This window comes from Capra hircus, chromosome 8 (genome assembly GCF_001704415.2).
Source record: "Capra hircus breed San Clemente chromosome 8, ASM170441v1, whole genome shotgun sequence".
Classification (NCBI taxonomy): Eukaryota; Metazoa; Chordata; class Mammalia; order Artiodactyla; family Bovidae; genus Capra; species Capra hircus.
The window spans coordinates 94,664,097-94,773,475 of NC_030815.1; the positions used below are offsets into that span (position 1 = coordinate 94,664,097).

At 41.7% G+C, this 109,379-nt stretch overlaps 1 pseudogene; it reads left to right on the forward strand.

The window, feature by feature from the left end:
* On the forward strand, positions 24,466 to 90,627 carry LOC102170787 (annotated as a pseudogene).

A 109,379-nucleotide genomic window follows, 5' to 3' on the forward strand; every position in this document is an offset into this window, starting at 1 on the left:
TGATTATATTCATTTTACTGATGGAGATAGTATAAAAAATAGGTTAAACAATTTGCTTAAAGCTACATAGCTAGGTAAGTAAAGGATCCAGAATTTGATCCAGAATTTGAATCATACAGGTTTGTATGATTAAGTCCAAGTTCTTTACCACTATGCAATGCTACCCACAATGTCTTAGAATTTCAGAATTTGAAGGAATCTTATTGATCATCCTTCTCAATGTCCTATAGCATCCATGAACAATCTTCCATATCTTTGATACCTAATGACCCAACATTTACTTGAATACCCAGTAGTGGAGAATTTACTGTCTAAAAATGCACTTCACATTATTTTAAGGCAGCTGAAACTCACTTTCCTAAGCCTTCTACTCACTGGTGCAATTTCTGGATAATAATGGATGGAGCAGCATCCCTGAAAGACTTTAGAAAGAACAAGGAAGGAAAAAGATGGCAACTCCAAGTGTAAACAAAAGTGGGGTCCAGCTACTCATCTCCCAAAACCCAACAAAGAGGCAAGTTGGGGGAAAGGGGAAGTTTGCTTTATTTTGTATGCCAGCAATGGGCCATTGGTGGGGAGTCGGGGAGGGGAAGAAGGGTGGTGCTACATTCAGAGACAGCATAGTCAGCTCTGACAGTTATCTTGAAATTGGTCATGTGGTGATCTGACCAGCCTTGTCTTGTTGTTTTTAGGTGCAGTTAGCCCTCAGTTTCAGGGTCAGTTTGTTTCCATCACTTTGAGGCAAATTCTTGACAGCAAGGAGATCAAACCACTCAATCTTAAGGGAAATCAACTGTGAATACACATTGGAAGGACTGATGCTGAAGCTGAAACTCCAATATCTTGGTCATCTGATGTGAACAATCGACTCATTGGAAAAGTCCCTGATGCTGGAAAAGATTGAGGGCAGAAGGAGAAGGCATCAGAGGATAAGATAGTTGGACGGCATCACCAATGCAGTGGACATGAACCTGGGCAAACTTTGGGAGAGAATGAGGGACAGGGAGGCCTGGCATGCTGCAGTGCATGGGGTTGCAAAGAGTCAGACACAACTGGGCAACTGAACAACAACAATATCATGGCTACAGTCTGGCCATCATGTAGTTAACTTCTTCCACCTGGTGCGGGTTTTGGTATCTATAAGACAGCTCACAGGAAATAGCTCAGAATATTATCTGTAGCCCTTGAGGAGGAACTAAAGGTCCTTGACTATGCTTGAAAGTGAAAGTGAAAGTGCAAGTGCTCAGTCGTGCCCGACTCTTTGCGACCCCATGGACTATAGAGTCCATGGAATTCTCCAGGCCAGAATACTGGAGTGGGTAGCCTTTCCCTTCTCCAGGGGATCTTCAAAACCCAGGGATTGAACCCATGTCTCCTGCATTGCAGGCTGATTCCTTACCAGCTGAGCCACAAGGGAAGCCCAAGAATACTGGAATGGGTAGACTATCGCTTCTCCAGAGGATCTTCCTGACCCAGGAATCGAAATGGGGTCTCCTGCATTGCAAGTGGATTCTTTACCAACTGAGCTATTAGGGAAGCCTATGCTTAAGACAATATTATTATTATTTGATTTTCCTTGACTTATTATTTGGTTTTCTTTTGCTTCTGTATTTTCTCATTTCTCTGATTAAACTTATGGCTAAAGTTTTTTCACAGACAAAAGGTAGGCTGAAGGCATGGGCGGAAATGACCATAGGGTTCTGCTTCATTCCACCAGGACAGCAAGTTTAATTTATGTGGTCAATAAGCAAACAGATGCAACTTCTCTAGTTTTATTTCTCTCTGATCTCATGGAGATATTAATCCAGCAATAATGCAGAGAAAGTACTGCAATGTATAAGGATAACAAATTCTCAGGACCAGGAAATAAATTTCAGCCAGTTCTTGTGCTATGAACAATTCACAAACCCTGAAGGAATATCCAGGGACATGCAGATCCTCTCTCAGTAGGGGTGTCCATAACAGCTTTCCGGTCACTTCCTTAAGAGAATGTGTGGATACAGCATCCCAAAGCTCCAAAATTCATCAATTGGTAGTGGATACTTTTTGAAAGCCATCTGGCTTAATTTGAAAGTTAACTGAAACCTGCTGATGGGAGTATGAAGACTCTCTGGTGTCTCACAGTTACAAGATCCGACTAAAACTGACATGTCATTCTCCCCTTTAACTCTGACTTTCTTTAGAGCCATTAATGTGCCTGTGATGGGGCTTAGAAAACACTCAGAGTGTATATAAATGTGTAATAGCACATAACAGACCTAGTAACATTGGGACTGGGAATTGAAATTAGTCTTCTTCCAGTCTGGGTCTGAGGATCTTAGAAGAGTTTTATCTAGAACAGAATTATCTGTTTGGGAATTTAAAAAAAGTTTTTGAAATAGTTATGATGGCCGCACAACAGTGTGGATGCAGTTAATGCCACTGAATTATACACTTACATTATTAAAAATGGTTAAAAGAAAAATTTTGTGTTTTATATTTTTTCACATATATATTTTACATTATGTTTTTTTTAGGAGCTTCCCTGGTGGTGCAGATGGTAAAGAACCTGCCTGCAGTGCAGGAGACCCAGATTCAATCCCAGGGTCAGGAAGATCCCCTGGAGAAGGGAATGGCTACCTACTCCAGTATTCTTGCCTGGAGAATTCCATGGACAGAGAAACCTGGTAGGCTACAGTCCATGGGATTGCAAAGAGTTGGACAGGACTGAATAACTTTGCATTTTTTAACCACAACTAAAGAAATTAACAATGTAATATACCCCAATACATTACAAACAATGTAATATACCCCAATTGTACACTTTAAGGAGATGAATGATATAGTATGTGAATTACATCACAATAAAGCTGCTAAAAAAATAACTAATGAAACCTCGAAATTATTTAGTTCTAGAACCTCATTTTATAATTGAAGGTCCAAAGAGGGGAAGGGACTCTACAAAGGTTGCACATATGCTTCATGTTAAAAAACAGTTCATTTTAATTTTACATTATGTGCTTTTCTAAAGAAAAAATATTTTATTTTATATTTGTAACAGAGACTCATAGAAATCCACTATATTTTAATAAATCTTAGTGAATAAAATTGTAAAATATGACTAATTTACTTAAGATTTTCTTGCTCTCTAGACTAGTAGAAAATGTCTTGAGTCAGAAATATCTGATTAATCTCTTTTTACTAACAAGCTATAAAGCCACTTGAACTCTAAAACAAAAGAGAGGAATTATAATTCCTTAAGAAGAGAGGAAATATGTCTACATTCAGCCTGATACTCTCTTTTTAAAGTCTTCACAGAAGAACCCTGAGGTCTTTGGTCTTCAAGCCTTTGTTAGATGAGTATCATTGGTCTCCAAATGGTGTTGACCAAAAAGAGGCTGATCACACCCCCTGAACAACTTACATACCAATGGTTAGTCAGAAATAAATAAATTAAAATTAGAATAAATAAATAAATAAACCTGCCAGCTACCCCCTACAAAGAAGAAAGCGAATAGAGAGCTTATGAGACAAATGAAGAGCTGAGAAACGAACATGTCCTTAATAACTTAAGCTAAAAAAAAATACAAATGGATTTCCCACCCTTTTAAAAATGATAAATTTTTAGTATATTGAAGAGCTCAGGTCACAAGGCAACTGAGTAACATGAATTTCAAACAAATTCTTTCAAAGAGAAATAAGACACATAAACATTTGCTTTTGGCAAAGAAGGGGGAAAATGGTAGTCACAAGATGAACAGGTAAAAAGAAGCCACCTAAAATGTTAATGAATTATTGAAGAGCAAATGATGCCATCTTGGTATAGCTGGAGGTCCCAGACAGTAGTAAAACTCACAATCTGTTCTTCATGGGCCTCTACTGAGTTGTGTTGGTAATGGACTCTTTTAATCTGAAAACTCTTGTTTTTCAGGTCTAGAAATTTTTCTTCTATTATATTATGGAATAAAATTTCTATTTTCTTCTGTTTGCTCATCTTAGATATCAAACTTCCTGGACCAATTCCCTAGTTTTATGATTTTTGTATTTTCTAGTTATCTTTTTTCCCATCCTATTCTCAAAAGATTTTTTTCAATTTTGTCTTTCTTTTTTATTCCCTATTGAATTTTCAGTTTCTCTCTGCAGGAGAGAGTTAACACAGCAGGTCTGATTGTGCTCTCTCTGCTGCTGCTGCTGCTGCTGCGTCGCTTCAGTCGTGTCCAACTCTGTGCGACCCCCTAGACGGCAGCCCACCAGGCTCTCCCATCCCTGGGATTCGCCAGGCAAGAACACTGGAGTGGGTTGCCATTTCCTTCTCCAGTGCATGAAAGTGAAAAGTTAAAGTTAAGTCGCTCAGTCATGTCTGACTCTTCGCGACCCCGTGAACTGCAGCCTACCAGGCTCCTCTATCCATGGGATTTTCCAGGCTCTCTCTACAGTATGAAGTCGCTCAGTCATGTCTGACTCTTTGCAACCCTATGGACTATAGCGAACCAGTCTTCTCTGTCCATGGGATTTTCCAGGCAAGAGTACTGGAGTGGGTTGCCTTTTCCTTCTCCAGGGGATCTTCCTGACCCAGGGATTGAACCCAGGTCTCCTGCATTGTGGGCAGACGCTTTTAAAGACGGCTCCTGGCAACTTGGTCTCTGGTATGCACTCCATGCTGCTAAGTGATAAGTGTTAAAAGTGTTTTAAGTGCCTGGGGCACTGAATTCTGTTCTATTAGCCTGACTAGATTGTTTGTGCAAACAATGTGATTTAGGATGAACACCTGCTTTTCTTCTGACAGTCAGGAATTTCGGTAATTGTGGCTAGTTCCACAGGCAGAGAGTACTTAAATGATTAGCATTAAAAACTGTGAACTGTGAGTCTTAAGATGGCTTATCTGGCAAAAGTACTGCACAGGTTTCTATATTTCACTGTTGAAAGCCAAAGCATATTCTGTGCAGCAATCCCACGCTGCCCAGAGGAAAATCTTTGGAAACCTGTGCTGGACAACTTCAGAACCCACCTGATGTGCCTTCCCCTTTATGATCCTGCTATGCATCCTTGGCTGTAATAAATAATGGACATGATTACGGTCATCTCAGAGTCTGAGTACTTCTACAGAATTACTGGATGTGTGGGTAGTCATGGGAATCCCTAAAACTTTCAGGTACTGTATTTTTTGACTTCTATATATTCTGTTTTATGTCTGATTGTACCTTTAAAAACACACACACACACACAGCTCTTGTTTAAGAAAAGCAGTATCTTCTCTTCTCTTTTAGAGAATTTTAATTCTAAACTTTGTAGTATTGCTCCATATATGGTCTTTTTCACCCTGTACTTGGTTTGGCCTCTCTTTTTAATATTGGAAGTATTCCTTAAATATTTCGTGATTCTTGATTGTCCATTCAGAGTTAATCATGGGGAACTAAAATGCTGATGGAGGCTCTGTTTGCAGGGGTAAGTTTTGTTAAATGCTAGGCTTGACTGTTGGGAAAGCTGGCTTTCTTCACAGGGGATGCCAGTATATACAAGCTCTCCACCTGGAAACAGTTTCTCCAGAGAAGAATCCTTTAAATTTTCTCCTTGTGATATACATGCAGGGCTGCTGGATTTTTGTGAATATAGTATACAGTGGTTTTCAAACTTTAATGCACATTGAAAGTATGCATATGGACCTCTTGCTGTGAGGTAAATATTTGGGATACCAGCAAATATTTGGGATGGGTCTACCCCATAAGCGTCTGCCTCCAACTCCCAGCTCCTGATAGATAGACCTCTCTTGCTTCCTTCAGAGAGGCCATTCCACCCCTGTCTCCTTGTGACCCTACGGACTGTCTGCTCTCTACTCTCTTTACAGGCTGTATGCTCCCTCTCTAGTGCTGACTCCCACTCTCATCCCTATCAGATAGGTTATGAACAAGATGCGGTCTCCTTTGCCTCCCCCGTTCTCTGCTTTCCCACAAAAAGCCCTCTCTTCTTAAGTATACTGCAAATCAAGTCAGGGAAACAGAAGAATGACAAAAATAAATGTGAGACTAGGACATGAGTTTTGGAACACTTTCAAAGTTCTGGAAATTGTTGCCTCTGATTTTTAGTTCCTAATTCTACTTGTTCCGCCCACTTTGTCATCTCTTCCATCTCATACATAGTATACTATAAAATAATAACAACCTTTTTCTTAGTATACAAGTAATATACAGTTATAGTAGAAAATTGTAGATAACATCCCCCATTTTCCACCATACACTCAAACAGAAATTTAAGTTATCCATAATCCCTTCACCTACTACTGTCAACACTTTGATACATTTCTTTCCAGTCTTTCTTCTGTTCAAGACTGTTGATTTATATACATATGTAATAAATATTTTACAAAACTGGAATTATACTGTACATATTTTTTTGTAACTCTCCTTTTAATTTAATAATAACGGGTATCTGCCTCATGAAATGAATATAACTTTACAGTTATAAATTAAAAAATAAATAAGTCAATTCTTAGTATGTGAATTTATTATAATTTATTTAACTAAAAGATTATATTGATGGACATTTAGGTTGTCTTTTTTTTTTTAATTTTAAAATCTTTAATTCTTACATGCGTTCCCAAACATGAACCCCCCTCCCACCTCCCTCCCCACAACATCTCTCTGGGTCATCCCCATGCACCAGCCCCAAGCATGCTGCACCCTGCGTAATCATGCTGCACACTGCGTTTTAAACAGTGTGCTATTATAAGTAGTGCAGAGATTATCATACTTCCATATATGTCTGTACATTTGTCTGTTGTTAATCTTAGACATGGAAATCTAGGGAAGTCTAAGATAAGGTATACTAATTTATATTCCATCAATAGTTGTCCCTTTTGCGACATTATTGCTAACACTGCATATAAGCATACTTTCAAGCTTTTGATGGCCTGATACGGAAAAATTACATTTTATTTGTATTTGCATTTCTTTGATATTGAATATGTTTCTATGTTTATTGACCTCTTGTTTTTCTTTGTGACTTGCATTTTGTTGCCTACTTTTCTATTAGGATAGTCAGTTTATTTTATTCCTTCATGACAAGTTTTTGTGAATTAAATATAAATTTAATTACATACAAATTTAGTCTGAAACATACATGGTGAATTTTTCCCAGTTTATCATTTACCTTTTTATATGCTCATGGTTCAGTTTAGGTCAGTTCAGTTACTCAGTCGTGTCCGACTCTTTGCTACCCCATGAATCGCAGCACGCCAGGCCTCCCTGTCCATCACCAACTCCCGGAGTTCACTCAGACTCATGTCCATCGAGTCGGTGATGCCATCCAGCCATCTCATCCTTGGTCGTCCCCTTCTTCTCCTGTCCCCAATCCCTCCCAGCATCAGAGTCTTTTCTAATGAGTCAACTCTTCGCATGAGGTGGCCAAAGTATTGGAGCTTCAGCTTTAGTATCATTCCTTCCAAAGAAATCCCAGGGTTGATCTCCTTCAGAATGGACCGGTTGGATCTCCTTGCAGTCCAAGGGACCTTTAAGAGTCTTTTCCAACACTACAGTTCAAACGCATTAATTCTTCGGCGCTCAGCCTTCTTCACAGTCCAACTCTCACATCCATACATGACCACAGGAAAAACCATAGCCTTGACTAGACAGACCTTAGTCGGCAAAGTAATGTCTCTGCTTTTGAATATACTATCTAGGTTGGTCATAACTTTCCTTCCAAGGAGTAAGCGTGTTTTAATTTCATGGCTGCAGTCACCTTCTGCAGTGATTTTGGAGCCCCAAAAAATAAAGTCTGACACTGTTTCCACTGTTTCCCCATCTATTTCCCATGAAGTGATGGGACCAGATGCCATGATCTTCGTTTTCTGAATGTTGAGTTTTAGGCCAACTTTTTCACTCTCCTCTTTCACTTTCATCAAGAGGCTTTTTAGCTCCTCTTCACTTTCTGCCATAAGGGTGATGTCATCTGCATATCTGAGGTTATTGAGATTTCTCCCAGCAATCTTGATTCCAGCTTGTGCTTCTTTCAGTCCAGCGTTTCTCATGATGTACTCTGCATATAAGTTCAATAAGCAGGGTGACAATATACAGCCTTGACGTACTCCTTTTCCTATTTGGAACCAGTCTGTTGTTCCATGTCCAGTTCTAACTGTTGCTTCCTGACCTGCATATAGGTTTCTCAAAAGGCAGGTTAGGTGGTCTGGTATTCCCATTTCTTTCAGAATTTTCCACAGTTTAATGTGATCCACACAGTCAAAGGCTTTGGCATAGTCAATAAAGCAGAAAGAGATGTTTTTCTGGAACTCTCTTGCTTTTTCCATGATCCAGAGGATGTTGGCAATTTGATCTCTGGTTCCTCTGCCTTTTCTAAAACCAGCTTGAACATCAGGGAGTTCACGGTTCACGTATTGCTGAAGTCTGGCTTGGAGAATTTTGAGCATTACTTTACTATCATGTGAGATGAGTGCAATTGTGCAGTAGTTTGAGCATTCTTTGGCATTGCCTTTCTTTGGAATTGGAATGAAAACTGACCTTTTCCAGTCCTGTGGCCACTGCTGAGTTTTCCAAACTTGCTGGCATATTGAGTGCAGCACTTTCACAGCATCATCTTTCAGGATTTGAAACAGCTCAACTGGAATTCCACCACCTCCACCAGCTTTGTTCATAGTGATGCTTTCTAAGGCCCACTTGACTTCACATTCCAAGATGTCTGGCTCTAGATGAGTGATCACATAATCATGATTATCTGGGCCATGAAGATCTTCTTTGTACAGTTCTTCCGTGTATTCTTGCCACCTCTTCTTATGCTTATGGTACTTTTGGACAATTATAAGATATAGACTTTTCCTAGTCAAATCTAGCCATCTTTCTCTTTATGGTTTCTGCTAGTGGTGTGCATTCTTCACAAAGCTCTTCACTCCCTCCCACCTCTGCCAAAATATGTATCAATATTTCTTTCTAATACTTTTATCTTTTTGTTTGTTTACATTTAATTATTTAATTCAACTGAATTTACTCTAGCGTACTGTATATGTGTTAGTGTTCTCCAGAACAATTAGGGTGTGTGTGTGTATATGTGTGCAGAGAAAGAGAAAGAGAGTTGTAAGAAATCGGCTTATGTGATTGTGGAGGTTTGCAAGTCCAAAATCTGCAGAGAAGACCAGCACTTGGAGATTCACAGAAGAGTTGATATTGCAGTTTGAGTCCCAAAACTCCCTGCTGGCCAAATTCCCTCTTTGTCAGACAACCTCAGTCTTTTTTCTCCTGAGGCTATCAACTGATAAGATAAGGTCCTCCCACATTATGGAGGGTACAGATCTTCCTTAACTTACAATGGGATGACTTTTCAATAAACACATCATGAATTGAAAACATGATGTGAAAAATGCATTTAATACACCCAGCCTACCAAACATCATAGCTTAGCCTAGCCTACCTCAAACGTGCTCAGAACACTTACATTAGCCAACAGTTGGGCAGAATCATCTAATATAAAGCTTATTTTACAGTAAAGTGTTGAATATCTCATGTAGTTTATTGACTACTATATGAAAGTGAAAAACAGAATAGTTGTCTGGGTACAGAATGGATATAAATGTATCGGTTATTTATCCTTGTGATTGCATGGCTAACTGGGAGCTGTGAGGCTCCCTGCCCTGCCCAGCATCACGAGAGAGTACCCTACTGCATATTACTAGCCAAAGAAAAGATCAAAATTCAAAAAGTTCTACGTATGGTTTCTACCAAATTAATATTGCTTTTGCACCATTATAAAGTCAAAAAATCATTTAGTTGGATCATCCTAAATCAGAGAGCATCTGTAATCTGCTTTACTCCAAATCTATTGACATAAATGTTAATCTTATCTAAAAAATACCTTTAAAGAGACATCTAGACTGCTAGTTTGCCAAATATCTGAGTACCATGACCCAGCCAAGTTGACACATAAAATTAACTACTGTGTGAGTCAGGGATCTCATTTTATCTCTGCCCTACTCTTTTATGAAAGTGGGTCCCACAAAGCTCTAATTACTTAATGTCCTCCAGTTATTTTAAGGAGGCTAAAAGCAGGTGTTTAATACATTTTTTTCCCTCTCTGAGCCCACTCTTACCTTCTCTAGGTCCTGCGGATGTCTTTTCAAGCCACTAGACCACAAATGACAAGCAGAGAGAGCAATGAGTGTGATCCAGTGTCTTCTTGCCTCCAAAAGTGGGGAGCTTGATCCACAGCAGATTAAAGGCATACCCCATCCTGATATCTATGGGATCTTCGCCCATGACACTTCCCCTGTAGAAATAGCCACAAACATGTTAAGTTTCTATTTATCTTCACACTCTACTGAGCCCTCTAGCCCTCATTTCTCAATTGCAAAGCAAGACCCAACTGCTGTAGAGCTTCCTAGCCATGGTATATGCAATCATGGAGGCCATGGTGGAAACTTCTACTTAAATATATGACATTATTAATAAGCACTAGCCAACTCAACCCTTTAAAGGGGCATCTGAATTGGGTCTGAGTTTCCTTCAGACACTGTGATCTCATTGCAGATTTCATACCCTGGTCTGCCTGTTCCTAAACCTCAGGCTTTCTGCCCCTTGGCTTGGCAGGAATTTACACATGAGGCCAGTTCTGACTCTGAGTGTGAAGTATCATGAGTGGAGTATCATCCCTTGCATTTTGGAGGGCACTAAATGCCAACTCTCATTACACAGGGACCAGAATGGACTCAGGGATATTGGTAGCAAGCCAGGCTGCCAGTCTTCCAGTCAGGCAACTGGGCCAACCTGCAACAAATGCTGCCTGGTCTAGCTATTTAGAACTGAATAATTGGCACAGATATAAATGCCTGCTGACTTGCACTGGTGCCCCCATTTGAATTTAAATTCTTTCATTATGCTCTGCGGAGCATTCTTTTAAAAGGCCCAGATCTTCCCATAATAATTAGACTCTTCCTAAAGTACCAGGAAGGCTGAATTATTGTTTATGCCTCCCTGATTTGGTTGCATTTAAATAAAATGGTACTTACTTTCTGAGTCTAGGAAAAAAGATGCGTAAGGCTCAACTCCCTTTTCAAAAGTACAGATAACACTTCTAAAAATGCCTCATGATATCTAAGTGGCATAGATGTGCTTTCTTGGGTACAGAGGGGAGCCTTGAAAAACTGGGCTTTTGCTGTGTGCTTCCCAGTGAACTGAGGCACTAACAGCCCTGGGAGACTCTGTAAGGTTGTGGCAGTGTGGTTTTTGTGTACCCTGATAAACAGTTCTGTTGCTGTTTCAGTGCATTTACAAGCCCTTATTGAGGTAGCAGGCGGCAATAGGAAAGGAATCCCATTTATTTTTTTAAAATCCTTTAGAAAGCTGCCTCTAAGTACCCAGGATATATAAAAATGTGATTGTGATTCTCAGCAGGCTGAAACTCAGTAACAGAAAGTCAAAATAACAGATTTCATACAAGCTACTTATTCACTCATTGATTTTTTTATTCACTAATTCCTTTACTGAGTGCCTCTGTTAAATACCAGGCTTGGGATAGGATCTAGTCCCTGTCCTTGATGACCTGAAAGTGTTTTGGTAGGGGTAGAGAAGTGGGGTAGGTTAATTGGTGGGGGTAGAGAACAGAGGGCAGAGGAGATAGATAAGTAGGTAGGTTTTTGATATAGAGTGATAATTATTAAACAGTGGTAGGTACAAGTACCAAAATTCAGATGAGGAAGAATTTATTAGGAACAGTGCCAGAAAATGGTGGGAATGAAAGGAAAGGCTGTACAAGGAAAACCAGGTTTAACTGAGTCTTGAGTAAGAGTCTTGAACTGAATCTTGTCAGGCAGATGAAGAAGTAGGGAAAACAAGAAAGGCACTCAAGTCAGATACAGGAAAATGTACAAAATAAAGGGGAGATAAAACAACATGGCGTACATAGGTAACTACAGGTTGGTATGGCTAAACCTTGCGAGCATGGGAAAGGGAGCAGCAAAAATGAAACTAGGGAGGTAGTGATGGGCCAGATCTACAAGGATCAACAAACACCATGGAGCACATATCCCAAGAGCAACGAGTTCAGTAAGCTATACCCTGGAACTCAGGGTCACTTGGCACAAACCACAGCTACCCATATCTATCATTTCATTAAGACTTAAGGGCCAAGTAGATCTCCCAGAGAACAGGATGATCATGAACAGAGAGATCATGGTTTGATCTGGTTAATATGCTAATAAAGTGTGTGCAAGCCCAGGCCCAGGGCCAATGCCCCACAGTAGCCACTGAGGATCTGCTTTCTTATCACTATTCATCCATTAATTGTTATTCACTGGAGGCAGTTATGCAGCCAGCACATGATATCTGTATCCTGCCCATCTTCCCTCATTTTGCCTTTAATGACATGCCTTGCTGTCATCTGGATATTCTGTGCTCACCTCACAACCCTGCTCAGCCATTCTAACCACCCTAATCAGAAAAGGAAATTAGATTACTTTGGCATGACCTGTTCTACTGAAATGCTACTGGCTTAGAGGCATTGCTGCTTAATTTGTAGGCACTCATCAGCCATTAATAGAATAATCTTTTATGGAACTTTGCCTAAGACGGGCGCCAAACTCATGAATTCATAGTCAGTGGGGGTGAAGTGGGAAAATTAATTGTATTTCCTGAAAATCAAGACACTTGCCCATCCTTAGTCCTTCTGATGACTCTCATTTTCTATGAGTCCCTCAGATTATTGACAGTGGCTGTTTGATCTCACCAGCATATCTCCCAATAGCTTGTGAAGTGATTTGCTTAGTCCAGAAGACAAACTCTTTTAGGACAGACTTTATCCCCATGTCTCCTCTTGCAGGGAATTCTGTACCTTTTATCAGTCTGTCCCAATCCTTTTTGTCAGAATAGCCTTGTCTTTGACGGAGAAGAAAGCAAAATTGGAGTCATCCATTGATCTTCCTGATTCTTTCTTTTGCTTTGTTTCTTGAACAGCTGTTAAGTTTTCTTGATGATTACAAATTATTTTTTAAACTTTGGCTGGTTCAAATATTAACTCTCATATTTCATATGTTTTGTTTCAATGCTTAACATCCCCCTACATTCAAAAAGCACAGGACAAGTGCTTCCAAAGAGACAATTGATAGTCCCTGAAACCAAACATTTGAACTTAGTCTGAGTCACAAGTAGAATTTAGTGCTTTGGAATCCTCTCAGAGGTAATACATCATGAGGAAATCTACAGGGACAAGAATCTTGCAAATCATCCTTGACAGGAAAGAGCCTTTGAACTTATCTACTCAGTACAGTTTCACCTCGGTATGTCTCTTTTACATTAGTTGAGTATAAGATAGATTCAGGGTTGAGGAGACAGATTATCTCTATGGACTTCAGTCTCTTAATTTATAAAATGAAGAATTTTGGTGGGATGACTTCTAAGTTCCCTTTCAATTGGAAAGTTCTATATCTCCAGAAAACCAAAGGGAAGAAGAAAACTAAAATTAGTGGAAGGCCATTAAAACTACGTACTGTACTAAACTCAATACCTGTGAACTCATTTAATGTAGACAAACAATCTTATGAACTTGCCCTATTTGGCAGATAAAGGAGCTGAAGTTTATAGAAAGCAGGCATCTTGTCCAGGGTTGCAGAACTACTAATCCCAAATAACAAGCAGAGTTAAGAATTCAAACATTAATCCATCTACATCATTGATTCTCAACTGGAGCCATTCTCTCAACCCCCCAGAAATATTTTGCAATGCCTGGAGACATTCTTGGTAGTCACACAAAGAGGACCATTACTAGCATCTGGTGGGTAGAGACCATAGATGCTGCTAAACATCCTACAGTGCACAAACAGCACCCCACAAATACCCCCACAAGGAATTTTTTGGCTTGAAATGTCAATGTGTTGAGGTTGAGGAACTCTAAAGAAAGCAAACCCAAGTGATATGAAAATAACCTAGGTCACTTTCTGAATTCAGAAAAGGTTAGTCATTTCTACACACAAGGTTTTCTATCTAAAGACCCATAGCTACAGTGAAAATCAAACACATATTCCCAAAAGAGATGTGGCCATTGTCCAAGTCTGAGAATTTTGCACCATATTCCATAATAGGCTCACAATTATATAATAGAAAACAAAAATTTCAAAGGCTTTCTTTCCAAATCTTTGGGCAAAACTCTGGAAGATGCACCATGCTTATCCTATGGCTTATCATACCCACTGACTCACCCACCACTCATACCCCAAGAGTATGGGAGTCCCACCTTGAAAACATAGCTTTTAAGTGGTAAGAAGTTATAAATTGTCCATTGGCAAAACTAGCCTAAATCAAAAATTCTAGTTCTTAATGTAAACCTGTTATAAAAGACAAAAGAGATATGAATGGAACATGAGGCAAGACCTCAAAATCATCTACTTTGGCCATTTCATTTTAACGAGAAGGAAGCTGAAGCCCAGAGAGGTCAAATGACTTGTCAAAACACACAGCAAGTAATGGGCAGGTCCAAAGATCACACAGTACTCAACACTAATTAAAAATATATATTTCTTAAGCAAATAAATAAATCAGCCAAGACCAGAAGCCCAGTGTGTCCTGATGCCACGGTCGACTATGGTAGACCCTGTCTACTGCCTACCCAACAGGCAAGCTTCCACATATCCTCTTCCTTACATCAGAACCCAGATTTTGTTTAGGTGTTAGGCAGACAGTAAAGTACTCAGGGAAGGTAGGACTAACCCTTCTGCAGGTGATAAATCATCTAAGCCATTCATGGTATTCTCGTTCCTATCTGTCAGTGACTGGTTTACAGGAAGACCCAAAACATAGGTATGGCTAGCAGTAAGACTTTTACAAGTGAGTACCATTTTGTAAAGGAGACCCCTTTTTGCTGTTAACACCCAACTTCCCATGTGGAAAGCAATCTTTAAAAAACACAATGTCTGCAGCTATCTAGGACAGCTGTTTTGTTAGTCTGAAGCTAAAAATCCAGTCCTCTGTGGATGCGGAATGTGTGTGCTCAGTTGCTTAGTCAGGTCCAACTATTTGTGACCCCATGAACTATAGCCTGACAGGCTCTGTCCAGGGGATATTCCAAGACAGAAGGATAAATCTTAGCCTGGATCTTAGCTTAGATCTTAGCCTGGATCTAAGATAACATGGAGCTACTTAACCAGGCTTTACAATGTTTACATCCTGTCTTCTTGATAAACGACATGACAAATCTCTGTAAGATTTAAGACACTTACTGGGGCTTCTGTTGTTTGCAGCCAAACACATTCTAACCAGTACAGCCTGGTACCTGCTTCCTGGAAATGGAGGGATTTCAAGGATGTCTTCTTGCTCCATTTAATCTTTTTTTTTTTTTTTTTTGCTTAAACAACATTTATCTTTCTCATAGTTCTGGAGGATGGGAAGTTTAAGATCAAGGCACCAGCAGATGCAGGTGTGATGAGGGTCTGCTTCCTGGTTCATGGATGGCTGTCTTCTCATTGTTCCCTTGCATGGAAGAAGGGGCAGGGGATGTCTCCAGGGTCTCTAAGGGCATTAATTCCATTCATGAGGGCTTTCCTCTTGTGATTTAATCAGCCCTCATAGACCCCACCCTCTTAATACTGTCCCATATGCCCACCTTCCTTGTTGTTGTTGTTGGGTTGCTATGTCCAACTCTCTAAGACCTGAAGGACTGTAACCTGTCAGCCTCCTCTCTCCATGGATTTCCTAGGCAAAAATACTGGAGTGGGTTACCATTTCCTTCTCCAGGGGATCTTCCCAGACCAGGGATCAAACTTGCATCTCCTGCATCGGCAGGCGGATTCTTTACCACTGAGCCACCAGGGATGCCCCCATTTCCCTTAGTGAGAGTTAATCACTCTCCACTTGTTTGGGGGTACAACAAAGGAAATCAGGTATGATATACAATTTGGACTAGATGAACTATAAGGCTGCATAAATAATGAGCTTCTGTAACAACAAGATAGTTTAGGGTAGTTATGAATGTCAGATTTGGAATGAGACTGCCAGGGTTGAAGTGGCTGCTCTAACCCTTACTAGCTGTGTGATACTGGGATATTTCAGCTTCTGTTCCTCTTTGGTAAAATTAAGAAACTTGTGTGCGTGTCGTACCCAGTCACTTCAGTCATGTTTGACTCTTAGGGACCCTATGGACTGTAGCCTGCCATGAGATTCTCCAGACAAGAATATTTGAGTGGGTTGCCATGCCCTCTCCAGGGGATCTTCCTGACCCAGGGATCAAACTCAGATCCCCTGTGTCTTGCATTGTAGGCGGATTCTTTACTGCTAAGCCACCAGGAAAGCCCAAGATAGTTTATACAAGAAGTAAATGAAGTGCTTGTGTAAAGCACTTTACAAGAGTAGCCAGTACACAGTAAAGGTTTACTTCATATCTATAATAATGATTGTGCTGTCACTATGTAACTTTTACTTTGAGGTAACTAGCTACTTATTTTAATCAGGAGGAGGAGAAGGTTTCTGTTGCTTGCAGCCAAATTACCAGGGAGAAATATATCACTCAGGGGTTCTAACTGCAAACAAAACCATTTGACCTAATTTAAGCAGAAAAGAGATTATGAAAGGCTATTAGGAAATTCACAAAATACCTGAGAGGACTGAAGGTTCTCTCTCCAGGAATAATACCCAATCAAACCACAGAGTTACCTGGAGGAGACATAACTGTTGAACCACTGGGAAGACACAAGCTCGCCTCAAGGAAAAGGCAGGGCTGGGGGGTCATCTCTAACACATCTACCTCTGACCCCTCCAGAAACTGCATCCACCAGAGACCACCATCACCAAAGTGGATTTTGTGGCACCCCCCTCTTCATGTCACCAAGCTCCAAAAAAATTCTAGCTTCTCAAGCTAGTTGGGTTGGATTCCTACGTGTAGATCCTGGTTGCAAAGGAGACTGAGAAGGCAAGTTTCTAGTCTTCCCCTTGGATTGGTATGGACCTAAAAGGCAGAGAATTTGCCAAACCAGGTAAGGATTTAACTTAAGGATGGCTACCCTTTTAAAGAATCAAATTAGTTTAATCATCATCCTGATGTTATTGGGGAAATGTAAGGGAAAAGGAAATGTTATGTGGGAGCACCACCACTTACCCAGTTACTCAAGCAAGAAATCTCCTTGCCACCTGGTCCCTCCTGTCTCAAGTCTTACAAGTTTTACCTCTGAACTCTCTCTAGCCTCAGATCCCGTCTCCATCCCCTCTGCCCTGGTTTAGGATCTTATTAGTTCTTATCTGGACAGTCATCTAACAGGTCTACCCACCCCTAGTCTATTTCCTAACATTGCTACAAAAACAACATATGTGAAACACAAATCTGCACAAGCACGGGCAGCTGCGATGGTGCACAAGCGAGGCCGAGAGGAGCTACCCCATGTCTGGGGTCAGGGGCGGAAGCCGGGAGGGCCCCATGCCCAAGGGGCGGTGGCCAAGAGGAGCTGCCCCATGTCCGAGGTCAGGGGCAGTGGCCGAGAGGAGCTACCCCATGCCCAAGGCCAGGGGCGGTGGCCTGGAGGAGCTACCCCACGTTCAAGGAGTGGTAGCTGTGCAGGCGCAGGAGGGCCTAGAGGAGCTACTCCAGTTCAAGGTCAGGAGGGGTGGAGGTGAGGAGATATCCCTCCTCCAAGGTAAGGAGCAGCAGCTGCGCTTTGCTGGAGCAGCTATGAAGAGATACCCCACATCCAAGGTAAGAGAAACCCAAGTAAGACAGTGGGTGTTGCAAGAGGGCATCAGAGGGCAGACACAAAGAAACCATAATCACAGAAAACTAGTCAATCTAATCACACTAGGACCACAGCCTTGTCAAACTCAATTAAACTAAGCATGCCCTGTGGGGCCACCCAAGATGGATGGGTCATGGTGGAGAGGTCTGACAAAATGTGGTCCACTGGAGAAGGGAATGGCAAACCACTTCAGTATTCTTGCTTTGAGAATCCCATGAACAGTATGTAAAGGCAAAATAATAGGATACTGAAAGAGGAACTCCCCAGGTCAGTAGGTGCACAATATGCTACTGGAGATCAGTGGAGAAATAACTACAGAAAGAATGAAGGGATGGAGCCAAAGCAAAAACAATACCCAGATGTGGATGTGACTGGTGATAGAAGCAAGGTCTGAGGCTATAAAGAGCAATATTGCATAGGAAACTGGAACGTTAGGTCCATCAATCAAGGCAAATTGGAAGTGGTCAAACAGGAGATGGCAAGAGTGAACGTCAACATGCTAGGAATCAGTGAACTAAAATGGACTGGAATGGGTGAATTTAACTCACATGACCATTATGTCTACTACTGCAGGCAGGAATCCCTTAGAAGAAATGGAGTAGCCATCATGGTCAACAAAAGAGTCTGAAATGCAGTACTTCGATGCAATCTCAAAAACAACAGAATGATCTCTGTTGGTTTCCAAGGCAAACCATTCAATATCACAGTAATCCAAGTCTATGCCCCAACCAGTAATGCTGAAGAAGCTAAAGTTGAATGGCTCTATGAAGACCTACAGACCTTTTAGAACTAACACCCAAAAAAGATGTCCTTTTCATTATAGGGGACTGGAATGCAAAAGTAGGAAGTTAAGAAACACCTGGAGTAACAGGCAAATTTGGCCTTGGAGTACAGAATGAAGCACAGCAAAGGCTAATAGCGTTTTGCCAAGAGAATGTACTGGTCATAGCAAACACCCTCTTCCAACAACACAAGAGAAGACTCTACACATGGACATCACCAGATGGTCAACACCAAAATCAGATTGATTATATTCTTTGCAGCCAAAGATGGAGAAGCTCTATACAGTCAGCAAAAACAAGACTGGGAGCTGACTGTGGCTCAGATCATGAACTCCTTATTGCCAAATTCAGACTTAAATTGAAGAAAATAGGAAAAACCACTAGACCATTCAGGTATGACCTAAACCAAATTCCTTATGATTACACAGTGGAAGTGAGAAATAGATTTAAGGGACTGGATCTGATAGATAGAGTGCCTGATGAACTATGGAATGAGGTTCTTGACATTGTACAGGAGACAAGGATCAAGACCATCCCCATGGAAAAGAAATGAAAAAAAGCAAAATGGCTGTCTGAGGAGGCCTTAAAAATAGCTGTGAAAAGAAGAGAAGCAAAAAGCAAAGGAGAAAAGCATCTGAATGCAGAGTTCCAAAGAATAGCAAGAAGAGATAAGAAAGCCTTCTTCAGCGATCAATGCAAAGAAATAGAAGAAAACAACACAACGGGGAAGACTAGAGATCTCTTCAAGAAAATTGGATATACCAAGGGAACATTTCATGCAAAGATGGGCTCGATAAAGGACAGAAATGGCATGGACCTAAGAGAAGCAGAAGATATTAAGAAGAGGTGGCAAGAATACACAGAAGAACTGTACAAAAAAGATCTTCACAACCAAGATAATCACGATGGTATGATCACTCACCTAGAGCCAGACATCCTGGAATGAGAAGTCAAGTGGGCCTTAGAAAGCATCACTACGAACAAAGCTAGTGGAGGTGATGGAATTCCAGTGGAGCTATTTCAAATCCTGAAAGATGATGCTGTGAAAGTGCTGCACTCAATATGCCAGCACATTTGGAAAACTCAGCAGTGGCCACAGGACTGGAAAAGGTCAGTTTTCATTCCAATCCCAAAGAAAGGCAGTGCCAAAGAATGCTCAAACTACCGCACAATTGTACTCATCTCACACGCTAGTAAAGTAATGCTCAAAATTCTCCAAGCTAGGCTTCAGCAATATGTGAACCATGAACTTCCAGGTGTTCAAGCTGGTTTTAGAAAAGGCAGAGGAAACAGAGATCAAATTGCCAACATCCTCTGGATCATGGAAAAAGCAAGAGAGTTCCAGAAAAACATCTATTTCTTCTTTATTGACTATGTCAAAGCCTTTGACTGTGTGGATCACAATAAACTGTGGAAAATTCTGAAAGAGATGGGAATATCAGACCACCTGACCGGCCTCTTGAGAAACCTATATGCAGGTCAGGAAGCAACACTTAGAACTGGACATGGAACACCAGACTGGTTCCAAATAGGAAAAGGAGTACGTCAAGGCTGTATATTGTCACCCTGCTTATTGAACTTATATGCAGAGTACATCATGAGAGACGCTGGGCTGGAAGAAGCACAAGCTGGAATCAAGATTGCCAGGAGAAATATCAATAACCTCAGATATGCAGATGACATCACCCTGATGGCAGAAAGTGAAGAGGAGCTAAAAAGCCTCTTGATGAAAGTGAAAGAGGAGAGTGAAAAAGTTGGCCTAAAGCTCAACATTCAGAAAACGAAGATCATGGCATCTGGTCCCATCACTTCATGGGAAATAGATGGGGAAACAGTGGAAACAGTGTCAGACTTTATTTTTCTGGGCTCCAGAATCACTGCAGATGGTGACTGCAGCCATGAAATTAAAAGACGGTTACTCCTTGGAAGAAAAGTTATGACCAACCTAGATAGCATATTCAAAAGCAGAGACATTACTTTGCCAACAAAGGTCCGTCTAAGTCAAGGCTATGGTTTTTCCTGTGGTCATGTATGGATGTGAGAATTGGACTATGAAGAAAGCTGAGCACCGAAGAACTGATGCTTTTGAACTGTGGTGTTGGAGAAGACTCTTGAGAGTCCCTTGGACTGCAAGGAGATCCAACCAGTCCATTCTAAAGGAGATCAGCCCTGGCTGTTCTTTGAAAGGAATGACGCTAAGGCTGAAGCTCCAGTACGTTGGCCACCTCATGCAAAGAGTTGACTCATTGGAAAAGACTCTGATGCTGGGAGGGATTGGGGGCAGAAGGAAAAGGGGACGACAGAGGATGAGATGGCTGTATGGCATCAATGCCTCAATGGACGTGAGTTTGAGTGAACTCTGGTAGTTGGTGATGGACAGGGAGGCCTGGCATGCTGCAATTCATGGGGTCGCAAAGAGTCGGACACGACTGAGCAGCTGAACTGAACTGAACTGATCATGTCACTCCTCCTACTAAAAGGATTTTAGCAGTTCCTATTTTTCACAGGATATGCAGGCAGGTCCTTTACCACTGGAGAAAACTGGGAGGCCTCAGGTTTGGTTTTACTTGAATCAAATGACCCATTAGAGATAGACGATTAATAGATCAACAATAGATAATAGATAATAGTATGATACTTTTCAGAAACAATAGATAATAATATGATACTTTTCAGAATATTCTAGTTTTAAGATAGAGGTTTTCAAAATTTTACTTCTCAAACTACTCTTTACAGAAAATGTAGTTCTGCTGGTCAGAGTAGGCCTCTGTGAGGGGCATAGATGAGCAGAGACCTGAATGATGTCGGGGAGGGAGCCACAGGTGTCTAGAAGATGAGGGTCCAGCTTTCCTAACTGTGGCCCCCCCACCCCAACTTCTTCCCTAGCAGCTAAATTATTAAGACACAAAGTGCATCTTATTCTTACTTCCACAGCTCCCTTGGAGACTTGCTCTCCTTTCCAGTATAATTCAGATATCAGGGGCAGTTGGTAGTCTCAAATCTCCAATTGTTAGCCTTAAGATTCCCAGTAATCCCCTCAGGCAGCTCAAAGGACTCCTTGAGATTCTGTGGATTCCTAGGGCCTCCCAACATTCCAAGGTCTCCCCTGAATCTTATTCCACATCTGTGGCCTCCTGGTTGACCCATGTATTCAACTTCAGAGACTTTTCCTCAGTGCTGCCCTCCCCACAGGCACACACACAAACCCACTCACACAAGTATTTCTGAATATTGATACACTGTACTGACAGTTGAGAGAGAAGGGGGAGGACATTGAAGTGGCTTGCCTCACTTCAAAATGCACAAACAAACTGGATGATAAATATGTGACCTCTCTATAGCGGGCACTCCACTATAGGAGACTCTCAACCACCTTCCCATCTTCTCTCAGTCCCTCCTTCCTGTGGGGATAAACACGAAGGGGTACTGAGGAGGGGCCAGTCTCGGTGGAGGTGTTGAGAGGAAGGCATTTTGGAGAAAAGGACAACTGAAGGGGGAATAGGAGTGAGCAGGGCAAGAAGGGAGATGGCAGAATCCTTGGAGCTTGGCAAATTCAGCGTGTGATAGAGCAAGACATGCACATGGGGAGGTGAAGCTAGAGAAGTAAGCAGGGGCCAACGTAAGAAATTTATTGCTCCACTAATGGGCTTTCATTGCATTCAGAGAGCAATGTCGAGCCAGCGAAGGATAACACAAATAGATTTGCCTTTTTTTTTTCTTTCTTTCTAAAATTCACTGCAAGGATCTCATTGAGGATACATAGTTGGGAGGAGGGGAGAGAGCCCACAGGCAGAGTGCCCATGGACTGGGGAAGGGAGATACAGTGCCAGAGTGCTGGCCATGGAGATGGAGATGAGGGGACTGCAGGAGAGCCAGGGAAGATGTAGGCAGGACAGACGGGTGCTGATTGGGCAGAAAGTCAAAAGGACGTGAGGATTCGAGGATCAGAATCACAGCAGGTTTCCAGCGGGGCAGCTGGTGGATGGTACGGCCAACCACTGGGAAGTGGGGCACAGAAACAGCCACACAGGTTTGAAGGCAGCTGTTAGACTGATTCCCTCCAGTTTTCCCATGCCCATGATGACTTGGACTCCCAGCCTAGAGGACATTTGCTCCCCTCTCCCATTCCTGCCAGCTCTGCACCAGCTGCATCTGGGTATCTTTTGAGCACTTTCTTTCCTTGCTGGTGGTGGGTGAGGTGTGGCCTCCCCAACAAAGAGTGTAGGCTGAAGCAGCTGAGCAGAGGGAAGGGGGCATAGAAGGCAACTTAAGAAACTCTGAGTTGCTTAATATCTGTGTAACCACAGGGAGCTCAGTCACCCCTCTGAGTCATAGATTTTCTATAACTTGGTAATGGAGGGGACTCCTTACCCTAGACTTGTGTTTTAAGGATTTCACATAATGCATATGATAGTGATTCTATAAAGCATAAAATCCTGTAAGGGGGGTGTGTGGCATGGGGTTGAAGGGAACTATTTGTGGCAGCTATATGAACAGTATCTCTACCCACTACCAGTTCCTCTCAGGGAGGATCTAGGGGTCACAACAAAACAGGTTTTCTGGAAGTTTCAATTCATCCTCATTGACTCACAGTCCCTTTGCAGTGAAAATAGGCCCGGGGAGGAGAAGAATATATAACTAGCACAATAATGTCAAGATTAATATTTCATACCTAGGATCAAATCACTTTAATTAGAGGAATTTCATGTTATAACTGGACTGTATGATCTTCATAAGATAATAATTCTTATACAGACATTTGCCTTAAGATTATTCAGGAAGAAAGAGGGCTTGGTCATTACTGATAGTTGAAGTCTAGTTCTCACCCTCCCACTGAGCCCATCCTCAGGAAGCCTAGCCTGTCACCCACCCAAGCTTCTCCCTTGGCTTTTTCAGGAGCCTGGGCCGAGGAAGCATCTATTCACATCCAGCTGCAGCCTGCAGCACAGAGTCTTCAAGATATGAGAGACAAGGTCTGGGGACTGTCATGCAGGGAGAAGGAAGAGTGTCTGGAGGAGGAGACAAAAGGGAGTCTCAAAGAGGGCATTATGGGAGGACAAGTAACAGTTAGAGACACAAAGGTGGGGTAACAAGGAAGCATCCAGGCAGAACTTCCTTCAGACGCCTGAATAGAGAAACTTGTCCCCATCCCCTGGTGCAATTCGACAGATGACATAGCCAGAATCCCAAATCTCATCCTCCAATCTGGTGCTCTTTGCAGAACTTTATATGCCCTTTAGCAAGAGAACAGCTCAAACCTCCAGCAGAGCTTGGTGAGGACTCCACTTTAGGAAGCTGGGCCTCTTCTGTACCTCATCTCCTGGCAGAAACTCTCCTGCTGCCCTTGGGGATTTCCAGGCAGAGAGGATTAAGGAGCAGCAAATGCCAGTCCCAACAGAGAGACACTGAACCAGTATCCTTGTTCCCCTGCCTCCTTGCTCCCTCATTTGGTAAAAGATACTCACAGTGGGACAGACAGGAAGGCTCTCACCTTTTCTACCCAGGACAGTCCACACACTGAGGACAGATGCCTTTCCTTTAGAGATGAAGAGGCTCAGAGAAAGGGTGTGCATGACCACCATCTCATCCATACGAGAGGGAGCAAGCCGTCAAGGCCACGTTCAGCTGTATCCAAAGCCTTCCTGCCACACCAGCAGTATACACGTTTGCTGAATAGGACAACCAGACTGGCACCGTTGCCCCTTTCCAGAATAGGTTGGCTCTGTTCCCCTTCCCCTAAAACTCCTCACACACACACACACTCACACACTCTCACACACACATGCACACACATACACACACACACACCATGCTGCCACTGCCACCACCACCTCCACCCACAACATCAAGTTCCAACCCAATAATCGCAAGAGGCCTTCCCTCAGGAAACATGACTGTCCCCAACACCATCCCTGGCCCTGTGCTGACTCAGCAAAAGGGGACCCTGAGCTGCTCCTGCCCAGAAGGCTCTCAATGTAGTAAGGAGACAGTCCTAGAGGCATGTGGCACCAACCTGCTCTCAAAGAGCATCTCAGTTCTGGGGTTCTGGGACCCCTCCACAAAAACCTAACTGTTGTCCCCACTCTATCCTGGGAAGTGGGCACCTGGGAAGAGGAAGGTTCCCAGGTGACAGAGGGGGTATGTGGGGAGCACCAGCAAGAAGAGAGAGCTAAGAAAGTCTCCCTGACACCCCGATTATCTCCACCCCACTGGGCCTCAGGTCTTCCTCCCTCTGCCCAGCTGCCTGCTGTCCTGGCTCTGGAGATGGTCACTGCGGTTAGAAGAGACCCACAGGGTGACTGCTGGTAACCTAGCTGCATGTGATCGTGGCCAGCTGTCAGTCAGCTCCCTTCTGGAGGCTTCCAGCTGGCAGCAGCTCTGAAGTCAGATAAGCTGTGACTCCTGGGCTGTCCCAAGGGGATGGAAAGTTCAGGGCCTACATACCCAACTGGCTTTCAGCACCCACCTATATAATCCCCCAAGTCCAAACAGAACTTCCTAAAGGCCCCAGTGTCTCAGGCCAGCTGCTATACCTCTACCAGAAAAAACAGAACAGGTGGAGTTTATTCACCCCTGCCTGAAGCAGACAGAACAACAGTTCAAAAAGGCAGTCTTCATTCCGTCATGTCATTTCACCTGCCCAGCAACACAGAAAAGAGTTCTGCTGACTCTGACCTTCAGCATGCCACGCAACCCCTCTGTGCCACAGTGACCAACTTTGTAAAGTGAGGGCAATAAAAGCACGCATGTCACTTTCTAGCTATGTGTCCTTGGCAATGTATTCAACTTAACTGTGTTCCAATTTTTCTCATTTGCCAAATGGAGTTAAAAATAGAATCAATCTCATGGGACAGTCGGGAAAGTTAAATAAGTTAATAAGTTAAAACAATGGCTGGCTACATAGAAAGTACACGGGAAATGCTAGCAACAATCATTCTTTCTGTTGTTATTAATCACAGGATGGTTATAAGGATTAATAGAATAATAGCTGGCATTTGTTGCATACTGACCATGAGTCTGGCCCTGGGCCGTCTTGTACAGTAATGAGCGTGTGCTGAGTGCAGCACCTCACATGTAGAGAGCCCTACACCTTACAAGCAGATGGCAGCCTCTATCATACTTCACCCTTCCCCTCCATTCTACAGAAGAGGAAACTTCGCAGAGTTTTAAGCTCAAGGCTACAAAGCTAATAAGTAGGAGCACTTTGACTTGAATGCAGGTTTTCTGGGAAATTAATCTTTATGGCCCTACAACCCTCACCTCCTCTTCTTGCTTGGTCTTCAACATTTGCTCTGTAGCTAAAACTGGCTTCCCCTCAAGAAAGCTGCCAGAGGACACATCTGCTGCTCAGTTGGACGGCACCCGGCCTACTATCAATGCCGGCCCTGGGACGAGCCGAGCTGGCCTCCCTGTGGCTTTTCCTCTTCAGCAGCCAGAAGCCAGAAGCCAGAATCCAGCTCTGGCAGGCATGAGTGTGAGTGAATGTGATGGGGTAATGGACATTCCCAGAAAGCAGACCTGACCCCAAATACAGCTCTATCCTTCTTCCCAAATGTCCCCCTGCTGGGATTCTGTAGTAAAGCACACCAGAAAAGACATCTGAGTCCCCATAAATTGAGCAAAATGAGTCCACAACCAGCCACAGCCAGGGGTGACAGGTGTTTGTCTGCATATTCCATGTCAAAGACAATGTCTCACTTATGATGTGACTTCTGGACTATGAGCAAGTCACTTCCTCCCTCTAGGCCACACTGCCCTCATCTGCAATATCAAACTACTAAGACCCATCTTACCACTTCCCAAGTGGTGCTGGTGGTAAAGAATCCACCTGCCAATGCAGAAGACGCAAGACACTTGGGTTTGATCCCTGGGTCAGGAAGATCCCCTGGAGTAGGAAATGACAACCCACTCCAGTCTTCTTGCCTGGGAAATTTCATGGACAGTGGAGCTGGGCAAGCTACAGTCCATGGGCCACAAAGAGTCTAACACAACTGAGCACACACACATCCAAGACCTGTCTAGTTGGGTTACTGTAAGGACCTCATGAGAGAATGGGATCAGAGCCCAGAGCCTGACACCCAGTAACACAGGAAGGAGGGGAGTGAGCACACAATGTGCACTCCACAAATGCCTGCTGAACAGCTGGAATCTGACAGCCCAGAGCTCAGCAGTGGAACACAGAAGAGGGGGCATGAGCAGGGTGAGGTGAAGAATATGGGGATGGAAGACATCAAAGTCCACTGAAGAATAAAAGCATGTGCCCAATCCAGGTGGCTCTGACCTAGAAAAAGGACACTTTCCTAAGACTCTACAAAACTCTACTTACTTCTGTCATGTGGCAGAAGGCACAGATGGCAGCCATGGGAAGACGTGAGCAGTGCAGTGACAAGAAAGCAATGAAGCTGTCTTTACATTTGATCCCCAAGAATTCAAGGAATGAGCTGATCCTTGTCAAGAAAATGGCATGCAAAAAGACCCAGGATCAATGGTACACTGGGGCTGCCATGTATCTTCTCACAAGAGCCAATCGTTAAGTTTCCAGAACTTTTGCTAACCAGTTGTTAAACATTATTTAAAATCATGTGAACTTTCAGCTAAGTAAATTATTTTAAATGCAATAATAATAAAACTCAAAATTCATCACTTTCTAATTATTTTACTGTATTTAGATGTGCTCTTAAGGTTCCTTACATCCATGCTTCCGTATGAAAGAAATACGATACCATACTCTACTACTGTTCCTCTTTTCCCAAGCCCATGTTCAGTTATTTCAGTTTCTAACTAAACTTTAAACCAACCATAGAGTATTTACACCACAGAAATGGGCAAGCCTACAAATCATAATCTCCTCCCGGCCCTAGAGAGCTGGTTGTCAGACATTTACCAGCACACCACTGACAAAAAGCCTCCCCACTATTCCAATGCCTCCAAGGGAACGGGAGTTTGTGAGACTTAGACTTGTGTTGTATTTGATGCTTAGGTTGTGTTTTCTCTGTTAATTAAATCTTTCTCCACAACTTTGTACTTAGAGTGCTTACAAGGCATTTCATGAGTCTAAGAGTCCCAGGAGTACTGAAAGGGCACATTGCTGCAATGACTCATACGGTAATGAGGGGGCTTCATGAAGCGTGCTGCTGAAATGAAGTGACTCAGGAAGATACCAAAAGAGAATATAAACTTAGAGACTTTTATTGTCCTCCTTAACCTTCAGGGCATTTCTACAATTGATCCATCCAATAAACAGTTACTCCATATTCAGTACAGTCAAGGCATTAGGCCAGGGAAAGAGGAAGGAATACACATAGCCTTATTTCTCAGGAACTTGCTCTCTCTTATGATCCGATTGAGGCCTATACTGAGCTCCTTACTTTTAAAAATTTTTATTCCCTGGTCGCACAGATGGTAAAGACTCTGCCCACAATGTAGAAAACCTGAGTTCAATCCCTGGGTCAGGAAGATCCCCTGGAGAAGGGACTAGCAACCCACTCCAGTATTCTTGCCTGGAGAATCCCATGGACAGAGGAGCCTGGCAAGCTACAGGCCATGGAGTTGCAAAGAGTAGGACGCAACTGAGTGACCAGCACACACAGAGTTGATTTACAATGTTATGTTAGTTTCGGGTATACAGTAAAGCATGAACTCCCCATTTTAAATTATCGCTCTCTACCCCCAGCATTCCTAATCCTCCTAACTCTCTTTTTGCTATAACACATGTCACTTTCTAACACACTATATAATTTACTTGTTTTTCATGATTGGATTTACTATCTTTCTTCCCCGTCTAGAATATAAGCCCCCAAGGGCAAGGATCTTCCTTTGGTTTGTTCCAGTGCCTCACACGTACTAGGTCATTAAGAATTTTTTTAAATATTTATACTTAATATACTAGAAAACACACTGAATCAAATTCTAATTTCTACTCTACTACTTAGAATGTAATACTGGGCAAATCACTGTACCTCTTTGAGTGTCTGGTCCTCATATGTAAACTACAGGATTTTGATAAGACTATCTCTAAACTGGATAATGAAAAATTCAAAATTCAACGAATCTGTATTATACATGCCAATCAAGTATGTCTGCCATAATCATAGCCATTTCTACAGGAAACTGTCTTTCTGCAGTCCTCAAATCTAGGCAGCTAAACCCTAAATTCCACCATGTAGCCACCTGGCCTCCTTCAAACCTTCAAATCCTCTCTCCTGCCATACTAGCATGAACACCTAACCCCAAGGCAGACAGAAGCTTATTATGTGGCCCAGGAGAAAGATCTGCCATATAGGGAAGACTGGACCAACTCAATTCTACTCTTGATGGAATTAAATATAGAATATATTTAAATCCTTAGGAATTTAAGTTGAGAAATATGGCCAATATATTGGGCAGTAGACAGAAAACTGAGGGTCACACGTTTGACAGAAGCTGGAGATGCTACAATTAGTGATAAATGAACCAAGTCAGAAGACAGCAAAAATCAAGCAAAAAGAGCAAATATAAAGAAAAGACACAGAGTATACAGAGAAGTCAGTTTTTAGCAAGGAGAGAAATGGGCAGATACAAGAAGCAGACCTAAGAGACAATATGTGTGGCATTTCTCAGGGGAACACTTTAGCTGCTGCTGCTGCTGCTGCTAAGTCACTTAAGTCGTGTCTGACTCTGTGCGACCCCACAGACGGCCTCCCACCAGGCTCCCCCATCCCTGGGATTCTCCAGGCAAGAACACTGGAGTGGGTTGCCATTTCCTTCTCCAATGGATGAAACTGAAAAGTGAAAGTGAAGTCCCCCAGTTGAGCCCAACTCTTGGCGCCCCCATGGACTACAGCCTACCAGGCTCCTCTGTCCATGGGATTTTCCAGGAAAGAGTATTAGAAGATCCTTAAAGTCTGCTGCTGAGATCCTTAGAGGCGCTGGTCCACTGTCCACCTCCAGTGCCATGTAGGCTGGCTTATTTTGCCTGTTGTTCTTGGATTTCCATGAGATTGTTTCCTCTTTGCCCCACAGACATTTCTTGGACTAACCTGACTGAGTCTTTATATGTTGCAACCAAAAGAACTCAATTCAGAGATCAAGCCCCACAGACAGATTATGTTTGATGGGGTCACACATTCTAGAAACTCATGTCAATGGCTTGTATAATCCTGTAGGTGTTGATCTCTTGATGGCGCATTGCTCAGGGATGAAATGGTCCTGTTTAGTACACTTTGATTACAATATCTGAACACACACACACACCAAAAAAAAAAAAAAAATGGTTTGAGGATCTAGTAGAAAGAGAATGAATACTTATCTAGCTCCCATTGCCTGCCAGGCACTATTCTAAGGGTATGTCACCTAATCTTTGCTGCAATCTTATAAGGTAGATATCATGCCTATGGTTGAGGTGATAAAATGGAACTTTCAAAACAAAATGATTTCTGTGTTTCTTCTTTCCTGTCAGGGACCCTGATAGTCCACTGTGTCTCCTCCTGGAGTTCTGGGTTGTATCCCAAGCTCTCATATGAAAGAGAAAATAAAGGGAAATCCTCCACAACATTCTTCCTTTTTCTAGTCCCTAGGAGATTAGGAGAGACTAAAACTGTCAGTGAATTTGGCCTGATGGACCCAAGCAGAACTGAGAAGCTCTCCATAGATTTCACATTCAGGGACCTATCACCCAGGAGGACCCAACTGAAGCCTAAGGCTGGGAGGGATCATTTGATGCTGAGACTGCAGCATCTAAAGACAAGGTGACTAAATCCAAAAGAAAGCTAATTCTCAGTGAGCTGAAACTGTGCCAGATTAATAACTCTTTGGCACTAAGATATCTGTGACTTCTGATGCCTTGACTACCCACATATAGCAATGTAAGCTAGGATGGAAGTTTGAGGTAAGTTTAAATGAATCTGCATTGTCATTCTGGAAATGAGATTACTGGATTTCATTGGTAACAAGGAGCATCACCAACCCACATCCTCCTCTCATTTTTCCTCTCTTTGCTTTACTCATCTGTCTAACACTGAATCTACTGATGTCTCTGCTCGTGGGGTCAGCATCCCCAATCAGTTCCTACTTCTAATAGGAGCAGGAGGTATGATCAGTAGCCTGTGTTCTCCTTCTCTCAATCTTATGAGTTTCAGGATTAGTCATATTCCTAGATTCAAGATCTGGTGTCCTAGCCTGAAAACCACTGTTCCCAAAATCACACCAACCAGAGACTTGCATGATTTAAGGATACTAATACAGGTTTTAAGGTTACAGAGACTTAGAGTTAGATTCCAACTCTGCCCTTAGACCTTGCACAGGGACAGTCAGAACAGAATAGGCAACAGCGCTAAAAATTCAGCAACTTAAAATTTATTTCTCATCACAATACATGGGAATGAGTACTCCACAAAATCAGCCAAGGACCCAAGTTAAAAGAGATTCTATATTGTAATGTCACCATCACAGCACAACATCTTCAGGTATTCTAAGAGGGTGGGAGGCTAAAGCTTGAGTTTTTCACCATCTCATCCTGGAAATGACACAGTACTTCTGTTTGTGGTCCACTGGCTAGAACTAGTCACATGGCCCTGATGACTTGCAAGAGATGAGAAAACATATCCTTCCATATGCCTAAAAAGTGGAGACAATTGGATATGGCCAAATAGTTCTAACACAGCCAGTTTACAGTATGGAATAGAACAATGTGATTACTTTCTTCCTCCAAGGTTCCTGTAAATCCAACAGACCAAGATGCATTAAGCTAAGGGAAGTCCCTCTGGCTTATACAACTACTCTTCAGAGAACTCTATCCCCACTTCTCCTTCACCCTCAATGAAATCCACAATAAACAGGCTGAATTTACCGGCTTGGGCTCAAGTCCAGGGCCTTTCTTCTTCCTGGCCAGTCTTGCTCTAATGTCCTTCCTGATTTCCTGTCCTCCACCACCAACCTTGATCTCTGCCCTGAGAAGAAACCTGTAGGGCTGAAGTCTGGATGTCTTGTCTAGCTCTTGCCAGTTCTCTTAAAGACCAGTCAAGCAATGTTTTTAGCAGTAGTCATCTTGGATCCACAACTTTTTTGGAGTCAAACAATCCACGGTCACAACAAAACTACTGCTGAAGATACAATCACTCAGCCATCACTAAAAAGTGATTTGATGTGCAGAAAAGGATTATGCACAAAGATGCTTATTGAAGCACTGTTTGTAACAGCAAAACATTGGGAATAACCTAAATGTCCAGCAAAGGGGACTATTTGTAAATATCAATCATCCACTGATACATATACTAGTTTAGCCTGCCAAGTTAATCAGGGTAAAAACAAAAAAAACACCAACTCAGATCATTTACTGTGATGGAGTTAACTAGGAGCTTCCCTTTCACTGTGGGTCACAGTGTGGCCTGTTTTAATTTTGTTTGTTCTACGACTGTACTTTCCCAAGTAGGTTTTCCAAGTGAAATAAGCTAGTCAAAAAAGGACAAATAATGTAAAGTTCTACTCATATGAGAGACCTATAGTAGTCAAATTCACAAAGACAGAAAGTAAAATGTTAGTTGCCAGGGATGGAGGGTAAAGGGTGCTGAGTTATTATTTAACTCTGGGTCCAGACTTTCAGTTTTGCAAAACAAAAAAAGTTCTGAAGATAAATGGTAATGATGGTTGCACAATAATGTGAATGTACTTAATACAGTTGAACTGTACACTTAAAACTCATTTAAATGGTAAATCTTATGTATACTTACCACAATTTTAAAAACTGAAATGTGTGAGTAAATGTACTAAATGTGTGTGTGTGTGCGCGCGTGTGTGTGTGTGTGTGTGTGTGTAGGCCCAGTGCTCCTGTCTTTGGTGATGGAGAGAAATGCTATAATTTCTTTTTAAATGTTCTTCCTTAGCTAGGCAAGGATTAGTAAACTATAGTCCTCCAGCCAAATCCAGCTTCCCATTTATTTTTATAAATAAAGTTTTATAAGAATACTGTCATGCCTACGATTTACATATCTATGGCTGTTTTTCTGCTAATGTGGCAGAGTTGAGTAGAAAGAAAGTATTATCCAGAAGGCCTAAAATATTTTACTATCTGGCCCTTAACAGAAAAGGCTTGCTGACTTTCGCTTTAGTGCATTGAGAATACCCATGGAGGCCCGAAGAATAATCAAAACTTTAAAGTGGGTTTCAAGTCCTATATTTTAAATGAAACAGAGTCCACAGGCCTGGAGATTTCAGAGTTGGCATCTCTTCTCTATTCAATTGTTTTCCAACTTCTCAACAAGTCTGGAGCCTTCATTATTGACTCTCAGGATACCCCTGGAGGCTACCCTGGACCTGACAGGTGACAGAGAAAAAGGGGAAAAAGGCTCCCCCAAGGTAGATCTGATTCATTATCTTCCTGGAGTTACATTGTTCAAGACTTTCCTCTGTTACACCAAATTTGGAATATATTAACAAGTGAGGGAAAGGACATGATGTTACACTTGGAAACAAAGATGCAGTTTTGAAATCCGGGAGGATGTGTACTGACAAATTCACTGTGGTATCTCCTGAGTTGGGGGATTATGGATAACTTTTTTTTAATATTCTCTATAAATTATTTTATTGTTTGTTACAATGAACATGGATTGTTTTTATAGTCAAACTGTCATTTCCATATTTTTTAAATTATTAAAAGAAAGAAACATGAGCATGGTAGGTTGAAACCCAGGGAGAATTACATGAGAGACATTTCAGCAGGGTCAGAAATCTGGGTAACAATTAGTCAATCTCAGCTTGTTTTCTTGATCTAAACTCTTCTCAGAAAGAACTGAAATCTGGCAAGCCCAGTATTTTCATGGCATGTTCAGTCACATGTCCCATAAATTTCATTTGTCCTGGTACTCTCTAGTCCCTTAAGAACTCCTGTGCCCTCTAGACTTTTTAAAGAAGCTTCTAACATGCCACATTTTTTTCTCCACTTGACTACACGTTCTCTTTTCAAATGCCACAGACACTGGTTTTGCAGAGCCAAAAAAAATCAGACGGACCTAGGTTGGACACAGGCTCTGCTACTCAGCTGAGCTTGAACCAGTTACTAAACTCCTCATCTATAAAAGGGAAGTAATCCTACCTTTTTGGACCATAAAGATAGCTGAGCACCAAAGAATTAATGCTTTTGAACTCTGGTGTTGGAGAAGACTCTTGAGAGTCCCTTGGACTGCAAGGAGATCCAACCAGTCCATCCTAAAGGAAATTAGTCCTGAATATTCATTGGAAGGACTGATGCTGAAGCTGAAACTCCAATACTTTGGCCACCTGATGTGAAGAACTGACTCATTGGAAAAGATCCTGATGCTGGGAAAGACTGAAGGCAGGAAGAGAAGGGGATGACAGAGGATGAGATAGTTGGATGGCATCACCAACTCAATGAACATGAGTTTGAGCAAGCTCTGTGAGTTGGTGATGGACAGGGAGGCCTGGCATGCTGCAGTCCATGGGGTCACAAAGAGTTGGACATGACTGAGCGACTGAACTGAACTAAACTGAATCCAAGCTTCAGGAGGAAAAGAAATTCTCCACTTTTCTGCCCACTTATCTCCCTCTTCTCCCAAGAAGACCAAACATTAATCTCAATTATATACAGTATCTGGGTGGGTTTGAAGGTCATGTAGACTGGTAGCTTACCTGCTTCTGTACCTCCTTCCCTAGGGGTAAAACTAATCAGAGGAGCAGAGCCTTCTCCCATAAGGAACGAGGCACAGCCATTGTGTACTCCTTTCTGTGATTTCCTGTGATTTAGCTGGCTACAGGATGGTGGCATGCTAAGATTTGGGCTTAAATTAAGGAAAAAAGACTTCAAAAGACCTCACCTTGCCTATATCACAAAGATTTGCACTAGGTTTCTAACACAAGCCTAGATATTTCCTTCATTTACAGAATCAGGACATGTCTCTTACAGAACTTAAGTAATGTCATCCCATTGAGCCCCACCACTACTCCTTCTGATGTCTATGTCACAGAGGCGTAGAGAGGACTAAATGAGACTAAATAGGATAAAGCAGCTCACACAGAGCCATGTGCAGAGTCAAATCTCAATATCAAGGAAATTTTTCTTTGTCCTCTTCCTTGTTCTCTTCCTCCCTCGATCTTTCTCCTCTTTCTTCATTCTGATCTTAGGACTCTTCATCTAATCACCATAGCATTTATCACACTAAATTATAAAACCAAATTTGCTAGATTTTGAGTACTTACGAGGATTGAGCTGTATTTTTCTTACTCACCATTTAATTCCCAGAGCCAAGCACAGTTCCTGGTATAGAGTAGCTGCCCACTTAATATTTGACAAATTGAAAGAATGAATAATAAAAAACAATAATGATGCATCACACTGATTCGCTAAGCCTGTTTTTCCCACAGTATTTCCTATCACAATTAATCTTTCAAGTTGATCAGGCCAAACAGTTATTCTGATGCCTCTCTCTAATAATTTACATCTGTGCATGCTAAGTCGCCTTAGTCGTGTCCGACTCTTTGCAACCCAATGGACTGTAGCCCACCAGACCCCTCTGTCCATGGGATTCCCTTGGCAAGAAAAGTGGAGTGGGTTGCCATGCCCTCCTCCAGGGGATCTTCCTGACAAAGGGACGGAACCTGAGTCTCTTACATCTCCTGCATTGGCAGGTGGGTTCTTTACCACTAGTGCCACCTGGAAAGCCCAATTTACATCCAATCATCAGCAAACCTAACTCACTCGTTATATTCTGAATGCAACCATTCCTCACCACCTTCACTGTGACCATCACCACCAGGGCAAACATCTTCCCTAGGGTCCATTGTCAACACAACAGCTAGAATGATTATTTTTAAATAGTAGTCAAGTCAGGTTACTTCTCTGCTCAAAACATTTCTGTGGTTCATCAGTTGACACAGAAGATTGACCATAACCCAGTTCCAGAGTCTCAGCCTGCAAGACAGCTTCCTAAGGCCACTCTTGACACTAGTTGTCTTAGACTGGGTTTCCCCTCAAAAGCAGAGCCTGAGACAAGAGCTGTTAGGAAGCAAGGGAGAGGATCTAAAGGGAAAGAAACAGAAAGGAAAAGCCAAAGCTGGTCACTACTTTAAGGAAGCAGAGCTTAATCCTACCAGTACCTTCTAGGGAAGCATATAGAATATGACACAGACAAGAGCAATTGCCTGAGAGGAATGGGGGGAGGTATCTATCTATCAGCCCCCACTCCCCATGGTCACTCCCTATGTGTGTTAAGGACTTCACACCTCCAGGCTACACATGTGTGAGGGTCAGACTGCTTTCTATGGAGAATGAAGGGTGGGAGGCGGCACAAATCAAGGAATGCTCAACGTAGCTTAAGCCAGATGTTGTCAGGTTATACCTGGGCAAAGCTGGTTGCCACAGTAGTGGGATGAAAAATGGGTCAAATCTGCCAACTTTTTCTGTAAATGACCAGATGGTAAATATTTTAAACTTTTCAGGCACATATTCTTCTTTGCTATTTTATAATCCTTTAAAAAAATGTTTTTAAAAATTCTTAGTTTGTGTGCCTTATGAGGACAGGCCACAGGCAGATTTGACCAATGTGCTACACTTTGCTACCTCTCAGCCAAGAATATATGAGGTCTTTCTTGTCCTGATAGAGAGGACTTCCCTGATCGCATTATTTATGAGGGAATCTACCCCTCACCCCTCCTGATCTTCCTTCTTGCTTGATTTTTCTCTTTAGCATTTATCACATTTTCAAAATGCCATATCTAATTTACATATTTATTTAGTTTGTTGTACAGATGCTTCAAGAGAATGTAAACTTCACAAATGTAGGATCTTTCATCTGCTGTGAGTTAGCACTGCAGTATTCCAGCATGAGTGCTTGACCCATAGTAAATCCTCAATACATTTCTGTTAAACAAATGAACACAACTGCATGCTTGTGTTTAGCACTTTACAAATGATACACATTTTAATATTCATTTTTATTTAATTTTCACCATCACATTTTCAAGTAGGCAAAGCAGGTACTATTATCCTGATTTTGCACATAAAGGAGAAAGGTTAAGCAATGAAGATGGCACTAGAAGAAAAAGTCCTCTCTATCTAAGGATTTTGGATCATATAAACCTGGCTTTGAATTCTGGTCCTAATACCTTATGATCTTGTATGTTGTGTAACTTCTCTGCAATCAGTTCCTTATTTGTGAAATGAAGATACTCATACTTGCCTTCCAAGGGTATGTGCAGATTAAATGAAATAATATATTTGGGGAAATTGTGGTAAAATCTAATTGACAGCCCTTGGGTAAGAGTGTGGGAAAAGGCTTTTCACAGAGTACTTGTATCTTTATGTGCAATTCTACAGGCAAATGATGAAAAACACCAGTCTGCAAATTCTAATCCCATTCTTTGGAAGAAGAAGCACGAACACATCTCAACTGTCCACAGCCATCATTACACCACCTACGCCACTGCCTTCAGGCTGAGTTTTGTTTGGCTGGTTAGTTTGGTTTTGTAGGTTAAAGGGCAGTTTATTTTATGCAGGTGTTCAGCTTGGCTACAATATGAGCTGCCTCTTGCCAGTTGTCTTACTCTAGCTTGATGCATTTATTGAACTTGTCTGGCCCCTATAGACATTTTGAGTTCATACCCCTGGCATAGTAATAAGAATTTGGGGCAGCAGTCAAACCTAGGTTTGAATCTTGACACTACCATTTATTTAATCTCTCTGAACTTCAGGTTCTTCATTTATATGAAACTGAGGTATTTTGCTTCCAGAATACTATATGCCCTAAAGTAGACCACTTAAGCCCCCAGTTTGCAAGACTCCCAGTCCAGTACCTTTCCTGATTTTCCAAAGGGACCCCCAGCCTGCATACACATGAAATGAAAAGCTAGTTCTGTTTGCTCTCAAGGCTATAGCCTTGTCTGTAACAGAAACCTGGGCATTCCAAAGAGATATCTCTAATTCTTGCTGCTGTCAACACTGGTGCCAGAATAACTATCCCTGGAGTTTATAGTAGATAGTCCTAAAAGACTACCCCTAGGGATCAACCACAGTATATTCATTCTCTTCCCTTAAATCTGGGCCGAACTGGAACTAGCTTTTGACCAATAGATGTGACCAAAGTGATGCTGCGTGTCTTCCATGTCTGAATAAAAATTGATGCAGCTTCTATCTAACTCCCTTGGAAAATGTGTTCTGGGAAAAGCCAGTCTTCATGTTAGAATTCAAACTACTCTCGACAACCATACTATGAGGAATTCCAAGCTACCCATGTGAATATATCTTCCCAGGTGGCACTGGTTTTAAAGAACCGGCTGGCCAATGCAAGAGACCCAAGAGATGAGGGTTCAATCCCTGGGTCGGGAAGATCCCCTGGAGAAGGAAATAGCAAACCACTCCAGTATTCTTGCCTGGAGAATCCCATGGACAGAGGAGTCTGGTGGGCTCCAGTCCATGGGGTCACAAAGAGTCGGACACAACTGAAACAACTTAGCACATGTGAATATGGGTAGAAAACCAAACTTCTGATGGAGAGCTCCAGATTTAGCACCAACTTGCCCGACAGAGAATGAAGAAGCTATTTGGATGAACTCACGCAAGCCTCCAAATAACTCTAGCTTCAATCACCATCTGACTGCTACTGCATGACAGACCACAGTGAGAAATTTCTTACTGAGCCCAGAACAGTGAGGGATAACAAAATGGCTGTTGTTTTCAAGCTACTCTGTGGGAAATTTGATATACAGCAATAGATAGTTGAGTACAATATTTTTTACCAATAAAATTGTTTGTTATATTTTTAAGAAGTAAATTTAACACTATTTCCAAAGAAGATAAGAGGATGCCATTTCCATTTATATTCACATTTCTATTTTTTTCTTTAATGCACAGTTGACCAATAGAGCAATTTTCCATAAAAATACTTCTCATAATTCTGCTTCCAATTTAGCTATGAAAATACAGCATTATTAGATGGTGTCCTTCTTATGAATTTTAAAAAATCATTTCTCATAGACTTAGCCAGCTTCTGACTCTCTTATGCCAAATTATACATTCTAAAATTAAACTTTTACATTGGGATCATTGTAGGTTCCCATGCAGTTGTAAGAAACAATACAGAAATATCCCATATAAATTTACTCATTTCCCCCAAATATAGTACTATATTATAATCAGAATTTTGACACCCATGTAATCTACCAATCTTTTTCTGATTTCATCTGTTTTATTTGTACAGTTCCATCACCAAAAAGATCACACATGTTGTCTTTTAATAACTACAGCTACTTCTCCTGTGTGTTCTTAATCTTTTCAACCACTAATCTGTTCTCCATAATTTTGGGGTTTTAAAAAAAATTTTAATTGGAGGATAATTGCTTTACAATGCTGTGCTGGTTTTTGTCATACAACAATGCAAATCAACCATAAGTATATATATTAGAGTTCCTCCCTTGTGAGCCTCCCTCCCTCACACCCCCATCTCACCCCTCTAGGTCATCGCAGAGGGCTGGGCTGGGCTCCCTGTACAGACCATTGTTGCCTGGCACATGAGAAGCCCATGACTGTGACCAAGCTTCTGCTTCTGATGGCTGCAGCATCGCTAGTGGAAATTCCTTCCCAGAAGACACTGTTCCTCAAAAGGCAAGAGAGGATGACTCCTCTCTGCATTGTACTTGAGCAAGATTGCCCTATGACACGATTATTCAGACAATTTCTCCAACCCCTTCTCCAGGACATAAGCCTGCCACCAGGATGACTCAGTTGTAATAGGTACTAGGATCCACTGCCAAACTGACTGTATCAAGCAGGGTCCCAACTAAAAAATATAGTATTTTCAAATTAGAAAAAATAAAGGACTATTTACAAAGAGTGGATATAGAACCCCACAGGGAATAGTGGGGTTATTTCAATCTAGCAACCACAGTGGAATGTTACTACCTCTGTGTCCATAAGAATGAGAGAAAGGAGCAGTTAGCAGAAACTGAAAACAGTCATAAGAAGGCCATCTTAAGATGAACTGTGTACTTCAGTCTAGAGAGGTAGACAGACCTAGGTAACGTTTTAGAAAATGAGCCAGAGGAATAAACATGAAGACTTTCTTCCCATTACCTCCCTCTGATTTCCTGCTTTCATCGACCAGAATCAAGCAGAAGGTGGAAGTCAAGGAAGTCTATTGGTTTTATTCTATTCTTTTCTTTTTTTTTTCTGTATGAATTCTTTTTATTATTATTTTTTTACTTTATTTTACTTTACAATACTGTATTGGTTTTGCCATACATCAACATGAATCCGCCACGGGTGTACATGAGTTCCCAACCCTTTTCTATTCTATTTTTGGCCACACTTAACAGGTATGCAGGATCTTAGGTCCCTGACCAGGGATTGAACCTGTGCACTCTGGAATGAAAGCATGGAGTCTTAACTAATGGACCACCAGGGAAGTCCCCATCGGTGTATTTTGTTAGTCTATACAAGTCAGGCTTCTAGATTTTAGCTCAGGATGGGAAAGGACAAAGAAAGATATCTAGCTTGTAGACCTGGATGCATCATTACTTAACACCTTCAGCCCAATAGTCCATTTCTTTCTCTCCTAATGGAGATTTTATCCTAGGAGTCTCAATGCCACTCCCTGTCAATCATTAATTTCAATAATTTTGGCTCTTAGATAAGAAAAGTTCTGAGTCCTTTCCCTCCCTAAAGGCCCCTGGATTCCTTATACAAGTTTGTCCACCAAACTCCAGCAATTTTAATGCTTCAATCACTTCTCTTTCCCTAATATACTCTCTAAAAACATTTAAGAACAGAATATTTCTGTAAGGCAATCCAAGAAAATAATGATTGTGCATTTGGGGTAGATAGGAATTTCTGTCACTTTTTCTGTTTAAAAAAAAAAAACTGCCATGACCTTGAGTTACTTTTTATAACTAAAGTAAAATGAAAATAATATCTGTCTCATAGAAGAGAATTAAATGAGATAATGGACAATTTACTTCTGGCTATGAAGTACACAATTAATGACATTTTTCTTCTCCTCTTCATCCTTCCCTTCTTCTTCTCTTCATCTTTAAGTAATTTGCCCAAAATGACAATAATGGCTCAGATTTGACTTCAAGGTTGTGAACAAAATTATTTCTCCCCAAAATACAGGAATAAATAAGAATCAAGGCCCAGTACTAACCTGCAGAGAGCAGGTCCCCTAAGCCAGACAAGAAAGAAATTAATTCAAATCATATTGTTTCTAAAATGAAAAAAAAATCACATAAATCTCTCTTGTAGTACTTCAAAGTCAAAGACTTGTTGCTTTATTCCTCTGCATCTTATGTCCCTTCTTATCTACAGGGCTATGATGGGGTCCAAAGACAGGATGTTCAGGAAAGCATGATGAGTTGTTACTATCAGTTGTTATTATCTCTTAGTTAAAATCTCTTCAAGTGAGAATCTATCCTGTGTTAAGGGAGTAATGCTGAAAGTTATAGAAATTACATTTTTAGCTTTAAATAAGCCATACATTTAAAAACTGAAATTATAAGACAAATGAGCTTCCCTTGCGGCTTAGCTGGTAAAGAATCCACCTACAATGCAGGAGACCTGGGTTCAACCCCTGGGCTGGGAAGATCCCCTGGAGAAGGGAAAGGCTACCCACTCTAGTATTCTGGCCTGGAGAATTCCATGGACAAGAGTCGAACACAACTGAGCGACTTTCACTTAACTTCATAAGACAAATACATCAGGGCATAATTGTTACAAATAATTTCCAGTTTGCAAACAGTAAGTCTTCCTGATTATTTTTCAAAATTATCTTAATTTATCCACAATTTTTTCAGGAATATGCATTTTGCTTAAAATGAGGTCTCATAGTTCTAAAACAATTCAAGAAGAGATGCACTGAGCTCTGAGAATTTCAAGAACAGAAACAAGGAAAAGCAGACCACTACTATAATTTCTGTGGCTCTGAAGAAGGGTAGAGCAAGAAGGTGAGATCAGAATAGCCAAAGAGAAATGCCACACTTGGAGAAGTGCCACCTCCTCTAAAAGGGGTATAAGAGTAACAGCTGGCTCAGCAAACCTATCATTCCAAGCCACAGCTACCTTCTTAACTCCTTTTCTTAAAAATTTCCCTCTCAGTCTTTGAGAAGTTCTTTCCAATGGAATGTCTTTCAATTAAGAAAAGCAATGAACATAAATAATTTAGTTTCAAGAAATTTCCTTTGCCTGTTCCTTTACTGGAAGCCATCTATTCTTCAGAGACTCACTTCAGTGGCTACTGATGCTTCCTTGATCAATGCCATTACAAAACTGTGGGAGTCTTTTCAGTGCTCCACCACCCTCAAAAGGCTGTTCCACTCTCGGACCCTCAAAGGTTGTTGCAAGGTAAAGAGACAAGAGTCCATCTCTCTCAGACAAATCTTGGACTGCTAGACATTGAAGGGTTACTGTATTAGGTTCCTCAAAGGCATTACAGTGTGATGCCTATTACAGTGTGACAGCCCCTCTCTTTGCATTCCCAGAAGGGGTTAAGTCATTATAGAGGCGCTACCTGATGCTACATATTTAAACATCCCTCTCTAGTAGGGGGCTCCAGATCAGGGCTCAGCTCCTCCTTGCTTTCTGTTCAACTGGGACATCCTGTCTACAGGAGTGGGACAGCCTTTGTTCTTTGTTTCCATTCTCTGTTTAGAAGCTTTCATTATTTATTAACTAAAAAAAGTTTTTTAAATATATGTATGTGTATTTTTAGTCTAACAGGGAAAACAGACAATAACTAGAACACAAAAGGCTAACTGTTATAAATGAGAAATACAGGAAATGAGAACCACCAACTCTATAAGGATGGAAAAGTTTCCCAGAGGAAATGTCTTTTAAGGCGAGTCCTGAAGAACAAATAAAGGTTATTTAGGGGTGTGTGTGTGTGTGTGTGTGTGTGTGTGTGTGTGCGTGCGTGTTGATGGTGGGGGAAGAGAAAATGGCATATGTGAGGATAACATCAAGTACAGAGATTTTGAGAAATCAGAAGAATATTGCTAGAATATAGCATGTGAAGTAGAGATAAACATGGTATAGAGATGAACTGTAAGCATCTCTTACAGGTAAGCAAAAACCAGTCTCTATTTCTCCTTGCTATTTGGATGTTTTCATATATATATATATTTATCCAATAAATATTTATTAACTCTCCACATTTGGCTATTAATGAAAGAACATGAAAGGCCTTATAAACCAGGTTAAGAAATTTTGTCTTTATTCTAAAGGCAGTGGGGTAACACTGAAGTATTTCGGTCAAGACCAAGCTAGTGTCCTGGAAAAGCTAGTATCAAAGAGAAATAGATTATCCCATTTTCATAGTTAGAGGTTTTAACAGCCCTCTACCAGAAATTCACAGGTTCGGCAGGCAGATAATCCAGACAGAGTTGACCTCAACAGCATCATCAATGGATTGAATATAATTGACATCCATAGACTACTTCATCTGATGACAGCAGAATAAACATTCTTCCTCAAGCTCACATGGAACATTCACCAAAATAAAACACATGCTAGGCCAGAAAACAACATTTAAAAGATTAGAAATCATACAATGTCTGCTCTTAGATGACAATGGAATTAAACTAGAAATTAATGAAAGAAAGATAACTGGCATTTTTCAAAATATGTGGAGATTTTGAAAAAAAAATTAAAAAGAAAACATGCCTCTGGGACTTTCCTGGTGGTCCAGTGGTTAGGACTCCACACATTGAATGCAGGGGTCACTGGTTTGATCCCTGGAAGGGAAACCAATATCCCACATGCTATATGGTGTAGCCAAAAACAACAAAAAAAAAACCACATTTCTAAATAACACATGAATCAAATAAGAAATCTCAAGAGAGAAATTTTAAAATATTTTGAACTAAATGAAAATGAAAACACAGCTTATCAAAATGTTTAGGATACCATGATTGCAGAGAAATGTATAGTATTGAATGCACATGTTAGAAAAGAAGAGTGATCTAAAATCAATAATCTAAGTTTCTACCTCAGGAAACTAGAAAAAGAAAAGCAAATTAAATATAAATAAGCAGAAGAAAAGAAATAATGACAACTAAAGCAGAAATCAATGAAACTTAAAATAGGAAATCAATGGAGAAAACCAATGCAACCAAAAGTTGGTTCTTTGAAAGAATCAAGAAAATCAATGAGCTTCTAGCTAGGCTAACTAAGGAAAAAAGAGAGAGTACATAACTTATTAGTATCAGAAATAAAAGAGATAACATCACTACCAAACTTCTGAACATTAAAAGGATAATAAATACTATAAAAAACTCTATGCACACAAACTTGATAGACTAGATTAAATGGACTGAATTCTCGAAAGACACAACTTGCAAAACTCACACAAGAAGAAATAGATAAACTAAATAGGCCCATGTTATTTTAAAAAATTAAATCAGTAATTAATAACCTCCCATAACAAAGCACCAAATGGGTGCTGTATGGGTTCACTGGCAAATTCTACCAAACATTTAAGGAAAAAATTACCCCAACAATTGTGGACCACAGGCTTCTCTTGTTGCAGAGCATGAGCTCTAGATCCCACATGCCACAACTAAGAGTTTGCATGCTGTAACTGAATATCCTGCATGCCACAACTAAGACCAAGTACAGCCAAATAAATTAATTTTTTTTAAAAAATACGTATTTCTGGACTTTCCTGGTGGTCCAGTGAGCTGGGAATCCTCCTGCATTGGACATGGTTTTGATCCCTGATCTGGGAAGATCCCACATGCCACAGGGCAACGAAGCCTGTGTGCTACAACTGAGCCCACACTCAGCAACAAGAATAGAATTACAAGGAGAAATGGATTATTTTACTCACCACAACTACAGAAAGCTCACTTGCAGCAGTGAAGGCCCAGCTCAGCAAAAAATAAATATTTTTTTTTTATAAAAAAGACATATCTCCACTCTTAGAAAGTTTATATATTTCATAAAGTACATCCAATACTCTGGCAATTCTGAATTTCCTTCTCCTGTGAAGCTCTCAGGCAGATGAGATCAGGTCTTTGAGGCATCTTGAGAAGAGGACAGGACTGGAAAGTAGGCTAGAGCTCAGAGCTGCCTGAGTAATTAACTGTATAGGGTCAACCAAGTGGACAATGGATGGTATCCAATGCTGAGGACATGAAATATCATCCACAGAACAGAAAGGCCACAGATATTAGACTGGGGTTCAGTTCAGTTCATTTCACTAGCTCAAGCGTGTCTGACTCTTTGTGACCCCATGAACTGTAGCACACCAGGCCTCCCTGTCCATCACCAACTCCCGGAGTCCACCCAAACCCATGTTCATTGAGTCAGTGATGCCATACAACCATCTCATCCTCAGTCGTCCCCTTCTCCTCCTGCCCTCAATCTTTCCCAGCATCAGGGTCTTTTCCATTGAGTCAGCTATTCTCATCAGGTGGCCAAAGTATTGGAGTTTCAGCTTCAACATCAGTCCTTCCAATGAACACCCAGAATTGATCTCCTTTAGGATGGACTGGTTGGATCTCCTTGAAGTCCAAGGGACTCTCAAGAGTCCTCTCCAACACCACACTTCAAAAGCATCCATTCTTTTGTGCTCAGCTTTCTTTATAGTCCAACTCTCACATCCCTACATGGTTACTGGAAAAACCATAGCCTTGACTAGACGGACCTTTGTTGGCAAAGTAATGTCTCTGCTTTTTAATATGCTGTCTAGATTGGTCATTACTTCCTTCCAAGGAGTAAGCATATTTTAATTTCATGGCTGCGATCACCATCTGCAGTGATTTTGGAGCCCAGAAAAATAAAGTCAGCCACTGTTTCCACGGTTTCCCCATTTATATGCCATGAAGTAATGGGCCCGGATACCATGATCTTAGTTTTCTGAATGTTAGACTGGGGTACCACCGGTCTAATGAGGTGGTCAGATAACCAGGACAGCAGAAACTAAAGCCACAGGCCATGGCTTCAGGAGTATCATGGAAATCCAGAGAACATCATAGAAGCTGATTTCAGTTCTAAGGAAAGCAGCCAAGCTACCTGCCTCTTTTTCAGATGGTCCTGGACAGTCTGAGACTTCAAATTCAGTAATGAATGAACCAGCTGTCTGGAGTGGAAAATGAAAAAAACATTCACACACTAGGTCTCCATTTATGCTCCCCCTGGAATGCCTGTCCATATCTTTCTCATATATATATAACCCAGTTCATAAGCCTCTCTAACAGAAAGCCAACAGGACATAATTTAATTCTCCTCTGAACATTTAGACACCTTGTCCGGAACCTCTTAGAAAACATATCACATTCTGCTTTCCATTTGTGGACACAAATTTACCACAGTCTATATGATAAGCATTTTAGGGACAGTGATTACTCTTCTGTGGGTTCTAATCCCATCTCTGCATAGAGCTGCATAAAGCTGAACAACTTCTTTAGCCTCTCTGAGCCTGGTTCCTAATCTGTAGAATAAGCATAACAAAATCTTCCCCTGTACCTCTTGGGGTTGTTGCAAAGTACCATCAAAGCCAAACTTCTTCATTTACCTTATAAATTATGACATCTTAGGCAAATGTGACTACAAATGGGGACACTGAAGCACTAAATATATTGAAGAAACTTCTTTAGCAGGTCTTAGAGCAGAATTAAAATGAGGCTACTCATCCATTCCCATCTCCATTCCTCCATAAGAGCAAAGCTCTGAAGCCAGACTGCCTGGGTTGTATGCTGCTGCTGCTGCTGCTAAGTCGCTTCTGTCGTGTCCGACTCTGTGACCCCACAGACGGCAGCCCACCAGGCTCCCCTATCCCCGGGATTCTCCAGGCAAGAACACAGGAGTGGGTTGCCATTTCCTTCTCCAATGCATGAAAGTGAAAAGTGAAAGTGAAGTCGCTCAGTCGTGCCTCTTAGCGACCCCACAGACTGCAGCCCACCAGGCTCCTCTGCCCATGGGAGTTTCCAGGCTAGAGTACTGGAGTGGGGTGCCGTCGCCATCTCCGTGGGTTCTGCGAGCTTTGGAGAAGTTACTGAGCACTGCTGCAGGCACTATCTCTTACCCACTTTTGTATCTACCAGGTGCGCACCTGGAACCCAGTGTCAAAGGACCAGGCGGCGTCTAAGAAGCTGACGATCAGTTGCCACCCCAACTCGCCATGTAGTGGACGTGTCATCTAACCTCTCTGGGTGATTCGTTCTCAAAGCCTCGGATATGGTGAACTCTTTTTAAATTATCTTATGTAATACCTTAAAGTCCATAGAATAAATCATTCCTAAAAGTCTTTTAGCAATGTTTTACACTTCATAATAGAGACTATCATTTTGGTTAAATATTAAAATTTTATTGAGAGCAAATGAAGAGTAAAACTCTTAGTAGGCTTTTTACCAGCCATCTGACCTTGGAAAAGAGTGCTCCCTGTGGCTCAATTTCCTCTTAAGTAGCCACATCATAGACTGGTGCGAAGATTAAATATTTTTTAAAGCACATAACACAGTGAAGCACAAGGGCAGCCAGCAACACCAACAATAATTACAGCTTAGCTTTAAAAATTAATTTGTAAGTGGATTTTAAAAACTTGAAATCAGTCTTCATATACTTCAATATTTTGAAACACCAGTCATTCACATTTACATTATCAACCACCAAAAATGTATTACTCAACGGAAATCCACTACTCTCTTTGTGTTATTCTTTCTTCTGAAATAAGCTTTCCCTCTATACTACTTGATGAAATCCTAGCCATCTTTTAATGCCCAGATCAAATGTCACTTCCTCCAATGTCTTCCCCACCTCCTTTGGGCAAAGAGATGCTTCCCAGTGCCACATACTTCTGTGACAAAAATCATCATGTATCCCTGCAAATACTGTATTTCTTTATGCTTATATCTCCTCTACTAGACCATGAATGTTTGTTCAAGGATGACAGTGAGCACAGGACCTGGCTCCTGGTAAGTGCTCAATATATTTTTGTAATTGTTTGAATGAATGAATGAGAACAAATATTTCTTCTGCTTTTAGCTGCTATTTAGTAAATTCAGTCACTATAAAAAGAAGAAAGGGCAAGTTAAAGGCTTTGTGTAACTCCACAGGCTCAGGTGCAAGCTAAAAAAAAAAAAGCTAATCAGAGTTTTTTAGAAATTCAATCTGAGATGGAAATAGGAGAGAGTTTAGTGATGGTTACTAACTGCCTCATGACCAGGAAGAAAATTCTAAAATAGAAGAGTTCCAACTCTACACACTGTTTCATTGAAAACATCAGAAAAGCTTCCCAACTCTTGGGAATCACATGGCTCATCTCTTTAAGTCAAAGGAAACAAGAATAAGAACAAATCCAAAGTTGGTAGACTGTAAGGGCCACCCCAAGTGGATTTCACAAACAAGTTTGATGGAAAACCATGATTTGGCCTATTTATTTTTAAAGAAAATTATAACTCTGTTGCTCAATTATAGATGTTTGAAAACTTTAGCTGAATCACACATATTTATATTCTGGCATCTGTTTTCCCAAAATGTGAGGAGTTCAAAAGTTTGAACACAGCAGGTTTATAGCCATCACTAATTACGATGGGGACATGAGTAAGTTACTTTATCTTTCTGGGTATTAATTTTGTTCATTACAAAATGAGAGCATTGGAATGGATAATTTTCAACGTCCCTTATGATTCTCAGCAAAGTCACAGGAAAGAAACAAAGGGTATCATTTGGAATAAGCAGAACTGGCATCCGCCAACATAATGTGTTTTGAGAGTCAAAAAGAAAGTATCTTAGTCCAAAATGTCTGTCCCAGTAGGACTAAACCCCACAAGATAATCAGTAGAGAAGCAGTGAAAGACATAGAGGCTTTGAAATCAGCCACACCTGGGCTCCAATCCCAATTCTGACATCATTTTCTGTCAGTGAGAAAGTAGCCCATTTTCTCATCTGTGAAATGGCAATGCCCAATACACATTGTATTATCAGGGTAGAACAATGATAGTCAAAGTGCAGCAGAGCCTTCCCAGACTGCAGGGTTAGTAACTAGTCAGCAAACAATGAGTTTGTATTACCTGCTTCTACTCCAACAAGAAGCAAGATGAGAGGGGACCAGTTGCCTTCTGAGCTTTCCTAGAACGGACTTACTCTGGCTCATCTGAAAGCCCAGCCCCACTAAGAAAATGAACCTGTCCAAGGTCCAGCCAACATTACATTTAATCGTCTCTAGATAACAGTTGAGTACAGTATTGTTTTAACCATGGCAGTAGATTTTTCTGAAGCTGCCATTCATTCCTTACCTGCTAAAACCTTTACTGAATTGAGAGTTAACTATAATCATATGTTAAAGGGTGACTTATATGCAGAGTACATCATGAGAAACGCTGGGCTGGATGAAGCACAAGCTGGAATCAAGACTGTCGGGAGAAATATCAATAACCTCAGATATGCAGATGACACCACACTTATGGCAGAAAGCAAAGAACTAAAGAGCCTCTTGATGAAAGGGAAAGAGGAAAGTAATAAAGTTAGCTTAAAACTCAACATTCAGAAAGCTAAGATCATGGCATCTGGTCCTATCACTTCATGGCAAACAGATGGGGAAACAATGGAAACAGTGACAGACTTTATTTGGGGGGGCTCCAAAATCACTGCAGATGGTGACTGCAGCCATGAAATTAAGAGACGCTTGCTCCTTGGAAGAAAAGTTATGACCAACCTAGTTCAGTTCAGGTGCTCAGTCGTGTCCGATTCTGCGACCCTATGAATCGCAGCACGCCAGGCCTCCCTATCCATCACCAAATCCCGGAATTCACTCAAACTCACGTTCATCGAGTCGGTGATGCCTTACAACCATCTCATCCTCTGTCATCCCCTTCTCCTCCTGCCCTCAATCCCTCCCAGCATCAGAGTCTTTTCCAATAAGTCAACTCTTCACAAGAGGTGGCCAAAGTACTGGAGTTTCAGCTTTAGCACCATTCCTTCCAAAGAAATCCCAGGGCTGATCTCCTTCAGAATGGACTGGTTGGATCTCCTTGCAGTCTAAGGGACTCTCAAGAGTCTTCTCCAACACCACAGTTCAAGAGCATCAATTCTTCGGTGCTCAGCTTTCTTCACAGTTCAACTCTCACATCCATACATGACTACTGGAAAAACCATAGCCTTGACTAGACGGACCTTTGTTGGCAAAGTAATGTCTCTGCTTTTTAATATGCTATCTAGGTTGGTCATAACTTTCCTTCCAAGGAGTAACCATCTTTTAATTTCATGGCTGCAATCACCATCTGCAGTGATTCTGGAGCCCAGAAAAATGAAGTCTGACACTGTTTCCACGGTTTCCCCATCTATTTCCCATGAAGTGATGGGACCAGATGCCATGATCTTCATTTTCTGAATGTTGAGCTTTAAGCTAACTTTTTCACTCTCCTCTTTCCCTTTCATCAAGAGGCTTTTCAGTTCCTCTTCACTTTCTGCCATAAGGGTGGTGTCATCTACATATCTGAGGTTATTGATATTTCTCCCGGCAATCTTGATTCCAGCTTGTGCTTCTTCCAACCCAGTGTTTCTCATGATGTACTCTGTATATAAGTTAGACCAACCTAGAAAGCAGAGACATTATTTTGCCAACAAATGTCCATCTAGTCAAAGCTATGGTTTTTCCAGTGGTCATGTATGGATGTGAGAGTTGGACTATAAAGAAAGCTGAGTGCCGAAGAATTGATGCTGTTGAATTGTCGTGTTAGAGAAGACTCTTGAGAGTCCCTTGGACTGTAAGGAGATCCAACCAGTCCATCCTAAAGGAAATCAGTCCTGAATATTCATTGGAAGGACTGATGCTGAAGCTGAAACTCCAACACTTTGGCCATCTGATGCGAACTAACTCATTTGAAAAGATCTTGATGCTGGGAAAGATCGAAGGTGGGAGGAGAAGGGGACAACAGAGGATGAGATGGTGGGATGGCATCACCGACTCAATGGACATGAGTTTGAGTAAACTCCGGGAGTTGGTGACAGACAAGGAGGCCTGGTGTGCTGCAGTCCATGGGGTCACAAAGAGTCGGACACGACTGAGCAACTGAACTGAACTGAAAGAGTGATTTTACAGATTATTTTACTTTTGTTCAATGGATGCCACATAAATACCCTTTAATGGTTTTTAGCACCTGGGACTAGAGCTCAACTAGCAATTTTAGAGTTGAAAAGAACCTGAGGCCCAAGGCCCTCACTCATAAGCAGAAGACCCAGCCTGCCAAGTATCTTGGGAAATGTGCTTGGTAAAAACAAAAGGAGATGCAGCTGTGTCATGCTTCCCACATATGATTTTGGACAGGATATAATGAGATGATTTCTACAGTGCATCTGACATGATGCCTAGCTCTAGGAGTGAATTATTAAATGGTAATTACCATTATTAATCACAGCTGATCTATGTGGCACCAACGTCTATGACTGTTTTTCTATGCTGCACTGCCTCCCTACCAACAGAACGGCCTCTGGACTTTTTAGATCATATATCACACTACAAATTGTTTTAATGTTAGCATATATACTTCAATACACGTGTATTTATTTATGTAATATATATGTGCTACTTTATATGTTAAAACTTAAGATAAACATTAAAGAATCTAGCACAGTATGAAAAAATACCTTTAAATAATCTTTATTTCATTAATTTCTAGAACAAAAAACTGTAAGCAATGCATTTGAATATGCTTTGCTATTGTTTTTAGAATCTTGGTTTAATGCTTTGTGTCAGGGCAGTTTGAGGGCTTGCATCTACGTTCAGTTTATATCAACACTTAATTGTAATGTTTGTCACAGGTGGGAAAAGAACTTTGAGTGGAATAGAATTAAATAGAAGTCTCTCACTGAATACACTTATTAAGTCATAACTCATTTTTCAGTTCTGGTCACTATTTATACAGAGATTATTGTTTAAGTTTAGCTAATCAATTTTTATCATTCTTTTTTTCCCCATCATTCTTGATGCCAAAAATTTATTCCTGCAAACAAATTAGAAGGAATTGAATACTGATATTTTCAATAAACATATTTAAAACCAACTAAGACTCTTTGGGAGATTATTAAACATATTGGAAAATTCTGTTTCCAAGTTTATTAGGTATGTAGGTGACAAACATATATAATTTCTATAATTGAACAATATAATAATAACAGAAACATTCCCCAAGAACTATTTTCAAAAATGCCCTCTGGGTTTCTTTTTTGAAGTATTTTGTTTCCCCTTATTAAATGTCATTTTTACCAAGAAGAGGCAAGCTATTTAATCTGTGCCTATGTTTCTTTTAATTTATCTGCTGGGTTGCACAATACCAACAACTACCTGTCATCACACAAAAAGGTAAATAAATCAGAGTTTTTGTCTCTATAACTTCAACAACCTTTTAAAGTGCATTGACACAAGATAAACAGTGAATGTCTATGTTCATGGCTATTCCTTGCTCATAACAAAGCAGGAGTCAGCAAGCTACAGCCCTTGTATCAGATCCAGCCTGCTCCTATTTTTAGAAATAAAATTTTATTTTGGAACACAGTCACAAGCATTCATTTCTATATTGGCTCCTTTTTGAATTGCAGTGCTGGAGAAGATTCTTGAGAGTCCCTTGGACAGCAAGAAGATCAAACCCAGTCAATCCTAAAGGAAATCAACCCTGAATATACATTGGAAGGACTGATGCAGAAGTTGAAGCTCTGGTACTTTGGCCACCTGATGCGAAGAGCTGACTCTTTAGAAAAGACCCTGAAGCTGGGAAAGACTGAGAGCAAGAGGAGAAGGGAACGGTAGAGGATGAGATGATTAGATAACATCACTGACTCAGTGGACATGAGTTTGAGCAAACTCTGGAGATAGTGAGGGACAGGGAAGCCTGGTGTGCTGCAGTCCATGGAGTTGTAAAGAGTAGAACATGACTTAGCAACTGAACAACAATGCAGTTACCTACAAAGGCAGAATTGAATAGTTGTGACAGAGACCTGCAAACATTGACTATCTTCCTCTTTACAGAAAACACTTGCCAGCCCCTGCTATAGATCATTATAAAAGTTTTACTATTAAAGGCTCTGTTTCACAAGATTCACCACATCTACATTCCTGGAATTTTAATCACTATGGTTCTGAGTTCTATGCTGCAATAGCTGCCTATGGATGAGGCCATGATTAAATTTCTCCTGTGGTTCTGTCCCTCTAGTTTTATCCCTTCTTTTTTAAGAAGTCATTAATATATGTATAATTAATATATGCCTTCTAGGATATCTTTTTCTCAGTGGAGACAGAGAAAAAATAGTTTTTAGTGTATTTCATTATTGAAACAGAATCGAGCAAATATCATAAACTAAGACAAGTTAGAAACATCTGTGCTTTCATCCAGCCATATCACAAACTTTTTACACTGTCAAATTTCTCTTTATAACGACAGTTTCTTCAGATCTTCAGCAGTGTTTTCTAGGCGTCTTCCAGTGATATTTGCCAACAAAGGAATACATTTTTGTTTATTATATCAGGCAGCTTTTACCATGTATGTTTTAACTTCTGTTCTTAAGCAAAACCTGTAAAGGCAGTAAAATTATGCTAAGTGAATTTGAGTATTGCCTAACTACAACATCACTGTAAAAGAGGTGTAGAAATCTGGCCTTCGTGTTCTAGATGCTGTTTCTAAATGTCATGATAACACTGACAGCTTCATGGATAAAAGTCAAGCACAATGCTCATTTTGGGTCAATGCCTATTGTTAACAGTATTAGATTTAAACCCACAGTACAAAGAGGCTCCAGGAAATTTTCTAATTTTCTTTACTACTTCTTGTCAGATCTGACTAGATAATTATTTATCTCTTAACATTACTAACAAAGAACTCATAACAGGAGCATAAGAGTTTACTTGACTATTTTCTCACTGTTTCCCTGTTTTGCCATCATAGGAATTATCTTCAATTCACAGTTTTTTTACAAATACCTTTTTTTTTTTAACTTTGCAAAGATTTTTATTTTCTATTTTAATCATTTTTTTTAAACATGTAATTCTCACTACAAATACCTTTTTAAGCCTTTTATCCACTCTGTGTTGCTGCTGCTGCTGCTAAGTCACTTCAGTCATGTCCGATTCTGTGCGACCCCATAGACCGGCAGCCCACCAGGCTCCCTCATCCCTGGGATTCTCCAGGCAAGAACACTAGAGTGGGTTGCCATTTCCTTCTCCAATGCATGAAAGTGAAAAGTGAAAGTGAAGTCGGTCAGTCATGTCTGACCCTCAGCAACCCCATGGACTGCAGCCTTCCAAGCTCCTCCATCCATGGGATTTTCCAGGCAAGAGTACTGGAGTGGGGTGCCACTGCCTTCTCCGATCCACTCTGTGAGAGTTACTTTAATTAAAAATATAATTGTACTACTTTCACAATCTACATAGGCACACATAAGCTGCACACATAAACAACTGACTCCTGAACAACACAGACGTTGGGGTATTGACTCACATGCAGTCAAAAATCCATGTATAACTTTATAGTAGGCCCTGTGTATACCCATGGTTTTGCATTGCAATTTCAACCAACCATGGATCACGAGTACATGGATATTGGAGTACATATTTAGTGAAGAAAATTCATCCACAAGTGGACCCACCACAGTCCAAACTCATGGTGTTCATGGATCCACTGTAATGAAAGTATGCTGAAAACCAACACCCATGAGAAAACAACTTGGTTAAGCCTCCCATGTCGCTCTTCCTCAGAGCACTTTGTGAACTACAGTTGACATTTGACTTATGTGAATGCACCAGTGTCAGTTCCTATGTTATATATTTAATATTTCTTATTTTTCAGGTAAACACACAAAGAATTCATGACTTTTTCATACCCCAGTGTAAACTACTTTGGAGACCACGGTGCTAAACAATGACTCGGTCATTTAAAAGAGTGAAATACTCAAAAAAAAGGAAGTAAAATTTACTCTGTTAATATTATACTTACTGAGCAACTACAACATACAAAAACTCCTAGCATATGAGGTGCTATTTGAATATTACAAAGATGAGTTACAATAGATCAGACATGGAATCTAGCTTCACCTCTAATCATTCATTCACTTATTCAACTATTCAGCAAACAATTGCTAGATATAGTCCAGTTTCAGGAATAGAGCCATGTACCTGGGCTTGGTGGCAAGGTAACTATCATTTTAGACACAGAAAACTATTCAATCAACTTGAATTGGTTTGATTATATTGGTTATTATCATGGAAATTTTTCATTTTTTAGTCCATAATTCATTCACCCTTCTTAGTAACATTCCAGTTTCCTTTTGGATAACTACCTTTCCTCCATCATAAGACACTGAACCAAGTTGAAACTATAGGTTCAAAGATACCATGAATAAGGAAAAATGCATGCTCTGCAGAGAGATCAGAGTAGACAGAAACGGATTACAGAGATCAAAGAGTCTCTTAAAAAGAACAGGTTTATGTCCTTACTCTCTATTTCCCTTTTTCAGATGCTCTAAGGCCAAACTATACTTCATTTCTTCTCCATAAACATCCATGGCATTGCCTCACTATCCAGAACATGAGATGTTGTAACCACACAATAAACATTCTACTTGAGCTAATCTGAGTGCTTCTCTTCCTTGAAACCAAATAGTCCCTAACTGAGAACAATTTGGTTCCAGGAAGAGGAGATTAAAAAATAAATACTCAGAAGAAATTAAGAATGATTGTTGCATAAGAATGATGACACTTTCCTCCCTTTCCATCACCACACTCCACACTAGCAGAGGAGATAAAACTCTGAGATGTACAGTGGGGAATCAGCTAGTTAAACTTTTACCTTAAGCTTCCATGCAAACTTAAGCTTCCATGCAACCTTAAGCTTCCAGGCAACCTTAAGCAAAGTATCATTAGAAACAGGAAAGAAAAAAATCCAGCTCCAGGTTGCCTGACTTAAAATAGGCTGAGGAAAATATCAACTTATTACCACTCCAGCTTGGGGCTCTGGTGTGGAAACTCCTTCCTATCATTTCTCTGAGGGTCTAGGGGTTCCCTTTAGTCTCATAATTTTAGTAGGAACACCATAAGGATTAGCTACCTAGTGGCAGAAGTAGACAGTATAAGCTGGTAAGTTGGGCTTTGCTTCTGCTAGAAGGAACATTTTTGAGGATGTCTGATGTAAAATATCAAAAGGGTTCATGAAGAGTGAACACTTGATCTTCAGAACAGGTAATGAAGATTGTCAATCCTATGAAAACCTCATAGTCAGCTGGCAATGTTTCTGATCCAATATGACTCTAAGGCAATGAAGACAAGGCCAGTCACAGAAGTCTTCCCAACTACTCATGAATTACTTCTTTGACTTTGAGTCAATGGCCCTTCTAACTTTCTCACCACATACCTTTCATCCTTCACACCTGAAGTTTTATTCTCTTTCCCCATCCTCCTCACTAAAGTTCTTAATGACTAGACTTGGGAACATCAGAAAGAACTTTTATAGCCAGTGAAAAATCAAAGCAGGATAGGAAAGGTAAGAAATCAATAACAAATAGCATCCTCTCCCCCTTTCTCAAGAGCATGAAAGCACTTTTGAAACAATAATCTACAAAATAATATTGCCTAATGTTATTGCTTAACATAGTCTAATATTACCTATTTCCTGGAGAGGAATGAATACACACACACACACACACACACACATACATACACAACTTGGAGGAAGGTGTCCCCCACTCAGAAATGAGTTGTGATTCTTTCATTATCAAAACTGTAACAAAAAGAAAGTCTGAGTTTCTATTTTAACAGAAATTAAACATTAAGTAAATAAATATATATAACATATAGTCTTATTACAAAGTCTTTTCTGCCTGCAGATAATGATTTAAGTTCCACTAACAAAAATGTTCTTATTGAAAAGACTGGGTACTTGTAGGTATTGGAATGGGGCTATCTGAAGGACCAGGGGACCTTGAAAGCTTGGCCTCTAAGCCCTGGGTAAATAGAGCTGATTCTTGAATAACACAGGTTTGAACTAAATGGGTCCACTTATACACAGATTTTTTTTTCAGTAGCAATTACTGAAAACACTACACAATCCCTGGTTGGTTGAATCTACAAATCCAAAAACACAAATGTAGAGAAATGAGGATATGGAAGAACAACTATAAATAATATGTAGATTTTCCACTGGAGGATCACCTCCACTAAACTCTGTATTCTTCAAGGGTCTTCTATACTTCACTTTGGAAAGATTCCTTCTAGTCAGGAGAACCTGAAGTTGCCATATTTTGTGTCAAAGAAACTCATTCCTTTTCCACAGAGGTGAATCTTTGCTATCCCTGATCAGCAGGAGGTAATATTTATCATAGAAAAATTACTGTTGCATATTGTGTTTCCTTTTTTCTCTTTTCTAAATAGTTGCTTTTCAGTGTGGGTGTTAACACCTCAATTAGACATGGGTTTCTGAACCAAGACAAGTAGAATTCAAAGTTACCTGAGAAGGAAGATCTTCCAGCGACTTGGACTTGGCACTAAATCAGCTAGTAAAGACTACAAATTGTTTTTGATTCAGGGAGGGGGTGAGTACATTTTAGGGATCTGTATGATGGTTGTGTTATTTTGGCCTAGAACATTTTAAAAATAGTAGCTTATGGAAGGAGAGTTTGTGTTAGACTGAACAGTCAAGGGGTAGATTGTAGGAGACTGTGGTAACTTATTTTCCCTCTCAGGAAGCTTTCATATGTTCCTTCTGTTAAGAAATTCTACTACCCTGACCATGTGCTGAATAGATGATCCAGGTAAGACAACTCCCCTGACAATCACAGTGGTTCAAGGTACAGTAAAGCCAATCAACGTCTTTCATCAAGAGTGAACTAGAAACTCTGGAAGATAGGTAGTTTTTTGTTTTCTCTCAGATTCCTAAACTATGACTATCAGCAGCCATGTTTATATGGAAAAGTACGAAAGAATGATACCAACATGCAAAAATGCAAGTAGAGATGATAAGGAGAGTAGGAGAAAAAATTCTGGGGTTTATAGAGGCCTTAGTTCTAATCCCTGAGGCCCTGATTATTGCAGTTTTTCCTTAAATTCTGTGAATTACTCCATCTCTGCCTGTGATCCAATAAACCACCCCCCTTATCTGTGGAGGCCTGTTTAAATGGGCTTCCATCATCCTAAAGAACCCCGACTAACAAATGCCCAGAACTATGTGGTACTTGGGGAAATATTAGCTTTTTGTTGGTGTCATTTTTTATTTTACTGAAACTGTAATACATGCCTAGGGTAAAACTTCAAACAGTACACCAAGGTATATTATGCAATTATAAAATAAGGCTTCCTCCTACCACCTTCAGAGCCCCTCTGCAGAGGCAAAAGCTGTTAGCAATTTCTTGTGTATCCTTCTAGGAATTTTTTGAATTCACTTTATAGCATTCTAAAGGGACAAGGAAAGAATGAAGGGAATGAGATGTGTGGTTCCCAGATCTAGCTCAATAAAGCAGAGGTGTATCAGTGTTATCTCTATTGTTCCCTTTTCTGATTTAATATGTTTAAATTGGCAGTTGTAAGATTGTCTAACTATGAACGTTTTTTTTAAGATTTATTTATTTATTTATTTGGGGTTGTGCTGGGTCTTCACTGCTGCACTCAGGCTTTCTCTAGTTGTGGTGAGCGGGGGCTACTCTTCCTTGAGGTGTGCGGGCTTCTCATTGCAGTGGCTTTTCTTGTTGCAGAACACAGGCTGTAGGCGCGTGGGCTTCAGTGGCTGCAGCCAGGGGCTCAGGAATTGTGACTCACGGGCTCTATAGCACTGGTGCACGGGGCTTAGCTACTCCATAGCATGTGGGAACTTCCCAGACCAGGGATCAAACTGGTGATCCCTGCACCAACAGGCAGATTCTCAACCACTAGACCATCAGGGAAGCCTGCCTTAGCACAAACGTTTACATTTTTAAGTAAAATTCCAACAGGGAAGTACTAGCTAATGAGTTCTGTTTTGTCATCATATCAGGCTTTTACAACATAGTTTAAAACATCCAACATCTTGAAGCAATTAACAAAACCACTGAACTTCACAGAAACTTAGTTTGTTTTTCTAAGGCCTATAACCATAGAAGGATTTATTTTTAACTCTATATCTATGCTGTCTGGTTTGAAAAATAGTTAAGAGGTCAGACAATCTCCTTTGTCGCTGTGGTTTCATTTTTTTTTTTTTTGTCTTTAAATTTGAGAGGCAAAAGAAATTGCTGGAAGACCATATCTAAAGATACTGCTGATTCAAATATATTTTGGAAGTAGCAAAGAGTTGGACATGACTGAGCACACACACACACAATATATATAAAAGTATGACCAAAAGTAGATGCCACACAACACTGTGGATGTACTAACTGCCATTGAATTGTTCACTGTAAAATGATTAACTTTTTTATTATGTGACTCTCACTTCAATTAAAAAAAAAAGACAATCTTTAAGGAAGTTCTATATTTTGTAAAGCAAACCTAAATTAAAAGATTTTTTAAACAACATCTCTGACAATGCAAGAAATAACTTTTGTTCAGAATCTGCTCTTGGAAAGACTCTGCTAAAAGCACTTCCATAAACAGTAGACATACTAAGTAAATTACTACAGTATGTTAGAAGGTGATGGGGACTATGAGGAAAGAAGTAGAATAGACTAAAAAAAATTAGAATAGACAGCATTGCAGAGAGAAGTATTTAAAAGGTTAGTCCCAGTAGGCCTCATTGAGAAGGTAACATTTAAGAAAAGGAATGAAAGAATGAAAGGAAGTTGGTCAAGAAGATACCAGATTGGTACTTTACTGGCAGTCCAATGGTTAAGACTCCATGCTTCCACTGCAAGGGGCATGGGTTCAATCACTGGTTGGGGAACTATGATCCCATATGCTGCACAATGCAGCCAAAAAAGAAGAAGGTATCATATCTCTGGGGGAAGACTATTCAAGAAGAAGGAACATCTAGCAAAAAGGCCCTGAGGCAAAAAACATGTCTGACAGCAAGGTCAGCATGGCCAGAAGACAGTGAAAAAAGGAGAAAGTAATGGGATATGAGATCAGAAGTAACTGAGGGCCTGAAGCCCTTGGAGGCTATGATGAGGACTTTGGGTTTTTCTCTGGGTAAACTGAAGAGCCATAGCAGACATCAGGAGCCATGGCTGAAACCAAAGCCTGTGTACAGAATGAAGTAGGGGAGAAGAAGAGGGAGCCATAGTAGACTCAAAGAGACCAATTGAAGGCTATTTGTGTATCTCAAGCAGAAAACAATGATCATTATGACCAGGAAAATAAGAGATGGTGGGAAATGGTCATATTATCAATTTATTTTGAAACTGGAACTCAGAATTTCTGAGAGGCTGGATATAAGGTGTTAAAGAAAGAAGAGAGTCAAGAATGAGTTCAAGGTTTGGGATATGAACAACTGAAAGGATAGAGCTGCCATGCACTACAGTGAAGTTACTTTGAGTGAAGCAGGTTGTAAAAGAGGCATGAGAAGTGGGAGGGGAGGGAACAGCAATGATAATCAGAAGTTCAGTTAGGGACAAGGTAAATTTGAAACATCTTAGAAAGCCAAATGGAGATATCTCATAGAATGAAGGCAACTTTTGGAAGTCTGGAGCTATCCAGTCCTCAAGCCTCCTTACAAGGCTGTAATATTTAATTGCGTCTGTCAAACCTGATGTTTTCTTTTTCCCTAAAGAGTGAGATTCTGATCTGATCTATCATCGAATTGTAACATGGTTCTTGCATACTTCACTTCACTGTGCATCCCCTCACCTATTTCTCTGGGTGGGAACATTAATTTATTTGAGCCAGTGCGTATCACTCTTCTTTAAAAGGTAGTAATGAAATGTACTGCTATTTTAAGAAATCTTTTACAATTATGTTAAGAGAGTCTGCAAATGGTGATTGCCAATTATTTTTCCAGACTGTGTAGGACATCCAGCCCAGTGAAGTATGACACACAAAAGGAGCCTGGACCCTTATGACTGGGATATATCTGACATACATCTGATATATCTGAGTTTCTTGTTGTTTAGTCGCTAAGTTGTGACCAACTCTTTGCAACCCCATTAACTACAGGGATTGTCCCAGAGTTTGCTCAAATTCATGTCCATTGAGTTGGTGATACTCTCCAACCATCTCATCCTCTGCTCCTTCTGCCTTCCAGTCTTTCCCAGCATCAGGGTCTTTTCCAATGGATCGGCTCTTTGCATCAGGTGACCAATGTATTGGAGCTTCATCAGCTCCTGCATTAGTCCTTCCAATGAATACTCAGGGTTCATTTCCTTTATGATTGACTAGTTCGATCTCCATGCAGTCTAAGGGACTCTCAAGAGTCTTCTCCAGCACCACAATTCAAAAGCATCAATTCTTCAGCACTCAGCCTTCTTTATGGTTCAGCTCTTACACCTGTATATGATTATTGGAAAAACCATAGCTTTGACTATATGGACCTTTGTCAACAAAGTGATGCCTCTGCTTTTTAATACACTGTACTGGAGAAAGGAATGGCAACCCACTCCAGTATTCTTGCCTGGGGAATTCCATGGACAGAGGAGCCTGGCAAGCTATAGTCCATGAGGTCGCAAAGAGTCAGACATGACTAAGCAACTGACACATACACAGGTTTGCCATAGCTTTTCTTCCAAGGAGTAAGAATGTTTAAATTTTGTGGCTGCAGTCACTGTCTGGAGTGATTCTGAAGCCCAGGGATATAAAATCTGCCACTGTTTCCACTATTCCCCCATCTATTTGCCATGAAATGATGGGACCAAATGCCATGATCTTAGTTTTTGAATACTAAGTTTTAAGCCAGCTTTTCACTGTCCTTATTCTATAGCAGTTTCCTAGTAAAAATTGAGCAGAACCCTGCAAGCCCCACCCCTCCAAGTACAAAGGCCCTTCCATGTCCGCTGTCTCTTTTTCATAGAAAAAAACTGAAGCCTCCCAAGCCTTACAGAGTCATAAAAGAGCAACTCAGTTAATGATTATCATGGCAGAGTCACCAAATATTTTAGTGTCTAATGCACATTATTATGGGGCTTCCCTTGTGGCTCAGCTGATAAAGAATCTGCCTGCAATGCAGGAGACCTGGGTTGGATCCCGGAGTTGGGAAGATTCCCTGGAGAAGGGACAGGCTACCCACTCCAGTATTCTGGCCTAGAGAATTCCACAGACTGTATAGTCCATGGGATCGTAAAAAGTCAGACACAACTGAGTGACTTTCACACAATAGCCATGGCATACACTACTCCATCTTGAGCAACACTGAACCTATGGGTAGCGTTATTCTAAGAACTGGCCTCAAGAGAATGGGATTAACACTACTGCTCATAATCATCTGTATCTCTGTGGGTATCAAAATGATTGTAGCTTGCTCTGCCTGTATATGTAAGCAGGCAACTAAAATTGTTACCAAGAAGATGCCACAGACCCATGTTGACATATTCCACTATGGCATCCTATATCAGCATGAAGAAATTACAGAAGATAGACCTTCACTCATAATCCCATAGAAACAGATTGGTAGAACCTCTTTAAGAGCACGGTAGGGATTTGTGAGCAGCTTAGTGAAGGCAGCGCTATGGCAAGAAGCAGCTCTCTGCAGGAGACCCTTTTGTCTTGTCACTCTAGCAAAGCTGTATTTCAACTAACCTCTGATCTAAGCACACTTTTCAAATCTTTTGATCACACAATACTTTGCATAACCTGTTGTTTCTTTCATTAGATCAAAGAAATAAGAACAAAGAATAAGTAATTAATGGATGCCTAAAACTTTTCTTCAGCTTCCCCTTCTCAAGAGCAAACTGAACCAGACAGCATCTAAAGATAGATTATAAGGAGTCAATAAGCCCATACCCAGGGGGAGATGACAACAAATCTGACCACCTACCTCAATGATTAATTGAGATTACATCCCCTTTGTCCCTCTAAAAACTTTCATGGCTGGATTACATCCCCTTTTTCCCTTTAAAAACTTCCATGGCTGAGCAGCATCTTCAGAGTTGTTTCTGGGACATGAGTCCACCTTCTCTTTAAATAGCTAGTCTTCTGATTAAAACAACCTTTCCATTTCTACCAGCACTTGTTTCATGAGTATTGATTCAAGCAGCAAGCAGCCGAACCCAAGTTTCCAGTAACACTGGAAAGCAATATTTAGTATCTGACTGAATGTGTGTCCAAAAAAATGGCAATAATAGAGACAGAATTAACCAATAAAAACTATCCCAAACATCAACCCTTAATTTATCCAGTTAGTTTCAAACTTTCCTTCACACCAAACCTCTTAAAGGGCACAATAAGATGAAACTAAAGGGGCTTTTGTTTTTGCACAGGACACTATGGGCATCTCACAGCCATGCAGAGCAGGCAGAGAAGACAAAGTGAAATTCTGACCCTGGAAGTATACAGTCAGATCTTTAGCAGGAGGAATAGGCCCAGCTGCAAAGGTAAACACAAGACTGGAAGCCAGATGGAAGAGCCACAATGGCCAAAGGACACAGCAAGCCCAAGTATGATTGAAGCAACTCTTCCAATCAAATGGATAGAGCACAATGGTGAGGAATTCTAGCATCCTGTCTGCCTCCCCAGTCAGGCAGACAGACAGGTGGGAAGTGATTTCCAGGTAAATTGTCCATGGGCAACAACAGACTGGTATAAAGATCCAGGTTCTTGTCCCAGGGAGAAGTACCCCATAGGACATCAGGACCCAGTCCCAGGCTGAGTCCGGGCCACTGTCAAGTCCTAAAAGGGAACAGTGCCTTTGAGCAGGAAAATTAATGATTGGTATAAGCCAGATCTGTGGCTTAGACCAACAATGAACAGGGAAGAGAACAAATGTCACTTGGGAAAATATGTCACTAGACCAAACCCAAGATCAGTCAGATGACTGAGCAGCAAGTCCTTCCAATGGCACTGAGGTTGTTGATCTAATTCCTACCTGAATTGGTCTGCACTCAGAAATGAGGAGTGGGGGACAGGGAGAGAAGGCAACTGACAGTAAGTGTATCGGTGGGCCTGAAAGGGAACAGCTGGGTATCTTAAGTACTTGGAAAAATTGAGGCAAGAGACGAGTAGGTTTGAGTTATTTTGCTTGATCATGCACCATGCTCACCCTCTGTTAGAGGTGCTAGTGGGGAAGAAATGGCTACAGTTGAATTACCCACTTGGAAATCCAAGAGGGTAACATTAAGAAATACTCATTCATTTTAAAACACTCCAACAACAGATATTATAGCACCTACTACATTCATAGCTCTTGATTCGGAGCATGCAAAGATGCCAAAAACATTGTGTGTGCCCTCAAGTATCCTAAAGTAGAGCAAGCATAGTAAGACACCCACAAAAACAACTATATGATAATCTTAGCCAAATACTTGGAGCACAGGTAGAATAAGACCAGCCAAAGCAACAGAAAAGTCTCATAAACTTCTTGATAAAAGACCATAGCTATTGTGGCCTGGACAATACAATTCTAGTCATTACTCTACCAGAGATTTCAATCACCTCTGAATGGTACCAGCTGCATCTAACTCCAGGTCTGAAGTTATAGGCATTTTTACTTTCTCCACACCCCCCTCAACTATCTACATCTTGGCCATTTTGGTCCTCTAAGAGAGGGAACCTAGGATTCTGAATAGCAAGAACTGACAATTCTTAGCTCCGTCATTTACTAAATAAGTACCCATGTCAGAAAATGAACTTATGGTGAGCAGAGGATTAAAGGGGGGTGGGAGGGATAATTAGGAGTTTGGGATTAGCAGACACAAACTGCTATATATAAAACAATAAGGTTCTGCTGTATAGCACAGGGAACTATATTCAATATTCTGTAAAAAACTGAAATGGAAAGTAATATGAAAAACAATATATATGTTTGTGTATGTCTATATATGTATGCATGTATGTGCACATGTGTATATATATATATATAACCATATGTACATGTACAGACACAACAGGGCTGCCTGCTGACACCCTGTTTGTTTAATCTGTATGCTGAACACATCTTGAGAAATGCTAGACGAGTTACAAGCTGGAATCAAGACAGGTAGGAGAAACATCAACAACCTCAAATATGTGGATGATATCACTCTGATAGCAGAAATCAAAGAGGAACTAAAGATCCTCTTGGTAAGGGTGAAGGAGGATAGTGAAAGAGCTGGCTTAAAACTAAATATTAAAAAAATTAAGATCACAGGATCCAGCCCCATTATTTCATGGCAAATAGAGGGGGAAAAGGTGGAAGCAGTGACAGATTTCCTCTTCTTGGGCTCTAAAATCACTGCGGATGGTGACTGCAGCCACGAAATCAGAAGACGTTTGCTTATTGCCAGGAAAGTGATGACAAACCTAGACAGTGTGTTGAAAAGCAGAGACATTAGTCTGCCAATAAAGGTCCATATAAGTCAAGGCTATGGTCTTCCCAGTGCTCACATACAGTTGTGAGAGATGGACCATAAAGAAGGCAGAGCACCAAAGAACTGATGTCTTTGAACTATGGTGCTAGAGAAGACTCCTGAGAGTACCTTGGACAACAAGAGATCAAATCAGTCAATCTTAAGGGACATCACCCCTGAATACTTGTTGGAAGGACTGATGCTGAAACTGAAACTCCAATATTTTGGTCATATGATGTGAACAGCTAACTCATTGGAAAAGTCCCTGATGCTGGGAAAGATTGACAGCAGAAGGAGAAGACGGTGACAGAGGATGAGATGGCTGGATGGCATCACTGATGCAATGGACATGAACTTGTGGGTAAACTTCAGGAGATGGTGAGGGACAGAGAAGCCTGGTGTGCTGCAGTCCATGGGGTTACAAAGAGTCAGACCTGACTGGGCGACTGAACAACAACAACAGGTATATGTATAACTGAATCACTTTGCTGCATACCAGAAATTAACAAACGCTGTAAATCAACTATACTTCAATTTAAAAAACTAGTAGCCATATCCACATTCCCTAACCTATGTGAACTTCAGTTTTACTCCCCATAAAGTGATAATAAAGACAACACATACTTTAAAATGCTGTTTTAAGGATTAAGTGGAAAAAATGTATGTGAAAGAGTTTTGTAAACTGGAAGGAACTGGAAAAAACATTAATTCAATGAGGTCCCAACATGAGTCTAAACTGGTTTCAGCCCTGGGTGGTGTGTTTGAAGAACTAGTATGTAGGGTGTCTGGGAGTCACTCTATGTGAAGAGGAGGAAGTGGTTTGATTCACAAGCCAGAAAAAGAACAAAGATGAGTGAGAAGCTTCAGACATCTGTGTCTGGCAGACCCCATGGAGACAGTCAGAACTCAGCAGACAAACGGCCTTCTTGCAGTACCTGAGAGGGTTGTTTCCAGAAAGGGACATCACCACGTTAGGGCCTAGTGACAAACTAAGGTGCTAAATGTGGCAGAGGGCAAGTTTGGGGGTATAGGTAGAGAGAAGTGAAAGGGGAGTGGTCTTCCCAGCACAGGAAAACTCCAATCAATACTATTTAGTCACCTGAAGAGTTTCCACATGAGGAGAAAGTGTTCTTAATACAGACAAGAGCACATAAGGCACCCACCACACCCTATCCCCTCAGCTGCCAAGTGATCTAGAAACACTGCCAATACTGGTATGAGAGGAAGAATGAGAGGGGTACTTGTGAGCAACTGTGAAGTTTTTCTAGGGAACAAAGTCACAGGAGCAAGAGAAAGCAAAATATAGGTCATTGGCCCTAATAAGATTCCAACATTGATACCCACAGGTTGATAAGGCCTGGAGAAACTCAAGAACTTTATCATTAAGTCAGGCTGACTGTTTGATACCATGTGAGTTCAGGTAGCATTAGACACTGTTTCCAGTCACTTCTATTGCTTCATTTGTTTTCTCTCAGGGAATTTGGAAATGGAAGCGCGAAACCAAGGAAAACTAGAAACCCCTTCTCTTGAGGATGACCACCCAAAAGTGATCCAAGGCATTGGAAAGCACCCAATTCATGCTTTCAACAAAGGCCGCTCAATCAGCTACAGCATCCAGTAAACCATTTTCCCTGGTTCCTATCAGTGTTTCAAGTCTGGAAGAAGAGGGAAGACCAAGTAGATAGTGTGTAAGATTATGACATAGGAGCTGCATGGTGTGTGGCAAAGAAGGAGAGAGGAGCAAGGACTACAACAGCAAAAAAATGTAAAATTTCCATTGTAAGTGGAGACAGGGGTGGGAGGGCAATGGAGGGAGCTGGGGGCAAAGGTGAGCCGGAGAGAACAAAATGTCCCCCCTCTGAAGACAGAGCAAGCAATCTGGCCATGAGTAGGAATGCTGGGTTTTTCTCTCTCCCTGCAGCCCACTATCATTAAGTCCAGAATTCTGGCCCAAGCACTTTGAGAGGCACCTTAGACATACCCAGAACTGGAGGCATCACACTGACCCCTGCATTCACCTAGCAAGAAGAGAGTAAATAATTCATCCAAGGTCTGCCAAGACAGTTCGCTGGTACTACAGTGCTCTCTGAGGTTGAAGGTTGGCTCTTGACAGACAGGGAGGAATAAAGAAAAGGGGTCTACTTAGCAATCTGGGATCTCTGTCCAAACAGCAACTCACAGGCCACCCTGACTAGCTTCACCACAGCTCAGCTTCACCAGCAGATTGCTGCCTCTGACAGAGTTGATGCCAATTTCCCCAGTTCATATTGAGTGCCAGGCATGGTTTGGAGTAAAGGAGACATGGCCCCTGACTGCCTTGGAAGAACTTAGTATTAGAATAGGTCGGGGTGGGAGGCAGCAGGTCCCCAAATGGACAGTGAGTGACTAACTAGTGAGTGGACGAGTATGCACTTGGGAGAGAGTGTAGTTTTATAAAGGGGCAGGGGAGGGGGTCATTTCAGCAGAATTTTAAATAGTAAGTAGGAGCTTACCAGGCAAGAAAGAAAGTGGAACAAACAGCTTTGTTGGAGCTTACTGTGTGCCAGGCAATGTATAAAGAGTATTTGGGGCAGACAGATTATCAGAAACAAAGTCTTAGAAGCATGAAAGTGCATGATATATTTACAGGTGAATTTAGTTTAGACAATGTTTAGTGTATTGTGGGAGTTGTCAAAAGATGGATGCGAGAGTTGGACTATAAAGCAAGCTGAGTGCCGAAGAATTGATGCTTTTGAACTGTGATGTTGGAGAAGACTCTTGAGAGTCCCTTGGACTGTGAGGCGATCCAACCAGTCCATCCTAAAGGAGACCAGTCCTGGGTGTTCACTGGAAGGACTGATGTTGAAGCTGAAACTCCAATACTTTGGCCACCTGATGCGAAGAGCTGACTCATTGGAAAAGACCCTGATGCTGGGAAAGATTGAGGGCAGGAGGAGAAGGGCATGAGAGAGGATGAGATGGTTGGATGGCATCACCGACTCAATGGACATGGGTTTGGGTGGACTCCAGGAGTTGGTGATGAACAGGGAGGCCTGGCATGCTCCAGTTCATGGGGTTGCAAAGAGTCGGATACAACTGAGCGACTGAACTGAACTGAACTGAATGTTAGAAAGGCAAATTGAAACTGAAAAGGCCTCAACACAAATGACGATGAAATTCACGATGACAAACCTAGACAGCGTGTTAAAAAGCAGAGACATTACTCTGTCAACAAAGGTCTGTATAGTCAAGGCTATGGTCTTCCCAGTGGTCACATACGGTTGTGAGAGCTGGACCCTAAAAAAGGCAGAACACCAAAGAATTGATGCCTTCGAACTGTGGAGCTGGAGAAGACTCCTAAAAATCCCTTGGACAGCAAGGAGATCAAGCCTGTCAATCTTAACAGAGATCAACTTTGAATATTCACTGGAAGGACTGATGCTTAAGCTGAAGCTCCAGTATTTTGATCATCTGATGCAAACAGATGACTCACTGAAAAAGTCCCTGATTCTGGGAAAGATGGAGGGCAGAAGACGGCGTCAGAGAATGAGATGGCTGGACAGTATCACTGATGCAATGAACATGAACTTGGGCAAACTCCAGGAGATGGTGAGGGACAGGGAGGCCTGGTGTGCTGCAGGCCATGGGGTTGCAAAGAGTCGGACACAACTGGGGGACTGAACAAAAACAATATATATTCACATAAGTCTGCAAGGACACTTGCCAAAATTTTAACATCGGTTATAGTGGAGAAGATTCTGGTGAATTTCAATTTTACTTTTTTAGGTATCCATATTGTATTTTATTTTATTTTTTACCAAAAAAAAAAGAAAGAAAGAAAAGAGGCCGAGAATGTAGGTCTGAATATCATATTAGAAAGTATGCAGTTCATTCTGCAGGCACTGGAGAGTCACTGAAAATTCCTAAGGGAAAGACTGAGATAACCAAGTGTGAGCCATCAAGAACTACTTAGGTGGGAGGCCCTTGGTGACTCACTTTGTTCCTCTTTCCTCAGAACCATCTCCCCTGCGCCACCTGCAGACCCAGAAGTCAAGCCTACAGACTCAGAAGTCAAACCTCTCAATCCAGGAGGTGCGAGGCCCCAAGTAATGAGCAGAAGCAGTCAATGTGAGTGCATTTCTCTGCCCACGCAGAGCTCCCCCATACTTGACAGTGGGCACAAAACAACCTGGCTCTGCTCCAAGCATGAAAACAAGGCAGGGAATGGACAGGTGGTGAAGCATTCACAAAAGCTACAAAAGAGGCAGATCAGTTTTTGTTGGTTTTTTTCCTACAATGTAGGCGCTTTTATTACTAGAAAATAAAATCCTGTCTGAGCAAATGCCAGGAAAACGATTAAGGGCTCAATTTAGACCAAGAGGTTTGGCTGGGCACTGCTGAGCAGAGAGCTAAACAATGTCAGCCCCACTCTCTGTGCACATCACGTTCAGGGTGAGCAGCCCAAGCTCCCACCAGGCCTCTCACCGCCAGTTCTGCAGAATTACAGTTAAGCTTTGGCCACTTGGTTTCAGTTAAAAGGATTGTGTGGAAGGAAGGATGAAAGGCTCTTGCGTGCAGACCAGCTACTGCATCTGAGGACTGAGAAGAAACACAGCCAGGGTAGTGCCAGGCTCTGCAGAAACTCTTCCCCTCCCCAGCCTGACCCAGAAAGGGCATGAGATGGTGGAGGAGTGTGGGCTGGTTTTGGAGTCAGACAGGCATGAGTTGCAACCCTAGTCTGTCACCCATGGGATTTTCAGGCAGGAATTTAATTTTTCTAAGCATTGGTGTCTTCATGTGTAAAGCAGAGATAATAACTTAAAAATTATTATGGGGATAAAATGGCACGATATATATAAAAGCAAAAACAGAGTAGACACTTAGTAGTTGATAGTTTCTTCCTTTCCCCGTTTTCTCTCCAGGGCCTCCTAAGCCAAAAAACCATGGCGCAGTGGGAAAGGTATGAGATTAGAGGCTGGAAAATTAGTGTTCCAGTCTTTATTCAAATCTGAGGTGTGGTGACGCTGGGCAAATCACTCAGTCTCTCTGAACCTTACTTTCTGCTGCTGAAAAATGTGGTGCTTGGACTAAATAATCTCTAAGGGCCCCTTCTATCACTCACTTTCATACAAATTATGATTAACTACCACTGTTAAGCAGTTGCTGTATGGCAGGCATGTTGCTCAGCAATGCACATATAGTATCTTCTCATGTATTATTATCCCTAGATTATGAGTGAAGAAAATGTGGTTTACATGAGCTTGGGAATTCTTCCCAGATTGAACAGCTAGTAAGAACAGGCCAGGAAGTGTTTGCCCTGACTTACTTTTTTAAACACATTAACATCTCCAGGGTTCCAAGTCTTTTTTCTGAACCACTAGGAAGTTCTAGGTCAGATTGAAACAGCCAATTCTTGGAACTAGACTTGGGGTTTCAGGCCTGAGGAATACTGATCCACTTGCAGCAGCATGAAACTGGCCCAACAGAGGAAGAATCTCACATCAGGAGGTGGGAAGGAGACACTGCAAATAGAATTCCTGGGGCTTTCAATCAGGCCAGAGAGGGCACTGTGGGGAGCCAGGGAGAGCCAGGCAGACAGGTGTGTCGTCAGCCAAGTGAGCAAGCAGTCAGCGTAAAGGTCAACACAGCAAGGCTGGCAGAGGCCTCACAGTGGCCAACTTGAGTTCAAGCAAAAATACAGACTATTTGGACTGCACCACTGTGGAGTGTGTAGGCTAGAGGGAGTGCTGTGACTTGGCAGCCAGTTTCTATTTCTAGAGACACAGGCTTCAGTCTGACTGGCAACAAGGAGCCTCAGGAAGACTCATGGCCAGGCCATGGAACCAAGAGTTGGGTAAGTGAACTGCTGTTAAGCTCCATATCTAGGACAATATTAAATAATGCCCTAAAACTTAGTGATTTGAAACCACAGAGATGTATTATTTCTCACAATTCTGCGGACTGGTTAGTCTCAGATGGGCAGTTCTTCAGCTCCATGCAGTGTTGGCTGAGTGACTACATCAACTTTGAGCAGGGCTGTGGCTTGTTGCTTTTGTTGTTCACTTAGTAAGTCATGTCTGACTTTTTGCAACCCCACAAGCTGCAGCACACCAGGCTCCCCTGCCCTTCACCATCTCCCAGTGTTTGCCCAACCTTATGTCCATAGAATCGGTGATGCCATCCAACAATCTCATCCTCTTTCGTCCCCTTCTCCTTCTGCCCTCAACCTTTCCGAGCATCAGGGTCTTTTCCAATGAGTCAGCTCTTCGCATTGGATTACCAAAGTGTTGGAGCTTCAGCTTCAGCATCAGTCTTTCCAATGAATTTACAGGGTTGGTTTCCTTTAGGATTGACTGGTTTGATCTCCTTGCTGTCCAAGGGACTCTCAAGAGTCTTCTCCAGCACCACAATGCAAAAGCACCAATTCTTCAACGTTTAGCCTTCTTTATGGTCCAACTCTCACATCCATACATGACTACTGGAAAACCCTTAGCTTTTACTATGTGGACCTTTGTCAGCAAAGTGATATCTCTGCTTTTCAATACACTGTCTAGGTTTGTCATAGCTTTCCTTCCAAGAAAGCAAGGGTCTTTTAATACATGACTGCAGTCACAGTCCACAGCAATTTTGGAGCCCAAGAAAATAAAGCCTGTCACTGTTTCCAGTTTTTCCCCACTTGCCATGAAGTGATAGGGCCAGATGCCATGATCTTGTTTTTTGAATGTTGAATTTTAAACCAGCTTTTTCACTCTCTTCTTTCAACTTCATCAAGAGGTTCTTTAGTTCCTCTTCAACTTCTGCCATTAAAGTGGTGTCATCTGCATATCTGAGGTTGTTGATATTTCTCCTGGCAATCTTGATTCCAGCCTGTGATTCATCCAGCCCGGCATTTTGCATGATGTAATCTGCATATAAGTTAAATAAGGAGGGTGACAACTCTCCTTTCCCAGTTGCAAACCAGTCCATTGTTCCATGTCCAGTTCTAACTGTTGCCTCTTAACCTGCATACAGGTTCATCAGGAGGTAGGTAAGGTGGTCTGGTATTCCCATCTCTTTAAGAATTTTCTAGTTTGTTGTGATCCACACAGTCAAAGGCTTTAACTTTTTCATAGCCAGCGAAACAGAAGTAGATGTTTTACTGGAATTCTCTTGCTTTTCCTATGATCCAACAGATGTTCGTAATTTGATCTCTGGTTCCTCTGCCTTTTCTAAATTCAGCTTGTACATCTGGAAGTTCTCCATTCACATACTCTTGAAGCCAAGAATACTGAAAAGGGTTTCACTCACACAACTGGCAGTGGTGGCTGACTGTAGGATGGGAGACCTCAGGTCTTTGTTGTTAGGGACCAAACGACGGGCTCTAGGACCTGAGTCATGTTTACCAGAAAGAGACAGGATATGCGCTCATCCTGCCTGGCCAATCATGTAACGCCAGCTACTCCTGTAACTGAGACAAAGAACTGCCTGTATATAAGCCGCCATACTCCTTTGTTCGGGGCTCTTGTCGGATTCCCTTGTGTGGGATGAGACTTGGGCCCTAACGCGCTAGAGATAAACTCCCTTCTTGCCCTTGCATTACCGTGGTGGACTTGCTCTCTCTCTCGGTCGGTTTGGAGATACAGGCTCAGAGCATAACATTTGGGGGCTCGTCCGGGATCTCCATCCTGCCGGGGAGGACAACTCTCCTGGTAAAAGGGAGTAACCTCGTTAGGAGATAAGAGCTCTGAGCACCGGTGCTAATGTTGCATAAGCCCAGATTAAGTCCAGGGCCCAGTATCGTACTGGGGAGGCATCTGGGTGTAAAGTGCAGAGGCAAGTCCAGCATAAGGCCAGGGCCCAGTTTCGTGCTGGGGAGGCGGCTGGCTCTGTGAACATCCTGCAGGTAAGATTGAGTGCATTGTCGGTGGCCACCTTGCGTTTGTTATCTGTTTGTCTATTCGTGGTGTCTGTGTTGCTCTTTGTGTGCTCTGTTGGCTCCCAGTGTACTTTTCCGTGATCATGGGACAAACAACTTCTACTCCTTTATCTCTTATGATTAACCACTTCTCTGATTTCAAGTCTAGAGCACAGAATCTATCATTGCTGGTGAAGAAAAGCAAGTTAGTAACTTCTGCCGAGTGGCCTGCTTTTGATGTCAGCTGGCCACAAGAAGGCACCTTCAGCCTGCCTACTATTCGAGCGGTCAGAGAGAAGGTGCTCGCCCCCTACCCTTCGGGACACCCAGCCAGACCAAACTCCATACATTTTGGTCTGACAGGACCTAGTGGAAAACCCCCTGGCCTGGCTAAAACCTTTTGTTTTTCAGCCCCTCACTTCCCTTCCCTCTTCCCCGCCCTTGCTTCCACAGGTTCCACAGGTTTCATCAGGAGAAGCCAGAAAGAGAACCAAGCCTTCAGCTCCTCCCAGAAAAAGGGGCCCCGCCTAGGGAACTCGGGGAAAGGCGAAAAAAAAATGGCCGGCGTAGCGGAAGAAGACCCGGAGGTTCCCTCCTCCACCGTTCATGCATTTCCGGTTCGGGTGGGGCCAGCCAGAGAGGGTGGAGAACGGACATATCAGTATTGGCCCTTCTCCACTAGTGATTTGTACAATTGGAAAACCCAGACTCCCTCCTTCTCTGAAAAACCGCAGGGTCTTATTGATCTTTTAGAGTCTATCCTGTTTACTCACAATCCCACTTGGGATGATTGTCAGCAACTGTTACAGGGACTTTTTACAACAAAGGAGACGCTAAAAAAATAAAAAGCGTCTCTACACCCGTCCAACACCCTGAGGCTGAAGCTCCGGCGTCGTCAACAAGACCAAGACAACTCGTCTAGACCATCTTATGGATGACCATGTTACTCTGCTCTGAAGCTGCCAGCGTGAACCTGCACCAACCCGTCAAAATCACCTGAAAACTGCAAAATGGACTAACACGTAAAATGCTTAACTTCACCACCGCAATACATCCACCAAATACTTGGTGGCCAGACTTATACTTTGACCTTAAGCCGGTGGTAAATGTACCCTAAAAGAGGGGCAAGCTCAAAAATCATGCATTCTGGGCATGTCCAGGTGCACCCAGGCATAACTAAAAGATCTGTGGGGGGATTCAGGGGGGACTCTGTGCTGCCCTAAAAAAAGAGTGTTGTTTTTATGCTGATCACACAAAAATAGTTTAAAAATCTATGGCCAAAATAAGAGAGGGACTAGCCCAATGTAAACGAGAACGTGAGGCTCAACAAAGATGGTTTGAGTCTTGGTTTCAACAATCCCCTTGGTTGACCACCCTAATCTCCACCTTGCTGCGACCCCTGCTAATACTTTTACTAATGCTTACCTTTGGCCCATGTATTATCAATAGACTTGTAGCCTTTGTAAAAAACGCATAAATACTGTACAGCTGTTTGTGCTTCAACAACAATATCAAACTGTGTCTCAGGACCGAGGGGAAGACTCCTCTATATGATCTAAGGACAGGGGGGAATGTTAGGGACCAAACGACGGGCTCTAGGACCTGAGTCATGTTTACCAGAAAGAGACAGGATATGCACTCATCCTGCCTGGCCAATCATGTAACACCAGCTACTCCTGTAACTGAGACAAAGAACTGCCTGTATATAAGCCACCATACTCCTTTGTTCGGGGCTCTTGTCGGATTCCCTTGTGTGGGATGAGACTTGGGCCCTAGCGCGCTAGAGATAAACTCCCTTCTTGCCCTTGCATTACCATGGTGGACTTGCTCTCTCTCTCGGTCAGTTCGGAAATACGGGCTCGGAGCATAACATTTGTCACATGATCTCTTGTGTTCTAGGATCTCTCTCCACCAGAATAGACTGGACTTCTTTACACAGCAAGTGGCTAACACCAGAAATTAATCAATACACAAATAATCAATTGTGTTTCTTTATACCAGCAATAACAATTCGAAACTGAATTTAAAATTTTAGAAACAGTACCCCTGGCAATTCCAAAACATGAAATACTTAGATGTCAGCTATAAACTATAAAACACTGATGAAATAATTTTTTGTAAGAGTTAAACACATGAAGATATACCATATTCATAGATTGGAAGATTCAATATGCTAATATATCAATTCTCCCCAAATTTATTTCTAGACTTACGTTGGGAAATCCCAACATTATCCTAATCAAGTTTTACAGCTATTTACAACTTGATTCTTAAAAAGGCAAAGGAACTAGAATAAACAACAAAATCTGAAAATGAACAGCAATTGGATGAATACTCTCTAGTACATCCATACAGTGAAACACTACTGAACATTAAAAAAAAAAGAGAAAGATTGACATACACAACAACTAGGATGAATCTCACACACACTCTTTATTCTAAGGGACACATACCAGACAAATTTTATAATACTATAAGATTCCATTTGCATGTCATTCTGGAAGAGACAAAAACATAGGAACTTACTATAATCAAGACCAGATGCTAATGAACATAAGATAGATCAATAAGACAAAACAGAGGGGCCAGGGAAAAAAACACATATGGCCAGTGGGTTTTTGAAAGAGATACAAAGGCAATTAAATAGGAAAAAGTTAGATTTGTGAGCAATGGTGCCAGATCAAATGGCCATCAATATACTACAAAAACATGAATCTTTTTTTAATTATTTATTTCAATTGGAGGCTAATTACTTTACAATATTGTGGTGGTTTTTGCCATACATTGGCATGAATCTGCCACAGGTGTACATGTGTTCCCCATCCTGAACACCCCTCCCACCTCCCTCCCCATCCTATCCCTCAAGGCCATCCCAGTGCACCAGCCCTGAGCACCCTGTCTCACGCATCAGACCTGGACTGGCAATCTATTTCATATATGATAATATACATGTTTCAGTGCTATTCTCTCAAATCATCCCACCCTTGCCTTCTCCCACAAAGTCCAAAAGTCTGTGTTTTACATCTGTGTCTCTTTTGCTGTCTCACATATAGGTTCATCATTACCATCTTTCTAAATTCCATATATATGCATTAATATACTGTATTAGTGTTTTTCTTTCTGACTTACTTCACTCTGTATAATAGGCTCCAGTTTCATCCACCTCATTAGAACTGATTCAAATGCATTCTTTTTAATAGCTGAGTAATATTCCATTATATATATGTACCACAGCTTTCTTATCCATTCTTCTGCTTATGGACATCTAGGTTGCTTCCATGTCCTGGCTATTATAAACAGTGAGGCAATGAACATTTGGGTACACGTGTCTCTTTCAATTCTGGTTTCCTCAGTGTGTATGCCCAGAAGTGGGATTGCTGGGTCAAATGACAGTTCTATTTCCAGTTTTTTAAGGAATCTCCACACTGTTCTCCATAATGGCTGTACTAGTTTGCATTCCCAGCAACAGTGAAAGAGGGTTCCCTTTTCTCCACACCCTCTCCAGCATTTATTGTTTGTAGACTTCAAAAACTTGAATCTTGGCCAATATCTCACACTTGGTACAAAATTTAACAAAATGGACTTAAATGTAAAATGTAAAGTTAGAAAACTTTTAGCAGAAAATATTGTGACCTTGGGTTAAGCAAAGAATTCTTAGGACAACAAAGCACAATAAACAAAGTAAAAATATTGATAAATTGGACTTAAATTTTTCACATCTTGCTTTATTAAATACACTGCAATATTATCCTGGGGAAAGCAAAATAAAGGGCATAGAATAGATCAGTAAGTGCTAGGAGCTAAGAGTTAGTAGAGGGTTTTACCACAAAGAGGCAGCATAGGGAATTCGAAGGGAGAAAACTGTCTAAATTCTGATTGTCTTAGTAGTTACATAACTCTGTGTACTCGTTAAAATCACAAAACTACACAACAACAAAAGTAAATTTTACTGTATAGGTATTTAAAAATAAGTAACATAGATAAAACTCAGTCAAAAAAATCTAGTCACTACTCCTCCAGACCTACCATGGAGATGATACCAAATATTATCTCCATAGCAAAGAAACATTTCAAAATGCTCACACCCCTGTTAATAAAATAATAAAGATTCAATCAGAGAAATGTCACTTTGCCTCTCTGTTACACATATTTTTAAATTTTTAACAATACTCAGTCCTGGCAAAGGTATGACAAAATGGGCACAATCAAATGCAATAAAAGGACATGAGAATTTGTCTATCCTTTTCGGAAAGCAATATAGCAATATGCATCAAGAGCCTTAAAAGTGTTTTTACCCTTAAAGGCACTTCTCAGAATCAATCCTCAGGAAGTAATCAGAGATTCTGATGAGGTTCATTATCTTTTCTGCATTGCAATACTGTCTCCCTCATCACAGGGACAGACGTGCAGCGGCTCCTAAACAAATGTTGCTGACTATCTGGACGGCAACTGACTTCCATAAAGCATCTGCTTCCAGCCAGGCACCTAGTAGGAAGCGAAGCCTCTTCTGCTTAGGTCTGTTTGGTCAGGATGCTGCCTTCTGTGTCACAGCATTAAGGACTGTCTACACTGCCTGTGAACAACTGCAGTGGTGGTTACATTCTTAATGAGTTAGCAAGTGGCGCCCCTGGCTGTGCCCATAGAGACAGCAGGGGTCCTCATCCAGAGTGACAGCTTTATGAGAGACAAACCTAAACCAGATGGGAGCAATCAAACAGACAAGAGAGTCGGTTCAGCAGATACTGGGGGCTGTTGGGAAAGCTAAGGAACTGGGTCTGAAAGAACACTTTAAGAGGAAGAAAGACCCAGGTATAGGACACATAGTCAAGGTCTTGTTTCCAGACCCCACCACTGATGTCCATGCCCTAAGGAAAATTACTCTCTTTAATCTCAGCTAACAGTTTAATCTCAGCTCCATTAATCCCTGTACTCTGTGTATTCATCTAGTCACTGCTGTTCCATTTCTCTATTCTGACTGATTGACTGTCTGTTTACACAACAGCCTCGGGCCTGACCACAGTGCTCTGGGCACCACCTCAGTCCTGCCACCTGGGCTCTTCCCCCCTCCCAAGGCTCCTCACACCCCCTATCCATGATTTACCCCATATTTCCTCAGAGGTTATAACAAGCACTGTATAGGCTTGGCAATGGGACCAACTTATTAGGGAAGCAAGGAATATTTCCAGAATAACATCTCTTCAACTGGAGAACATTAATTCTGTATGGTGACTCTAACAACAGTGACCACTCCTAATATTTATTTAGCAAGCACTCTCTGTGTACTAGGCTCTGTGCCAAATGCTCTACACATATTATAAATTGTTATGATTTAATTCATCAGTCAGACAGTTCAGGGGCTCAGTCATGTCTGACTCGTTGCAACCTCATGGATTGCAGTACGCCAGGCCTCTGTGTCCATCACCAACTCCTGGAGTTTACTCAAACTCATGTCCATTGAGTCGGCGATGCCATCCAACCGTCTCATCCTCTGTCATTCCCTTCTCCACATGCCTTCAGTCTTACCCAGTATCAGGGTCTTTTCAAATGAGTCAGCTCTTTGCATCAGGTGGCCAAAGTATTGGAGTTTCAGTTTCAACATCAGTCCTTCTAATGAACACTCAGGACTGATCTCCTTTACGATGGACTAGTTGGATCTCCTTGCAGTCCAAGGGACTCTCAAGAGTCTTCTCCAACACCACAGTTCAAATGCATCAATTCTTTGGCAATCAATTCTTTATAGTCCAACTCTCACATCCATACGTGACTCCTGGGAAAACCATAGCTTTGACTAGATGGGCCTTTGTTGGCAAAGAAATGTCTCTGCTTTTTAATACGCTGCCTAGGTTAGTCATAACTTTTCTTCCAAGGAGCAAGTGTCTTTTAATTTCATGGCTGCAGTCACCATCTGTAGTGATTTTGGAGCCCCCCAAAATAAAGTCTGTCACTGTTTCCAATGTTTCCCCATCTATTTGCCATGAAGTGATGGGACCAGATGCCATGATCTTTGTTTTCTGAATGTTGAGCTTTAAGCCAACTTTTTCACTCTCCTCTTTCACTTTCAACAAGAGGCTCTTCAGTTCTTCTCTGCTTTCTGCCATAAGAGTGGTGTCATCTGCATATCTGAGGTTATTGGTATTTCTCCCGGCAATCTTATTCCAGCTTGCGCTTCCTACAGCCCAGCATTTCCCATGATGTACTCTTCATATAAGTTATTAAATAAGCAGGGTGACAATATACAGCCTTGACGTACTCCTTTTCCTATTTGGAACCAGTCTGTTGTTCCATGTCCAGTTCTAACTGTTGCTTCCTGACCTGCATACAGATTTCTCAGGAGGCAGGTCAGGTGGTCTGGTATTCCCATCTCTTTCAGAATTTTCCACAGCTTCTGGTGATACACACAGTCAAAGGCGTTGGCTTAGTCAATAAAGCAGAAATAGATGTTTCTCTGGAACTCTCTTGCTTTTTCAATGACCCAGCAGATGTTGGCAATTTGATCTCTGGTTCCTCTGCATTCTCTAAATCCAGCTTGAACATCTGGAGGTTCACAGTTCACATACTGTTGAAGCCTTCCTTGGAGAATTTTGAGCATTACTTTACTATTGTGTGAGATGAGTGCAATTGGGCAGGTAGTTTGAGTATTCTTTGGCATTGCCTTTCTGTGGGATTGGAATGAAAACTGACCTTTTCCAGTCCTGTAGCCACTGTTGAGTTTTCCAAATTTTCTGGCATATTGACTGCAGCACTTTCACAGCATCATCTTTTAGGATTTGAAATAGCTTAATTGGAATTCCATCACCCACTAGCTTTGTTCTTAGTGATGCTTCCTAAGGCCCACTTGACTTCACATTCCAGAATGTCTGGCTCTAGATGAGAGATCACACCATTATGATTATCTGGGTAGTGAAGTTTTGTTTTTTGTTTTTTTTTGTATAGCTCTTCTGTGTATTCTTGCCACCTCTTCTTAATATCTTCTGCTTCTGTTAGGTCCATACCATTTCTGTCCTTTATTGAGCCCATCTTTGCATGAAATGACTTCCTGGGTGGTCAGAGGGTAAGGAGCCTGCCTACAGTGCGGGAGACCCAGGTTCAATCCCTGGGTGGGGAAGATCTCCAGGAGAAGGAAATAGCAACCCACTCTGGTATTCTTGCCTAGAAAATCCCATGGATGGAGGAGCCTGGTGGCCTACAGTCCATGGGGCCGCAAAGAGTCGCACACGACTGAGAGACTTCACATTCACTTTGCATGAAATGTTCCCATGGTATCTCTAATTTTCTTGAAGAGATCTCTAGTCTTTCCCATTCTATTATTTTCCTCTATTTCTTTGCATTGATCACTGAGGAAGGCTTTCTTGTCTCTCCTTGTTATTCTTTTTTTTTTTAATTTTAAAATCTTTAATTCTTACATGCATTCCCAAACTGAACCCCCCTCGTGTATACTATCATGTAAGAATTGAATCGCCAGTCTATGTCTGATGCAGGATACAGCATGCTTGGAGCTGGTGCATGGGGATCTCCTTGTTATTCTTTGGAACTCTGCATTCAAATGGGTATATCCTTCCTTTTCTCCTTTGCTTTTAGCTTCTCTTCTTTTCACAGCTATTTGTAAGGCCTCCTCAGACAGCCATTTGGGTTTTTGCATTTCTTTTTCTTGGGGATGGTCTTGATCCCTGTCTCCTGTACAATGTCACGAATCTCTGTCCATAGTTCTTCAGGCACTCTGTCTGTCAGATCTAATCCCATGAATCTATTTATCAATTCCACTGTATAATCATAAAGGATTTGATTTAGGTCATACCTGAATGGTCTAGTGGTTTTCTGTACTTTCTTCAATTCTGAATTTGGCAATAAGGAGTTCATGATCTGAGCTATAGTCAGCTCCTGGTCTTGTTTTTGCTGACTGTATAGAGTTTCTCCATCTTTGGCTGCAAAGAATATAATCAATCTGACTTCGGTGTTGACCATCTGGTGATGTCCATGTGTAGAGTCTTCTCTTGTGTTGTTGGAAGAGGATGTTTGCTATGACCAGTGTGTTCTCTTGGCAAAACTCTACTAGCCTTTGCCCTGCTTCTTTCTGTACTCCAAGGCCAAATGCTTATGATGTTTCTTACTTCCTACTTTTTTCTTATAATGGACATCTTTTTTATTCTAGGTCTTTAGTCTTATAACATTCACTTCACTTCTTAATTATTTCCTAGACTTATTATTATTATTTTGCTTGATGACAGATCATTCTGTTGTTTTATTGCATCCAAGTACTGCATTTTACTTTTTGTTACTATGATGGCTACTCCATTTCTTCTAATGGATTCTTGCCCACAGTAGTAGATATAATGGTCATCTAAGTTAAATTCACCCATTCCAGTCCATTTTAGTTTGCTGATTCCTAAAATGTTGATGTTCACTCTTGCCATCTCCTGTTTGACCACTTCCAATTTGCCTTGATTCATGGACCTAACATTCCAGATTCCTATGCAATATTGCTCTTTACAACATTGGACTTTGCTTCTGTAACCAGCCTCATCCACAATCGTGTGTTGTTTTTGCTTTGGCTCCGTCTCTTCATTCTTTCTGGAGTTACTTCTCCACTGATCTCCAGTAGCATATTGGGCACCTACCAACTTGGGGAGTTCATCTTTCAATGCCCTCCTATCTTTTTGCCTTTTTATACTGTTCATGCAGTTCTCAAGGCAAGAATACTGAAGTGGTCTGCCAGCCACTTCTCTAGTGCACCACATTTTGTCAGAACTCGCCACCATGACCCATCTACCTTGGGGGGCGCTACATGGCATGGCTCAGAGTTTCATTGAGTTAGACAAGGCTGCGGTCCATGTGATCAGTTTGGTTAGTTTTCTGTGATTGTGGTTTTCAGTCTGTCTGCCCTCTGATGGAGAAGAATAAGAGGCTTATGGAAGCTTCCTGATGGGAGAGACTGACTGAGGGGAAAACTGGGTCTTGTTCTGATGAGGGGGCCATGCTCAGTAAATCTTTAATTCAATTTTCTGTTGATGGGTGGAGCTGTGTTCCCTCCCTGTTATTTACCTGTGGCCAAACTGATGCTGAAGCTGAAACTCCAATACTTTGGCCACCTAATGCAAAGAGTTGACTCATTGGAAAAGACCCTGATGCTGGGAGGGATTGGGGGCAGGAGGAGAAGGGGACAACAGAGGATGAGATGGCTGGATGGCATCATCGACTCGATGGACATGAGTTTGAGTGAACTCCGAGAGTTGGTGATGGACAGGGAGGCCTGGCATGCTGTGATTCATGGAGTCACAAAGAGTCGGACACAACTGAGCGACTGAACTAAACTGAACTGAAACTACGGGGGAGGTTTTTCCAGTAGTCATGTATGGATATGAGAGTTGGACTGTGAAGAAAGCTGAGCACCGAAGAATTGATGCTTTTGAACCGTGGTGTTGGAGAAGACTCTTGAGAGTCCCTTGGACTGCAAGGAGATCCAACCAGTACATTCTGAAGGAGATCAGCCCTGGGATTTCTTTGGAAGGAATGATGCTAACGCTGAAACTCCAACAGTTTGGCCACCTCGTGTGAAGAGTTGACTCATTGGAAAAAACTCTGATGCTGGGGGGGATTGGGGGCAGGAGGAGAAGGGGATGACAGAGAATGAGATGACTGGATGGCATCACTGCCTAGATGAAGGTGAATCTGAGTGAACTCCGGGAGATGGTGATAGACAGGGAGGCCTTGTGCTGTGATTCATGGGGTCGCAAAGAGTCGGACACAACTGAGCAAATGAACTGAACTGAATGAAGATAATGGTGACCTCCTTCAAAAGGTCCCACGTATGTACTGCTACACTCAGTGCCCCCAACCCTGCAGCAGGGCACCACCGACCTACACCTCCACTAGAGACTCCTGGACACTTCTGGGCAAGTTTGGGTCAGTCTCTTGTGGGATCATTGCTCCTTTCTCCTGGGTCCTGGTGCACACAAAGTTCTGTTTGTGCCCTCCAAGAGTCTACTTTACTTCCAATTCCTGTGTAAGTTCTGGCAGCTCTATGGTGGGGTTAATGGCGACCTCCTCCAAGAGAGCTTATGCCTACCCAAGTCTGCTGCACCCAGAGCCCCTGCCCCTGCAGCAGTCCACTGCTGACCCATACCTCCATAGAAGATGTTAAACACAGTTTTGTCTCAGTCTCTGTGGGGTCTCTGGGTCCTGGTGCAACAAGGTTTGTTTGAGCCCTCCAAGCCTCTCTGGGGGGAATGGGGATTGATTCTAAATGCGAATTTGCCCCTCATACCATCTTGCTGTGGCTTCTCTGACCTTGAACATGGGGTATCCCCTCAAAGTCACTCCAGCACTGCACAGCCACCGCTCCAGCACCATGCAGCTGGATTTAACTCATAGAGCAACCCTATGAGGTGGATACTTATATTATCATTATTAACATCCCAATTTTACATATAAGGAATTGAAATCTCAGAAAGGAATTTTCCCAGGACAAAAAGGCTAATAAGCAACACTGACAGAGGTCAGATTCTACTAAGCATGGGGGCTATAGGGTGAGCAAGAGAGATCCAGTCCCTCCCCTCAAGAAACTCATTGTCCAATAGATTATGGAAACCTCAATAGCTGTCCTAATTGACCAGAGAGCAGGGATTCAAAATCATAAACCAAAGCCCAAGCATATAATCACAATACTTTCTCCTTCTCTCTTACAGCAAACAGTCCAACTGTGAGAAACAAATCCTGGAAATTCTCAGGCTAAAGTGAGCCACATACCTGTATGAGCAGGAGTTGATGATGAGTAGATGTTGTGTATGAGAGTACAGAATGTGTTGCAAGGCTTTACTTGAATGTTACCTTCTCAAAGAGGCCACTCTAACCATGTGCCTCCTATCAGCACTGTCAACACATCTTTCCCTACTTTTTCCATCCTACTTATCACCTTCTTTTGTAATATATGATTTATTACTCCTATTGTTTAGTATGAGATTCCTCACACTCTATTATAAGCCCCCCAAGGACAGAGAATCCTACTTGTTTTGTTCACTGAGGTATCCTGGGTGCCTAGACATAGCATGGTACACAAAAAATGCACCCAGTAATTATTTTTGTGTGAATCAATAAAGATGAAAATTATATAAAGATTTAGAAGCAGATGGTACTAATTAAACAGAAGCCAAGACAGAGCAAGAAGAAATGAGCTGGGAACTGAGTTCCCAATCAGCAGGATGAGAGTTAACCTCCCAACAGTCAAGAGAGGTGTGCTGTGAGAATTGGAAGTGAGTGGTCAAAGCACATCACAGCCTGGAAACCAGAAGACCCTGCAGGAGGTAGAGTGGCTGTGTGTCTCTGTGCTCAGAAACACATCAGAAACCTGACATCCAGGAAGCTAGGGTGGATCAGGAAGAGTCCAGCCATCTGTGTTCTGCAAGAAACAGGGAGTCAGGAGGTCAATGAGCACTCAGGGCCTGGGGATCAAAGCAGGCAAAGGCCAAAATCCAGGAAGTCTGGGAAGGCAAGATAATGGTACCCATCCACCAAAACACAGAGAAGAGCCCAATCCTAAAGGCAGAGATTGTGAGAGCTAATGTTTCTTTCAATTACTCTCCAAGGAGGCATATGGTGCTTAGGACTGCAGAGGTGAGCAGGGCAGGGAGCATGGTTTAATGGCATCTCTCTTCCCAGCTTCAAGTTTAGTGGCTTCATTTCATAGCATGAAATTGGCCATGGTGGAAGTATTGACACCATGGAAATTGGCAAATACTATAAATCAGGGATTATTTGCTTGTTTTTGGGGTGGCTGGTTGTTAAATATTTACCAGCACACTGCTAGTATGGAACCTAGGCTACAGGGAGGCTCGGTTCTCAACTAGAAGATGGCAGTGGAATTGCAGGTAGGTACTTAGGCTAAGGCAGACTCCATGGAAAGCTCCTGTACCCTTTGACAACTGCAGACAGAGCAAGGAGTCAACTTAATAGAACGCTTCCCTGGGGTTCTCCTATTCACTGTAGAGCTTACACAGAAATTCTGTCTCTTAAATTTGGAAGCCAGAGGCTTGTTTGAACTCATTTATTGTTTATTCATTTATTCAACAAGTACTAATCAAAGGCTTATCATGTGCCCGGGTAGCATTAGACCATCAGGGTAATGAGACAGATTGTTCCTGCCCTCATGGGACTTATTGATGATCAAATGTGGCTTGTAAACTCATTTAATACAGCCTTCAAGTTAGGGGTGGGATTTCTTTGGAAGGAATGATGCTAAAGCTGAAACTCCAGTACTTTGGCCACCTCATGCGAAGAGTTGACTCATTGGAAAAGACTCTGATGCTGGGAGGGATTGGGGGCAGGAGGAGAGGGGGACGACAGAAGATGAGATGGCTGGATGGCATCACTGACTCGATGGACGTGAGTTTGAGTGAACGCCGGGAGTTGGTGATGGACAGGGAGGCCTGGCGTGCTGCGATTCATGGGGTCGCAAGGAGTCGGACACGACTGAGCAGCTGAACTGAACTGAACTGAACTGAAAGAAGGAAGAGGAAGAAGAGGAGATAAGACAAAGACCCTGTGTGCCCTGCAAAGCCTAAAATATCTATGTAGCTGGAGGCATAACCCTCCAGACAATACTACAAAGCTAATCAAAACATTGTGGTATTGGCACAAAAACAGGCATATGGATCAATGGAACAGAATAAAGAGCCCAGAAATAAACCCACCCACCTATGGTCAGTTAATCTTCAACAAAGGAGGCAAGAATATAAAATGGAGAAAAGACAGTCTCTTCAGCAAGTGGTGTTGGAAACGCTGGACAGTTTCATGTAAATCATTGAAGTCAGAACACACCCTCAACACAACACACAAAAATAAACTCAAAATAATTTAAACAATTAAATATAAGACATGATACCATAAAACTCCTAGAAAAGAACATAGGCAAAACACTCTCTGGCATGAACCATATTTATGCTTTCTTAGGTCAGTCTCCCAAAATTATAGAAATAAAAGCAAAAAATAAACAAATAGGGTCTAACCAAACTTATAAACTTTTTCACAGCAAAGGAAACCATAAACAAAATGAAAAGACAACCTAAAGACTAGAGAATTTATTTGCAAACAATGCAAGCAACAAGGGCTTAATTTCTAAAATATACAAACTGCTCATACAACTCAATACCAAAAAAACAAACAACTCAACCAAAAACTGGGCAGAAGACCTACACAGACAATTCTCTGAAGAAGACATAGAGATAGCCAACAGGCACAAAAAAAGACACTCATTATTGCTAATTATTAGAGAAATGCACATCAAAACTGCAATGAGGCATCACCTCACACCAGTCAGAATGATGACCATAATAAATGCTAGAGAGGGTATAGAGAAAAGCAAACCCTCCCACACTGTTGGTAGGAATGTAAATTCATGCAGCTGCTATGGAAAACAGTATGGAGGTTGCTTTAAAAATTTAGAATTACCATATGACCTAGCAATTCCACTCCTGGGCACATATCCAGAGAAAACTCTAATTCCCTAATTCAAAAAGATGCATGTACCCCAACAACCACTGCAGCACTACAGCCAAGACATGGAAGAAACCTAAATGTCCATCAACAGATGAATGGATAAAGAAGATGTGATACACACACAAACAAACATATTAACAAATGGAATTAGAGATTATCATACTAAGTGAACTGTCAGACAAAGAAAGACAAATATCAAATGATATCACTTATATATGGAATCTTTAAAAAAGTGATGAAGTGAAGTGAAGTCATTCAGTCATGTCCGACTCTTTGTGACCCCGTGGACTGTAGCCCACCAGGCTCCTCCGTCCATGGGATTCTCCAGGCAAGAATACTGGAGTGGGTCGCCATTTCCTTCTCAGAAACAGACTCACAGACAAATCTATGGTTACCAAAGTGGAAAGGGAGGAAGGGATAAATTAGGAGATTGAAATTAACAGATATACACCACTATACCTCTTGCCTGGAAAATCCCATGGACAGAGGAGCCGGGTAGGCTGCAGTCCATGGGGTCGCGAAGAGTCGGACACGACTGAGCGACTTCACTTTCACTTTTCATTTTCATGCATTGGAGAAGGAAATGGCAACCCACTCCAGTATTCTTGCCTAGAGAATCCCAGGGATGGGGGAGCCTGGTGGGCTGCCGTCTATGGGGTCGCACAGAGTTGGACACGACTGAAGCGACGCAGCAGCAGCAGTGGCAGCAACACCACTATACATAAAATAGATAAACAACAAGCAAAGCACAGAAAATGATATTCAATATCTTATAACAAATTATAATGGGAAAGAATATGAAAAATACATATATACATACACATAAATGTTTCTGAATTACTTTGCCATATACCGAAACTATTAATAATACAACACTGTAAATCAACTATACTTCCATCAAAAAAAAAATTTACTGTCCAGCCCATTACAAAAAAACTTTGTCAAATTTTTGTCTAGCAGCAGAGATAAATCTTACTTTTTCACAGCCCCCACAGTCAGCCATTAAAAGACCAAGGTCTGAATCAGGACTTGACCGAGGAAAGAACCATGAGTAGAGGAGGTGGTGCTTAAAAGGAATGAGTCTAGATATCTCCTGGGCTACAGCTCAGTGTTAGCTTATAAGAAATTGGTAAATATTTGTAAATATTCAGCTAAGTGGACCAGAGAATGAGACTGAGGCACACAAGGTGAGTGCAAGAAGAAGGTAGGTAAGCCCAAGAAGTCAAGAGGAAACAAAGTCAGATGACCTTTACTTTTGGTTGAGCAGTGAAGATAGAGAACAGTAACAACAGCTAACACTTCTAGAATGCCTGCTGTGTACCAAATCCTATTCCAAGTACATTTTTCATTGTAACACATTTAATGTTCCCAACAGCCCTGTGAGATTGGTCCTATTCTTATTATTCCCACTCTACAGAGGAAGAAACTGAGGTGCAGACAGGCAAAGTAACTTGCTAACAGTTGCACAGTTCATAAGTAATAAAACCAGGATTTAAAACCAGAAAATCCTATTTAGGATCTATGTTCTTAACCACCACACTGCACTCTCTCTCAGACAGACTGGTAGGAAAAGCAAAGAGAGTAGGTGGAAAAGAGGAAGAGGAGTGTGGTGATTAGTTGCATCTGAACCCAAGGACAGACAGACAGGGAAAAGCAAGCCATATTTTCGGAGGAAAAGTCCAGGCCACACTCAGAGGTGGCAGTGAGCATTTTCCAATCACTTCACAGTCATGGTTAATGCCGCTCTGTGCCAGGCTCTGTAACAGAAGCCAAGGGTACAGAGATGCGTTTGACTTGGGCTAGAGGGGATGCGGTCATGAGTTAACAGGCAATGCTAATACAGCACTGTGGAGGCTCAGCAAGGAAAGAAACTCCACCCAGTATATTTGGAAGTTATACTAGTAAGCTTAGAGCCAGGTGCCAGGATGTAGGATGCAGAGCTTGCGCTGTCTTGGGTCACCTGGACAAACCACCTCCATAATATGTCACAAAAAGACAAGGTTCAAAGGAGCACTGCAGAGTCCAACAAATATCCACATGCCAAACAAATGAAGCAAAGGCATAAATTCTGAAAGAAGCAGTGGGTCAAAAACCCAGCAGTTTTAAGAATTAGGGGTACGGTGGCAGGTAGGCAGCTGGAGAGCCCAGATCAACCAGCAGAAGCCAGAACAGAGCAAGTAGAGATGGACAAAAGGGACCTAGACATGCCAGGGTCTTCATGCCATGCCATCTTCCCTACCTCACAGCTTCGTCCCTCATCTTATTTCCTAACAGCTGACATGCTACCAGCCTTAAGAATCAGGAAGTTGCTGACTTTGGTGCCCCCTAGTGCTGGGAAGACCAGTCCAGAGTTAAGCATTTAATGCTAATACTTCTATACTCTGCCACCATCCAGCTGACCTTCCCAGGATGAGCTAACAGTCTTCCTCTAAAAGGAAGTGTCCAGCTCCTTTTCTCACTCACATTTCTTCCTGGAAACATTCCATCCAGAGCTTAAGGCTGCCAGTGACCTGACACTGTTGATGATTTCACAGTCTCCCTCTGGGAAATGAAGTGACTTAGCAGTCATTAAGACCAAGATAACAGTGCAAGTTGTCAGTGGTTCCTTGCAGAGCAGAGAAATGTCAAGGCTGTTGGGTGTCTAAATGGAGTCGCAGGTCCTAGGGTTAATGTAACAGGGGGAAAAAAATGACAGTGTACAGAGTTGAAGGCTAGTCCAACAATTATCAAGTCCCCAGGGAGTCTCCATAAAGACTTCTTGACTCTGTTCTAACAATAGGAAGGATGGTATGCTACACCATAATTCTTCCTTCCTGATTTCCAGCATACTGACCCACACTCCTATACTGGACATTACCAGTGGACAATCACTGCTGTGCTTTTAATATATTAGATATCCATAGGCCATCCATGTTTGGCCAAAACCCCTCCTCAGAGGAACTATTCACCCCACCCCATCCATATGGCAAATTCCTACATGGCCTTGTCTTCCCCAACACATTTGGTTAGTTAGGGATGAAGCTCTTGACCTGGGGAGAGCTAACCAGAGCCCTTCTTTAGGATTCTCTCAACTGGAATAAGAGAATCAGTCTATGCTTATCCACACTGCATGACCCTCTACTTGCTCTAGTGTTTCTCAGCCACTGCAACTGAGGTCTACTTGGTCTGTTTCTCTGGATTCCAACTCACTGCATCATTCTTGGCTATTTCTTCACTATCAGTATGTCTTCAAAGTATTCAGACCCTCCAGCCAGCAAGATAAGTTAGCCACTGCCATCCAGCATCAAGGGCTGAGCCTAGAAAAGCATAATAAATCTGCAAATGTTGTATAGTACAGTATAGACTAGAACTGCCACCAGAAGTCAGAAAAGGGAAAAATCAGTGTGGGGTCTTATAAAACAAATGGCTAGAATTTAGAGAGATAGAAAGGGCATTCTAATCTAGAAAAAATAATGACAATGAAGCAGAAAAGAGCTTAGGTCCAGAGGTCTGCAGACAAGAAATGAACTTGACTGGAGTGAGTCCTGTAAGAATGGGACCATAGAGCTCTGTGGCAAGCTGCAGAGTCGGGGTTCCGTTCTACAGTATGGGGTTAAAGTTTTCCAGAACACAGCTGACTTCAAGAGATACCAAGTAAAATTCAGACGGCAAGAGGGCAAAACTGACTACTATGCTCAGAAACAATTGGTAATCCAAGATAAAAATAAGTACAACACATCCAATTACAGAATGATCATTCATGTAACAAACAGAGATATCATTTGTCAGACTGCTTATGCCTGTATAGAAGGACATATAACAGTTTGTGCAGTTTATGCTCACGAACTCCCAAAGTATGGTGCGAAGGCTGGCCTGACAAATTATGCTGTGGCACACTGTACTGGCCTGCTGCTGACCTACAGGCTTCTGAATAGGTTTGGTATGGACAAAATTTACAAAGGCCAAGTCGAGGTGACTGGAGAGGAATACAATGTGGGAAGCGTTGATAGTCAACCTGGTGCCTTCACCTATTACTTCGATGCAGGACTTGCCAGGACCACTACTGAGAATAGTTTCTGGGCCCCTGAAGGGAGCTGTCAATGAAGGTTTGTCTATCCCTCACAGTACCAAACGGTTCCCTAGTTATGATTCAGAAAACAAAGAGTTCAGTGCTGAGGTACACCGAAAGCACATCACGGGGCAGAATGCTGCAGATTACATGTGTTATCTGATTGAAGAAGATGAGGATGCCTACAAGAAACAATTCTCTCCATTCATAAAGAACAACATAACTCCATACATGATGGAGGAGATGTATAAAAAAGCTCATGCTGCAATATGAGAGAATCCAGTGTATGAGAAGAAGCCTAAGAAAGAAGTTAAAAAGAAGAGGTGGAATCAGCCCAAAATGTCACTTGCTCAGAAGAAAGATCAGGTAGCTCAGAAGAAGGCAAGCTTCCTTAGAACTCAGGAATGGGCTGCTGGGAGTTAATAAAGTGAAAGTGAAAGTTGCTCAGTCATGTCCGACTCTTTGCGTCCCCATGGACTGTATAGTCCATGGAATTCTCCAGGCCAGAAGACTGGAGTGGGTAGCCTTTTCCTTCTCCAGGGGATCTTCCCAACCCAGGGATCGAACCCAGATCTCCCACATTGCAGGCAGATTCTTTACCAGCTGAGCCACAAGAGAAGCCCAGGAATTAATAAACCAAACCACAATCTTCTATCTGGATTTTTCAGGTAAAGACAATAATAAACATATCAAACAAGGAAAAAAAAAAAGAATGGGAACATAATGCCATCTGCAACAACATGGTTGGACCTAGAGATTATCACACTAAGTAAATTAGACAAAGACAAATATCATATGGTATCACTTATACATGGAATCTAAAAAAAAGATACAAATGAATGTATCTGCAAAGCAGAGACAGATTTACAGACTTTAAAAACAAATTTATGGTTAAGGAAAGGGAAATGTTGAGGGGAGGGATAAAGTAGGAGTTTGGGACTAACACATATACATTCCTACATATAAAATAGATCATCAACAAGGACCTACTGTATAGCACAGGAAACTCTCCTCATTATTCTATAAACATCCACATGGGAAAAGAATCTGAAAAAGAATGGATACATGTATGTGTATAACTGAATCAGCTGTATACCTGAAACTAATGCAACATTGTAAGTCAACTATACTGCAAAATTAAATAAAAATTTAAATTTAAAAAATGGGACCAAATTAGGTGAATCTGAGAGATTATACAAGGTCTTAACAATAAAGCAGAGGAGATTAGACTTGATATGTAGGCAGGTATCATGGTAGTTTTTGACAGAAAAAGAAGGAAGGGGCTTTCCTGGTGGTCCAGTGGTTAAGAATCTGCCTTGCAATGCAAGGGACACCAGTTTGATCCCTCAAAGTCCAGGAAGATCCTACATGCCACAGAACAACTAACCCTATGCACCGCAACGACTGAACTGGCACTCTTGAGCCCACAAGCTGCAGCTACTGCAGCCCATGCACCCTAGAGCGTGTGCTCTGCCAAAAGGGAAGCCACCGCAATGAGAAGCCCTCACACCACAACTAGAGAGTAGCTCCCACTCTCCACAACTAGAGAAAGTTTGTGCAATAACAAAGTCCCAGCACAGAGAAAATATAAAAATAAACAAATAAATAATTTTTTAAGAAGGAAAACAATAGTTTAGCTATGTATCTCTCAGAGAAGATGAGACTCCCCCTGAGCTACAAAGAAGATAAAAGAGGGGATAATGCTTATTCTCCCTACCAAAAGCATCCTTCGTCTTTCTAAAGGATTTATCATTGGATATTTTGAGACTTTTTTTTGTTAGAGTACTATTCAATTTAGAAATTTAGAAAATATAGACTAGCAAAATAAAAAATGAAAGTCTCCCAAAACTTCATGTACAAAATAAGCATTAAGACATTTATATACATACTTCCAAATGACTTATAATATGTATTAATTAAAATTGATATGTGTTATACAAATATGGTTCTTCTCACTTAGCAATATGTGTTCCATTGGTTGCTTTTCAGTGATAAATTCCTCTATTATATTTAAAATATTATCTGATTCAAAAACCTGAAATTTACATGTATCTTTTTTAGAATTTCATTCCACTGCTCAGATCAACATTTTCCTAAATTTGTTCTACAGAACTCTTAGTTACAAGATATTCTGTCCCAAATAATAGAGTTATATTTAGGAGAGGCTTCATCCCTTGTGGAAATGAAAGATTTTTAGGTGTCCTACAATGAACTGATCAAAGTTAAATGAAGTTTGCTCCAAGAAATACCTTCTCAATGAAAATTCATCAATATTGATATAATTCTAACTGAAATTAATGTATTCAGAAAGAGAGTTCAAAACATGGTCTTGTCAAAATATCCTATACCCAACGAAATTATCAAAAGGCGGCCCACTTTTGTAACAGTAATGATCACCCCATTACTCAGTGAGGCCAGCACTGGCCATAGGGCTACTTTACAAGGACTCAGACACCAGAATTCAGGCATCTACTTGAAGTTGCAGATGAAATTAAGATCCCTTTCAACCCCGAGACTCCATCAATTTTGAGCATTAAAAAAATCTTTCAGATCCACTTATTTCCCAGCCTCAACATAAGCTATTTCCCCTCTGCAAGTTTCAGTTTCATCATCTACAAAATGAAGGATCTTTGTGTGAAGTCAGGGCTGCCATCCAACTGTGGGCCATAATCTGGATCCCCTTGGGGTCACTTCCTACACTAACATACTCATACCCCCTTAGTATCCTAACTTTTACATCCTCAGTGAGAATGTCTTTTCTTTCTCTGTTCAGGAAAAAATGGTATAAGTAAACAATATCATCAAGAATTGCTCACATGTGCACATAGAGCACACACCAAACAGCTGGAAAACAAAGAAAGTAGGTGAAATGTGAAGTTGCTTTGCTGAATGGGTATTAGAGGTTGGTGTACAAATCCACAGGGAGGATGAAAGCTTCACTAACGCTAGCACTTGCTCTGAAAAATCTGTTCACAGAACTTCCATCTCAGCAGCACAGCCTCCTGTCCCCCAGCTGGTTTCTTCTGAAAGGCCTAGAGGCAAAGATATAGTTTTTCTCCTCTCTCCTTTTTTCCAGGAATACAAATAGAAGTGATTCTTCTAAATGTTTTTAAGAGACTAAGGCTCAATCAGAAAGAGATCTTCAGGAAAAAAAAGCTTGAAGCAACTTCAAAGCAGCCCTTGGACCCCACATGATTTGGCTTCTCTGAACGCTGGGAGGGGTCTTGCTATTTTGTGTGCTCCTCAGAGCCCAGAGAAACCAATTTTGTGCCCCTCTTTCTTCCTGATGTTGAACAAGAATACAGGAATCTCAAGGGGGTTTTATCTGGGATATACTGCAATGTGGAATAAAATAGCTTTGAATGGTAGTCCTTTCTTGAAATGAACTTTCACTCACCTTCCAGGCAAAGTATCAAAAAAGACCAACAAAACCTTAGTCTAATTAAGTCTGAGAGAGGCACAGAGTTGATTTCTCTGGCTGAACCTAATACCCCTGAAGAAGCTCTAAAACCCTCAGGGCTCCTTACTGGGTGCAGAATTAAGCCCATTGCTCATGCTTGAATAAAATATACAAATTCAAGCAGTCTAACATTTTGGGTTTTGTGCCTGAGGTCTAGTGTTCCTTTTGTCCTGTGTCTCTTTCCATAGAGGATAGTCACTTGAACCTACTCCAAAGTTGGCTGGCTCCATCATTATAAAATCCTTATGTTCACCTTAAAGAGAACCGATCATGCTAGTGCTGTTTACAGTGCCAAAGGCAGAGAATGGGCCCCCAAAGCCTCAAGAGTGAGTTACAGGACTGTTCTTTTACTGTCTGGCTAATAAACATTTGTAACTTTAGCAGAATTTTATAAAAGACCTCAGCTGGTGTAGAGGTTGTAAGGAAGATGATTTATAGTCCCACCCACCTGAAACTATTAGAGCTCTGAAAATCTGTTTTGTCCAGGACATTGAAAGCCCCATGTCCCAGGAAACACCAGAATACTAGGCAAACCAGGACACTGGCCACCCCACATATCTACCAGAACAATTACCAATGCCAAATTAGCTTGAGTCATTGTAAAACATCTTGTTTCCCTTATAATAACTTTTACAGACTTAAGTGCCCCCATCAAAAAAAAAAAAAAATGAGATCTAGAGCCTTGCTACTCAAAATGTGTTCCACAGACCAGTATGTGGTCCACAGATCTCTATTCCCCAGAACTTATTAGAAACGCAGTCTAGGTCCCACCTCAAACCTACTGAATTAAGATCTGCAATTCCACAAGGTCTCCAAGTGAGACCATGCACTAGCCTAAAGGAAGATATCTCAGAGGGTGACTTTTAGCTCAGTCTTGAAGTCAGTAGGAGTGAGTCAGCAGAGGGCACAGCAAACAGAGGCACAGAAGACAGCAACATGTTCATTCATTCACCAGGAGTCATTTGTTGTTTCTGGGGGTCAGGGGTGGACATAATCTGGAAGGCAAACTGGAGACAGACAATGGAAGCCCTTGAACATGAGACTGCTTAGCCCTGTATCTTCCCTGTTCTCTCTCCTCTCAAGGCTCAGCTACTAAATTCTGTTTTATTTTCTAAAAGCTAGAACCACCCCCTCCCCCTGACTACTTCTGGCAGCAGCTGGACTCCTACAGTGCTAACTGAGGAAGGCAGCAGGTCCAGGAAGACCCTCCCCAAGGGATGCATTCAGGTTTAAGCTTTTCTATCTGGGAACCTTTGAACACTCAGAGTCCTGTGTCTGGTTTAGGGAACTCAGCCTCTGATGGGGGAAAGCAGAGGAGAGAGCCAGCAGTTAAAGGAATGCAGATCAAGATCTCCATTTCCAAATGAAAAGCTGGAAAAATGAGATGTAAGCAGTTTCTCTTTCATTCAGAAACCATATGGAGTACTGGTTACTTAATTACTTTGTGCCTCAGTTTCTCAAGCCATACAGTGGGATAACCCTTGAACCTACCTCAGATTGAGCTCCTGAATTAATGTAAGCAAACCTCCTAAAACAGTACCTAGATCCTAATAGGAAATCTGTAGATGGTACTGCTTTGAATTGAACATATTGCAGGAGTTGAAGACATGACTTGCTGAGTGAGGAGCTAGGATGTGGCAGTTAGCCTCTGATTCAACCCAAGGGGCCATCTTCATAGATGCAGACGTTTGCAAACACATTATTCTTTGCTACTTAAGTGAACACCAAATAAAGAACAGTAATCAATCAAATACAAGGTGAACTGAGACTTACAGGGTACATTAGTCAGCGGATGATCAGAGAAGCAGCGTGAGGATGAGTGATACAGAATAGGATTTATTACAGTGGTTAGACCTTAAGTTAAACCATACAAAGCCACCACACTGTGCATTCCTAGCAAGGCTGTTCAATTTTGAAATTTCACCAAAAAAACTTCGTCCCTATACCAAAGCCCAGGAGACCCGTCCAGAGGGTTTCCTTTCCTCTTTCCCTTTGGGGTATAACACACACTGCCCTTTGTACACCTCTGTAATAGAGCCTGTGTCACTTATGCTCCAACTATTGTGTCCACCTCCTCCCTGGTCTCTGTAAGCTCCTTCTGGCCAAAATTTGTGCTTCATCTCTTTTAATCTCCAGCTTCTGGCATAGTTCCTGTCACGTGTTAGGTCAAATCATGCAAAATTATACCATCGTTGGTCCGCAAAAAAAAAAAAAAAAATCAAAAAAATCAGGATTTCATACATTTCAGGGTATTCAGAGGTCCCTGGCAAATGTTAACCAAGTAAGTGAACACAAGGCAACCACATACTCACAATTTCTGGTTAAGCATCAGTGAAAGAAAGTACTTGATGTAAGGAGATGCCAGCTCCTTATTACATACTCAATTATCTCTATACCCTTGAATTCGGAAGTGCCAGTGAGTGAACCCCAACACATCAAATACACAAGTTCTGTAGCACTTTTAGGTTTCTAGAGCTTGGCAGTGTCTCCACAAAGAAGATGAGTGATTCCCCAAAGGGTCAAATACACAGTTTTCTGTACCATTGCAGTGTTTTCAGAGGCTGGTAGTATCTCCACACAGCTAAGTGACAGACTCTGAGATGGATGAGACTAACTTCTGAGATGGCAAGTGTCCAAGACAGCTCAGTAAGCAGCTGCTAAACTCTGCCTGATTTTCAGTCCCAGCATCACAGGATAGCAAGGAGCTTCAGAGGTCACAGATCCCAACTATATATCACTTGGAAGTGAAAATTAGCAGATGCAAAATAACTATTTTAAAAATCAAGACATGTGTCAGTGAAAGAGTTTGAGAAAAGGTAAGCAAGAAAGGAAGGAAGAAGATAGCTAATAGAAACTCTTTAGCACCAGGCAGTTGCACCTGCCAAATGCAGCCTTTTCCTCACTTCATCCAGCTATAAGAGGTCTAAAATTGTGAGGTGTGGCAAGATCCCCCATCCAAATGGACCCCAGCGGCCACCATTCGAAGTTGCAGAGAGGCCTCAGCTGGTGGGTCAGGGAGAGGTTGTTCTGAGCCTTTAAAAAGGACAAAGCTCCAGAGAAATGTTATCCTTGCAGATGTGCTTCTGCCTGGATCCAGCCCTACAGTTCCCTGGGGTCTGGGCCTCCTCTCATTTTCATTTCCTACTCCTTGGTCCCCAGGTCCCCTAACCATCACTATCCTCTGCCCCTGGTTACATGGTGACTGGACTCTTCACCTCCATCCTAGGTCCTGGGTCCTGCCTCTCACACCTTGCCGGGTTAGGAGGACAGGGCAAGTGAGTTTAGAAGAGCTGGTTATCTTATATAGGCTGCTGCTGCTGCTAAGTCACTTCAGTCGTGTCCAACTCTGTGCGACCCCCTAGACAGCAGCCCACCAGGCTGCCCCGTCCCTGGGATTCTCCAGGCAAGAACACTGGAGTGGGTTGCCATTTCCTTCTCCAATGCGTGAAAGTGAAAAGTTAAAGTGAAGTCGCTCAGTCATGTCCGACTCTTCGAGACTCCATGGACTGCAGCCTACCAGGCTCCTCCGTCCATGGGATTTTCCAGGCAAAAGTACTGGAGTGGGGTGCCATCGCCTTCTCCATTATACATAGGCTGAAAAGTGAAAGTGAAGTCGCTCAGTCCTGTCCGACTCTTTGTGACCCCATGGACTATAGCCTATCAGACTCCTCCGTCCATGGGATTTTCCAAGCAAGAGTGCTGGAGTGGATTGCCATTTCCTTCTCCAGGGGATCTTCCCGACCCAGGAGTCGAACCCAGGTCTCCCACATTGCAGGCAGACGCTTTACCGTCTGAGCCACCAAGGAAGCCCATTAATACTTATTGTGCTCAGACAGAGGACGTATCAGATATTAAACTGATAAGAACAGATACTACACTTGATCTTAGCCAAAAGGCCAAGAAGTGATATATAGGCTCAGTTCAGTTCAGTTCAGTTCAGTCTCTCAGTCGTGTCTGACTCTTTGCAACCCCATGAATCGCAGCACGCCAGGATATATAGGCTACATCACTTCAAATTCACAGCCAAATGCTCAGAGGTAGGGATTATTTGCCTCCTCTAGAAGATGAAGTTAGGTAACCTGTCAGAAGTCACAGAGCTAATAAAGGATGAAAGAGGAATAAAAATCCAGGTGTATCAGACTTCAAGTCCATATTCTTTCCAACGTGCCACACTGTGTCTCTTTCCATGCTTCTTTTCCACTTTTCCTGGAGTCTCATATGCATCTTCCCCAGAATGCGACAGTCATTCTAACTCCTTCTTCAACCTACAATTCATCTCTTAAACTCTAGCAACTTCTGCTACTCAAATTTTAGCCAACTCACAATGCCTTTTAAGATAGATGAGCTGCCTAGTGTTCATAATCCACAAATGAAGGGAAAGCATACCTGATCTCACCTCTCTTGCCTTCCACGAGTCTCCACCACTATAGGCAGGGTCCAAACATCTGATCATGGCATAAATGCCATTCACAGTGTGGCCCCTACTGGTCCAGCTGGCCCCACTTCTCACCTGGCCCTTCTATCTTTTCCTTTTTTCACCAGATTTCAACCACACTTAACCTCTTCCCCAAACACACCTACTCTAAGATTAAGTAGCCAACAACTTGGCCTACAGTACTTAATATAATAAGATGGAGAACTTTTAATTATCTTGGTATCTGGTGCTAAAATTTTTCTTTGGGAAGAACCACCTTTATTGGGATGGCTTCCCAGGTGGCGTTAGTGGTAAAGAACCCACTTGCCAATGCAGGAGACATAAGAGATGCAGGTTTGATCCCTGGGTTGAGAAGATCCCATGGAGGAGGGCATGGGAACCCACTCCAGTATTCTTGCCTGGAGATCCCATGGACAGAGGAGCCTGGCAGGCTATAGTAGCTAGGATCACAAAGAGTCAGACGTGAATGAAATGACTTGGCATGCATGCACCTTTCCTGGAAGAATTTCTTGATAACCCCCACTGGTGCAGAAGTTGAGGTCCTAGGGGCCCCAAATGAGGATAGTTTGAGGGTTATGCTCTTCAGAAGTAGATGCTGATACAGAGTTTGAGGCCCAAGATATTTATTAGGACAATCCAATATACATCAATTGATGAATAAATCATAGTAGATCTATAAGCTACATTGTGGAATATTATTCACCCATAAAAAGGAATAAAGTACTGATACATGGTATAACACAGATAACCTTGAAACCATTATGCCAAGTGAAAAGAAGCCAGTCACAAAAGGCCATATATTATATGATTCCATGTCTTCCCTGGTGGCTCAGACAGTAAAGCATCTGCCTACAATGCGGGAGACCCGGGTTCAATCCCTGGGTCAGGAAGATCCCCTGGAGAAGGAAATGGCAACCCACTCCAGTACTCTCACCTGGAAAATCCCATGGACAGAGGAGCCTGTGAGGCTACAGTCCATGGCATCGCAAAGAGTCAGACATGACTGAGCAACTTCACTTTTATATGAAAAAAATCTATAACAGATAAATCTATATAGGCAGAAAGTACAAAGAGTTGCCAGAGGCTGGGGAAGGAGGTAATATGGAGTGACTGCTAACATGTATGGAGTTTCTTTTGAGGATCATGAAAATGTTCTGTAATTAGATAGTAACAATAGTTGCACAACTTTGTGAATATACTAAAAACCACTGAGTAGAACACTTTCAAAGAATGACTATTACAATACATAAATTATACAGTAACAAAACTAAACAATTTTTAAGGTAACTGTTAGGGATCAATATCTGTGAAAGGAAGGAGGAAGAAGCAGAACTTGGCAGAGGAAGAACCCGAACTGTGATGCAGGCCCAGCAAAGCCCCAGCTAACCAGACTGGGAGCTCTGGAGTGAGTGGTGCCCATTAGTGTCTCACATGAGGCTGAAATAGCACAGCCGTTATACTTCCACCTCACTCAGTCACTGGATGTGGGTCACTCTAGGGAGGATGTAGCCTCAGGTAAGGTGTCGTCCTGCTGCTGAAGCAGACCCTGCCGACAGTGGGCAGCTGTCTGCTGACCCACTTGCTGGAGTTGAGCAATATGACTTTCTTAGGAGGGGGTCTGAGTGTAAACATCCTGCAGATCACTAGTGAAAGAATGCGATACTTGTTCCAGAAAGGAAAGAGAAAATGATGGGGGAAAAAAAAGAAGTGAGTGACACACAGCCAGTGAGATGGCAAAAAGCCCTATAGAGTGCAATGGGGTGTGTGTGTGTGTGTTAATCACTCAGACATGTCCGATTCTTTGCCACCCCATGGACTGTAGCCCACCAGGCTCCTCTGTCCATGGAATTCTCCAGACAAGAATACTGGAGTGGGTTGCCATTTCCTTCTCCAAGTATGCAACAGTATTTCTCCTCATAACTCTTCACATCTTTACCTACGTTAAGGTACAGAGTATAGACCCTTAACCTTTTGCCAAATAAATAATTCTAACACTCTACCTTTCTGTTCTTATATTCTCATTTCTTCCAGAGACTCAGCTATTTGAAGTAATTATTCAACTAAATTTTTTTTTAAGTTTTGTAGGACTGAAGCACATCTCTTTATTCCTTCTTTCCACAAACTTGCTAAAAGTCATTAACACTGTGGCATAATTTATGAATTAGGGTCAACACTATGCTTAAAATTTACAAATAATGATTAACAAAGGAAGTGGTGAAAGAAAAAACAAGACAAACTCTACCACCAAAACTAAGTTGGACTTACATCAGGAGTTTCATCCACGAGTTTTTCATATAAAGCACACCTGGAAACGCCACAAGAAAGACTGTATTTCACATAATGTATCTGGTTAACACAAGAGCAGTGGGAAAACCAGCAGGGAAAATGTAAACCCAGACATCTAATAATAACAACTTATTTTTGCAAAATTACTTTCTATATATCATCCCATTTAGTCCTCTCCACAACTCCCTAAAGAAGGAAGATCAGAATTATTATTATAATCATCATTTATAAGTCAACTGACATTCAGAGTTTAAGTGATTGGCTTAAGTTTACATAGCAATGAAGCAATGTTACCAGAACTTTACATAGAGTGAGTGACTACAAAAGCAATACTCTTTGCATGACTATACCATTCTATAGCACAACTACCACCATCTCCTTACCCTCCCTGGCCAGAGAGGTAACCACAAGTGGACAGAGAGAAACCTGTTCAGCAATTCAAATGAATTTCTCATAAGGCAACATCCATCTGAGAATTAACTTCTTAGAGGAAGTTTTCCATTAATTAGCATGGCTTTCAACCAACAAACATGGGTGTCCCAAGTGGTTCAGATGGTAAAGAATCTGCCTGCAATGTGGGAGACTAGGTTCAATCTCTGGGTCAGGAAGATCTCCTGGAGAAAGAAACTGCAACCCACACTAGTATTTTTGCGTGGGGAATTCCACGGACAGAGAAGCCTGGCCAACTACAGTCCACAGGGTGGCAAAGAGTCGGACATGACTGAGTGACTAACACATTCAACCAACAAACAGAGTGAACAGAGCTACCTCAGAAATGTGAGGACTCATTTGTGTGTGTTGCTGAAAAAGTTAAACAGTAAAACTGCAGACATACAACCAGTGACCATTTCCAGTATGGCAGCAAGAGGAATTTTAGATAGCAAGACAGAAGAAGAAAATATTGAATAAATGGTTTGCATAGAATGCAGTAACATTCAATCCAGGACTTTTCCTTCCCAACAGAAGTCACTACAATAACATCAGGAAATCAAAGGCACTCATGGGCAGTGATAGTGGACAAGGACAAAGTGATACATCCAGCACTGGTATGGATTGTGCAATTAGCGATGAAGAAGATACAATATTCCTTTACAAAAAAATATGTTTGAGAAACTTATGTCTCAATCAAGTTAAATGGATTTCTTTACTCCAGGACTTCCCAGGAGGAAAAGAGATTATACAGCAGTTTGAGAAATGGTGAATTCAAGCAATAAAATACAGTTGGTGTCATTTATAACAACTGCAGAGAAAAATGAATCGTTCTGGACAACTAGTTCAGGTAAGAAAAATACATGGCTTGTTTGCCTTCATTCTCCCTCCTGCCCCCATCGCAAGCAGAACTAGTCACTGCACTCTGCCACTGATTATAGATACAGCCCCATTATCTTTAAAACAACACTCCAAGAAGCTGCTACTAGCTAATCACAAATGAATTATCAGCTTTGAAGCAAAAAAGTCAGGCATAAACGAGCATGGGATGAAGAAACAGATTAGCTACTCCTCAGAGTGCAACAGATGTCAAGGGTCCAGACCAGGAAGACCTGTTAGCTAACTCCCACAGGAAGAGGTAAGGGCCAGAAACCAGATCCCACTTGCTACCATACCCCCAGCACCTCGTACAGGGCCTGACATGGTAGACTCTATTTATGTTTGGTGAATTAATGGGTTAACACCAAAATCACATGGCAGTGATCATTCTACATAGTCTGTAGTACTACACAGTCTGTAGTTATATATGTACATTAGCCATTAGGGAAATGTATAACATTGTTCCCTCTTATGGGTCCAGTTTCTTTCTCAGTTATTCTTCTGCTATCCTTCTAAGGACCTGATAAAGAACCCCATCCAGTATGGTTTAAGAAGCACCAAGAACCACAGACTATAACACCAACAAATCCTGGTATGAATTCTGAACCTACATTTATTTGCTACATAAACTGGAGAAAATTACTTGACCTCTCCAAGTGTCAGTGTCTTAAACTGTAAAAAGAGGATAATAATTCTACCTTGTAGAGTTGTTTTAAGAATTAGGGACTTATCCAAAGCACCTAATACAGTTCCTGGATCTTTTTCTACTTATGCCTCTCCTTGTTTCTGAAAGGTTTGAAAGTGGTTTTAAAAAAGTAACCTACAATCAACTAAGTTAGTTTAAAATAAGTAAAAAAATTCAAAGCAAAGGGAAAACTAGTAAAAAAAAAAAAAAAAAAGAGTAAAATTAGGAATGTGCCTACTTGCACACAGTAGGCATAAAGTAAAAACGTTGGTGGTAGTGGTAAGAGTTTGTACTGTTAGTCATCATTGCTGCTGTCATTATCTCTGCCTGGGGGATTCCAGTCTTCCTTCAATTGTCAAGCAGAGACTAGCTCTACTAAATTGTAAACATATTGTAAAACTTCAATAGTTAAAACACTGTGTCACTGGTACATGAATAGACCAATAGAACAAAACAAAATGGCCATATGAGATGTAGTGTATGATAAAGTTGCATATGTATGTGCTTAAAGTTTCTGATAAAGTTTAATACATGATAAATTTGCCAGATTTTGAAAACCTCAGATATAGATGTATAAACTAAAGCAATGAAACATTAAGAAATTTGCCAAGTTCACACAGCTAGTAAATTATACAATGGGGATTTGAATGTTGGCATTCTGATTCCAGAGTTCACTTTATTAATCACTAAACAAGAATATTAATTTTAAAAGCCAAAGTTCAGACAAGTAAATATAATATTCTACCTTTGGTGTAAAAAAGAAAAGGGAGAAAGAAAAAAACTGTTTGCTTGTATATGCATTCAAAATTCTGAAAGGACACACAAGAAACTAATAGCCATAGTTACTTTTGGATAGCGTGGGGCTGGACGGAAGAGTAACAGGGTCTAGGGGAGATATATATATATATATCCACATCTACATACCAATTTATTTTAAAATATATGCATATATATTTGAACTATATGAACGTATAACCTGATCCAAAATTAAAATACAAAAACAGAAAGAAAATGCTCGGCTGAGCAAAACTTTTCAGACCCTCTTCCAAATGCAGTAAGCCCACCCCTCTTCCATGCTCCTGTATCACCTGTGCCTACATTTTTTCTGACACATATCATGTTGCACAGCCCTCATCTATGCTCCATTACCCTGGTCACCTAGACCCCGCCAAGCTCTGAGATCTTCTAAGACAAGACTCTATTTCTTTCATTCTTGTAGCCCCAGTACATAGTACAGTCCCTGATGTGTGGCTCACATTCAGCTCATGGGGAACTGAAAGTCAGAAAAAGAGAAGAAAGAGGACAGGCCGACCAGTCAACTTCGTGGTATTAGCACTCTGGAAAGGAGAATTAACAGGGGCCTTCATGTAAAAATGGGAATCTGAAGAGGAAGTGAGGAGAGAGGAAAATACAGCAACCCTTGCAGAAAAGGTATAGCTAACCCAACTAAGGCAAAGAGGTAAAAGGGGTACTTTGGGCCAGTGCTAATCAAGGGTAAATGAAGAAGGTGAACCTCCAACTGAGAAAGAGATGAAGGATGAAACCAGTCCTGGAAGAGCAGAGAACGGAGCACAAGACTGAGGCCTAGAAGCGAGTACTTCCAGCCACAAGAGATTCAGCTGAACACTCTCTGGTGACTGAAAAGAGGCTAGAGGACATGTGAAAGATTCTCAATTTGTATATGCTGACCACACATTTGGTCTGTTGCTTTCTGTTCATTTAAACTCTTTGCATACAGTACAGGGAACCCGGTGCTCTGTGGTGACCTTAAATGGAAAGGAAATCCAAAAAAGAGAGGACATCTGAATACGTTTGGCTGATTCACTTTGCTGTACAGCAGAACTCTTGCCTGGAAAATCTCATGGATGGAGGAGCCTGGTAGGCTGCGGTCCATGGGGTCACAAAGAGTCGGACACGACTGAGTGACTTCACTTTCACTTGTCACTTTTATGCATTGGAGAAGGAAATGGCAACCCACTCCAGTGTTCTTGCCTGGAGAACCTCAGGGATGGGGCAGCCTGGCGGGCTGCCGTCTATGGGGTCGCACAGAGTTGGACACAACTGAAGTGACTTAGCAGAAGCAGCAGCAGAAACTGACCAAGAGTGTAAAGCAATTATATACTCTGATAAGACAAAACAAACAAAAACAAAGAAAACCTCTTTGTATACATTTATCTGAGGGTTGAATGAAGATTCAGGAATTGAGTCAAGGATGTATTCTCCCCAGCAGAATAAATCCCAGATTTCACAGACAGCAGTCAGACCACTCCCACCCCTGCAAAACCAGGCTTCTGTGGATAACTGTGCATATACTGAAACTATGATCCACAGGAATATTTCATTACTTGATTGTGTTAATCATCGAAACTGCACTTTTTTTCCTCCCCAAGTCACTTGGCTTGCAGGATCTTAGTACCCCGACCAGAGACTGAATCTGGGTCCTGGCAAGGAAAGTACAAAGTCCTGACCACTGGACCACAAAAAGAATTCCCACTAGTCCTTATTTTAGATACAGTCATTTGGAACAGGTGGAAGTGATGTGAAACAATGTCTGCAGTTTGTTTCAAAAAAATACCAAGGGCTTCCCTGGTGACTCAGTGGTGAAGAATCCACCTGGCAATGCAAGAGAGGCAGGTTCCATTCCTGGTCCAGGAAGATTCCACATGCCATGGAGCAACTAAGCCTCTGAACCACAACTACTGAGCCTGTGTTCTAGAGCCTGGGAGCTGCCACTACTGAGTCCACCTGCCACAACTATTAAAGCCCATGCGCCTAGAGCTGGCACTCTGAAAAGAAGAAAGAAAGAAGAAAGAAAAGCCCGTGCAGCAATGAAGACCCTAGCACAAAAACAAACAAATAAATAAAGTCATTCTTTAAATAATATTAAGGTTTTTTTAAAATAACAGTTATTTGTAAAACAAGAAGCCTGGATTGTCCAAATGATAGACTTTAGGAAGGGAATGCACTTTATAAGGATACTTCCCTTTAAGACACAAACCAATTAAATGAAAAACCAAATTCCTTCCTCCTGCTGCTGCTGCTGCTGCTAAGTCGCTTCAGTCTGTCCGACTCTGTGCAACCCCATAAACGGCAGCCCGCCAGGCTCCCCCATCCCTGGGATTCTCCAGGCAAGAACACTGGAGTGGGTTGCCATTTCCTTCTCCAATGCATGAGAGTGAAAAGTGAAAGTGAAGTTGCTCAGTCGTGTCCATGGATTGCAGCCTACCAGGCTCCTGCATCCATGGGATTTTCCAGGCAAGAGTACTGGAGTGGGGTGCCATTGAGTACAGGACATGTTTGCAGAAGAAATTTTATTTCATTCCTTCAGCCCTAACTGGCATTAGCAAATACTGCAAAGTAATGAAAGAGGTCATTAAGAAGGAACTAGAAACACCTTTCAACGCTATGAGAAAGGAAAAAAAAAAAAAGACATCTTAATTATATTCTGCCACCTAGTGACAAAGGAAATTTAACATACTTGCTTAGCCAGTCTCTGAGAACAGAGAGCAGCCCTCCACCTCCTGGAGGCCAGAGCATGGTGTCCACAAGCTTTTGGTGCACCGTTGTCCTCTCTGCTTCGCCCAGAACTTCAGGAGACATAGCAAATACCTCAACAGCCAAGGAAGCTGTTCAGTCTGGGGCTGACAGACATCATGCGGAGCCCAAAGGCCCAACCTCTGTCACCCAACAGGGTCCACTGGTCCCTCTGCTACCTCCTGCCAGTTGCCAAGGGCTTCGAGGGGAAACAGCAGAAAACTGAAAAAGACACGCTGAAATTGGCCATTTTCATCCTGAGGTTCCACCATCAAGAAGGAGAAGTGGAAATATTAGTCGACTATCATCTCATGGGAGAAGGCAATGGCACCCCACTCCAGCACTCTTGCCTGGAGAATCCCATGGACGGAGGAGCCTGGTAGGCTGCAGTCCACGGGGTTGCTAAGAGTCGGACACGACTGAGCGACTTCACTTTCACTTTTCATTTTCATGAACTGGAGAAGGAAATGGCAACCCACTCCAGTGTTCTTGCCTGGAGATCCCAGGGACGGCAGAGCCTGGTGGGCTGCCGTCTCTGGGGTCGCACAGAGTCGGACACGACTGAAGCGACTTGGCAGCATCTCCTCATGAAATGGCGTAACTTATACTCACAAATCTTCCTGCTCATACAAGACGCTGACACGAAAACCCCTATTTACACCCGAATATGAACTGAAGGAACGTATGCTTTAAAGGGGCATTCAGTACACGACTGTGCACGCTTTCTCTGAGAAGCTTTTCGTCAGCTGAGCTTCGTCCAGTGAAGAGGCGCCCGGTATCGCACTGCGAGGCTGGTAGCCGGGGAGCTGGGGGCGGAGCCAGTAGAAGTGTAGCCGCTCTGGCTGGCGCTCGGGACCATAGAGTTTCTGAACGGGTCACAGAATCTCAACGATTCTTCAGAGGTCTTCAGGTTCTCCTGCCATTTGGTTGGCCACCTAGGTCCTTTTGCGGAAGACCATCGATGTTATAGCAGTAGAATTTAATAAGGAACTTGATCCTGTGTAGAGCTTTTCGTGGGCGAAGCAATCAGCATTTAAGAACCTTCTTGGCCCAGAGAATCAGCAAAAGCTGGAGAGGGACTTTTCTAAGCTTTCACATGTTTATGGTGAAGTAGCCAGGAATATGTTGCCCAGCTGCAAAAATGAAGATCCCAAATTTGAAAACTTAAAAAAAAAAAATCCCTGTCCTGAACAAATAACATAAAATTAACCTTGTTGTTTGTGATGTATGGATTCATTGTACAACTGAGTAGTATCAGACTAAACTTGTAAAAACAAAAATGTGCATCCAAAGTTATTCATATCAGATTTATTTCTATGCCCCATCTCACCACTTCCAAAAATAAAATTTCAAATTATAAATTAAAGCAGGCCAAATGCAAAAGGAGAAATGTAGTTGAGATAAATTCCATGGTAAGAATCTTCTGGGAAGAATTTGTTACCAAAATACTATGATATTCCAGGACCTTACTGCTCACATTGTGGTCCCAAGACCAACAGTGTCAATATCTCCTAGAAACTTTTCAGAAATGCAGAATCTCAGGCCCTATCCCAGACCTGCTATATCAGAATCTTCCAGCAGGATTGCCAGATGACTTGCATGTACATGAAATTTTTGGAGCACTGATCTAGATTTCCCCCATAAAGACTGAGATGCTTTTGAGCATTCTAGTATACAAAGTAAATCAGGTAAAAAGTTAAGCATAATAAGTTCCTCAATGGGAAGCCAAGCATTTTAAGAAATTTATCCTATGGGACCTTAAGAATCAAGTACATAATGACCCAATGGAAAGTGTTCTCAATGTCTTTTTTTACCTTTGGTGCCAAATGTTGCTGCAAACAGAATTTTGTTATGTCTTACAAATTATTAGTAGTAAAAGCTGAAGGTGTAGTACCAAAGCCTCAGTGAAGGCAGTTCTAAAGTGGGGCTAAACTAATAATCTAAGTCAGAGGTCAGAAAACTTTGTGACCAGCCTTGTAAATAGTTTTATTAGAGCACAGCCATCCTCATTCAATTTCCATATGTCTATAAATGCTTTTACACTATAATGACATAGGTAAGTATTTGCAACAGAGACCATATGGTCTGCAAAGCCTAAAATATCTGCCATTTACAGAAAAAAAAAAAAATTTGCCAACCTGTGCTCTATATGATTACCCTGGGGAGAACACAGCTTTCAGTCTTCCCAAGGATATCACCTCTCCTAGCCAACTTCTGATAGGAATTAGAAACTATACAGTAATGAGGACATAATAATTAATTTGAGGGGTTGGCGGCTGATAAACTGGCACCCCCCCAAAAAAACCCACATTTGTAAAGTTTTCCAGTTTCCATGGTATAAATCACAGTTCCTCAGCTTCACCACTGTTGACATTTTGTGCTAGATAATTCCCAGGTGACGCAATAATTACCAGGTGACAGATGGTAAAGAATCCGTCTGCCAATGCAGGAAACACAGGAGACTCGGTTCGATGCCTGGGTTGGGAAGATCCCCTGGAGGAGGGAATAGCAACCCACTCCAGTATTCTTGCCTGGAAAATCCCATGGACAGCGGAGCCTGACAGGCTACAGACCATAGGGTCACAAAGAATCAAACACCACTGAAGTGACTTAGCACAGGCACCAGTATTCTTGCCTGGAAAACTCCATAAACAGAGGAGCCTGGTGGGCTACAGTCCATGGGAGCACAAAGAGTCGGACATGACTAACCTACTGAACACACAAATACTTTGTTGGCTGCAAGAGGGGGTGTGGGGAGGGTGGCTGTCTTCAGCCTTTTAGGATATTGAACAGCATCCCTGGCTTCTACCCACTAGATGTCAGTAGCAATCCCCAAGTTGTGACAACAATGTCTCTAGAGATTGCCAAGTGTCCCCAAGGGGCAAAATCACTTAATACTCTTGCTCTGGTGTTAATACTCTTGCTCTGACCAATTTCAAGCTGCCGACTTGACACCACTGACCGTGCATGTGGGAAAAGATGTGTACAGTCTCCCAAACCAGAGAGAGCCATCTCCAGCATACCACCATGTGAGAACATGCTTGCACAGGTAGTAACGTCCTTGCCTTATTTGAAAAATGAGGTATCTAGGCAGGATTTCCATCTGATTCAAAAGTTACCCCTTTCCCACAGAAATGAATCTACTAGCAAATTTTTTTTTTCAGGAAGTGGCCTGGATCCTGCCACACAAAATTATGTCCCGCAAAGCATGGTTGAGATTGTTTTGAAATAGAAAATATCCAAAGCAGATGTTAACAGTCACCCCAAGGCTTATTAAAAACTCTCAATAATATATCCCTGAATCATGTGACTTCCCAGTAGATTTGACTGAATGAACTAGCCCCAAGAAAATTAAATGACTGAACTTTTTATATAAACATGGGTCCAGTTTTATTGTAATTATTGTTTTAGTTTTGTTATTTATTTAAATAAATGTGGGGAAATATCTACTAATGAGAGTAACATTA